The 144179-nt window shown below is 37.0% G+C and overlaps 1 pseudogene; it reads right to left on the bottom strand.

The window, feature by feature from the left end:
* Positions 1 to 22694: 22694 nt before the first annotated feature.
* Positions 22695 to 143594, bottom strand: LOC149142702 (uncharacterized; annotated as a pseudogene).
* Positions 143595 to 144179: the final 585 nt, after the last annotated feature.

Genomic DNA, 144179 nt, shown 5'->3' with positions numbered 1-144179 from the left:
GGAGACATGCCTATAGATTTCTTTTGACTTACTCTATCTGTCCAAAGTGCATTGACTAGCTTTTTGTGCCAACTTTTCTTGTTCATTTCCAGTAGCTTTTTGATAATGTTGACCAAAGATTTATTTGAGGATTCCGCCAATCCATTGCCTTATTGGTAATAGGCAGTCAAGTGCCCCAAAGTGATTTGATATTTATTACAAAAGTCAATCATTCTTTTAGATTTAAAGGCTGTTGCATTGTGAGTGATCAGATTATTTGGACAGCCAAAATGAGACAAAATGTTGTTTTCAAGAAATGAAATTATTACTGAATCAATGGCCTGCCTCGTGGGAATCGCCTCAATCCATTTGGTGAAATAATACATCGTTGTGAGGATCCATTTGTGCTGTGCTGAATAAGAAGGATGGATCTCACCAATGAAATCCAAACCCCACTTTTGAAATGGAGCACTTACCTCAATGGGCTTGAGTGGTAAGGCTGCAACTTCCTCCTACCTTGAAAAATATGACATTCGTGGCAGCTTGTCACCGTTTTATACACATCAGCAAAAAGAGTTGGCCAATAATATCTCGCTCTCAAAATTTTATTGGCTATTGTCGTCCAGAAAAGATGGCCTCCACAATCTCCCTTGTGAATGTCTTCCATAACCTATTTTGCCTCTTCTTCAACCAAACAATTGATCAAGACACCACCAGGATCTTTCCAATAGAGTGCATTATTCATGATACAAAACTTGGCAGCCTTCAATTTCACGGTCCTACTTTTTTTCTTAGCCATTCCAAGTGGTGATGACAGATTTTGGAGTACATAAACAATGTATGAATACCAAGGAGAAAGAAGAAAATTTTTTGTTACCTGAGCGGGCAGAATCTCTTCATCTTCTTCGGACATAGCAGCAATGAGGTTAATGTCCAAGGCGTGCAAATTTGACTCAGCTATTGTCCTTTGATGAGCTTTGTCGGTTTCATCTCCACGTCATATTCCAACAAGGCAGCAATCCATTTGCCTCTTTTCCCCTCTGGATCTGTTTACGTTAAGACATCTTTAACAACAACGTTAGGGACATAAGAAAGGATGTGAGAATGCAGAATATAAACCCGAAAATATTTCAATGCTTTTACCAAAGAAAGGGCCTGTTTTTCAATAATATTGTACTTTAATGCCGCATCCCTTATGGTCCTGCTAAAAAATGCAATTGGTTTCTCAAGCTGGTCTCTTTTCTGCATCAAGACCGCTGCCACAGTATTATCTGAGGCAAATGAAAACAAAATGAAATCCTGAGTGTAGTCCGAGCTAATCAAAACCAGAGCTGAAGAAAGGGCCAATTTCATCGAATTGAAAGACTTAATTGCTTCCTCGATCCACTTCACTACACTATCTTTTTTGAGCATGTTTGTGATTTCCCTTAAATGTTCTGCAAGATTGGGCACAAAGCGACATAATAAATTCATCTTACCATTGAATGATTGGATTTCCTTCTTCCTTCGTGGGAAATAAATTCTTTGAATGGCTTCCACCCGAGTTGAATCAATGCGGATGCCCTCCTTTGATATAATATGACCGAGAAGCTCGCCTTCATCCATGGCAAACATACTTTTCTTTGGATTGAGAGATATACCATACTTCTTGCACCACTGAAATACAATCTTCACATGATGAAGGTGCTCTTCATCTGAATTAGAGAAAACTGTCAAATCATCAAGATAAACAACTAGAAAAACATATTTTTCGTTAGCAAATGCGATATCCATCGCACACTGAAAGGTTGCACCAGCATTTTTCAATCCAAAAGGCATCTTTGCATAGTGAAAAGTTCCCCACAGAGTGGTGAATGCTATTTTGTCTCTATCATCCTCATGGACCAGAATTTGGTTATAACCCGAATAGCCATCGAGTAGCGACATGCGTGATGCTCCAACTACTCTTTGAAGTATGTGATCCACCTTAGGCAATGGATAGTTATCCTTCAGAGATACTTTATTTAGATTTCTAAAATCAATACATAATCGAATCTCACCTGTTTTCTTGCGCACGGGCACCAAATTAGAAATCCAATCAGAAAATCTTATGGGAACAATGATACCAGCTTTGTACAACCGATTCACTTCCTTCTCAATTGAGGGCAGTAGCTTTGGATTTATTCTTCTTAGCTTCTGACGAAAAGGCTTTTGATTTGGCTTGATCAGGATGATATGCTGAATTATGCTTGTGTCATATGCCTTCAAATCTGAATAATCCCAAGCAAATACATCAGTAAAAGAAGATAGTAAACTGATATACTTTGCTTTTACCTATGGAGGCAATGCCTTTGATAACTTCACCATTTTAGGATTTTCAGCTATCCAATGTTCACATCCTCAACTCCTTTCTCGGTTGGCAGCAAGCTCGGTTTTCGGGCCACATCATCCTAATCGAACAACTCCTCTAAAGGTATTAGACCTTTAGGAATGACATTGTCCTTTAGCTGCAACACTTCCATCTGATTGACTTGTATATCCACCTCACCATCATCATACTCCACATAAATAGAAGTGTCTTTGAATTTACCTTCATTTTGGAGAAATTCATTGATCTCTTCATCATCTTGAAACACTTGCCAATACCTTTGATTGTCGGGGACAGTTGGGCAATGTTTCACATGAATCTCAAATTTGTTGTTTGAATTCATTAGAATTTTCAAATTACTTGCTGTTGTTGCAAGTGAATCTGCAATGACATTCTGAACACGAGGGACACATGTCAAAGTGTAATATGAAAATACTCTCAAGATATCTAATACCACATTGTGGTAGGCATGCATTCGACGATGCTTAGCTTGGTATTCCCCTTTCACTTGCTTGATAACTAACTCGGAGTCGCCATACACTGAAATCCTTTTAGCATTCAACTTTCTAAGAATTTTCAAACCAGCAATTAAAGCCTCATATTTAGCCTCATTATTTGAACAGTCAAAAGCTAGTTTATAAGAATAGACCCTTACATTTCTTGGCACTTTGTTTGGGGTGAAAACAGGGCTGTGTATCCAAATGCCAATTCTGGCACCTTCCCTTCCTACTGCGCCATCAAAATCCATGCTCCACAGGCTTGTTTCATCCTCTTCCAAATGTTGAAACTCTGTTCGTTGTCCATCAATATGTTGCTGTTGTCGAAAGGCTGATTGCTCAACGGTACTATCAAGTCTTTATCTTTCTTGCTTTAAGACCTCTCTAAAATTTTTCAGTGATCTCAAGAATGTCTTCTACTTCAACTACTTGGCTATTTATATGATTAAAGCTATCTGAATACAAAACAAATGATTCCAAATCAGTATGTACATAGTTGATTGGATGATTTACCGCTTTCTCCTTGTTAGTAATCATGTACTTCATCTTTTGCTCCCGGTATAATTTTCTCATTTGACTGAACACGTGAATAGTAGCATAGGAGAAATCAAGCTGCATTGTCCCTTTCATATTTTCTCCCCAAGATCTGGAAAGAAGCATGTCAAATCTAAGAGGTATATCCGCCACAACCACATCCATCAAAACATTTTTAGCTGGAATTTGATCCAAACTGGCCACCAAATCTTTGATTATACCAATGCATCTTACTCTACTAGAATCAAAGGAATAGAGGTCATGATACTTTCTAGTGATATCCAATCCCAATTTCTCCATGATGGCCTTAGGCATGAGGTTATGTGAGGCTCCGGAATCAAACATAGCATTGTGTAATACATATTCATGCACCCTAAGGCTAATGTAAAAAGGAGCAACATCACTATATTGAGACTGACCTTCCAATTCTGGACCAAAGATCAACTTAGGTTGATCATCCTCCACATTTACCATATCAGATAATGGATCTAAATTCAAAATTTTAGACACCTGACCTTTATAGCTGCTATTCTTCATCCACTCAGTCAAAGGAATAGATACTTTTAACTTAGAAATTTCATTTTCTAAGTTAAAAGCTGATGTTTTCTCTACCTCTTTAGCTAAAAAATCCTTCTTTTCAATTTTCTCCTTTGGTATATTTGGCTGATTTGATCTTTCATTTGCTAATGGTGTTTTGGTGGTAGGTTTAGCTGTCTCTTTTCCCTTTTTCTACACAATGAGAGAATCATTCTTTGGCACTGTTGTCTCCTTCCTTTTCTAAATTGGATTTATGGGCACATCTCTACTTCTGAGTGAATATTGTCATTGCTGGGCTGACAGAGCATTCATGTATCCTCTTTGATATTCATCAGACTCTTCCTCAAGAGCTATTTCATTTGCCAAGATGAAATTTTTGTCCCTTTGTACCGCTAAATTCTCAGAATACTCCCCATCTTCAGTAATAAAAATTGGCATATCATCAGGTGTAAAGAAATGATTCTCTTCTCCAATTACGTTCTCCTCATCATCTATTTCCAGACCATGTACACAATTCTGCTATAAGGGTGTCTTCACCTGCTGTTGTGCTACTTTGTCTTGTGCTTGCTGCTCTCTTTGCTTGATTCTAAATTGTGGTTGGTGCTGACCACGGAAGTTGGGATTTCTGACTTGTGGTTTAGGCTTGTCAATTGTCAATCTGTCAAACATCTTTTCCATCTTCTGGAGCACTTGATCTAAAGTGGAAACCTCTTCCTTTATTGTTACCTTCTTTTCAGCCTTTGCTCTAGCTCTCTTGACAAGAAGATTAGCTTCAACACTTACTGCAATTTTCTACATATCTTCCAAAGTGGTCGGATCTCTTTCTCTTAATTGATAGGCCATATCAATATTGAAACCATCCAGAAATTTAATCAAAGCCAGCCCCATAGGTGGCTTTATATGATCAGGAATTGCATTGTAAACAGAATTGAATCTAATACAATAACCTTGAATAGACTCACCAACATTCCACTTGATGTTCTCATATTCGGAAAGGATATGAAGAGGATTTTTCTTCAATTCACAACGATCCAAGCATTATCTCTGAAGATTAGTCAATGTAGTGATACTTGTAGCGGACAAAGCTTTGAACCACTTCCTTACTTCACCACCAAAGGTTTATACAAACAGTCTCATTGTCACATTTTCGACATCAATTTCATGAAGGTCGAAGAAATCTATCATCCTATCCGCATGTTGCTAAGCTGTAACACCGTGAGGAGTGCCATCAAACAATGGAATTTTGCTTTGATAATCGGCGGGCATATCATGCAAATTTTGAGGCAGCACAAGGGGTGCAAAACAAGCAGCCATTGCTCTTGGTGGATTTGCAATCAGTCTTGGGGATGTTGGGGGAGTGGGTGCAGCTGATGTATGGGGTGTATGAGTTGGGGATGGTGGTGAAGAAATTTTAGATGTTTGAGGGGTAGAAGGAGTGGACGGAGGTGACACCACTACAGATTTTTTATTAGAGATAGAAGGATGCACGAGAATGGTTGGAATGAAGGGAGGTTCGGTGGGAATTCCAGAGCTAGATGTAATTGTAGAGGACCCAGGGGTTACAGATGCAAACTCTAAGAAATCAGTGATGTTTGAAGCCACAATTGAAGTTTGGAGTTGTTTCAAGATATAATCGTCAATTGACTTATTGGCCTTTTCAGTTTCAAGATCTTTGATAAACTCTGGATTTAGGACAGTAGAACCAACAACACTTTCGGATTTAGTCTCAAATAACGATAGATCAAACTATTCATCAAACTCAAGATCTTCAAGATACTCAAAAACAACAGGACATGAACGATCTTTAAACATAAGAATCACAGAACTTTCTCGACGAAGGATTCTCGGAATAAGATTTGGATTTTCATACAGAGGAGGTGGATCAAGATCAGGATTTTCTCTGGTATATCTTCTGGAAGCTAGTGTGTTATTATTTCCAAGAAATGAAATGGGCATTATCAACTTGTTCAGCCTATCAAATTCTAAACTTATCTTCCAAAAGCTTAGAATTATCAGATGTATTGGGGTAATTTTCAAGTTAGATATTCCATTTATAAGACTAGACCAGAGATTGACTGAAGTAGCATTTATCTACTTGCTCTAATGCAAAGCAAAAGCATTTCGAAGGCTACCTGGCTAATCTTCAGACTCCGTCTGTAGTTTATAAAATGAAGAACACTAACAAACAAACAATTTCTTCCCCGGCATGGTCGCCACTATGTTAGGGCCTAAATCTACCTCAGGCTAAGAAAGGTATGATCTAGGGTAACATCAAAGCATGCTTAACCTGGTAGCTAGCCCTACCAGGTCGGGAGAGGGCTCTCTCCTTGTCAATATTAGAAAAGATAGCCAATGAAAGCTTGAGATGACTAATGTAATGACTGATTTTAGCCTAGGTATGCATGCAGAAGGGTTTGTTTGAATTTGATAATTTTTTATTGGCTCAAATGGAAAGCAAGATTTTGGGTCTTGGGAATGAGGCTCAGTTTTGCAGAGGTATCAATGGGGCAAGGTAGGCAAGTGATTTGATACTTCAAATTGAATGAAATGGAGAGATTTAGACAGGTGAGGAGTTGAAGAGGGCAATAAAACCTCAGGGATCCTCTTCAAATAGTTGAAAACATCAATAAGTAAGCAAACCCTAGGTAGAGCACTGCAATTTCAATGCATTCTACCTTTATCCTTGTTTGTTTTAGTTAAGAAGAAACAAGAGAGATAATGGCATACATAAAACACATATAAACTTACAATTACAAAAAGAAACACAATATTAAAGTAAGATGCCACACGAATCCCATAGAGTGCTAAAAACCCTGGTTTATTCCTTAGGCAAAACTACCGAGAAATGTATTCAATGAAGCTCCAAGCTTTCTTAAAAGTCCAACCATGCTAATGACTGAAAAAACATAAGATATAGGCAAACAACAACTCATCCTAGCCTCTAGGGGTAGAGCTCATGAGTTTAGGAGATGTTCCAACAAATTCTAAACTGAGAACTAAAAAGTAGGCAGTGGAACAGCTTGCCTCTAGAAACTAGGGAACTGATTCATTCAGTTGCGAACTACTTTTTTATAGATGAATCTAACTCCATGACTGGAAATTTGACATAATTACATCAAGATCCATCAATTTACATTAAATTACCTCATATGATTGACATTAAGAAGGAGAAAAGTCAAACTGTCAAGAAACTAGGCAAAAAACAGAGTATTCTTGGTCAAACAAAACAAAATTTCCCCAATGCGCCACGCTGATTTCTCTATGCATAGCGCCTGTTTGCAGCCACTTTTGGAGGCCTTCCCTATGTCAAAATTTGCTCCGAGTGTCCTTGTTGGAAAGGTTTTCCTGTTTTCTTTCTAGAACAAGTGGAATTTTTGAGTTTGGCCTCCATTTGCCCCTGCAAAATTGAGTTCTCCCAACACTGCTTCATGTGTGTCAAAACAAGGGCAGTAAGGTCCTTTTTTGGGTGTTTTTGACCTTTTTGGGGGCTCAAAACCTATCAAAATTTCTTGGCCATTGGTAGGCATGCATATTTTTCCAAGAAAATCCAGAAATACTGAGTTTTCATCATTTGGAGGCCTCCATCAAAAGCAAGCGCCAGGTGGCGCAGCGCATTGGGTAGAAAAACCTGTGTTTTGGCCCAAAAATTTCAAATATGCAAAAAGTGTCCCAAATTTTTGAAATTTGGGCTGAGTGTTCTCCATCAAGTGCTGTGTTGGGCCAAGGAAGCCTCAACCAAGATCTGAAGTTTATCTTGCGCTTTTTGCCTCCTCGATCACTTCTTCAGCTTGGCCTTCAAGTTCCTGATTTTAGCTTGGCAGACCATATTCCTTGACAAATAGTGATATGCCATGTTTCTCAACATATTTTTATCATTAATGGCCTTCTCCAACATCCTCTCCAAGTGGATATTAGTCCTCTCCAACCAAGACTCACGATCAACATTGATTTCTTGCTCAAGTGTGGTGAACTTGACTTTCCTCCTTTTTGCAGCTTGTCGGTTTTCTCGTATGTTTCTTAGCTCCATTATGGTTTGCTGATCCTCTAGTTTCTTGTTTCTATGCTTCAGGTACTTTATGGTCTTGCTGATCCTCTAGTTTCCAAGTTGACGGACAAAGCATTGATGTCCGCTTGTTGCTCTTGGATGACCTCCTTGAGCTTTGAGCTTTGTGGGCCCAAATCAGTGTCATCTTCTTGAATGAGAATGAAATCAGTCTCCTACTCACCTGAAGGCCCATCATCATGTAATGGCCTCTTGCACTTGTCTTGGACCTGTTGTGCTGATGAAGGAAGCAAGACCCCTTCCACCCCGGGTGGAGATAATACTCGATTTGCTGCTGCAAACAACCTTCTAGTGCCTTTTTGATAAGTGAGAAACACCGGCACACTAGTGGTCTGCGTCTCATGACCCTCCTACAGACGTGAAGGTCCACCTATCTCATGAAAAACTTCTAAAGGTACTTGAGGAGCTATGAAGAACTCACGAGAAATGAAATCCTCCCATGAGATGCCCTGCAAATCAAGCTGATGCATGACCACGATTTTAATGAGTGCAAAATGATATATACTGTTAAACTGCTTCCGAGGAGTCTTCTGTTGTACTAGTGTGGTCATCTTCTCAATATTTCGGCACATGAAGTAGGGGAGATTCATCATTCTCACCCTAGTAAAGTGCATCAAAAATCTGATATGATAAGCATATAGGCAAGAAAACCAACCTTCACAGCTGAAATACTTCATTATGAGTTTCATCAAGGGAGCATATGAGTCTTTCAGCTACCAAAAGGGAAAAAATCTGTTGAGCTATCTCAAATAACCGGGCTTGATATATGGTTCATAATGTTCACTTTCAATTTTCTACCTTTTATTCCACTGCTCTCCGACATTAGGAATGTCGGTAGCTAGAGAAATAGTCTTCGGTGTCAAGGTGAATGCCACACCAGCTAGAGTGGCTTGGCCATTATGTAGATGAAGCACAAACATCCTGGCCAACTCATGACGATATTGGACTCTAGCAACCATCTCACAAAACTAATAACAAGATTGGTGTTGGAAGCATGTGATAGCAAGACGGTAGGCCTGCAGCTTGGCAAGTGAAGTAGGCTCCTCTCGTATATGTTTGCCACCCTTGTGAGGTCTCCTTGGTGCATGCATTTCTGTAGGAGAGTCACTGTGTGTCTCTTCACCTCAGTCTTATGAAGGATCAGATTCCATGCTTCCTAATGTGTGAGTTTTCTTGATGAGTATGAATAGATTTATGGTGATTTTAGTTTTCTGCCACCAAGGGTAAGAACGTATGAGGGACTGTGGAGGGAGAGGGTATGAGGGGTTTTGGGAATATTAGGACAATTTTTTTGGGAAATAGGGGGTTTAGGGAATAATATGTAAGCTTAGGGACAACAATTAGGGTTTGGGGATTTTGTAGTTAGGATTTGGGAAAATGGGCACTGGCGATAGGGGTGAATGATTTGTTTTTTAGGAATATGACAGTTAGGGAAGGAATGGATGAACTGGGAAAATAAATGGAGGAGTCAAAGAGTAAGGGAAAGGTGGAGTGGACTTGGTAGCAAAATTGCAAATGCAAACCCTAGGCAATCGTATTTTGAGAAATTGCAAGGAAGTAGGGTTTGAGTTTTTTCACACAACCACCATAAATTTTTAAGAAAAACTCTTTCACTAGCAAGGAAAAGGGCTTGAATTACTTGCACACTAGAAGATTTGAGAAATTTTGGCAATTTGAGGGAGTTTATGATGAAATCGGGCTTGGCAGCTCTATGCCCTGTGCCACAAACCCAACGCGCTGCGCCTCCTGTATGCGCCATGCCACAAACCCAACACGTCGCACCTCCTGTATGCGCCGCAACAATATAAATTTAACACTGTGAAGGGTGGTCTAATGCGCCATGCCACTTGTATGTGCCGGACCACTTGTATGCGCCGTGCCTCTGACCAATGCACCGCGCCTCCAAAACTGGAACTCTTTGCTGCGATTTTGCTTCCTTTCTCCAACATGACCTTAACTTTGCTCAATCTTTCTTCTTTGAGTGCCAATGAGCTTTTTGAATTGTAAATATGATCTATATACAAGAGCTTTTGATTTTTCCTTCATAAAACCCACTTTTATAATGTTTGCATTGTAACTAACTTTTTCAACTCTATTTTTTGGGCAGTTTACTTTACTTGTGCCTTTGATCAACTGAATGACTTTATTTTTTTTGTTTGTCTTGCAAGGGATGGAGTAGCTAAAGCTTGGCAAGGTGACCAGGGTTGCCACAGAAGTTATTTACATATGAAAGAACTGAAATTAGATCAATTTATAATAAAAACCTAAAATACTATGTTTTTCCTCAAAACCCTGAAATACATTTCTGAGCATGAGATTATGAATTTTATTGGTACTGAAACTTTATTTCAACCTACTCATGCGCCTGCTGATTGTTATTGGACATTTTGAAGACCTTTTTTATGAAACCCTAGACCTAATGAAACTAAAACCCTAGAAATGACTCTTGCAAATTTAAAGAGAAAAAGTAACTGCAAATGATCTTGATGAATGGAAATGAGCCAACAGGTAAAGGACGTGAGGGAAAATGTACAACAAGCCACTATCATCAGATGATCCATGCTCCTAATGGAATGCATGACTGAGTGAGACACCTAATATGCAATGCAACAAGAGAATTTGATCTTTGATGGAGGGATGAAGATACTGACACTAACACACCAAGGGCCATTTCCTTGCTCGAACATTTATTTATTAGTTTCTGTAGGCCTTCCACAACCTTGCTATCGTGCAACAATTTCATTCAAGTCTCCAAAAATGTAGAGATTATAGAAGAGTCAATATCTGCAGGCGTGTTGAGTTCTTGTATCATGCCCTGGATTCCTGAGGTGGAGGCTTCTGCGAAGCTCTTCTTGGCTTCCATAAAAGTTTCCATAGTGTAGTCCATGTCAAAGACAACTTCTTTCTCTGGTGCTTTTCTAACCCATCCTTCTTCTACAGGTTGTTTACTTTTATCAGTGCCAATCATTATTCCACTTCTTAGCACAATATTAATGCTTTGATCTTCCCCGTGGGGCTTAACCCTGATCATTTGTAAATTCTACATAGGTTTCTAATGCTCTATTTGCTTCTCTTACATTTTAGCTATTCACATCGGGCAGTCTTCTATCGTATGGTCAAACTGTCTATAGTATTGACACGATGGGTGTGTAGGACTCTGGCAGTCTCATGCACAGTACCTGGGTTGTCCGTAGTTGTAGCAGATAATTTGACCGCAACCTCTACCAAGTCCTCCTCCTCCTTGGCCCCGTCGTCGACCCTGATAACCTCTATGTGTTCTTTCGGTGCCCTGATCTGGAGGCCATGTTTCTAGTTGAATACGGTACATAGGGGTTCTTTGCATCATTAGCTCATAGCTCCAACAGTGGCACCCATTGTGGCCCACAAATTTGTAGAAATTATAGAACAGTTGATGGGGTGTCTGAACGAACTTCTAAATTAAATGGAAATTGTCCATCACATTTTCCCCAGTAACTTGACAAATGGCACACCACAATGCAGCCCCCATGCGTGGCCCTGCTGGGGGCTTCTGGCTTCAGTGTAATTGGTTGCCTTCCAGTGATATAATTCACGTACATGGGATAATGATCCTTATCGTGTCTGTGGCCCTTGCACTCCAAAAACCAGAATTTTGCATGCACTTCAGGCTTAATTTCCTTGTCTTTCTTCAAACTTTATATTTCTAAGTGTAAGCTATCTATCTATGAGTGGATCTAATATACTCCAAGGTTCATATTCTAAATAGGTGATGCATGAAACCTCATGGCAATCCCCAAGGCTTATGACCATGTTTCTATCTTCTGTTTTGAAAGAGAAATTCTTAAGTGGGGCAAAAGCGACGCTATAAACCATTCATGATGTTGGCTATCTGTGATATGCATGTTAGCCTCTCTAATCTGACACTTCAACATCTGATCAAATTCCCAAGGCATCTCCTCGACCCTCATCATGATCTCTTTAAATCCAATTATTGACTGTGAGTCAAATTTAGTTTTACTAAACTCTTTGTTTAAATTTGTCTTAGTCTCTACTAGTGTTGCAAGAAGATTATCAGAACAATACTTAATGTACCAAGTTAGCGCGTGTTCCTGCAAAGTGGTAACCAAATGCACTTTCTTTATATTATCATCGGTGATCTGTTGACTTGTCCATACATCATTCGAAACAAACCAGAGTTGCTCAAGATCTTCACTTCCTTAGCCCTTGAAGATCGGAATTTTCATTGCGTTCACCATGTTGAAATGTGGTGGTAGAGGTAGGGGTATGGGCTAAGGTGTATACGGTGGAGGTGGAGGCACTGATGAAGTGGATGGATCATTTTTTCTAGGAATCCCCTGAGTGATTAGCTACACAGCACTGTGACATAGTCTTCCCCAACCCTTCCTCGTCACTTGAAGGAGGTCCAATCAAGGGACTATACTCTGGTCTTGATCCTTCGCAATTTCTAAAGAATCTTCCACTTACCTTAGCTCCAAACATCAAGGTAACGGAATCACCCATTTTTCACATAACAACATTTTAATTGAAGTATTCAATGATCTTAAAAACCTACCTTGCTGTCCCTTGAAGAATATTCACACCACTTCACTATAGCTGACTGAGGTATCAACGGCAAATTCCTTAACAAACCCCCCCAGGAGTCGATCGAGCCAATGATTGACAACAATAGCGATCTTGTTTTCAAAGGCTTCTATCCGTCGCACTAATTCTGGATGTTATCACCAAAAAATTGATGGCTCGAAGTACACCATGTAAAGCCAATTTTACCATAGTAAAATTGTTTTCACTGTGATAAATTACCTAATAAACCACCTTTATTAAGTAATTTATAGTTAAACCCATGAAGAATAATTAAATAAATCAATATTTATTTGATTTTCTTCTAGGAATAATTAATTAAACCATTGTTTTATTATTATTCCTTGTTAAATTTCACGCAATCATGAAAAATAAATAGATAAATCATTATTTTTCTTATTTTTCTCTAGGAATAACTAACTAATCATTAATTAATTACTATTGTTTGTTAAATTTGACTAAATCCCTTAGGAAGAATGAAATAAATCATTATTTGTTTATTATTCCTTAACTAATTCATTGAGATAATAAACAAATCATTTATTTATTAATTATTTCTAAATAAAATTTTAAATACTTTTACCCCCTAAACAAATATAATTAAATATTCCAAGTGGTTATTCCAAGAATGGGATCAATAATATTTTATTTTTGTTCATTATTTGAGGGTAACTCAATGTTTTGTTATAAATAGGAGGGTTTTCCATTCATTATTCACTTTTGATTATTTTCATTGTTGCACTTACTTGTATCCCTGATTATTTTCATTGTCGCACACCGTATTTTTCCTGGGTTTATGCATTATAGGGGAGAGAGACTCTACAGAAGCTAAAGACATTTGAGGATACCCAAGAACCCATCCCATAGAGGGGGACTGGTAACCTTTATCTATTGTCTTCACAGGTGTTATTATTAAATTATTCTTTACATATCTAGTTTCCATTAGATGTTTGGGGTTATTACTCTTTCTTTCAATGTTTAACTATGATCGTAGCATAGATCAGAATTTTGGCAGGTTTTGTTTCTATCAATTGTTGCAGATCTACAATGTTTAGCACTCATTTCTATTGTTGATATTGTTTTCATCCGCAGTATTAAGTGGGTTCTTTTCATACATCACTGAGAAGAAAGCACTACAACAAATTGGCAACTCCGCTCGGTTTTATACTTCAAATCTAGAAACCTGGGTGACCTTTGGTTGTCAGCTTAGGGTTTATTCTTTTTTCAATTCTATTAATGTTTCCTAGTTTTTTAACCCTAAATCTGATAAATTTCTAACTTCCACAAGCTTTCTGGTCGTTTCCACAGGTCACAAGAACCAATTGCGGCAAAGGCGACACTTTTTTCCAAAATTTTCACACCAAGAGTCTCAAAACAGCAATCATAGTTTTCAACCCAAAAGGTGTAGCCTCGTTTCCAGAATGAAGCTTTCAACCCAAAAAGTGTGATTTCATCAAAAAACATGTCATAACTTGGGATTTATGGGTTTTAGGGTTTTTCTCAGATCTATTTCTCAATGTTGAGAGTTGTTTATTCGTTGTAAAACCTTTGTCTCATGCCGCTTAGACCTTGATCCATTCTATTTTACTCATTAAAGTTGAATTTAATCTCCCCTAGGGCTTCTAGTACACCTCCACCTTTCTACAAGGAGTTTACCTAAGTGAGAAGTATGAGTTTCTGCAGCACTTTCAGCTACATTTTCCAGATTTGTAACATTTTATTTTAGATCTAATAAGATAGGTTGTTACCATCCATAGTTTCAAATTTAAACTTTTTTGTTCATTCCCTTAGGGTCCCATCAATTGCCCTAGGTGTTTCACCCATCTCCCTATATTTTTGCAGTGATCTTCCCCCCTGGTTTTTTGTTGTTGCTACACCACTTTCTAGCAACTTAGAGTCACTTGATCCCAGTCACACCAACATTCATATCTCTTGTCCATTTCAATGTATTTTCCATCAGTTTAGCCACAAAGCAATATAGTGTTTGCAAGCCCAGTTTGGGTGGGGCTTAGTTATTTGTTTTGTTATTCATTTTATGTTATTTGTTTTAGTTTATTTGTAGCAAGAATTTTTCTTTTTTACAAACACAATATAGCCTTAATCAATTAATACAATTGCACACACAAGCACACCTTAAGGGAAGGGCACTTGGTTTACACCACCAAGCCAAGACTTAGCATAATAAATTTATCTCTCTGCATCAGAGGCAAAAGATATATTGTTGGTCTCCCTTCACCATTTCCGTGTTCTGTGTGTCCTTCCATCATTGTGCCACCAACGTGTCAGTCACAGAGACTATTAGGCCTTCAGCCCCAATTTCCACTTGGGCATATTACTCCTCGCCATCGCGTTCGTGTTCATAGCCCTCTGAGTCCCCATCTCGACTCTTCTCCTGGACCTTGTGACTCCTCATCTGATTCCAAGCCTCCTTCACCGCATATCGTGACCATGTTTGGATCCACAGCTGGTGTAGGAACCCAAACAGGTGGTAGCTACGGTGTTGTACCAGTTGTCGCATCAGGCGGAACAGTCTCAAGAACTGTTCGGTAGCCCCCATGCTCCCCTTTATGGCTAGGTTGAGTCTACCAAATATTAACTAGTTGACAAATGGCCCCATACACCATGATGCGAGTTGGCACTCTATGCCGACTAAGCTTCCCTCATACATCCCAAAGTTAGAGGGTATTATTGGAGAGGATCCTACCAACCATGTTCGATCCTTCCACATGTGGTGTTGATCCAACTCCATAATCAATGACTCCATTCGTCTTCAGCTCTTCCAACATACGCTCACTCAAGACATTGCAAAATGGTATGTAGACTAGCCATCCGCCTCTCATTCCATTTTCGTGACACTTGTTAAAGTGTTCTTATCATATTTCTAGTTACCTCTCTAGTACGACATTGGTACAGAGTTATTGACCACATTTCGTTAGTCCTCCGCCACTTGCCTTCCTTAGCATGTTCAAGAGTGGCGTCAAAGGAGGAGCACATGTTGTGCCCCACCTTTCGAAGACCGTGTCTATCTAGATTGGTTTCTTAAGAGCCTTTTATCCCCCCATTGGAAAAGATGTTGCATCCCATTTTCCTCAGACCGAGGAAGAAGCTTTCCAGACTGCTTTGAGATATGATCTAATCTATGCTCAATCCGGTTATGTCTATACTGTCATTTCATACCTCCCTCGTCCTAGAAGTGCCAATGCAATGGGGGCATCTCACGCCACCAACGATATCATTGGATCCCTTTCACACTCTTCGCCATATTCTCAACAGAGTTATGGCTATCCACAAGGGGGCACTAGTTCCTCCACCATTTATGCCCCTCCTTCTAGCAACATGTTTCCATGGCCCCAACCGATCTACCAAACTGTTGCTCCTTCTTATACATAACCTGGCACTCTAGCCCCTTAAGCGTTAGCATTGTAGGCCCCCATGCATCGTCAGCTCCAATAGCCACTTCCCCCTTAGGGACAAGTGTTTGTGGAACAAAGTGCTACCAATCCCAAAAATTTGAAGAAAGTGAATAGGGGCAATGGTAACAAGGGTAACCAAGGTAACCATCTTAGTGAACCCTAGGGGAACCAACCTAAAGCCAACAACTAGCAACAGGGAAGCTAGCCTAAGCAAAACAAGGCTATTCACACGAACAAGCCTTGTGCATGTTTTGGTGTACATGGGCACTATACACATGAGTGTCCTCTTATACCTGAGATGCGCTAACTGTGGGAAGCTCAAGCAGTTTATCGGGGTCAACAATTTCCTCAGAATCTTGTGCCACCTCAACTGCCCCTGCTCACAAATCCTTTCCCTTAATAAGGATTTGTTGTTGCTCAACCCCATCCAGGTCAAGCAACGCATCTCCCCCAATATTCTGGTCCCGGTGACTACTAGAACTTGATGATGAACTCTGATGAGGTTAACCCCTCCCATATTAACCTACAAATTCGGTCGCGTCAATATGACAAGCCCTCCACCAAAGTTTCCAAAACCAAAGTGTTCGTTGAGCCTCTTACAACACCGAATGGTCCTTTACAGATCCCTCAACCCAAAGTTGAGCCCATTCCCAAGATTCCAAAGGGACCATTACATCATAATGCGGCTTCTAATAGAGCTTCCCATACATATAGTATAGTAGAAAACTTGGTGCAATCACTTGTCAACACTGGAAGTCCTCCAATCATGCCCTTCCCAAAAGAAGACTCTACTAACTACCTTAGGTGCAGTGGATACTTCTGATGATCATTTGATTGTCTTCCTGGTTTATACATTAGAGCATCCCCCATTACCTTCATTTGTTTCTTTCGAGATACCAATTAGAGTCTATAATGCCATCATCTCCAGATGCATTATTGACGAAGGAGCATCCACCTATGTGATTTCCACTTCTATTTGGGAACATCTTAAGTCACCTGAGTTGTCTCCATCCACCGTCACTTTGTATGAGAGGGATGGACACTCCTCCCAACCCCTTGGCATGTACCACAACTGTCTAGTGACCCTTACGGGAAAGATTTTCATGTTGATATCAAATTCATTGATGCCCCTTTGGATTATAACATCCTCTTAGGTCATATTTACACATATATCATGTCAGCTGTCACATCTACAGTATTCTGCAAGATGTGCTTCCTCCATGAAGGGAAGATCATTACCATTGATCAGTTGACTTGCTACGAGCCAACATCTATGACCTCCCCCGAGTTCATCATCTTGTCGATGTCCAACTACCAATCTTCAACTCCTTGCACCGGTGTCTTTTCGAGAGTCTATAAGGATTCCTCATTATTGGGTGCCTTCCCTGTTATCGGGAAAAATAGTTTCCATTCAGAGCTGCTAGTCCCAATAAGACGGGTAGCTATCTTAGAAACAAACAAACTAAAGTTACTTGTGTTTTCCTTTATGAGAGATAGATGAGAGAGAATCAAAGAGTACCAACCTCAGTCTTTCGCTAGTCTCCTTGCTCGTTTCCTCTCTCCCTTGATAGAGCTTTCGCCACTCCTTTCTGACTTCTCCTGCTTCAGAGAACACCTGTACAGTCAAAGCAACAAAATACCATTAAATCATAGAGATCTATGACCATAAACAATATAGGATCAGATGTACATTAACCATATAAATGCATATACAGATACAAGATTCAGAGATATACGAGCACATGGAGGAAAACTCAAATAGCTTTATTGATAGAAGTAGTAGAAGATGAAAGCCCTCTTCACCTCATACAAAGCAAGATCACCCAACAATGTCTTCAAAGAGAAACCAACAACACTTCCTTGCAAATTACAAAATTTCAGCCTTTGGATCTCTAGGATGAGGGATCCATATATAGATGTTTGCAGGAGAGTGAGTCAGCTTCTGGGATTTTGATTAGTGTCATTTCACTGATAGTTCTTGGTTCCACTTGGAGATTTCATGATCTCTAACTCATCCCTGGGCGAATTCAGAGAGGCAACTGTCATATGAGCAGTTTCTAGAAGATTCTTTGAGTTTCCACCTAGCAAAATGCTTTTTCCATTTGTCTACTCTCACTCATCGCACCCCACAGAAGGGATTTTCAGTATGCATCACACCCCCTGTCTGTAACAGGTGAGATGCATCGCACCCTCAGCTTGAAGCAGTCTGTATGGTCCAGTTTTGACCAGTTCTGAGTAGTTTTTCAGGGAGAACTTCTGGGAAATGATGTAATCAACTGACCTTGTTCCTTTAGGGTATGAAACAACACTTTTAGGGGTTTAGAATCCCTTGGTTTATGGACATATATCATTGGGTTTGCAGTGCCCAAATATGTCTATAACATTCCCTGGTCCTCCCCCTCCCATTTTTGAACATACTTCCATGACTGTTTTCATGTTACAAGTATCGCAGCTACCCTTAAGCAGTTTGGTACACTTGATCAATAGCCAGCTCCTCAGCATCCTCCTGTCAATCTTCTAGCTGAACCATCTCAACCCACTCCCCAAGGACCTCCTCCATTTGTGGGTGCCTCTCTTATGTTCCCTCCAGGAATTGTTCCTCCAAGTCTTAACCATCTAGGAGCTATTCTGCTAGGACATTATCTTGTTGGCCAGATACCTTTCTTATTCCCCCCTCCAAGAATTATTTTTGTACCTGTGATGGCTTTGCTGGTCCTTCCTAACATGAATATTGGGATCCCAGTATGCTACATCGATCCCCCTGCAAACACTTCTCCTGGTCATCTAAGACCGTATCATGCTTTGACCATGGTTCAACCGGTCCCCATGACCTTTGTCATTGCTTCAGTCCCATCACAACCTCAATAGAAGCAACTCCTGTTGCAAAAGCATCTGGCTATCTGGGCAAAGAAAAAAGGAAAGATTCGAAGGAAAAGGCTCCCCAACCTCCTCCAGCCCCTAAGGCCACAAAGTCGACACCCCCATGCGATTTGTGTGATGTTGTTGGGCATGCCACCAATAATTGTCCTAAACTTCTTCAACTTAAACCGTTGGTTGATGAAGCGTTCAGTGAGTCAAATATTATAGAAGTCCATGTTAACATACTAGTCCCACCTAAGAAACTCATTACACTTCGCAAAAACCATCCTTGTGCCTTGTGTGACCTTCATGGTAACTATTCCCATTGTTACCCTTACCTCGATGAGTTTCATGATTTCCTTGGGGCAATTCGTGATTAGAAGGCCACTCATAGTGGAACCATTGCTCCTCTACTTATGCATTCTGGTACCATCAGTAAACCAAAATAAGGAAACTCTGGCCCTTCTATTGTGATCACTCCCCCTGATGTCAAGATGACGGACACCACAGGCCCTGTTCTTTACATGTCATCATCCTTGAGTTCCTCATCAGCAAACCTTCCCGAGGTTTTTGCATGCATTTCTATCAAACCGTTTTTGACAGAATCTGAGGTCTCAACTTTAGTAGACCTTCCATATACTAGTCTCTCATCTACCATTCAAGATGATGCATATGTGAACCTTATTCCTCAGGTTGATGCACCAAGTAATGCTGTCGCATCATGTAAACCATCTTCCTCCCATCCATCAACAATGTAAACTTTGAAACGAGAACTATAAACTCAAAACGGGAACTCTGGCCAAAAAACCCCGAAAAAACATCAAAAACAGTGCTAAAAACGAAAAGTGTGTATACCGGAACAATGATTTTATTTTTTAGGGGTCAATTTTGAACATGTTTTAAAAATGGCAGTGACTACGAAATTTACTACGAAATTTTCATGCAAAATATAGCTTCAAAATGAAAAAGTGATGATACTGGAGCAATGATTTTTTTTTAGGGTCAATTTTCAAACTTTTTAAAAAATGCTAGTAAAACCAAAATTTTATGTGCCAAACAAAGTTGTTTATGAGGAAAAAAACACATTAATGTTTTTGGTAGAATATCGTTTTTCTTTCCTAAGTATAAATTCAACATGTTCTCAACCATAACATCAACATCAACGGTGCTATGTTTTTTTTTGTTTCAATCCGACCATCTACTTCATGAGTAACATATTTCAATCTCTTCATGTCAAACACCATCCATTGAATTAATGGTTGGATCAATAATCCAAATCTATTGCATGTGACAAGCTCCTACAATCTCTTATATAGAATCTACTTTATATATCAATGTTGTGTCATGAGCTTTCAATTTGTCTATTCATTTCATGTTTACTGATCTCTAACTGAATTTACCAATTATTAACAAGTGATATAGAGGTAATTACATACTATAATTGGCTCAATTAAACTAGTCAACAGTTAATACTAATATGTACAATAGTTTAAAATCAATTTAACAATTAAAAATTCTTACAATGATAAAACTATTTTTTTATGTCTGCAAAAATTCAATTCAACAAATATACTATTTGTAGAAAATAAATCTATTACTAGGGCTACAATGTTGCTATATAAATTTACTATAGCTACTTTTTATGAAATAATTGCAAGGGCTATTGAAAGAAACAAGGTATAACCAGTGGGAAGAAATAAAGGTACATCTAATAAAATACAGTATGAATATGTTATATAAAATACAATATAGTGGATAAAATAGAGTATAGCTATTTTACAAAAAAAAAAAAAAAAAAGCTTACAAATATAAAAAAAAATGAAATATTTCCTAAGTTAGAAAATAACAATTTGAATTCATTGAAATATATATGGATAGAAAGATAACATATTTATATATTTACATAGAAAAATAACTTAAAATTAGCATTACCACTTCTTTAGAGTGGCCCTTGCTCTAGAGTAGAATTGGTAATCACAAGCATACACACACTAACCAGCAAGATTGGAAGCAATTACTTTTTCAATTTCAGGAAAAAATGATTAAACACCAAAACAATAAAATCCCTTAAACTTAGTTCTCTTAATTTTTATACAAAAACTACTTAACTATAATAACTTCCTACTAAATTCTAGTGTTTTTTCCCTTAGTGTCCAGGAATACGACCATTTTTAAGTGTTTATACTTAGTACCAAGTAAACAAAACTAATTATAACTTATCTCCTAGTATGAAGGAAGGCAACCACTTTTTAGTGAAAAAACATATAAGTATTTATACTTAGTATGAAGTACAACAAACTAGTTAACTAACTATTGCATCATGTGCTTATTTTAGCCTATAATTAAGCCAAATGGCATGAGTGGAATGACATTAAATTAACCAACTATTGCATCATGTGCTTATTTTAGCCTATAATGAAGTCAAATGGCATGAATGCAATGGAATTAGTGGTCTAAAATAGTGGAATGAAAAATCTTATGCTAACTTACGATTACAAAATTTTTAAATTACTATCAAACAAATTCATATCTAAAAATATATAGTAATGGTTTAATTTTTTATAAATTCTTCAACTACAGAAAAACTATGTTTTATACGGATGTTAAAGTTTTAAATGGCTTATAGCTTATGCTACAAAACAATTCTTCAATGTAAACCTTCTCTAGCTCATGATTCCTCACTGAAAATTTTGCACTTATTCTTCTAATAAAAAATGTAATAATCCAATCACGGATAATGAGGATAAAATGGAAACAAAATGGAGAAAAAGTGGCAATGGCAGTGGTGGGGTAGTGGCGGTGGCGAGGTGATTCTGATAATCACCCCATGTGTGCATGACGTAGCAACTTTTGCTCTGAAAGGAAACTCTGCTATTCTCAATTTTCCCCATTTGATTCAGTACCTACCTCGACCTCCTACCTCTTCGCCCAAAGACATTAAAGCTACTGCTGCAGCAACAACAACAAAAATTAGTTTAATTTTCTGTAGAGAAAGCAACGAGATATCATTTCGTTTTATCGTATAGAGTTGACAATTATTCAACCCACAGCTACATGTTGCACTTCCGTATGTAGCTATTGTAATCATTGGATATTGTATATATTGTATATTGTGATCTGGAGTTAATATAAATGCTTTGCTGAGGGACTTACCCCCCTCATTTCTTTTTAAAAAAAGTTTTTGTCAAAATTCACACCAAATCGAAAATCTCTTATAGAATTCACATTCTTCTTCTTCTTAAGGATCACGGAACCATCTCCTACATGCACATATTTCGTTCCCGAGATCAAATGCAGTATCACAACCAACACTATAAATAACATTGTCAATGGTTCAGATTACCCACATAAAAAATATATTACTCCTATATTAAAGAAAATAGTATTGGAATTTCTTTTAAGGAGCCCAAGTTTGACCCACATGTATGTATAAGCATATACCAAATTTTGTTCGAGTTAAATAGTTTTGTATCTCACAATAAGAATGAATTCATATTATTAATAGTTACCTAGTTAAATAGGAACATTCATATTGTGCGATACAAAAACATTTTGCATTCTTGCTTTTAATTAAAATTTGCGTTTTTTTTTTTTTTTTTTTTTTTTTTTTTTTTTTTTTTTTCAGTATAGAAATAGTAAAATTTCAAGAATCCCTCTTTCAAAATGTTTCAGCACAAAAAACATTGCTAGTTTTTGCAATAGTTTGTGTCACCTTTGAGATGAAAATGTAGTGTCCATAAAAGTACCAGTCAAAAGAAGTCATCAGAAATAATACTTTCAAGAAGTCCTCTTTGAGGACATGTCTTTCAATAAAGACATGGTTGCAAGGATTGCAAAAATTTGTACCAGCACCCCAGAGACGAAAATGAGTGCCAATAAAAATCCAGTCAAAAGAAGTCATACTACTCTTTCAAGAAGTCCTTTTTATGGACATGTTTTTCAATAAAGAGATGGTCACAGGCACTGCAATAATTTGCACCAGCACCCCTGATAAGACTCTGCATCCCTCCAACACACCAAACAAAACCAGTAGAGTATCTGTAACTGTTGGCATTATGATGCATGAGTTGTACTTGATGGCAACCCTCTCGTAGAAGAACAACTCGCTTACATATAACTAGATGAATCTACTGAGGAGATATCAAATGCAGGACAGTTCAAAGGAATCAGATGATAGTTCTATGTGTGACAAGTTAGCTTTGCCATCAAGTCCAAAGGGGGATATTGTTGGCATTATGAGACAAGTGTTGTCCTTGATGGAAAATCACACAGATGACAGATCATAGTGTAGGAGGACAGCAGCAAGGAATTGATGATCATACTACAAGAATGAAGAGAAAATATATATACGCAGGTTCATCGTGACAGAGACGCGTATACACACGGGATCATCGATCAAAAGGCGCGTATGCACATACACGCACTTTCATGCAAGAGAAGGTGCGTACATTGGGTTTTGGTCCATGGTAGTTAGTCCTTGGTATTTGAACCTATGGTTTTGGACCATAGTATCTTGTCAGATGTGTTGATCCCAAGTATTGGGTCCATGGTATTGGTTTTTTATGGTTTTGGACCATGGTATTGAGCAAGGCCTAAGACTATAAAAGGAGAAGAAAATCATTAGGCAAGGGTATCGAAAAAGTCTTGAATATCTGATGAAGGAGGAGATCCAATATGCAAGTTATGGGTTTATGATGCATTGCTTGATCTAAGATAAGGAGGGATCTCATCGGTTGATGGAGAACAAGATCTAAGGATAGATCACGATCAAAAGGTTTGAAATGAACTATCTCTATATGGTTGATTATGTTTATTCTAGATCTGTATACTGACGCATGTAATGATCTGAACTATAACTTAAATTTGAAATTGCTGCAAGTCATGATTGAATATTTATAGATATGTACGCGGGTTGGCTTTGGTGAAAGCGCGTATGTACGTGGGTTTGGTTCATTGTAGTAGTGTATACCATTTGAGCTATGATGTTTGAAGCCACAGGTGGTTCTGGTTGTTAATGGGTTCTGATGACAGTTTATTGGTGTCAGTATTCTGCATATCCTATTTGGTTGATTGTGTTTAGCTTCAGTACTGATGGATGAGAACTAATATTGGATCAGGATTATAATGACTCATATTTATGTGATCTGATGGACTAGATCTGGGAGCTAACACATATATTATCCTTGTATATGTAATGATCTGGGTATGTCTAAAGTCAGGAAGTGCAGCGAAGTTATGAATAAGTAATTAATGACATATACGCTGGTTCACCTTGGTGAAGTTGCGTATACACACTGGTTCAGCACTTCCAAGTAGCGTATGCACTCTGATGCATGATTTTGATGATACAGTTGGTTCTGAATATTGTTGCAGAGTTCAGTGTTCTGCTCTGTGTTCTGGTGACTGTGTTGTTGACAGGGTTTCAGTGTTTCAGTGATTCAGAAATTGATGATGCTAGTATTGATTGTTTTGTGCTTCAATGATATTTATGGGTCCAGTATGAAAATTTGATGAAACGTGGCCTTTAGATTATAGTGTTGTGCTTCAGGAGTATCCAGTTTGAAAATGTATGAAATGTGGTCCCTGGAGGGTGAAAGGAGATTGTAGGCCGGTGCCTACGTACTAGTACATCAGCTAGTACAAGAGCAAAGGGGGTAGTAGCTCCCTTCCAGTAGTAGCTAGAGAACAAGTGAAGATTGGAGCATTCAATAGGCAGGCACCTACGTACTAGTAAATGGATCAGCTAGTACAAGAGCTAAGGGGGTTGTAGCTCCCATCTAAGAGAGTCTAGAGAATGAGAGAAGGTTGTAGCCTTCTGTAGGTAGAAGCCTGTGCATTGGTATAAGACTGCACCAGTACAGAAATATTGTAAAATGAAGTTTCTTATTAAAAGAAGATAGAGATGACTTGCAGCAGGTGGTTTTCACCCACATTGGGTTTCCACCTTATATCATGGTATTCATGTGTGCTTCTTGTGTGTGATGATCTTTTCTGTTTTACTGCACCTGCTTACTGTTCATATGGTTAATGAAGTTCTGATGCACTAACTAAAGATCAACATTTAATGGATTAACTGAATCATAAGTATTCTGGATATACGCTAGTTTCATTAGACACAGTTGGGTATACACGCGGGTTCACTTAACTTAAGTAGCGTATATGTATCTAAGTATGGAAATGAAAATTTTTATTGATTAGATAATACTATTTCACCCCCCCCCCCTCTCAGTATTATTTCCAACAATTGGTATTAGAGCAGGTCCTTTGGTAGAAGCTTGATCTCTTGAAGGAGATCCGTGGAACAATGGGAAAGAAGCTTAAGAAGAAAGCACCTAAGAAGAAGAAGACATCTCAGAAAGTCTATGACAGTGGGAACATAAATTGGGGATTATGTGGAAGAAGCACTTTAGGTTCATAATCACTTCAAAATGAAGATGAACAAGATCTATCAGGTATGAATTTGTTATCCTCTGGTGATACAGGTATCTATCCATTTGGAAAAGATGAAAGTGATAGCGAAACAACTGAATCTGCTTTTATGGGTGAGCAAGAAAGATATCAAATAGAGGCAGAATTTACAAGGCTTACAGACATAATTAGAGATCAACAAGATCTATTGAACAAAAGGGAATGTGCCTTCAACGAAGAAGCTACCAAACTAAAAGCTCAACTAGAGGAAGGAAACAAGGTAAGGAATTTATTCAAGGACAAATATCAAAAGTTGCAGGATGAAGTAACATCACTAAGAGATGAAGTCAATGAAAGAAGCACAACCATCAAGAAACTCAGAGATAGATCCAGTTACTATGAAAGTCTTGAAGCCACGATTTGCTCGCTAAAAGAAGATCTTGAAGAATCAAAGAAGTAGAATAAAGAACTACTCCAAGCTCATGAAAATGAATTTCTTGAACTAAGACGTCAGTTGGAAGAAGAAAGAAATGTTGAAGAAAACGTGAAGAAGCAGTATCTTGAAAAGGAAGAGCAACATCAAGTTGAGGTAAATATTCTAAAAGATAAATTAGAAGAAAAAGATAAGCTCTTACGATTTCAAGATAGTACTAAGATCTTGGATGATATTCTTAGTAGTCAAAGGTCTCCTGCCATCAAAACTGGTCTTGGTTTTTATGAATCCACTGAAAATGAATCTAGCTCACAAGGAGAGGCAAGAAACTCTAATGAGAAATCTGAAATACACATCGAAAAGATGAGAAGAAAACCCCATCAACAGCCAAGGAAAGAAATTCTTCAAAGGAAATCTTTTACTCCTCCAATGCATAATATTGAATGTTATGTATGTCATAATCTTGGACATGTTGTAGCTAGATGTAGAAGAAGAATGGTTCAAGATCATCACACAGAAAGATCATCACATTCCAGGTACTTTCAGGGATATTGTTTTTCTTGCAATATGTTTGGTCACAAAGCTGTTGATTGCTACTGGAGGAATATGAAACACGTGAGATGTTATGCATGTAACAAGCTTGAACATATAGAAAAGGAATGCAGGAAGAAGGTTTGGGCACCACACCAAAAGGAGAAAACATCGTCACACTTGAAAATATGGAAGAAGAAGGAAGTACAGTCAGAAAGATGTGGCACAGCACAATATACTCAGACACAACACAGCACAGACATAACAGACTCAAGGGGAGCTGAAAGTGTAAAACTTCAGTGTCCTAAATCTCATATGCAAGTTTCATAAAGGGACGTCACGTATATACGTGAGTTAGACACTGCAAAGTTGGGTATATGTCAGTCTGAGGAAAAGCAGTGCGGACAGGCTCAGAAAAAGGGTCTGATATGATTCAGTCCACTATTTGCTCTATTGGTTAATAGTTATAGTCTACTGAGGATGTGTGGAAATGTTTTGATACTTGTAAGATGTTTAGAAGTGTTTTGATCCTAACTTGATGATGATGATGTCTTGATCCTTATTGCTGATATATGCATGATTAGATCTAATAGATGGCACAGGTTGAGGGGGAGCATATGCCTTTAATAATGCATTGTTGGCATTATGGTTAATAGTCCTTGGTGATGATGTTTATATGGCTAAATGATATATCTTGCTATGATGTGGTTATGAGTTGTCCATGATAAAATATCATATGATTCTTGGGGTTACATAGTAGATGTTCAGAGCATATTTGTGGATTGATTCTCAGATGGTGCATATATGATGCTTACATGGTGAACTTCATAAGGATAAGGAGAAGTACAAAGCTTGAATACACAACTTCATTACTTGATGATGAGTCTCTCATATGCTGCTGTTGTCATATGCATAAAGATCATGATGCAGGATTCCTATAGTTCTTGGTGCTCATGTGGATGAGGATTGTTGAAGTTGATGATATAAAGAAGCCTTGAAGAAAGATCTTGAGCGCAAGATACATAGCACTGGATACATGAATGATTACTCAAAGTTGCATTGTTGGAGACATGATGATGATGAGTTCTTACCTATATGTTGATAGGTTGATACTTACATATGTTGATTGATGCAGATATTCCCAAGTGATGATACATGGACGATCTTGTTGATAAGATGGCTATGGTATTTTACTCATATGATATAATGTGAATGATTTTATCATGTTGAGTTGATATCTATATGCAGACATACCCTGTCATAGGGCATTTACAGGTTGTTGATCTGGAAATGGTTTTACGCGAGTTTCATAAGGAGTATCTGCGTATATATGCCTGTTTCTGTGGATATAGTCGCATATATGTTAATTTGAAGGAAATCAGTGGGCCAAACTCAGAATGAGAAGAGTTTGATATGGGCCTAACAGAAACCATCTTGCACAGATGGAACAGGTACAGAGGGAGAACATGATTGGTGGTCTAGATGTTGTTGAAAGATGCTTATGGAGCAGATCATACATTATGTATGATAGTTGCTAATGACTATCATGGTCTTATTTAGATGTTTGGTTTCATGTAAAGGTCATATCAAGACTCATGATGTAATAGTGTGTCTCTATCTATTGTAGTCAATTGATGAAATCTCTTCTGGTCACATGATGTAATTTGTAACCCCTCTATGCATAAGAAGGATGATGAAATATTTCAGTCATGTAACGGCCTATGTTGGTTTCCCCACTATGCCTGGGATAAATGATGTTATACTCTTGTATTATCATGTGTAAACTTTTGGTATATCCCCACTTGGTTGGGAGATGGATGTATGTTCGTGCTAGGAAGGTCACTTATGATGTATAGAGTCATGTTCTTTGTTGTAGAACATCTTTTTGTAGACCTTGCTTACAGTCAGGGGGAGCATGAACAACACACTTCAGCAGTGCAGAGTTTTTAGCATATACTCAGAGGGAGCATGGAAAGATTGGTACACCTTGGCATATACAAAGGGGGAGCTCAATCAGAGATTTCAGTAGGTACTCAGGGGGAGTATGGACAGTGGAATGTTTATCTAGGAAAGAGAATATTTTGGTTCACCCTTTGCCCTTGATGTCAAAGGGGGAGAGTGATTTGGTGTTGTTGCCATCAAGTCCAAAGGGGGAGATTGTTGGCATTATGATGCATGTGTTGTACTTGATGGCAACCCTCTCATAGAAGAACAACTCACTTACATATAACTAGATGAATCTATAGAAGAGATATCAAATGCAGGACAGCTCAAAGGAATCAGATGATAGTTCTAAGTGTGACAAGTTAGCTTTGCCATCAAGTCCAAAGGGGGAGATTGTTGGCATTATGAGACAAGTGTTGTCCTTGATGGCAAATCACATAGATGACAGATCATAGTGCAGGAGGTCAGCAGCAAGGAATTGATGATCAGACTACAAGAATGAAGAGAAAATATATATACGCAGGTTCATCGTGACAGAGACGCGTATACACGCGGGATCATCGATCAAAAGGCGCGTATGCGTATACACGCACTTTCATGCAAGAGAAGGCGCGTACATTGGGTTTTGGTCCATGGTAGTTAGTCCTTGGTATTTGAACCTATGGTTTTGGACCATAGTATCTCGTCAGATGTGTTGATCCCAAGTATTGGGTCCATGGTATTGGTTTGTTATGGTTTTGGACCATGGTATTGAGCAAGGCCTAAGACTATAAAAGGAGAAGAAAATCATTAGGCAAGGGTATCGACAAAGTCTTGAATATCTAATGAAGGAGGAGATCCAATATGCAGGTTATGGGTTTATGATGCATTGCTTGATCTGAGATAAGGAGGGATCTCACCGGTTGATGGAGAACAAGATCTAAGGATAGATCGGGATCAAATGGTTTGAAATGAATTATCTCTATATGGTTGATTATGTTTATTCTAGATCTGTATACTGACGCATGTAATGATCTGAACTATAACTTAAATTTGAAATCGCTGCAAGTCATGATTGAATATTTATAGATATGTACGCGGGTTGGCTTTGGTGAAAGCGCGTATGTACGTGGGTTTGGTTCATTGTAGTAGCGTATACCATTTGAGCTATGATGTTTGAAGCTACAGGCGGTTCTGGTTGTTGATGAGTTCTGATGACAGTTTATTGGTGTCAGTATTCTGCATATCCTGTTTGGTTGATTGTGTTTAGCTTCAGTACTGATGGATGAGAACTAATATTTAATCAGGATTATAATGACTCATATTTATATGATCTGGTGGACTAGATCTGGGTGCTAACACATATATTATCCTTTTATATGTAATGATCTGGGTATGTTTGAATTCAGGAAGTGCAGCAAAGTTATGAATAAGTAATTAATGATATATACGCTGGTTCACCTTGGTGAAGTTGCGTATACACGCTGGTTCAGCACTTCCAAGAAGCGTATGCACTCTGATGCATGTTTTTGATGATACAGTTGGTTCTAAATATTGTTGCAGAGTTCAGTGTTCTGCTCTGTGTTCTAGTGACTGTGTTGTTGATAGGGTTTCAGTGTTTCAGTGATTCAGAAATTGATGATGCTAGTATTGATTGTTTTGTGCTTCAATGATATTTATGGGTCTAGTATGAAAATTTGATGAAACGTGGCCTTCAGATTATAGTGTTGTGTTTCAGGAGTATCCAGTCTGAAAATGTATGAAATGTGGTCCCTGGAGGGTTAAAGGAGATTGAAGGTCGGCGCCTACGTACTAGTACATCAGCTAGTACAAGAGCAAAGGGGGTAGTAGCTCCCTTCCAGTAGGAGCTAGAGAACAAGTGAAGATTGGAGCATTCAGTAGGCAGGCATCTACATACCAGAAAATGGATCAGCTAGTATAAGAGCTAAGGGGGTTGTAGCTCCCATCCAGGAGAGTCTGGAGAATGAGAGAAGGTTGTAGCCTTTTGCAGGTAGAAGCCTGTGTACTGGTATAAGACTGCACTAGTACAGAAATATTGTAAAATGAAGTTTCTTATTAAAAGAAGATAGAGATGACTTGCAGCAGGTGGTTTTCACCCACATTGGGTTTCCACCTTATATCATGGTGTTCATGTGTGCTTCTTGTGTGTGATGATCTTTTCTGTTTTACTGCACCTGCTTACTGTTCATATGGTTAATTAAGTTCTGATGCACTAACTAAAGATCAACATTTAATGGATTAACTGAATCATAAGTATTTTGGATATACGCTAGTTGCATTAGACATAGTTGCGTATACACGCGGGTTCACTTAACTTAAGTAGCGTATATGTATCTAAGTATGGAAATGAAAATTTTTATTGATTAGATAATACTGATTCACCCCCCCCCCTCTCAATATTATTTCCAATAGTAACTTGGTCCTGATTTGAATTGCTAAAGAACTGAGCTGAGAAGTGACCCAAATCGCAATGTATAAGTGATAGTGTCATTGCAATAGATGATGCAAGCATGTAAAGGTTTAGAAGTTTAGGATTACTCCATGTTCGACCAGTTTCTCCAGTATATAGTGTGATAATTCCAATGGCACTTGAAAGCATTGCAATTCTGTTGACCTTTCTTCCTTTCAATATTTCCAAGGTTACCCACAGTATGCTCAACACTTGACAAGTGGCCTAGCATAGTAATGCTCTATAAAGTTGTCCCCTTCTTTGAGCTACATTCTGGTACCTTTGATCGACGGTCAAAGCCATCAGTCCCCAATGGTCTCACCCCACCTCTGCTCTGAGGGAAAAAAGGATATGAAAATGAGGGCAAACGATGCAGTTCAAGCTACAGAGACATGCATGTAAGTGATGAAAAGATGATGATTCAATCAGTCAAGAAGGGGCATGTTCTGCAGATGTACTGAATCACAGACCAAATAAACCAAATACTCTGCAAAGCGCCCGTGAAACTGAAATAGGGAGACAACGGTTTTCATTCGGATCCAATGTGGACTCATCCCGCTGTGATCTTTGCTCAACCTAGCGATGGAGGGCATCTCGAAGCGGCAGATGGAACAACAGTGGTGCAACTCTAGCCATTGCAGAATGCAGTTAGAGTGGTAGATGTGTTGACATGGCATCTGACATGTCACCTCTCCTGCCTGAAAATCATCCAGACAAACCATACACTTGGAAGGGAGATGCTTTTGCGAAATGGTAACGGTGGATAGCCCTTGAACTGCAGATGTATAAGCCGGGACATTACCTTATCCATTCCATTTAATTTCAGTCCCTGGTTTTGTGAATGCCAAAAAAAGGAAGAGAGTTCGTCGCCAAAATTGCTCCACTGGGCGATTCTCAGAATCACCCTGTTGATTTTCTAGTGTCCTATTAATTCAAGTGGAAGAGATCTTTCTTACATATCATTAGATTATGAAGTGACATTGGACATAATTAAGCTTTGGGCCATACCCTTTTAGAAACAACAACCCAAACTAAATGATTAGTTATTAGATCTTTTTATTTAGTCGATCTAAACTAGAAGATTATAAAAAAAAAAAAAAAAATCCTTTCATTGCTCCTCATAAACCAAGATAGATTGATTCATCCCTCCTTTTTAGTGTACAAAGAGGAGTGCTTGATTTTTACTCAAAAAGATGGGGTGTTGATGTATCTATATATGGGTGCTCAGGTTTTTATATTAAAAATTTTCTCTAGTGCTTGATTTGTAGTCAAAGAGATGCGGTGATAATGTATCTATATATGGGTGTTGATTTTTTTATATTGAAATTTTCTCTTGTTTCAATTAGAATTAGAAGGGTTTGTTCTTTTTGTTTTCCTTATAATAAACTATTGTTCTCAATTGAAATTGTATCATTTGTATTCATGTTTCTTGTCAGTGTAATTTTGAGGTGCAAGTTACTTATTTTATTTTTAGACTATGATATTTAACACATAGTGACCTATGCTTAGTAAACTAAAATTAGGAAGGTTTAATAACTTGCTTAGTTTTTTTTAGGGTTTTGCTGTAGCTTGTTTGTAGAGAGACTAGAGATTTGACCCCTAGGCAATAACATTCTCTTGCATCTTTGAAATCTTATTTATTGGTTCTATGTGCTTGCATTGCCATCTTTTCTTAAATGGTATTTGAAATATTTATTCAAGAAAATTTCTAAACATTTCAGGCTTTCATGATAAAATGTTCATTTTTACATTCTCTTGTATGTTTGTTTTGATTAGGTCTCTTGAATCAAATTGGTTTTCAATAGGTTTGTTTTGAGTATGTGAGGTTTCTAGTGTCTTATTAATTCAATTGGAAGAGATCTTTCTTGCATATCATTAGATTATGAAGTGACATTGGACATAATTAAGATTTGGGCCATACCCTTTTATAAACAACAAAAACTAAATGATTACTTATAAAGAATTAGAAATTTCACAAATATAGTAAACCAATATTAAGTGTGATTTATGGCCTTAAATGAGTTTTGGAGGGTAAACTTTGAAATGCCATAGAACTGAAATTAGAGGTCAATAGAGTGTGTGAGGTCCAATTATTGGATAGAGTTCTTGAGAAAATGCTCCTATAACATTAGAGTTAAACATGAGGCATCTCAGGTCAAGTGCCTAATGGTTAAGAGCATGTGTTTCCTCCTAAGAGGTCATAGATTCAAAAACCAGAAGGGGTTAGAGTAGGTATGCCTTCATAGACAATAATCAAATCATTGCGTGGAGGTGGGTCTCTTTTCCCACAAATAAGGGGGTTTCATACACCAATTAGGTGTCTGGCTTGGCTATGACCTTAAAATTGGATAACAATAATAATTAGGATATAAATTGTTAGAAATTCATAATCTATAAGGGTGAAAGCATCGAGCTGGGTTACACTTTTTGGCAAGAGATAGCATGTTTGGGTGGAAAAAATGATTGCTCAATTGAGACTTTTTTAAGTGCTTGATTGAGCTGTTTGAGCACTTAAACAATGTAACCCAATGTTATTTAGGAGCTCGATTTAGCCATGTCTTTGTGGCAGCCAAATGAAGGAGACTGGGTTTTGAATCTATTTTTGGCTTAGGTAAGTTTTATTATATGGAGTTGAATTTCAATATGTTATTTATTAATTTATATGTCATTGTACTAATTTAATTCATTATTTCTTGTGTGCTTGATAATTAGGTACAACACTAGCATGTTGCCTTCAAAAGGGAAGAAATTGCATTGCAATTGAAAAAGATCCAATACAATGCAATTTCATTCACCAAAGAATTAATGTTGTTCCATTTCTTCTAGATGCAATGCAAGAAATTGGGTTGAAGAAAGCCGACTTTAGTGAATCACGTGTGGCAAAAAAGGCAAAGGAACCCCAACCACTATTACATGGAATGTTTGGAAAGACATACATTGGGAGATTCACAGACATCAAAGATCCATTAGAAGAAGAAAATGAGCAAAAGGAAGCAGAAAATATTGTGGAAGAAGACAATGATGAAACTCTAGAGGATGAAGAGTTTGGATTACGTGACATTGTTGATTACATTTAAGTTATGCTTGGAAATCAAGCGTTGCAGTGTTTTGACTTTGACATTTTATGAGAAGAATAAACACTCAATTAAGGATTTTATGCATTCAATATTTGTAATATGTGACTTTCACATTAATTTTTAAGTTAATCATTATTTTTTGAAAAAAAAAAGTGATTATTATTATTCTTTTGACATGAAATTCATAAAAAAAACTATTATTTAACCATTTTTAGTTAAAATTTTCATATAAAAATTGTGATTTTGACATGTCAATTCTAGCAAAAAATTACCAAAACGTGTAGTTTTTTAGTTATATTTATGTTAAAAATGGTTATTTTTATGTCCATTGTTAAAAATTATTGTTTTTTAGAAACAATTATTTCATGTGGATTGAAAAATTAATTAAGGATGTATAAATATGTAGAATATCGAAAATTCAAAATATCGACCTTCTAATTTAAAAATGAAAAACAATAAAAGCCTCACTACAAAAAAATTAAAATCAAAATAAAAAACAAGAAAATATGAAGAAAACTACCATTTCAAAAATTATTAAATTTACAAAATAATTATTTACCTTTTATACATTAGAAAATTTAAAGTCAAAAAATAGGTCTTTTAAAAAAAGGGTCTGATGCAGAATACCCACTTTTTTAAATCAGCATGAAAATCACTACCATTCTAAAACGTAATGTACATAAAAAAAATTAAAGTGCCAAAAACTATGCTCTAAAAAAAACGTGTGTTTTGCATCACCCATCTCAAAATCAGGTCACCTTTTTGCTATCTCTACAAAATGGGTAACAGTATCAGTTCTCGTTTCAAAGTTTACATAGATCACCCATCTCCCAGCCTGATGAGGATGCCATGGAATCTATGTCTACCCCTGATTACCCCTACGCTTAAGTAAGGGGGCATTCTTTCATGAGGACTTCAAAGGCAAACTCCTTCCTAATTCTCTCAAAGCGCTCTACCACCAGAAATGTTTCTCACAACACACCCTTTTGATTTGCATGTTTTTATTTCTACTATAAGGTTAGGTAGATTGCATCATCTCGTCCACTATCTTTTGTAACTTTCAGATGGATCCATCATCCACATTGTATATCGGTCATGCTGACGGTGCAAGTCGCTTCTCCTAGAATCTAGCCTCAGTAGCCTGGGTAATTTTTACCCTCTTTCATACATTAGTCCTTTCAAACGGTGTGTGCATTGGATCTGCCACCAATAATTAGGCTGAATATGATGTAGTGATAGGTTTGTTAGTCGACTCCCTTGCTCATCGCATCCTTCATCTTCATGTTCATTTAGATTCCTTGCTACTTGTCATGCAATTGAATGGTGTGTATCATGTGCATAACCAAGTCCTATTTAGAAAATCTTTATGAGTGAAGCTATTGGCATGTGAATTTGAAACCATTACTTTCATTCATGTGCCTAGAGCCCAAAATCACTACATAGATACCATTGCAACCAACATTACATATTGGAATTTATCACATGTATACCACATAGGAAAACCATAAATAAAACAAATTTAGAACCATCATCGTCATGTCAAATACATAATCCTATTATGTATCACAAAACGTTTTTGGAGCCATAGCCCTAAAATACATCCGACATGTCCATAGCATGTTACAAAAATCACAATCAAAGGGACCCACATGTCCCTGCAACTAGTCACTGTCTGACAGATGTTGTACCAAAGGCTCTGCTCCACTTGCACATAGATCACGTACTTCCTGACCTACCATCGCCACACTTCGTACAATACCTCACCACTCTGAGGGAAGAATGGTGCACTCATATGCATATCGATCCACTAAATTGTGTCATCTGGGCTCTGAAACCCTGGTCAAGAGTACATCAGACCTATGATGCAAATCAGAAAGCAGTGCAGTATCTTCTAGACCCTACTGTGATGATGATGCCCCCCAGTCTGCAACCCGAGATGCTGCAGCTCGGCCTGCATATCCTATCGGATTCACCGGTGCTATGAATGAATACAACATATTTCACACTCAATACCATATATATGTGATTGAAATATAAAATGAACCATAAAACATAGAAACTTAACACTTACCATTTGGTCCCCATGCTCACCCGGGTGGAAGTGGCCAGTCAGGATCCCCATGATAGTTCATCCCTCTATAAGGGTAGTCATCAATGTAAAGGGGCATCTGGTCCCCTTTTGCGAAAAAATCAGGTCATAACACCTGTCTGACTCCCCCTCCTCCTCCTCTCCACAGTAGCTACCCCCAACAATGCATCCTAGGCTCTTGTGGGTCCCCATCTCGGATATGTACATGAGGACAGATAGTGCATATCTTCTCAAAGAAGAATTCACACAATACTATACCAAAAGCACAGTCACGATTCACTTGCCTCTTACAGAGGCTCAACTATCGTTTCATTGATGATAGCATCATCAGGGCCCACCCATAGTAGGTCCCAGCCAAAACACTCTCAACTAACATTATTTGCCCTCATGTGATGTGGTGGAATGCATGGCTGCCCAAGACCCATAGCACAGCTATGCCAACAGCCTATGTCTCTAGCCTCTCTAGAACAACAGTTGGGATAGTCATTCCCTTGACATGAACACCCCGTCAACAATGGCGCTCCGCGAGCTCGAATATTTTCCTCCCACGAGGTAACACTAGATGAATATCCCCCACCACTATGAGTGGAGGATGTCTGGTCAACAAGTAAATATCCTGTAATGTGAGCTTGATCTTGTTCCCCTACACAATAAAGACCTCCTAGTCTGGATCCCAATATCCCACAATTCTTGATAGCAAGGGCTCACTTGCCCTAATCAAAGGGTTCTCTGCCAACTTAAGAACCCCATAACGAGCCAATGCCCCTCAAACCGCCTGATCCCCTTGGATCTCAAATCGAATAGCATCGAAGTCTCGTTCATGCCAGTTGATTTTTAGCTCTACCATATATGCAAAACACCACATGTCTTGTCAGTTTAGAAAAGAAAACAACAGGCTGCACTGATCAGCTTGTAACCCCCACCACGCCATCAAACCAACCCTTCCTCGAGCCACAAATCATATTTTTCATCCCAGAAAGAGCGAGCTCACAGGTTTCCAGTTGTTTCTTATGAGCCAGATCACATTTTTGAACCGTGAAAGTGCAATGCAACCGTGAGTGAGGGCAAGGGTCCCCTAGGGAGCTGCTAGGTGCCAAAAATCAGGAGATAAACCGATGAAATTGAAGAGATGAGTAAGGCCACCTACCCCAAAGTCACAGATCCTGATTCCCATGGTTGGTTTGTCTGCTATGATCTCCATAAGATTTAGAGCCTTTTCCTGCTCTCCACATTGACCATAGCTCACTTAGCAAATGAATCCAATTTGGAGGGAAAACGTCCTTCCATAGAAAAATCCACAATTTTGATATTGCCTATTGCAAGTAGATCTTAGCTTATTTTGATGAACTGTCAACATCATTGGAAATCTCTCACCGAGTTCTATAATGGGTCTTCCTTAGTTTTTGATGATTCAACACTTCACCTCGAAACCATTTTTCCAAGAAGATTGCTTCGTCGTCTCTCAAAATCAAATTTCATCATAAAGCGACACTTGTACTTTAACGTCCACCTCCTCTTAGTACTTTTTGTACCATATGTCGATTTTCATTATGAGTAACCATCATTTACTCATGTTTCATGGTCCCCATCGGGCCTCGTCTGTGTGGTAGCATCATCGAGTCATCCTTGCATTATTGGAGTCTATTTCATGTCCCATCATCTCATGTCACAGTATTCCATCCATATTTTCATATTGTTCATCCAGTGTTGCAGATTTTTGCCTCTTGTCATATAGTCCCCATCCCCTCCAGAGTTGATTCAGTTGTTGCCAGGTCAACCATGCACTTTATGCTCTGACAAGGGTTTTCGTTTGTTTGTCCCTCAGTGATTTTTCTCCATTATCCCTAGTTTCAGTCCATCAGTCACATTACTATTTTCCCTCATGCTTTAGTTGAGGATCCTCATTGCCTCATCCATTGATGGCCCTATTTTGTCGACATCAGCTCATTTATTCTAGCAGAATGTCCTAGAGGGCGTTGTATCTCAGTTCCATCATCCATTATTGTTCAACACCTTGGATCGAGTAGAGGGTCTTATTATTGCCCTTTGACTTGGTCGTTTCATGTTCGTGATCCATACACTTGATGGTCCAGTGCTGCAACAGATTGTCCCAGTGATTCCCAAGTGTGTGTGAAATGTTTTCAGACCTTATGACGGGGTAGCCCTTCAGGTAGCCCCCCACATGTCGAGATGCATACCTACTATGCTACAGCCTTAGATGCAGTTCCATAGAGTTGATGGGCTCTGTTCCTACCAATTGCATTGTTCATAGCATGCACATCTCCTTCAGATGACCCATTCAGTTTTGTAGAGCCCTTCCTTGTTCACCATGGCTTCTCTGGTTGTTCTACCCTCCCTCCCACCAATTTTTTGAGGAAAGGGGATTTGCATCTCAGGTACTCAAATATTATTGTATTTAGTTATGGCTCATGTTTTTACCAGGTGCATTATGTATATGGTACACATAGTATTATTTTCTGGCTCTATTATGCTAGCATGTCATGTATCATTCAACATGTACTTTATTGCTCAGTTTCATATTTCTCGGCAAACCATTATTTGTGTACTAAGTTATCTTGGCGAGTATGGGTATGCCTCCCCCACTTCATTGAGGTTCAGCACCACAACATTAAAGGAGATGTGCATTAGTCTCGCCCCCTCTGTCATTATCCTCTCTCAGCTTTAGCTTCATTGGTCTCTCTCTCTCCATAACTCCCCTATGTTGTCTAAGTGATTGTGTCTTTACAACGTAATTTGGTCATATGTTTTGCTCCTAACACTCGTACATTGGGGGGCAATCTGTTATCACCAAAAAATTGATCCACTAGCCTAATTTACTAGATGGAACGAAGTACACCATGTAAAGCCAATTTTACCATCGTAAAATTTCTTTCACTGTGAGAAATTACCTAATCAACAACCTTTATAAAGTAATTTGTAGTTAAACCCATGAAGAATAATTAAATAAATCACTATTTATTTCATTTTCTTCTAGGAATAATTAATGAAACCATTGTTTTATTATTATTCCTTGTTAAATTTGACCTAATTGAAAAATAAATAGATAAATCATTATTTTTCTTATTTTTCTCTAAGAATAACTAAGTAATCATTAATTAATTACTGTTGTTTGTTAAATTTGACTAAATCCCTTAGGAATAATGAAATAAATCATTATTTGTTTATTATTCCTTAACTAATTCATTGAGATAATAAATAAATCATTTATTTATTTATTATTTCTAAATAAAATTTTAAATACTTTTTCCCTCCTAAACAAATATAATAAAATATTCCAAGTGGTTATTCCAAGAATCTAATCAATAATATTTTATTATTGCTCATTGTTTGAGGGTAACTCAATGTTTTGTTATAAATAGGAGGGTTCTCCATTCATTATTCACATTAGAGTATTTTCATTGTTGCACTCATTGTTGTAACTCTGATTATTTTCATTGTCGCACACCATATTTTTGTTGGGTTTATGCATTATAGAGGAGAGAGACTCTACTAAATCTGAAGATGTTTGAGGATAGCAAAGAACCCATCCCATATAGGGGGACTGGTAACATTTATCTATTCTCTTCACAGCTGTTTTTATTAAATTATTCGTTACATATCTATTTTCCATTAGATGTCTGGGGTTATTACTCTTTATTTCTCTATTTAACTACGATAGTAGCATAGATCATAATTTTGGCAGGTTTTGTTTCTATAAATAGCTGCAGATCTACAATGTTTAGCGACTGTTTCTATTGTTGAGATTATTTGTCATCCACAATCTTAAGTGGGTTCTTTTCGTACATCATTGAGAAGAAGACACTATAGCACTTGAGTCCACACTATGGGACTATCAATCTTCCACCTTCCTTTACTATCTTTCAACTTAGCTAAACACTCATACAATTCAATGGGGAAGGTGTAGAGGAAGATCTCATGTATCTTTGTATACAGGTGGTGAGCTCCAGTATTGCAACGATAATGCTGCAACTCCTGGGATGCCTAGTTTACTATTATCAGCCTAGTGGTTCGTAACAAACTTGGAAGCGAAAGTGCTGTATGCACAAGTACTAGTTCTTACTACAGGCTGTCACTTTGTCAGCTAGCACAAGATCACTAGGAGCTCAAGCCAACTTCTATGGATTCCAGAAGAAGCTCTATATGTGATGAAAGAAAGGAAAGCTTACTCTACAAAGGCTACTCTAATTGTAGAAAGGAAAAAGACTGAAATGTAAAGTAAACCTAGCGAACCCTTGTTAACGGGAAAAGTGTCTATTCAGAACGACCCTATCCCACTAAGTTGTTACAGTGACCTTAGAAACAAACAGAGAAAACTACTTTTGTATTCTTGTTTATGAACTGTAAACAAGGAGGAATAGGATGAACCAACCTGTGTCTTGCGCTAGTCCTTTGATCCAATCTCTCTCCTCTTTGACAACTTCCAGCTACCTGCTCCCTTACTTGCCCAGCTTCACCAAATACCTGTAAGATCACAGAAGAAGGAAACTATACAAAGACATGGGTTTATATTCATAAAAAGCTTAGGATCAGATTTAAGCTAAACATACAAATGTAACAAACATCAATGATACACAAGCATGTAGGAGAAACTCAAATAGTTTTATTGATATAACAAGAAGATCCAGGAGGAGTTACAACCGATGATTCCTGATCCAACATCAACCTCCCAGCAAAGAAGCCCCTCTTCACCTCCAACAAAGCATAAATCACCCAATACTCTGATATCTATCTCAAAACCAACAACAATTCTTTGCAATGTACAAAATTCCAGCCTCCGGATCTCTGGGATGAGGGATCCATATATAGATGTATGCAAGGAAGATGAGTCAGCTTATGATTTGACTAGTGTCTTCTCTCTGTCAGTTCTTGCTTCCACTTGGAGACTGAGAGCCTCTTACTCATCCTTGGTCGAATTCAGTGAGGCAAGTGTCATTGGGGAAGATTCTGGAAGCTTCCATTGTCTCTCCACCTCGCGGAATGACACTGCCATTTGTCATTTCCCGCTCAATGCACCCTGGTAGTGCATTTAGGTGCATTGCAACGCACCTAGCTAGTGTATTTGGGTGCTATGCAACGCAGCTAGCCAGTGGAGCAGCTGAAGTGATCCTGATTTGACTGATTCTGAGAAGTTTCTGGTGGAGAACTTCTGGGAGAAGCTGTAATTTGTTGACCTTGTTCCTTCAGGGGTCGGAACAACACTTTTAGGGACTTAGGATCCCTTGGTTTATGGACATTTCATGCTTAGAGCTGTAAGGCACAAAAATGTCTATAACAGTTGCCCCCTAAAGTATGAGGCCGTTTATCGGGTGAAATGCTTTATTAGGAGGATCTGAAGTTCTTTCAATGCTGGGAGGAGACCTGTAATAAGATACAATACAATACATTATCTTCATACTATTTTTCATGATCTAGCTGAGGTGGGCATTCCCATGCTCAGCTTTATAAATTCATTTTCATGTACATAGGACAGACAATCGTCTAAGTGTAGACTGATGATTCTGATAGAGCTATCATCCTTTTGGTAGGATGATTATCTGTGCTGCAATGCTGTACATTTCAATGTCTTTATTTTCCTGAATATATATCGCAGCCCGGATGGATGAAACTGGATCCGGGGTCTTCAATCTCGTCCGATCTTCACTTGAAGTACAAGTCGATCCATGTGAGAAATGTTTTGAATTCGAACATGGAAAGACATCGCTTGATTACCAGTCAATGATGTAAACTGTTAACAAGCGCGGGAGGAATCATCGATAATGATAATGACCCTCAAGGTACTGCAGTACAATTCACGTGGTGTGAATGAAGTACTTGGCATCGAACACCACGCAAAATCTTTCGGTCGAAGGTCATTGATGTATACCTGTCGCCGGAAGTGAGAAACTTGCCATTGAGGCATGCAAGCTTCAAAGTACTGAATGGGGTGTTCCTAGATCAACTTCTTGGATAATGAGCTGATGTTGACAAGAAGCGATCCATCAAAGGAGGGCCTTAATGAATCCCACATCAATGACACGGAACAGAGCAAATGATTTTGATGGAGGTGAAAATGATCTGATGATATATGGTTCAGGGTGGCGATCATGAAAGAATGGAGTATAATGTATGGTAGTCGATGGGACACAGGTGACTTCTCTGGATGACTTCTCTTGAACATGTCGGCGACACTTATGTGATGGATTGGTAGCATTTACCCCAAATGTGGATGGTATGGCGTGACCATGGTGATGTGACTGGTGAATGAAACAACCCAACCTGACTCGGACACGGAGTGGAAGTGTCATGTTCAAGAGCGACTTGCTACCAATAAAGATTCTTTGAGTTTTCTTCCCAATTTTTCCCCAGTCATTGCTGACCAGTACCTCTTTATTTTTGTCAAGCTTGAGGAGGATAACATATGCTTGTTCTATAATTTTCCCTTCGGGCAAACCCATCGCTATGTTTTAACGAGCCTAACGATAGTGAAACTCGTTCTCGTCTAAAGACAAGTTTTTCGCTATTAATCTTTTTAACGAATTTAACGACAAAGATAACTCGGTCCTTTTCATTTTTAGAGAGTCTGAAAAGGCACGTAAAGGTAACTCCAAAATTCCTTTTTCGTCATCTAATTCCTTACGTCTGAAAAGGTATAAAACAATACAGAAGGGATGAGTTTTCGATAGTTTTAACAAGCCGAACAAAACAAGCGCTCAATCTTTTTGTGCAATAATCCCTCAGGTCCAAAAAAGATTAAAATCTAGAGGAGGGATAGCACTTCGGTCGCTTTAACGAGCCGGAAGGCCAAAACTCGGCAATCTTTTCATATTTTACGAGTCCGTTGAAAAGAGCTTAAAGAAGACTCGTCTTTTGAGGAACGAGTGATAAAAATGGGTAGCAGTTGATTCCAGGTAAGGTTTGGAATTTTGCAGTCACGGCAGTGTCACAAGGATTGCTAGTGAAATCACTCTTCACAGCTGTTCCTCAAAATGGGTAAACAATCAAATGGAGGTGAATGATCGGCCAATGGAAAAGTGGAGGTGACGGTGCAAACACGACCAAGGCTTTAATGGCTGAAATGTTACATTCACGGTGGTTATTTACCGGGGAATAGTTCATTTTTTAACGAGCTTAAACGCGGGTGGAAACATTTGCTCATGTCTTATGTTTATTTTTTAACGAGCTTGAACTATGTGCTAAAACTGCTCGATTAATCCAGTCATATGATAAGAATGTCTCATATAAAAACGGCAACTTTTAGATTTTTGCCCCACATCCTTTCTTTATGCAAGTTAGGAAACGACTAATCCAAAAAACAGATAAATAATCACTCTTTGCTTGCACTCCAAAAGGTTTGCATGCCCCCAGGTATAAAATATGGTTTCAAGGTTACCCCTCAATTTGCAGACAAAACATTTGTTCTATCAGGAGAGGCCTACCTCTTACAGGTTACCAAAGATTGTCTTATTCGCGGCGTAAACAATACACTTCCCTGGCGATGTCTACCGAGATAAACAAAGGTGAGCGAAGATGCCCGCCAACCCACATAAATTTGAAAAAAGAATCTTATTCTAGAATAACCCCTCTTCCACTTACGGACGGGGTACAGACTAGTCATATTCTCCCGCGGAAACCTACCCTATACCCAAAGTTTTCCTGCCGAAGCAGACCAGGACGCATGCCCCCTAGGTTTCAGTCATATCCCTCCGAATTACTCGCGCTCATCGGGAGGACGGACTGGAGATTGAGACATTTCATACGTGAAAAGACCATTTAGGGATGGTATATGACTATTTGCTATGCGTGATCCGGGAAATGAAAGCTGGTCCACGAGCTTGACCACTCTTCCTTTGTGTGGAAAACACATTACTCTAAAGAGTGAGGAGACAATGGCTCCCATGCAATAAATATAGTCTCGTCCAAGGAGTAGGTTATAATCCAAGGGTCCTTGAACTACCATTACGTTCATGCAAACTGTCTTCCCTCTCAATGTTATGGGCACATCGGGAAGGATCCCTAAAGGTCGACTGGTTCCTTTATCAAAGCCTGTCAGCTTTCTCATCTCAGGCAAAAGCGATGGCGAACCAAGCGCTTTCCCAGCAATAGAGGAAATGATACTCACAGAAGCCCCCTCATCTATGATTGTACTAGCCATGACCATTCTATATATTTGAACGATAATTCGGAATGGTATGCTTGCTGGTAAATGGGGTCTTCCTAGTTGATTCCAGTCGAAGGAAACAACTAGGTTGCTTGGAGGTGGGACCGAATAGACGGCCGGGTACGACTCTGACAAACTTCCTTCCTGCGGTAAAGGAATGGGTATATTGCCCCCATGTTCATCGGAGTCTGTGTTGATGAAGAGAATTTGGACGGTTTCATCCTTGTTCTCTTCAGTGACTGTATCATCCGAAGATAAAACCTCTGAAGGCAAGACTGGGTCAACTGCCGCCTCAACCTTTTGAATTTCGTCTGGTATAGATTCAGTTGGTTCATCTTCAATGATAGGCGCTTCAGCCGACCACCTCAGCGGGCCAGCTGGATTCTCAACTAGTGACGGACTAAGCAAGAGTTTTTTATATCCAGGAGGAAGTCATAACGGTGAAACCGGACGATCATCCAAAACTCTTTTAGCTTCGTCTAAGAAGGGACAATGGTGGAGGGCATGATCGCCTTCGCACAGTTTACAAGGAAATCTAGCTTTCCCTTTTTGTCCTAGGGCTTCACTTTCACTAGTTGACGATGTGCTTTCAACATGATCATCAGAGGTTGATGACACCGGATTGTGCAAACGAGGAGACCAGTCCCTTAGTATCCGAGGGATGCAAGGACAATCTCTGTGAAAGTGGTCTCCTTTGCAAATGACACATGGTGATTTAGGCCTGGTCGGTGCAGTGTGTGGATTTTCGTTAGATGACACTCGTTTTCCCCCATTCGCCTTTGGCTCCTTCTTCTTCTTCTTCTCTTTCTTCTTCTTTTCCTTCTTCTCCTTAGGAACTTGGCTTTTAGCTTTACCAGTTCCATCAAGCGAAGAGGAAGGAGGAGAAGAAGAATTAGAGGAAGTAGAAGGCTGGTGGGCAACTCTGGACTCGTCTAATTGCTGATTCGATTGTTCAGGAATAGTGGTGTTCTGAACGACATTGGTTGAGAAGAGCCAAACTGGTAAGCCAATTGTCAGTCCTGGAAGCGACAATGTGGCCATATGGGGCGCACCAACATCTCCCCAAGAGGAGAAGGGACTAGGATTTCCACCAAGGGGAATTCCTTGGTTGGTAGGCTCCATTTTCTCAACCCAAGATCAACGTAGGAAAAGGGTATGAATATTCCGTTTAAAATAAATTTTAACACGCTTTGACACAACTTGTTTTTTCAGTTTTTAAGAGTCGAGAAAAAACAAAAGATGACTCTAGTCGCCTTCGATTTTTAACGAGCCTGAAGTGACAAGTGCTTAGATGGACCTTTTCCGTTAAGGAGTCTGAAATGGAACGAAAGGGACTGCTCTGGAGATCTAGGTAGAGGGAGTACCAAACCAATCACAAAACTACAGAATACTTTTTACAGTACGGCAGTCAATCTTCCCGAATGCTGTGTTCGGTGCATTGCAATCAGTAGGGCGGCCGACACAGCTTCCTATGGATAAAAGGTTTTAAGCCTATAGGGGTCTCCCAATATATACTCGACGGTACGTGGGAGCACAAGTCCGTACTGGCACTTATCATCTCAAAGTGGAGGAATCACCCAACCATCAGTGAGGACAACAGTTACCAGGCTTTACGACGTCGGAATACGTCTCTAGCCTAGACCTCTAAATGTTGTACGTTAAGTTCCAAAGCATTGTTAGATTCATTGAATTTATTTTAAGTTGATCTTTCTTATGAAGTTTGCCTTTTGGGTTCACCACGAGATGTAGATGTAATTCCTAAAATGAAATCTAAAGATGATAAGCAAACTTTTATCTCTTTTCGGCAATGAAAATCCTAGCTACAAGGGGAAAAGAAAGACACAATCTTTTCGTAAAGAGCAAAGAGCACACTGTAAATGCACTTTCCTAAATCAAGCCAAACAGACTGTCAATATGCAAATGCACATGTGCATGTATTTGTTTTTCACTTTCTTAATATTGATGCCTAAAAAGAAAGTTGATGTACAAATCTGAATTTGCTTTCAAGTGACAAACACAAACAAGCTTCTTTTCGAAATCAAAAGGTAGAGATGATTATGACACTTTATGATTTTGAAATAAATACTCGTTTCGACACTAGAAAGTCACAAATTCAAACCAAAGGCAAAAGTAAAAGCATAATCGACTGTCAACAGCAAATAAACTTTCTCCTAAGATCAAAATCGACACTTGCGACAGATCTAAATCAAAGGATGACAGTATGACTATTCTACTTTTGCAATGGAAAACTGTAAATGACGTAACAACCACACAAAAACATCTATAGTCTTTTTGTACAAAGGAGGTGGAATTACGGCAAAGAAAAGGGGTTTTTAAACAGACACATACACTGATCACAGGCTGCAAAAATCAGAGATAAAACTGAAAAAATGAAGCAAAGAACCTCAGTTGCAAAAGGCTAGGCTGATCAGCGCACCTGTTACACAGAGAAACTGCATTTCAGCGCAGGTAGCCCTCTCGGAAAGTGTGTTGAAATGCAGAACCTCTTCACAGAGCCTGCGCTGGGGCAGAAACGAGAATTCTATCCGGGTTCTGGGTCATGGTTTGCAGTTTAATCTATGGTTTTTGGCCGAGTAAAAGCAATCAGTAATGCACAATCAGAGGGTAGATTTAAAGAAGGTCTAAGAGCTATCACAAAGGGCAATAAGATCATTTGTGAATCAGCTGTTCAAATCATAAACAGATCCAGTGAATGGATTGAAGTAGCAGATGTCTACTTTGCATTTGTTAATGGCAAATGCAGTTCGATTGCTACTTCTAAGTTTATGAAACAAACAACAAGAGAAACACAAATAAACTAATTAGACAATCGCCCCCAGTGGAGTCGCCATTTTGTTAACAGGAAAAGTGTCTATTCAGAACGACCCTATCCCACTAAGGTGTGACAGTGACCTTAGAAACAAACAGAGAAAACTACTTTTGTATTCTTCTTTATGAACTATAAACAAAGAGGAATAGGATGAACCAACCTATGTCTTGCGCTAGTCCTTTGATCCAATCTCTCTCCTCTTTGATAGCTTCCAGCTACCTGCTCCCTTACTTGCCCAGCTTCACCAAATACCTGTAAGATCACAGAAGAAGGAAACTATACAAAGACATGGGTTTATATTCATAAAAAGCTTAGGATCAGATTTAAGCTAAACATACAAATGTAACAAACATCAATGATACACAAGCATGTAGGAGAAACTCAAATAGTTTTATTGATATAACAAGAAGATCCAGGAGGAGTTACAACCGATGATTCCTGATCCAGCATCAACCTCCCAGCAAAGAAGCCCCTCTTCACCTCCAACAAAGCATAAATCACCCAATACTCTGATATCTATCTCAAAACCAACATCAATTCTTTGCAATGTACAAAATTCCAGCCTCCGGATCTCTGGGATGAGGGATCCATATATAGATGTATGAAAGGAAGATGAGTCAGCTTATGATTTGACTAGTGTCTTCTCTCTGTCAGTTCTTGCTTCCACTTGGAGACTGAGAGCCTCTTACTCATCCTTGGTCGAATTCAGTGAGGCAAGTGTCATTGGGGAATATTCTGGAAGCTTCCATTGTCTCTCCACCTCGCGGAATGACACTGCCATTTGTCATTTCCCACTCAAGGCACCCTGGTAGTGCATTTAGGTGCGTTGCAATGCACCTAGCTAGTGTATTTGGGTGCTATGCAACGCAGCTAGCCAGTGGAGCAGCTGAAATGATCCTGATTTGACTGATTCTGAGCAGTTTCTGGTGGAGAACTTCTAGGAGAAGCTGTAATTTGTTGACCTTGTTCCTTTAGGGGTCGGAACAACACTTTTAGGGACTTAGGATCCCTTGGTTTATGGACATTTCATGCTTAGAGCTGTAAGGCACAAAAATGTCTATAACAACCCTACTTAACCAACTAATCCTACTTTTGCAGAAAGCACTGTGAAAACCATGAAATGAATGCCATTACCTACTCAAGGAAGTAAACAACATCTACTCACGCTATTTCTAGAAGTAAATTAGCAAAAAACATCTTTTTGGATTTTTATGTATTTTTATATGAAATTGACAAGCATGTATTTTATTTTGTGTGAAGGTGGAAGCGAATAGGTGGTGTTGAAGGGAAACTTTGGGCTTTGTGGGGATTTAGGATGGTGTGGATGGGTCCTAGGAGGTCTCGGGTGTCCTTCTAGAGGCTTTTTCCACAATCAGCCTTCAAAATAAAGCCTACATGAAATTCTACAGGAGGACACAGGGGATCTACCAGAGGTCTAAATGAGGATCCTCAGAGTAGTTTTGAAGGTTTTTAGGGTGTGAGAGTGGGCAGAAAAGGTAGGTGAAGGTTGGGATGATGTGTTAGGGTACCTATGGTCCAACAAGAATCACCAAGAGAGGGAAAAATGATTGGGATAGAGGAAGAAGTCCTATGGAGAACTGCAGAAAACTAAGGTAGATTTGAGGTACACTTTGGGTGACCTGTAGGGCATGGATCCAAGAGAGAATGTGATGGCTGATAGGCTGACCTGATATGAGGAGAGATCCACTGCAAAAGAACTGACAATCAACCAATAAGATCAAGTAAGAAAACAAGCGAGTACATCTGGAAAAATAGAATTTTGCATCAAGCTAGTCTAAACTATGAGCTATGGAAGTAAATGCTGAAAAATAATACAAGGACAGAAAGCATGGAAGAAGACTTATTGCAAAGACAAAAATGAGCATGGTGGAAGAGATCTAAAGCAAATCATTAACCTTCTAACAAACTGCAAACACTAGAAATCCTATGGAGAAGGAAAATCTGTGTTTTTGGGGCAGCAAGAGGGTCTTTGCCTCAATTCATAGTCCCAAAGGGAGGAAAAGAGCCCAAGGCACTGTTGCTAACCTTTTGAATCTTCTTTCTATCACTACTTAACCTGCTATAGAAAACACAAATGAAAGAAAACTACTAAACCATCAAAAACAACCTATTCTTAACCAAGAAAGTAATTCATCTAACAACAAATAATCCATAAACTGAAACAAAGCATATAAATACAAACAAAGAGGAACTTGGCTGCTTGGATTGGGCCCTAACCCAAGAGCTTAAGCCCTCTAAGGTAACTCAGTGCTAGCTCAAAACGGATCTCATATTTAATATCAAAACAGTAATAGGATTACATGAAACTATCCACAAAAGTAAGCTCGAAGTTGAGCAGAGTTTTACAATAGCAAAAGTACAACCAAAAATCCAAACAAAATTCGACCCTAGTGAGGCCATAGGCCTCTCTACTTATACAACTGAAGCTCCCAATAGCGTCCTTAAAATTAGGGAGGCTTGGCTCCCAAAACTCGAGATAAACATAAGTTATCCTCCACTTGCTCGGCTGTCTCCTAGTGCATTGATTTGGTTGTTTGTACTCCGAGCTGCATGAAGGGGAATTCGAACTGGGGAATAATAAATGAAGGGGATTCCCTCCTATAAATCCTCTCCTTTTTCCACTTCAAATTATTGTTGCCAATTTTTCATTGAATCTTTGACTTTGTCTTCAAAATTCAACAAAAATCTGCATTAAACACATATTAGACCTCATGGCATCATAACTAACTCAACTCACTCCATAAGCATAAATATAATCAAAAGACATGCAATAAGCTAAGAGAATGGTTGATTTAACTATGTTAGGAGGCAAAATGAGCCCATATAATTACCCATTTATAGGGCTCATCATCACCCCCTACTGAAGGTGTTGCTCATCCTCTAAGCAACTTAGTCCATCTCCTCATCTTTGATGGCCCTGGTGGCCTCTCTAGCACCCCAAGCTTCTGATGTTGTTTCCTCTTCCTTGTCATAGAAAAATGGTTTTTTGTCTATATCTTCCCACTGCCTCTGCTCTTCTTCAGTTCTCCCTTCTAGCATGCCTGACAATAGTGGTGGACTTAGTTTGAGGCAAATCCAATTGACTTGTAGCCTCTGCATTGAGTGCTTGTACATTGGCACTCTCCTTAGTGCCTCCTTCATCCTCATTGGGGAATGATATTCTGTGATATTCAGACTGTGTGGTAAGGTGTTCTATCTCCTCATACATGCATGCACACAGTCATCCCCAAGTAACCTTTCCATGTCCTCAAAATGTGCAATGGCCTGTGCTTGATCATTTATATATCTAGGGGCAATTTGAGGATTATTGGCAAGCAGCTGGTGTGTGCTAATGAGAGGCATGGGATCTGATGGCTTAGCTCTGATCATTAATGGCTCATTCTGCTCCCTTATCATCAACCTTTTTACTTTTGTTGCCCTTAACTCTTCATGGTTCATCCAGGAGGCCATGGCCATTAGTTGTAGGTCCCCTAGCCTAGCATTGGGGTCCCACACATTCATGTCTGTAAGGGCCATATTTTGTAGGTAAAATTCTGCCATCTTTGCCTTATCTTCTGATGTTCTTTGATCACATAGGTCCATAAACTATCTGTAATATTGAAAAGGCATTGTGCCTCTTTGTGCCAAAGTCTTGATCTAAAATTGTAGCGATTGGTCCTTGAGGTATAATCCATATGATTTCGATGGTGTTCTACATTACAGTGCCTCCATGGATAAGCTAGCCATGAATGCCAGCTGGGTCTCTTTCTCCTTTAGCTACCTCCTTAGCAATTCATTTTCAGTTTGAAATTGGCTTCTTGCAATTGCTTCTCTATGTCTGACAGCACTTAACTCTTTGCCCATTTCTCTAAGTTTGGTCTCCATGTGGCCAATATCCTCAAATCCCTTGGATTTGGCTATTTGCATCCACCTATGGTTCCTTATTCTTTCTTTTTCCAACTAAAATAATAGTGGAATTTCAAATTTTTGTGGAATGATTCCCCCCCCCTCAAGAATATTGTAGTAAGAGCCAAGAATAGGCTGGGGGTCAGGTTCTTATGCATCTCTTGCTTCCTCCTTCCCCTGTGGCTGTCTTTCTACCCTTTTTTCAAGTTTTTCAGTCCCCTGTAGTTTTGACAGGGTCTCCTATAGAACAGTCTATGCCCCCTATAAAACTTTTTTTGAGTCCTATAGTTCTACTTTTTCTTTCCATGTGGGAGACCTAGGAGTCCCCCTTTCATAAGTGATAGGTGCCTTGGAAGCGGATTCTTTTCCTCGGACAGAGGGTGAATCTTCAATAACAATTGGCACTTTAGAAGAAGGCTGGGGTTTCCCTATTTTGATCCTTGTGCTCTTCCTGTTGAGTGATGGAAAAGGTATGTATTTATCATTTTTTTTTTTTTTTTGAATCACAACTCCTTTACATTCTAAGATGGCAATATGTTAAAGAATTATGATAGAATTAAGGAGATTTGTGATTAATACAAAATAGTTAATTATTGTCTTTTCTATATAGAAAGTGAAGGAAATAGAAACCGCTATTCGGGAGGAAAAGACAAAAGCAAGGAAATTGTTGTTCCTCCATTAGGAAACTGTGTCGAAACAAGAAGAATGAGACAAGACTGTGCAGCTCAGGAAAAGAAAGAGAAAATAGAGTGGATGTGCAAGAAGACAAGAAGACAACTAAAAATGGAAGATTAAGCGAAGACCTCAGGATCTTTTGATCCTGAGGGATAGCTACTTTAAAAGTTATCTATAACCTCGATGTATCCGCCTACCCATTATAAATGGGGCAGCGATTGTAAGACAAGGGAGGAATTGATTTTTCAGAATTACTGTTGTAATCTCAACTTTGATCATCGACTCTCTTTGAAGAGCGATAGCTATAAAATTTGCTCTATATGATTAATATATAACTCAATTGTTGTTCCATTATCTGATCCTTGAGTAAATGTAGTAGTGCTTCCTTGGTGGCTAAGGGCCCGGACCTGGTGGATCCACTTGCTTCTTGTATCACTATTTTACAATGACAGTGGTGTGTGTTTGATTTCCTTTGCATTTCCTTAAATTCGCTTTATTCGGTAATCTTTTATTTCTGAACATCTTGCTGAATTACTCTATTACATCAAGATCGTAATTAGACTGCATTGATAACATGATTGTTATTCATAACTCAATGTCATGTTGTTCCTTTTGAAACAGTACTGCATTGTCTAGTTTAGATTCTGTTGTTCACTTACAACTACGATTACTGTTCATTTAACTATAGTTCACTTACAAGTGCGACTGCAGTTCATTTAATTGTTATTCAATTATAATCATGATTTTCATTGCTTTCTACCTGCGATTAATGTTCACTCTACCAGAATAAGATTACTGATTCAATTACTTTATAGTCATTGTGTGTTTACACTTAATGAGATTTGTTGTTCCTTTATTTTTTAAAGATTGCTATTTAGTTCATTTCGGTAAAGATTGTTGTTCGATTCATTTTTTTAGATTAAGCTTCGTTGTTCAATCTTTTCTATAGATTTAGTTGTTGTTCCTTTTCTGCCAATCGAATTGCTATTTCCAATTATTTTCTTTAGTGTGGATTGAAAGATCTACAACTATAAAGAACATTGACTATCGCTATCTAAGTTCTCAGATTGGAGGTCCTGTTTATGATTGATTTCATTTATATCAGTTGACAGAGGAAAGAGTTATCACTACTGCATCCTTAACTAATAAATTGTTGTAGTTTTCTGCATGAATGATTTAAGTTTCAAGGGCATTAAGGTTTCTTTTAATTACAAGTAGATTCTATTTCTAGAATCCATTTACTCTTGTATTAAGCATTGTACTGCAAACTAGAAAACATTACTCTTGAACAAGTGACGGCCTCAGACTTAGTAAAATATTGAGATAAAAAAACATACCTAGATTGATAATTAATGTAGGATAAATAGTGGTTAAAAAGACACCTTTTATCACACAACATTTTGGCGTCATTGCTAGGGAGAGTGTAGCCATTTCCTTTTTTCAAGAAGAGTAGTTTGCATTCGATAAGTGATTGTTAGGAAAGAATTAGGTATTAAAAATAGAAGGTTAGAACCTGTGTATAGAGCATATAATAGCCCTGCTCCCCTACCCACTTTCCTGCAGATTTGTTGATTACGTTGGGTAGAAATAAGTATTTGAGTTGTGTGAATGACTATGCAGAAAAAGCTTGAAAAGAATCCAAAACCACTACCCAAACCTGATAAAGCTGAGGGGCCGGTGACCCTTGGCCAATCGACCTTTATATACGATTTCATTAGAAAAGCAGAATCTCAGCCATCCATAGGTCCTAGAAGAGTTGCTTCTAGAAAACCTGCTAGTTCCCTTCAGGCCACAGGATCACCATCTGTAGCCTTTGCTGAGGTGCACAACTAAACACAAGAGCAGGATTTTCAAGAAACTGAGAATTCTAGCCCAAAATCTTTACAAGAAGGAAAACTTAGTAATCTCTACGAAGGAGGAGGAGAAACAGGGGAAACAGAAGAACCAAGATCTACTCTTGGAATAGTTTAGCCACTAAGTAGCCCAGATAAGGGAAGTGTTGTCAAAATCATCTAGAACAAAGTTAAAGACCGTGAAGAGCCAAGATCACCCTAGATATTAGCTCAACAAAGAACTCTCATCATCCCAGACCAGGGAAGTGTTGTTAAGGCCATTACTACTCCTTCTAGTTAGCTTACGAATAACTCCCTAGAAATCCCAGAAGGATATTGGAACATATTTGACCAAATGGCCTAGAACTAGCAAACACCTAAAACCTCCATACTGCAATATCCCATTGTAGATACTGCAGTTAATGCACCTATGAAGGCCATTCCTCTCCAGCATATTCCGACATTCCATGGCCTAGCATCATAAGATCCAGATGCATTTCTGTTTGAATTCGATGTATTATGCCGGGGGTATGACTATACCATTGATCCCCAAAAGCTAAAACTATTTCCCTCCACATTAAAAGGAGCATCTTTACAATGGTTTATGGGGTTAGGTGGATGTGTTATAAACGAATGAGATCAAATGAAAGGTGCTTTTCTAAAGAAATATTTCAGATGGTAGCTAGACCTAATGAGACACTAGAAGAGTATGTTGAACGTTTTCAATATAATCTTTAGAGATCTCCTTATGCATCATTACCCTTACCTGAAAATGTGTTAAAATCTACATTAATTAAAGGAATGAAGGAACAATGGGTTGAAACACTAAATATTATGGGAAAAGGTGACATCTATCAAGAAAATTTTGCTGACATTATTGATTTGTGTATCAGGAGTTCAAGAGGCAGTACAAGGCTAAAACCAGTGAAACGTGACATGCTCACAAGGGACAACAAGATCTATGGTGGAGGAGTAACCCACACAGAAATCGAGAATTTACTGGAGGATTTCAAAATTGATATATCGGGGACTCCGACAACGCAGTTGAATCTTATGCAAGATAAACAGAAACAAGCAGAAGTAGAGCAAAACTTGGCAATATTCTGCCCTAGATGCAGAAAGAAACACAGCCATAAAGAGTGCCCACTGGATGCAGTTCAAGTCTACGCTATTTTTACAAAAGATCACTCCACAGAGAACTACCTCTCACTCCCCAGTTTGAAAGCAGTTTACAAAGAAGCAGAAGAAGAATCAGAACCAGTATACTTACTCAATTAGCGCCGTCAATTGCAGCCATGAAAACCAGGCATGCCCTCCGATCCATCTTCTTCTTTCCAGCCTCTGCAATATCATGTTCAGTAATATAATAAAATGTGGCAAAATCAACCACCTTTCCCAAGCTGTTCACAACAACCATTTCCTTCATCAGCATGGCCAAATCAAACAAACCAAACTAATTGGCCAAACTTTCCCTACTCTCCACCATGTTGGCAAAACAATGCATATCCAACACAATGGTCCCCTTCCACTTCACAAAGTCAAGCTTAGAAGTCAAACTGGAAAAGACCGATGAATCAGCCAGCCGGAACCATCCCTCTCCCTCAACCCACACTTCCAGCACCATATACATTACAAGAAAATCCCCAGACCAACTTAAGGCCGCAACTCCTAGCCCAACCCAACCCAAACCCTAATAATAGACCGGATCAATCTGTTCAAATAATCAAAACACCAGAATGAGAAAACGATGTAAGGGAGTGCAACAACCTTCAATTAAGGTCTGGGTGCATAATAGAAACTAAGGGAGAGAAAAATGCTCAAGTTGAAAATCCGTTATCTGAAGAACAACCATTACAGGAAGAGGATGTGGTCAGATAACAAACTCACGAGCAAGCAACCACGTCTTCTCCCCCATTCCCAGAATGATTAATCATACCATGCCCTATAGAACGTCCCGACTTTGATCTTCTGGGAGAGCTAAGAAATTTATGTATAAAGATCCCACTCCTCCAGGCAATCCAAGATATCCCAATATATGAAAAAACTATCAAAGAGTTATGTATAAGAAAGCCAAAGAGGAGAATATCGACTAATCCAACCGTCCAAGTAGTCGGCACCCTATCTGATCTACTATCGAGGAGAGAAGCACCTGTCAAATATGAAGACCCAGGGAATCCTATAGCGACGATACAAATCAATGGACAAACCTTTCCAAATGCCCTAGTTGATTTAGGGGCTGCAATTAATATTTTAACAACCACCACTTGTCAAAAACTTGGCATTACATCAGTGGAACCAACCACCACCTTATTGGAACTGGCTGACTGATCAGTAGTTAGGCCAGAAGGTACACTACACAATGTAATGGTATCTGTAGATTCCTGAGAATACCCTGCCAACTTTCTGATAATCAACCCCAAAAACCGACTCGATGGACACCCTTTAATCTTAGGTAGACCTTGGCTAGTGACTGCTGATGCTTACATTGGCTACCGACAAGGCAGTATGACTATAACTAGAGGGAGTAATATTAAGAATCTAGCTCTATACCCTCTAGCCCAGCCATGTTTAACAATAATGAAAACTAACAATCAACTTGTATCATATCTCACAGAAAACATTAGGTCCCTATTAACCATAGAAGATGCCCTTGATTTTAAAGACCAAATAGAGGATGACATTATTAACAACTTCATTAACCAATCTGAATCCAGATCCCATGTACAATGTCACATGACAGAGGCAGCATTTGACAATGAACTAGAAGAATATCCCCTCAAAGACACTCATCATCAATCAATACCCACTACCTCTGTTTCAAACAACAAAACCATAGAGATTGAGCCAGGAAAAACCTTGAATATTGACAAAAACATGACTCCTAAACAAGAAGAAAAGTTGGTCCAACTACTGAGAAAATACAAGGAAGCTTTTGAATGGGATTATCCGGACATGAAGGGAATTGATCCCCAGCTATGTACGCACCAAATTTATACAGAAAAGGATGCTAAACCCATTCACCAACTCCAACAAAGACTCAACCCTCACCTGAAAGATATTGTGAAAGCAGAGTTACAAAAACTTTTAGATGTAAAATTTATTTACCCAATATCTGACAGCAAGTGGGTCTCTCCACTAGTAGTGGTGCCAAAGAAGAATGGAAAATGGAGGATATGTGTAGACTATAGAGAATTGAACAAAGAAACTCAAAAAGATCACTTTCCCCTTCCATTCATTGATCAGGTATTAAATTCATTAACAGGAAGGAAATTATTTTCTTTCCTAGATGACTTCAGTGGGTACAATCAGATTCAGATTGCCCCTGAAGACCAGGATAAAACTACTTTTACCTGTCCTTGGGGAACATTTGCCTGAAGAATCCTACCCTTTGACCTATGTAGTGTGCCTGTCACATTTCAGAGGGCCATCCTTAGCATCTTATTAGATTTAATAAATGAAGGGCTCGAAGTATATATAGATGATTTCACACTGAATCGAGATGATTTTGAGCTAGCACTATACACATTGGAAAAGGTGCCGCAACAGTTTATTGCCACCAGGCTTTTCTTGAGCCATGAAAAGTGCCATATGATGATGACCAAAGGGCTCATCCTAGGTCATTATATCTCAACAGCTGGAATACAGGTAGGTCCGGCCAAAATTCAAATAATTTTTTTAGTACCTACTCCTACCACACAAACAAAGGTACGCAGTTTTCTAAGATTTTCTGGTTATTATAGGAGATTGATAGAGAACTTTTCTCAAATAGCTACACCTCTATACGCACTAACAGGGAATGTTTATTTTATTTGGACAGATAAATGTGACCATGCTTTTGAGGATCTGGAAAATCTTGTGTCAATAGCCCTAGTGCTCAAAGGCCCAAATTGGGATCTGCCATTTCAAATTTCATCGGATGCTTCAAACACAGCTATTGGAGCAGTCCTTGGGCAGGAAGAAGACAAAAAACCATATGCAATCTATTATACTAGCAAGAATTTGTCTCTTGTTGAGCTAAAATATACCGTAATTGAAAAATAGTTTTTAGTTGTAATACATGCTGTAAATTAATTTAGGCATTATATCATTGGATACCCTGTTGTTTTATATAGAGATCACTCTACCATAAAATACTTAGCAAATAAGCCTGTTACAAATGGTATAGTAACAAGATGGTTGATTTTTATTGTAGGAATTTGACATTACAATAAAGATCAACATGGGAAAGAGAATCCTGTAGCTGATTTTCTCTCACGAATGCCAAAGCCAGCAGACGCAGCAACAGTCGAAGATCAATTCCCAGATGAACATTTGTTTGTTGTTACTATCAAGACACCCTGGTATTTTGAGGTTGCAAATTATTTATCAATACATAAATTCCCAAAGAATCTAACCCCCAGTGAACAAAAACAGATTGTGCAACATAGTACCTGATTTTCTTGGATTGGGGGCTACCTATTTCATACAGGGGTAGATATGCACATCAGAAGATGTGTCCGCGAAGATGAAATATTTGACATTCTGAAAGCTTGTCATGACGGACCGTGTGGCGGACATTTCGCAGATCGCAAGACTGGTCATAAGGTTTTGCAAACAGGTTATTACTGGCCCACAATCTTTAAAGATGCTAAGAAATTTGTTCAAGCCTGTGACAATTGCCAAAGAGCAGGACGCCCTAGACAGTCCAATGAAATGCCTTTAAACCCACAGTTAGTAATCAAACCATTTGAGTGTTGGGCACTCGATTTTGTTGGTCCGATCAACCCATCATCAAATTAGAAAACATATATTCTAGTAGCAACAGAGTATGTTACCAAATGGGTTGAAGCAGAGGCACTTCCAAGAGCTACAGAGGATTCTATAATACATTTCCTTTTCCAAATATTTGTGCGATATGGCCTCCTGAGGGACATAATCACGGACGGAGGACCGCAGTTTGCAAGTAATAAAATTGCTGCAACATTAAAAATTACCACATTCAGCACAAAATTACCACTCTATATCACCCACAAGTAAATGGCCAAGTAGAGAGCACGAATAAGGTGATAGAGGCAATACTTACAAAAATAGTTGCATCGCACATACACGACTGGGCTTCAAGATTGCCTGAAGCCTTGTGGGCATATCGAACAATGTGGAGAAATACCACCGGCCATTCACCATATCAACTAGTATTTGGGAAAGAACCCATCTTTCCAATAGAATTCGACATACAAACATTAACAACAACACAAGAGGTGGGTTTGAATCTATATGAGGCACAGACTAATAGATTACAACAAATTAATGATTTAGATGAAATTAGGCTCTCGTCTCTTCAACAAAATGCATTAATTCAATAATAGAGAGAAAAATGGCACGATACCTTGATCAAAAAGAAAATCTTCCACGAAGGAGATTGGGCACTCCTATATGATTCTAGGTTTCAAGATTTTCCCAGAAAACTTCAGACTCAATGGCTTGGACCGTATCAAATACAGAAAGTGCATGACAATGGCACCATTACTTTGACTACTATTGATGGATCTGGACATGCCTTTAAAGTAAATGGTCACTGAGTGCAACTGTACCATAAACCGCTTACTCGTGAATCCTTTTGCCAGCAGCTATGAGAAGATTCTGATATGTAGATTCTTGCTGAGAAAAATAATTGTTCTTTGGCATTGGTTCACTAAATAATTCCATTTTTCTCAAATTTTGTACATAAGTTTTTCTTTTCTGCTTGTATAAAATACTTTCTGTACAATCTTTTGCATTTTTGCATTCTTTCTTTTTTACTCTTTCACATTTTAAAGGAACAACACTTTCGCATTTTTGTTGTTCCTTTCCAAAGGAACAACACTTTTGCTTTTTGTTGTTCCTTTGCGAAGGAACAACATTTCTTCCTTTTTGCTATTCCTTTTCGAAGGAACAACATTTCCACATTTTTTGTTGTTCCTTTCCGAAGGAACAACACTTTCGCTTTTTGCTGTTCCTTTTCGAAGGAACAACATTTCCACATTTTTGCTATTCCTTTTTGAAGGAACAACATTTCCGAATTTTTGTTGTTCTCTTCTGAAGGAACAACACTTTCACATTTTTTTGCTGCTCCTTTCCGAAGGAAACACATTTCCACTTTTTTGCTGTTCCTTTCGAAAGGAACAACACTTTCACATTTGTGTTGTTCCTCTTTGAAGGAACAACATTTCCACATTTTTACTATTCCTTTCCAAAGGAACAACACTTTCGCATTTTATTGTTCCTTTCCGAAGGAACAACATTTCCAATAGATTGCATTTTTGTTGTTTCTTTTAAATAAATAGCACTTCCACCCAATTGTTTTTGTTGTTCCTCTTAAAGGAACAACACTTCCGCCAGATTGTTTTGTTGTTCATTTTAAAGGAACAACCCTCCTTCGTATTTTTCTTTCTACCGTTCCTTCCGAAGGAACAACAGTTTTGATTTCGGATGATCTTAGGCTATTCCACCAAAGGATCAGTATTTTATTTTGCGCTTGCTTTATTTGCTGTTCCATTTAAGGAACAACTGTTGTTCCTCTTAAGGAACAACAGTTTCAAGTATTTTTTTTTTACTTTTTTTCTCTTTTGTTTTGTTGTTCCTCTTAAAGGAACCACGGTTTTACATGCGGATGTTCTTTTTGCTATCCCATTTAAGGAACAATAGCTGTTCCATCTAAGGAACAACACTTTTTGAGTGCATTTTTTTTTTTGTGTGTGTGTGTTTCTTAAAAAACATCATTTAGAGGATTTTTGTGAATGATGGTTCACTGCTCATGATTCCTTTAAGGCACAGGTATACATTTATGCAAGAACACAAAAACTAGAGGATACTGAAATCAACAAACCAAAGAAAAATCGTTATCTTTAGAGAAATTGCTTTGTATCGATAAGAAAAAAAGAGGAAAGGACACAACTATTTATATCACTTTGATGTCTTTATTTTCACTAAAAATAATTTGATTGATTATTTTTATCATGTTGGTTCTTCCTTAATATTCATAATTCTCTTTGATCATTATTATTGAATAAGAATAAGGGAATATTTTCCTCTATTGAGATGTTCAGACTTCCTCCACCATCCCTACTCTTAAGGAGTGTTGAGCCATCCTTTGTATATAAATAAGAAAGTGCTATATAAAAGAAAAAGAAAAAAAAAAGAAAAAGACAAAAATATATATCTATATGATTAATAACATGATTTGTTAGATGAAGGATAGGGGGTCTCATCAAGAGCCAACCTACCATGATCATAAGCAACCAGTGGAGTGGCATTCCCACTATGGCCACCACACAAGGGATATGATCCAAGAGGCATATCAGAAAATAAAAATAAACAAAAAAAAAAAAAATCCTTGGAATAGGAGGTCTCATCACGAGCCGACCTGCCCACCTTTCACTCCTTCATGGTGAATGGCATTGTGATTCATCTAGTTACCAAGCTAGCACAATGGCCTCCATTCTGACAATCACACAACACTTTCCTAAGCATACATAAAGGATCATGGGTCCAAGGGTGAAAAAAAGAAACTTTGTCAAGGTTATGAACACCTATGGGCAACAGAGCTTTGCTAATGGTATTGAACTCATACTTTTCATACACCAATAGTCATTATAAACCCTTTTCTTATATCTTTATCTTGATTTCAAATGAGATTATGTTATATAACCCTTTTGAACCTCTTACACATGAAATATCATTTGTAAATCAATCATAATGGTTAAAGTGGATAATGACCGTATAAGCATTTCTACTTACGTCAGTTGTCCTCTCCCCTATCTTTTCGCATCATTTCATAGAATTTCCATATCTATTCGTGATCTCCATCATAAGCCTCAATTTCAGTAATCCACTACTTTTTGTAATCATGTCATGGATATATACGTTGTTCCTTTCTGTTTACTGTACGACTGTCGTCCAGCACGCTGCTTCTCCATTTGATGGTCGAGGATGACCTATCATATTTCAAGGGGGTGCAGGTGACTGCTGAGATACACTAGCATACGTGTCAACTCCCTATTTGGAGATCAATATGCAGTGAACCGTAGGTGTTAATAATCTCCGACGCTACATGCGAAATTCTAGTGAGAGTAGGATGGATTGCCTACCTTAACCGACTATATCAGTCTCATGAAACAATGGCCATCGAATTTCTACAGAATTTGCAAGAAGATCGTTCCATAGTGAGAGGGAGGCCAATAACAGTAACAAATGTGGTAATTACCGAAGTATCAGGACTACTAGCTATTGGACCAGTATGGACCCAGAAAAAAGTGATACTTCGAGACGCCATAACTATCTATCGGGACGAAAGACAAAACCTTACCATCAAAGGAAAAGGAGTCCTGCCTGCAACCCTCGGAGAACCATGGGCAGAATTAGCCAAAATTGTGCAAAGCTACATCACATGCGATGGGAGAAAGGATGTGGTAAGACCACGCCATCTCAGATTATTAGCAGTATTAAAACAAAAATGTGCTGTAAATTTACCCGCATATTTAAATTCTTTATTGCACGATGCTGCTCAGAGCCTAAGGAAATCTCGTCATAAAAAAATGGTAGTAAGTCATCATAGTTTAATCCTGCTAAGAGTCAGTTATATTCTTTCTCAACAGCAGATTAATTGGGAAGAATTGGTATTTTCAATAGACGGGGGATTGGCCTTACCAGCCCTGAAATGAAAAAGAACTGCTAGCACATCAATTAGATCGCATAAACGTAGGAAGTCCTCTAGATTGAGGAGAAGCAGGGGAATGTTGGGAAGTCTCCAAGATAATAGTAGCTAGCTCTTAGAAGTACAGGATACCGAAGATGAGCAACCCCCACAACTTGAATAAGGGAAAAATGTGGAAGAAGAATTAGCAGAAAACATGGAAAAGGAACTAGAGGAGGAAACTAAGCACTCTGGAAAGGAAGAAGAGGAGGAAACTAAGCACTCTAGTGAGGAAGAAGGGGAGGAAGCAGAACCACCCGTAGATCCCAACGGAAGCCCATTACAAAACCCTCTGCAAGAAGACGAATTGGCCCAAATTTTGGCCAATATGGGTAAGTACATTCAACCTCAGAGTCCGCTCAACCTTAATATTGAGGCAGGGAAATCACAGGAACACTCTTCTCACAGTAAGAGTGCATCTGAGGAGATGAATGATGAGGAAGAAGAAGAAAGGCAATCACAGGAACACTCTGCTCACAGCAAGAGTGCATCTGAGGAGATGAATGACGAAGAAGAAGTAGAAGAGGAGGCCGCTTAGGAAATAACAGATCAAACCAGGGTTACCTCCTCGAAGGAACCTAATCAGAATAATGAGAACACTGAAGAAGTGTTCCAAGCAGAAATAAGGCAGGGCAAGGACACACTTCCGGAAGAATAAAACCCAGGCCCAAGAAAAGAAATAGTTTTTCCTTTGAAGAAGAAGATGAATGAAATCAAAAGGTTGTGAAAGGAATAGCAAAGGCTACTAAATGTAGTAAAACAACTCAGACAATAAATAACTGTCCTAAAAATGGGGAAAATCTAAAAAAGAACCCCAAAAACAAAGGATGTAGCCACCCAGACGAAACCCCATAAAATAAAGGAAAAAGAGACTCAGACCGAGCCCATATCCATTAGGGATAGCAAGGAACATCATGCAGTTGTTACAAACGTAGAGGCCCAAACAGAAGACACACCAGTTTGTAATAAGGACATCCAGACAGAGGCATTGTCCTCCAGCATCATGACCGACCAGATAGTTCATGGCAAAGAAACACAGACTGAGGAAACCAGATGTCGCAATAAGAAGATCCGAGTAGATCCTCAACCTAAAAGTGTTTTGACAGACAGTGACCCTAGGGTTGTAAAACTCCAAAAGGATCTAGCACGGGCCCATCAGATCATAGAAAATCTCACAGAAGAGGTTTTTCCTCAAGAGAAATATCAAAAGTTACAACAACAAGTAAAGAGCATCAGTGCATTGCGAGGCCTTCGATAGATGTCGGAGGGTAGAGGAAAAAGTTAAAAAGGTAACCAATAGACTAGACACAGTCATGAGTCAAATGGATACTCTATGTTCTCTATATACAGATGTTCTAGGATGTAGGTCCCTTGCCAAAAATTATGCTTTGTTTTTCTTAGAAAGATATTTGCAGTTAAAAATTAAGGCTGTTAAGGCACGAAAGCCTATAGAATTAAAAAATGTTCATGATTTCATTAACTGCTATAAACAGTATGGGGTAAAGGTCCAAGGATTACTCTGTGAATTCTATTTGCATAATTTTATATTGGAGGAGGAAATGGAGAAGAATCCAAGCCCCTTTGTGGGTTATGTCCAATTTCAAGCATTCATTTCGTTTGTTGTTAACTACGTATTCAGAGACAAGAAAATGGGTTATACCTTTAGGTAAGGGGTGAACTGGAAAACCCATTACAGTTTTGGGATAAGCATAGAAGCTTAATGAGAAAGAAGGGTGTGATTCAGACATTGGGACCCATTCACCAAGCAGTTGTCCAGCAAGGAGTAGAATACTTCCTATCCATCAAAGACCTTGACATAGCAGTAGCTAAACTTCGATGGAAGAGTTCCAATCGGAATGTTCAGTATAGAGAGCCATTCAATTACCAAAATTTTAAGTTGGCTGCTAGTTGCCTAGTTACCTATAGTAGTCTCATCTTGAGAGAGGGCCTGTATTGGCTAGGTTGTAGGTTTCGAGGTCCAATTATCTGGTATCCTGTAGTAGGGTATAAGGCCCTATATGAATTTCCTGAAGGGCAGATAAGGCACTTTTTTGAGGTTTTAGCTACACATCATGGTTTTAGACCACTTCATGAAAATCCCTCTCCATCTTATTCCCTAACTGCCTTGCATACAAATTACACAGTTTTCATGAGGGCATGAAAAAGGGTAAGCAGGGGGGTGTGTTGAGTGATGGAAAAGGTATGTATTTATCATTTATTTCTTTATCTTTTCCTTTGAATCATAACTCCTTTACATTCTAAGATGGTAACATGTTAAAGAATTATGATAGAATTAAGGAGATTTGTGATTAATACAAAATAACTAATTATTGTCTTTTTCTATATAGAAAGTGAAGGAAATAGAAAATCACTATTCGGGAGGAAAAGACAAAAGCAAGGCAACTGTTGTTCCTCTGTTAGGAAACCGTGTCCAGACAAGAAGAATGAGACAGGAGTGCATAGCTCAGGAAAAGACGGAGAAAACAGAGTGGTTGTGCAAGAAGACAAGAAGACAACTGAAAATGGAAGATTAAGCGAAGACCTCAAGATCTTTTGATCCTGAGGGATCGCTACTTTAAAAGTTATCTATAACCTTGATGTATCCGCCTGCCCATTATAAATGGGGTAGCGATTGTAAGACAAGGGAGGAATTGATTTTTCAAAATTATTGTTGTAATCTCAACTTTGATCATCGACTCTCTTTGAAGAGTGATAGCTATAAACTTTGCTCTATATGATTAATATATAACTCAGTTGTTGTTCCATTATATGATCCTGGAGTAAACACAGCAGTGTTTCCCTGGTGGCTAAGGGCCTAGCCCTAGTGGATCCACTTGCTTCTTGTATCACTATTTTACAATCACAGTCATGTTTGGTTTGATTTCCTTTGCATTTCCTTAAATTCGCTTTATTCGGTAATCTTCTGTTTCTAAACATCTCGCTGAATTACTCTATTACATCAAGATTGTAATTAGACTGCGTTGATAACACAATTGTTATTCATAACTCAATGTCATGTTGTTCCTTTTGAAACAGTACTGCGTTGTCTAGTTTAGATTATGTTGTTCAATTACAACTGTGATTGCTGTTCATTTAACTACAGTTCACTTACAAGTGTGACTGCTATTCATTTAATTGTTGTTCAATTATAATCACGATTTCCATTCCTTTATACCTGTGATTAATGTTCACTATGCCAAAATAAGATTACTAATTCAATTAATTTATAGTCACTGTGTTTACACTTAATGAGATTTGTTATTCCTTTATTATTTAAAGATTGTTGTTTAGTTCATTTCAGTAAAGATTGTTGTTCCATTCATTTCTATAGATTAAGCTTTGTTGTTCAATCTTTTCAATAGATTTAGTTGTTGTTCCTTTTCTGCCAATCAAATTGTTATTTCCAGTTATTTGCTTTAGTGTGAATTGAAAGATCTACAACTGTAAAGAACATTGACTATCGATGTCTAAGTTCTTAGATTGGAGGTCCTGTTTATGATTGATTTCATTTATATCAGTTGACAGAGGAAAGAGTTATCACTACTGCATCCTTGACTGATAAATTGTTGTAGTTTCTGAATGAATGATTTAAGTTTCAAGGGCATTAAGGTTTCTTTTAATTACAAGTAGATTCTATTTCCAGCATATGTTTACTCTTGTATTGAGCACTGTACTACAAACTAGAAAACATTACTCTTGAACAAGTGACCACCTTAGACTGAGTACACTCTTGAGATAAAAAATCATACCTGGATTGATAATTAATGTAGGATAAATAGGGGTTAAAAAGACACCTTTTATCACTCAACACTTCCTAGCCCTAAAATACATTGAGGTTTGCCTCTTCCTCTTTTGCTTTGGTTTAATTAGGGTGGTAAGGGCAGTGAGAGCAGTTGCTGCCTCTCTTTCTAGGGTTTCAGGAGACACTTCTATCTTCTCTACCCCTTTTACTTCCTCTATCTTTTTCTATGTCTCTGTTTGTTCTGTTTCTCCCTGCTCTGTTTTGGTCTCTTCTAAATCACCAGTTTCTTCTCCTTCTCCCCCTTGCTGCTCTTCCTCCTCACTACCAGTGGGGCTTATATCATAGTTCAGGGCCTTGATGTCATCTTTAGCAGTCATGTTTCAAAAAATTTCCCAGGCTATAGGGATTGTAAATGTATGGAGGGCTTCTTCCACCAAAATTTTGATTAACCCATGGTGAGCTAGCTGATTTGGACTCCCTGCCTTAAAATTAATGCTCGAGTCTATGAGGGACTACAAGAGGAAATAGGGGATGTTGAGTTTCTGGGGTGTTGGAGTGTCCATGCCATATCTCAGCTCATGAAGGATTCTAAAATGGTAGCCATAGACTATGTTGTACCTCCCTTCACAGGAGATCTATTTGATGATTTGATAACTAACCTCATCCCAAGGGTATGGTATGCTAGCCCTTCTAATGCCATTTTTATCTTCTACAAGATGTTCATTGTTTTGGAAGAATTTTTTCTTGGCAGCCTGTCTAATTGGTTTTTCACCTTTGCTCGAAGGTAATCCAAGAGGAAGGGTAGTAACTCTACTGATAAATTCAGGGGTTATCTCCATGGAAAGTCCTCTAAAAGTGACAATCGCATGTATTACTGAGTGACAGACTAGAGAGAGGGAAAATTCCTGGGTAATTTCTTCATAAAACCCTCGGAATTTCTCAAAAAAAGTCATCCAATTTGCCCTTGTGAATATGGCTACTACTTGGGGATTTTCATGGAGCCTGGATGAATTAGTGGACTCCTTCCTCATGAATCCTCCTGTCATTGTGCTTATAACCCTTTTGAACACCAAATGTAGAGATGGAGACAAGAATTTTGAATAAAACAGGAAAACAGAGAAAATTACGTTTTTTAAAAAAACAGGCATAAATTTTTTATGTAATTCCTCTTCTTCTATGGACTCAATTCCTCCTCAATGATATCAATCCTTGCACATATTGATAATTAAGGTGGGTATGTATGGAACCTACCTCCTCAAGCTAGAAATCAAGCAAAAAACCCCTGTTTTCTTCTTAAAAACAACTGATTGCCCCTCCTGTAGAATTACCTGTAGGTGCTCCTGTAGACAACGCCGAGAGCGGGAGGATTGATGAGATTGATGGAAAATGATGGTTTCAAGGTTGTGGGATGACAAGGAGTTTGCTGCAGCTAAGCTTACGAGGAGAGAATGAGGGAAAAGGTGGTGACAGTGCTTCGAGGAGGAGTACTTATTACTTCTTTTAGATATTTCCGGTGATGGGGGTGAGCCAAAAAAACTGTACGCTAACCATATTTGGACCATTGGTCCCCACCTGCCTTGTCATCATGGTTCCTTCCTAAAATAACCTCTCATTATTGCATCAAATTTTGCATACCCTTCACTAACTATCCTTGGTATCTTTCTCTAAGTTGACTATGCACACGTGTGGGTGACATCATCGGATGAGTGTAGTCAACTAGATGAAGGTGGCCAAGTTAACTGGCCACCTTTCCTCATTCAACCTCAACCATCTCATTTTCTCATTCATATATTTCAATTATACAAATGCAAATAGGGGAGTGGGTTAGTCACTTACCTATGAGTCGAATGTATGTGCTGTGAGGTATTTTGGCTCCTTTTACTACTGCATGCTTGTATTTCCTTTGTTGCATGCTTGTATTTCCTTTGCTACATGCTATCTACTTTTTAATGTGTGGCTATTTGCCTTGTGTAGGTTTCCTCTGTTTCGATCTAAGCTTCAGATGTCTCCTTCAATCCTCATGGCTGCACTTCTTTTACTGTTGTAGCTTGATTTTAATGGGATCAGCTGCTACAGGAATTCCTATAGGAGCTCCTGTAGCTGCTTCTCCCTTTGAAATTTTAGCTTATTTCTATGATGGGAGCTATGAGGATGATGCCAGAGATTCTGATAGAGACGGAGAGGTAATAGGTAAGTTGCAGGTGAGATTTGAGGTGTTGCTTCCTTTCTTATTTTTTTCTCTTTTTACTAAATTTTTTTTTTTTTTTTCTGTGTTTTTTTGGTACAGGAAGGAAAAAATGATTATGATGATGTGATGTAGGTGTGGAATGGATGGAAAGGTGGGCTGATAGATGTAGGAGGGTTTATATGATCTTCATGAAGCTTCCCAGCCCCTCAAACTACTTTTTGGAACCATTTCTGATTCTCTGTAATTCCTACAGGAGCCTCTTGTAGAAAACACAAAGCCTCTTGTAGAACACACAGTTTCTGGAAAAAACACAGTGCAGTGGAAGAAAGGTCAGAAATGATGGAGAAGAGTGTGGAGGAGATGAAATAGGTGCTGGTGTGAATGTCAAGGCTCTGTGGTATCTCCTCTTGCTCTCTGTGGTCCTCCTACAAACCTGTAATGCACATTAAAATTCAGTTTTCTTTTTCTTTTTTCTCTTTTTTCTTTTTTTTTTTGAAAACAACTAGGGCACCTCAAGAAGGTTTTCACCCTAATTGCTTGCCCAGGGTGCCTCCAAGGGATTTTTTCACCCAGGGATCTTATCCTCTTTTTTCCTTTTCCTTTTTTCTTTCTTTTACATCACTGGGCCGCCTCAGGAGAGGTTTTCAACCCAATTATGGGACTTTAAGCGCCTCATGGAGGTTTTCACTTCAGTCCTTATTTTTCTTCTTTTTTCCTTTTCCTTCAGTGAGTGGGTGAAGTGGAGGCTAGGACATGCTCCACTACCATCAATGTCTTATTCAAATTTTCAATGAACTCTCGCTTGGAGAGGGGCTTCTTGTAAATTTTCAACCGATGTCCATTGACAAGCATGGGGATGGCTTCATCATTAATGGTTTTGATCAAGACTGAACCATTGCCATTTCATTTTTTCACAGTATAGGGCCCTAGCCATCTTGCCCTTAGCTTGCCTTAGAAGTCTTTATATCTTTAATCATAGAGCATTGCCCAATCTCCTTCTTGGAATTGCTTCTCCTTGATATTTTTGTCATGCCATATCTTCCTCTGAAGGTGAACTAGCTCTGTGTGAAGAAGGGCCTGCAATCTTTGTTCATCCATCCATTGAGCTGAAGTAACATTTCCTTCTGTGCATGGCTGAGGTCTAGATCCTACTAAGCTGCCATCCTTAGTGTATTGAATTCCAATTCTATTGACAGCAAAGCCTTCTTCCCATAGACCAGTTCATAGGGTGTGAACCCGGTAGTGGTCTTACATGTTGTGTTGTAGGCTCAAGTGGCCTCAACTAATCTATCCGCCCAGTCTTTTCTGCTACTGCTCACTACCTTGGTCAGAATTCCTTCCAAAGCTCTGTTAGTCACTTCCACCTTCCCATTGGCTTATGGATGGTAATAGGTGGAAGTCCCATGCTTGATTTTATGATGTGTGAGCAGGACTTCAATCAATTGGAATTGAACTGACTGCCTTGATTTGTGACCAATTCTCTTGGATACCCAAACTTCTAGAATATGTTTTCTCTCAAAAAATCAACTACTTTTTCCTCTGTTGCTGCTTCAATTACTTTTGTTTCTGCCCACTTTGTCAAGTAATCAGTGCACACAATGATGTATTTTTTCTATCTTGAAGGAGGGCTAATAGGACCCACAAAGAGCATGCCCCGCTTCTCAAATGGCTCAAAGGTCACTTAAGGTTCCATGGGAATCTCATCCTTTGGAGTAGGCTTACCCATCCTTTGACACTGATCACATTGGCTGGTGTATCTCCTCACATCTTCATGAAGAGTGGGCCAATAGTGGCCTGCTTGCAATATTTTGAAGGCAGTTCTTTTTGGTTCAAAATGACCTCCACAAGGCCTGTCATGATAGGTCAGCAGAATGTCAAAGACTTCCTCCTCCCTGACACATCTTCTCAAGATCTGATCTGGGCCATGTTTGAAGAGATTACCCCAAATCCAGGTGAAAGGGGCGCTTTTCCTTACTATCTTGCTCTTTTCTTTTGAGGATAGGTGTGGTGGAAACTGTGCTGAAACCAAGTAGTTTGCTATATCAGCAAACCATCGAGAGAGTATTGAAATAGCAAACAGATGTTCATCTGGCATTTGGTCATCCATCATTCCTTCTTCACCTAGGCAAATTTACCCTAGATAAAAGTCAGCAACAACATTTTATTTACCAGGCTTATCAATAATGATTAGATCAAACTACTGCAGTAAAAAAAACCATCTAATAATGTGAGATTTACATCTGGTTTGTGCATAAAATATCTAATTGCAGCATGATCAATGTGCACGAAGGTTTGATAGCCTGTGATATAATGTCTGAATTTGTTTAAGGAATTCACAACAGCTAGGAATTCCTTCTCGGTCACTGTGTAATTTAACTCTGCTTTTGACAAGTTTTTGCTTGTAAAGCATATGGCATAAGGCAACTTTTCATCAATTTGTCCTAAGGCTACTCCTATTGCTTTGATCGAGGCATCTATGTGAATGTGAAAGGGTAGGGCCCAGTTTGGGCCTCTGAGAATTGGGGCAGTTACTAACTTGCTCTTCAAGGTATCTAGGGCTTCTTGACAGTTTTCATACCATATGAACTCAACATCTTTGCCTAAAAGGCCAAACAAATGAGAGGCAAACTTACTGAAATCTTTAATGAATCTTCGATAATATCCAGCTAAGCCTAGGAAACTTCTGACATCTCTCACATTTTGAGGAGGTGGGACCCTTTGTATGATGGAAATCTTGTTGGGGTCCACCTTCAGTCCTTATTGAGATATTGCATGACCTAACATAGTCCCTTCAGTCATAAAAAATTCGCATTTTTCCAGACTGAGGGATAGGTTCATCTCAATACACTTGTCTAGAACTTTTCCTAGGTTAGATAAAGCTTCCTAAAAGTCAGAACCATAAGGAGTAAAATCATCCATATATATTTCCACTGCATCATGAACCAGTTCAGAAAATATACTCAATACCGCTCTTTGGAAAGTGCCTGGAGCATTACACAAACCAAAAGGAAGGACCCAGTATGAAAAGGTACCCCAAGGACAAGTGAAAGTGGTCTTATCTTGGTCTTCTGGGCTGATTTGAATCTAATTGTGCCCACTGAACCCATCTAGGAAGGAGAAAAACTTTTTCCCCGCCAGACCATCTAACACTTGATCTATGAATGGTAAAGGGAAATGGTCTTCTTTAGTGGATTTGTTCGATTCCTAATAGTCATCTCAGATTCTCCAGTTGCCATTTTTCTTTGGTACTAACACCAAAGGATAGACCCATTCACTGTAAGAGATGGGGTAGATGAATCCTGCATTAAGCAATTTTTGTAATTCTTCCTTAACAATGTCTTTAAGTGTTGGATTCATCCTTCTTTGAGGGTGCTTGACCGGTTTACAATCTTCCTTAATGTATATATGATGAGTACATACTGAAGGGTGCATTCCCTTCATCTCCTTATAACTCTAGGCAAAGGCATCTACATGTTTTCTCAATAAGCTGCACAGCTCCTTCCCCTGGGAAGTGGATAGGGATGGATTGATTTTCAAGGTTCTTTCTGGGCCGAACTCTATACTCTTAACACGAAGAGAGGTCGGGTCAGCCACACCGAGATCAGTTGAGGGGTTGTTTCTGGTTTCTCTCACTATGTCCTCTAATGGTAAGACATTAGGGGGTGGATTCTGAATCAAATTTTCAATCATATCATCCTCATCTTCCAATTTCCCCCCCATGGCAGTTTCTAATGTGCAATGTGGTGCAGAATAGACCTCATCCTCATCCTCCTCCTCCAACCAGAGAGGTAGATTATGTTCTAGCAAGGGTTGGGCAGGAGGGTATAAGATTAACTGCTTGGACATATGCCCATTCTTGATGGTCATGTTCCCATCTCGATAGCTGATGTAGGCATCGATAGTATCCAAGAAGGGTCTTCCCAGGATGAGAGGATAGCTAGTGAGCTTTGCGTTTGGCTAGAGAACTAAGAAATCAGCAGGGTACTCCAAAGAATCAATGGAGACCATCACATATTCCACAATCCCTTCAGGGGTCATGGTGGAGCGGTCTTCTAGCTACAGTACTGTCGTTGTCTTCCTCAAGGAGCCCTAGAGGCTAAGTTTGAGCATTGTGTCCTTTTTCATCACATTAATGGCAGCTCCCAAATCGATCAAGGTATGTGGGATCATGGTGCCATTGATGTGGACATCAACTACTGAGCTTCTAGGGTCCAGATACTTCAGACAGATTACTTGCCCTAACATCAGGTCAGATAATTTTCCTATGACATTGATGGTTGGGGAATCTCTCTTGCCCCTTCCTGGATGCCTAAAGAACTTCTCTTTGATCAACCTATTGTAGATAGGCACATCCTTTATGGCTTGGAGAAGTGGTATCTTCACACATAACTATTTCAATTCTCCCAGAAGCTCAGTTTTTTCTGGGGTAGGTTGTGTTGTCTCGGTTAGTCTCTCAGGAAAGGGTGGAATTGCTTTAGGTTCACTTTCCACTTTATCTTCCTTAACCTCCCTAGGTGGAGGCTTGCTATCCAGGACAACCTTCCCAGATCGCAAGTTAATATCCTGAATCTCCACAACATAAGTTGGGCCTTATGGTTCCCCACTATATACTTGTTGAGCCTATCTGTTGTTCAGGTTCGGGTTTGGCTGGACAAGCATTTGGGGTTGCCTTGGTGGAGAAAAAGGTAATGGTTGAGGTTGAGTAGGTGGTGGAGGCAAAAGAGCGGGAGGAGAGTTGTACTGGGGCCTCCACCCTTGATGAGATGCATTCCACTGAGGTTGTAGCTAAACATAGGATTGAAATGAATGAGCAGCTGGTTGGGCATGATATTGAGATGGGAAGGACCAAGAAGGAGGCATGGAATAGGAAGGATGAGTAGGAGGGCCCCATGAAGGTATGGAAGTGACTTGGTTGGGGTTGTAGTATGCCTGAGATGTCCCTTGCATCCCCTACTGGTATGGTCTAGGTCCATGTGGTCTCCTTTGGTTCATGAAATAGAGTGGTTCAGTGGCTCCTTCGGCCCCTTGGTATACAGCTTTAAGTTTTGGCAAAGAAGGGCACTTATCTGTAGAATGATATTCTTCACAGACTAAACAAACCTCTATAGAGTTCAATAGAAATTCGTTCCTAGGATGCCTCCTGGTGCATCTAGGACAAAAGATGGCCAAAGCCCTCTCTGCTTCCTCTTGTTTTCTTTTGATATGCAAGGTATCCATTTGCATGGCAAGAGTCTGCGGCATCTCACTTTTGAATTTTTCCAACATGTTTCCAATTTCACCTTTAATGGATGAATTGGAAGAGGAGGTACTGGCTATGGGTTGACTCCCCCGACATTTCTTTCTGGCTGCTATAGAATGGTTTCTAAAAATGGTCTTTATGTACTCATATGATAGTTGGTGGATGTCTCCCCTAGCCAGTAGATGGAGGGTGTCTAGAAGGTCTTCCATAATTCCCCTAAGTAGGACCAACTTCAAAGATTCAGGGTCAAGTGTACACCAAGCCCTTTTGTGGCTGAGATGGAACCTCTCCTCATAATCCTCCAAGGATTCATCAATTCCCATGGTCATTCGGAAGATTTCTTCTTTGGTATGTTTTGACCTATAGTAGTCTCAATACTTGTCATTAAAGGCATGCTACATCTGAGCCCAAGTTGTGATGTTATTGTCAGGTAACCTCATGAACCAGCTCAATCTTGCATCCTTGAGAGTAGAAGGGAATAGCTTCAACTTTTTCTCATCTTCTACATAGTCATAGGTTTGACAGATGACAACAAACTCAAACAAGAAGGTGTCAGGATCTTCTGTAGTCAAACCATGGAAGTGAGGTAGGGCTAAAGGGCTTACATTCTTAATTTTGGTGTCCCCATTGGTCTCCCTAATGGGAAAGGTACCTCTATTCTCTCTCCATTCCCTCTAGCATTTCTATTTTCAGCCATTAACTCAAGAGGGATGTTTTGTTCTTCTTCTTCTCCTATAGGTTCTTCAAATATCTCTGGTTGTTCACCTAAAGGTTCTTCTTGGTCACAACCATCGAAGAAGAGAGAAGGTTGGTTGTGTGAGGTAGTGGGGGTCTTGGGTAAGAATTTTCCTGAATTATCTCTATTCCTACGAGGCATGAAAGGAAATATTTTTTGTTGGCTTTTGTTTTTTTTTCAGTGATTGTACCTGCAAAACTGAAATGGACTAAACAACAACAATTGCAACTAACTAACATGAACTTGCTGAAATGAAATTTGTAGAACTGAAAAGGAAAGCAAGGAAATGTAGAACTTGAAAGAAATGACTAGCCTACTCTTGCTGAAATGAAATTTGTAGAATTGAAAAGGAAATGAAGGAAATGCAGAAGCTGAAAGAAATGACTATTCTACTTTTGCTGAAATAAACTATTTAGCAGAATGTTGCCATAGAAAATAGAAGAAAACAGTAATCACAAAATACTCTGACGCTTCCCCGGCAATGGCGCCAAAAAGTGGTGAGCTCTAGTATTGTAGAAATAATGCTAGAACTCCTGGGCTGCCTACTTTACTCTTATTAACGCGGTAGTTCGTAACAAGCTTGGAAGTGACGGTGCTGTATGCACAAGTACTAGTTCTTACTGCAGGTTGTCACTTGGTTAGCTGGCGCAAGATCACTAAGATCTCAAGACAACTTCTATGGATTCCAGAAGAAGCTCTATATGTGATGAAAGAAAGGAAATCTTACTCTATAGAGGCTACTCTAATTTCAGAAAGGAAAGAGACTGAAATGTAAAGTAAACCTAGCAAACCCTACTTAAGCAACTAATCCTACTTTTGTAGAAATCACTATGAAAACCATGAAATGAATGCCATTACCTACTCAAGGAAGTAAACAACATCTACTCACACTATTTCTAGAAGTAAATGAGCAAAAAACATCTTTTTGGATTTTTATGTATTTTTATGTGAAATTGACAGGCATGTATTTTATTGTGTGTGAAGGTGGAAGCAAATAGGTGGTGTTGAAGGGGAACTTTGGGATTTTTGCAGATGTAGGATGGTGTGAATGGGTCGTAAGAGGTCTCAAGTGAACTTCTGGGGACTTTTCCCACACTCAGCCTTCAAAAGAAAGCCCACAAGAAAATCTACAGGAGGACACAGGGTATCTACAGGAGGTCTACAGGAAGATGCCGAGAGCATTTTTGAAGGTTTTGAGGGTGTGAGAGTGGGTGGAAAAGGTAGGTGAAGGTTTGGATGATGTGTTAAGGCACCTATGGTCTACCAGAAATCACTAGGAGAGGGAAAGATGATTGGGAGAGAGGAAGAAGTCCTATGGAAAAATGTAGAAAACTAAGGCAGATTTGAGGTGAACTTTGGGTGAAATGTAGGGCATGGATCGAAGAGAGAATGTGATGGTTGATAGGCTGACCTACTTTGAGAAGAGATCTGTTGCAAAAGAACTGACAGTCAACCAATAAGATCAAGCAAGCAAGGAAGTGAGTACATCTAAAAAATTAGAATTTTGCATAAAGCTAGTCTAAACTATGAGCTATGGAAGTAAATGTTGACAAATGCTACAAGGAGAGAAAGCACGGAAGAAGACTTATTACAAAGACAAAAATGAGCATGGTGGAAGAGATCTAAAGAAAATCATGAACTTTCTAACAAACTACAAACACTAGAAATCCTATGGAGAAGGAAAATCTGTGTTTTGGGGCAGCAAGAGGGTCTTTGCCTCAATTCATATTCCCAAAGGGAGGAAAATTGGCCAAGGCACCATTGCTAGCCTTTTGAATCTTCTTTCTATCACTGCTTAACCTGCTATAGAAAACACAAATGAAAGCAAACTACTAAACCATCAAAAACAACCTATTCTTAACCAAGAAAGTAATTCATCTAATAGCAACTAATCCATAAACTGAGACAAAGCATATAAATACAAACAAAGAGGAGCTTGGCTGATTAGATTGGGACCTAACCCAAGAGCTTCAACTCTCTGAGGTAACTTAGTGCTAGCTCAAAATGGATCTCATCTTTATTATCAAAACAATAATATGATTACATGAAACTTTCCACAAAAGTAAGCTCGAAGTTGAGCAAAGTTTTACAATAACAAAATTACAACCAAAATTCTGACAAAAATTTGACCCTAGTGAGGCCCTAGGCCTCTCTACTTATACAACTAAAGCTCCCAATAGCTTCCTTAAAATCAAGGAGGTTTGGCTCCCAAAACTCGAGATAAACATAAGTTATCCTCCACTTGATCGGCTGCCTCCTAGTGCGTTGATTTCGTTGTTTGTATTCTGAGCTGTATGAAGGGGAATTTAAAGTGGGGAGTAATAAATGAGGGGGATTCCCTCCTATAAATCCTCTCCTTTGTCCACTTCAAATTATTGCTGCCAATTTTCCATCGAATCTTTGACTTTGTCTTCAAAATTCAACAAAAATCTGCATTAAACACATATTAGACCTCATGGCATCATAACTAACTCAACTCACTCCATAAGCATAAATATAATCAAATAACATGCAATAATCTAAGAGAATGGTTGATTTAACTATGTTAGGAGGAAAAATGATCCCAATTAATTACCCATTTATGGGGCTCATCAACAAGTACATGTTCAACCACTCTTCCTTTGACATGCATAGATTCTTGTTTTCTTGCGCAACAAACTCGTGAATGTTGCAATTAAACCACTTCTCAATTTCTTTCTTGGTTGAATTCCAATGATGCGACATCACACATCTCTTTCAAGCAGATCCCTGTCCCAACAACGGATCCATTTGTTGGCTTAGGGGGTCCTACCCAAGGTTGAGTGTTAGTTGCAAAAACCCACATAGTGTAGGCTATAGTCTCATCCAAAGCAGTATGGGGGGATGCAAGAACCAAGTTTCTGCATACATAGACTAGTATGATGTCTTTCAATGCCTTGGATTTGTCTTCATGCAGATCGATAAAAACTTAGGGAACATTACTGTAAATTTGTTAAAATAACCTTTAGACCTTCGCGAAATTCCACAATCAGTCCTTGTGGACCTTTAACAGTCAATTTACCTACTTACGCGCATCAGAAAGCAATTGTAATTTGGCATTCACGCAGATCTACTTAATCCTTTAGAAAATATAAGGGAAACTATCAGACACTTCACGGAGAAGTGTGTTAAACATGCATTTAATACATTATTAAGACTTATTAAAGAGAACCATGTAGCATTCAATCAATATTTCATAAAACAAGTCATTTGTCAACAACATATAACATAAATAGGCATGAACATAAATACTCAATAATTCTTCAGAAACTTCTCTTTACTGATCTCAATTCACACATTAAACACTCAAATTTCCTTGCGCACACAGCTGTAGGGGTTCGTGCACTCAGTTGCAGACTCTACCTAGGCTTCTGTGCACTCACCTGCTAAGCCTTTCTTTCCCTATCTAAGCGCAGGAATCAGAGCCTTCTTGCCTTAGCTCCTACCCAAGACTCTTCAACCCAATTATATATCTTAGTTATATCTAGGAACTTCTTCCTTTCTCTAAGGCTCACTATTTATAGACTTTTTTCATACAATTCCATGGTCCGTGGACCATGGGTGAATCTCAAAAACTGACTCAAAACTTATCCAAAATAAAGGGCTAAGCCCCTTTGACTCCTAATCCTCTACATTCTCTGCATCCACAAATCATGGAGACTTTACATCCTTTACAAAATTGTACCAAAATTTGCGTTATCGAATCTCAAACTAACTCAGGGGACCCCATACCAACATTACAGGAGCTTCAAACATGGGAATGTATGCTTGAATTTGGTTTCATTTTTACACAAGCTTGAATCATGGGAAAGTATGCTTGAAATTGGTTTCATTTTTACACAAGCTTGAAACAGAGTAAAAACTATGCTTGAAATAAGTTTTCATGCCTCCAACATAATGACTCAACTCATGGTACAAGCCCCCTAAGCTTCATTTCATTCACCTAAGTAGACTTCTGGTTACTAACAAGTAGATGGAATGAAGGTTCTATTACAAGATCAAGTGAAAGACTTGACTAGGAATTTACGATATCTAATCAGAGACTCAAATTGGATGACGATATGTTTCATTTATTAATGAGCTTGAAAGAGGATAGGAACTATGCTCATGACACTTTGTTTCATTTTTTAACGAGATTGACACAAGAAAAGGAACTTTTCTCAAGATGCCTTGTTTCATTTTTTAATGAACTTGTCACAAGACAAGGAACTCTGCTCCAGTAACCTATTTCATTTTTTAATGAGGTTGAAATAGTAAAATAACTATCTGCATAGACCTTATTTGATTTTTTAACAAGATTGACATAAGAAAAGGAACTCTGCTCTGAGATCAGATCATGGCCTATAGGAGACCATGGCTACCAAGAGGTTTTCATCATATGGAAGGACAACCCTCTGGAAGGGATACATATCGAAGGATCCAATGGAAATACGAGGCTTTAATGACCCCGTTAAATGATGCACTTCATCACCTACTTGATCATCAGTGGACACAGATATAGAACAAGTTTCCACATAATTAATCTATGGTGGGGGAGATACCACTTGCATATAAGGACCATTAAGGGAAGTTGGTTGATTTAGAGTCAAATTAGGACCAATGAATGAAAGCTGGTCAATGTTCACAATTCATCCTTCATGCGAGAAACACATCACATGAAAGAGTGAAGAGACAAGAGCTCCCATGACATAAACATAGTCACGGCCAAGGAGTAAATTAAAATCCAAAGGCGCTTGGACTACCATAACATTGATATAGAAAATATTTCCTCCCAAAGTAATAGGAAACTTACGAAGGATCCCTGATGTGTGATTCGTTTCTCTATTAAAATTTAACAAATTCAGAGCAATGGGAACAAGCTATGGGGAACCCAAAGCTTGTTAAGAAGTGGAGGATAAAATACTAACAGAGGCTCCCTTGTCTATAACAGTGTGATTGATATTTTTACCACAGGCATTTAACATGATCTCAAAAGGCATGTAAAAAGGGATACCAGGTTTTGTCAATTGACTCCTATCAAAGGAAATGGCTTGTTTTATTTGAGGGGGTTTCGTGGGAATGGGCGGAATTCCCCCTTCTCCAGTTGAATCAGAAGAAACAAGAAGAGCCTGAGCAGTATGATCCTCACTCTCTACGAGAAAAGTATGATAGACTGAAGGTGGAATCGAGTCAACCATTTTCTCAACCAATGGTTGGTCGGGAACAAAATCATGGTATTAACATTCAAAGAGAGTGGGATTTATTGGATTCAAATTATGATCAATCACTTCATAAACTAGTGGAGGATTGCGAGAAATATTTCGATAACCAACCGAGAGATGACGCTGAGAAGGTGCAAGTTTTTCCAACACTTTTTAGGCTTCATCCATATAAGGAAAAAGTTGAATAATATTATTTCCTTCACATAACCTATAGGGAAACATAACATTATCCTTTTTCCCTTGGACCTTATTGCCATTGGTTGATGGTTTGTCACCAGAACGATTTCCATAAGCTGACAACAAAGGTTGATGTGAGCTTGTGGAGCACACTTCCAATACCTTTGGAATACCAAGAAAATCTATAAGAAGGTGGTCACCGTTACCAGGCAAGGGAATTTAATTTTATGGGGCTGATTAGAAGGTTTCTTCATACTAGTTACATCGATAACAATGGTTTCTTGGTTTCCCCCTGCTTATTTTGCTTGTTCTTCTTCATCCTTTTCCTCTTCTTCTTAGTTTCCTGATTACTAGAATCAGTACTTTCACCAGGCAAGGAGGAAGAAAGGGATGATGAAAAAACACGTGAATAAGGAAACAGGGCATCTTTAGGATCAACTTGAGTTTTATATTGTTTAGGTTGAGAACTTGGTTCGGAAGCAGTTTGTACATTCATAACCAAAGAGGTCAGAAACAACCAGACTGGAAAAAGCAATGGTAAATCTAGGAAGGGACAATCACTACAAGAAAAAAGAACATTAGTGAGGGTGGAAAAATGTCACCATAATCTCAATGGTGATGGTCAAAAGAGTCTCTGCCACCAAAATTGAATGTCACCAAAGGTGGTGTCGCCAAAAGTATAGGGGTTGTGGTCCATCACCAATAATGATTTATAGTGATGGAAAATGACCATCACCATTTCATATGAGCAATGGTGATAGACCTTAGCCTTCATCACCAAAGAATTGAACATCACCAAAGGTGGCGTCACCAAAAGTACAAGTGTTGTGGTGACATTCAAATTCCATCAAGAAAATTATTACAATGACGGATAGTGATTGTCACCATTTCGTATGGAACACAAAGGTTTATTGTGATGGACCTTTCATGGACGTCATTATTGATGCATATATATGGTGACATTCATTGACTATCACTATTTCATATTTTGGTAAGTGTCAAAAAATGTCACCATAAACTCATTGCTGATGGTTAAAAGATCCTTTGTCACCCAAAATTGAATGTCACAAAAGGCCACACTATCAAAAGTAGGTGTTTTGGTGACTTTCAAGGTTTGTCACGAATAATGATTATAATGACAGATAGTGATTGTCATCATTTCATATGAGTAATCACAATTTATGGTAATGGACCTTTCATGGTCGTCACTATTGATACATATATATGGTGGTGTTCATTGACCATCACCTTTTCATATTTTGGTGACGGTCGAAAAATGTCACCATTAGCTCATTGGTGATGGTCAAAAGAGCCTCCATCACCAAAAATTGATCATCACTATTCCATATAAATATTAGGGCACGATGGAATTGAACCACCAACCTCCTTCCTGTAAAGCAGGTGCTCTTCCATTGAGATAGAACCCTTTAAAGAAATTAGACTTCAAAAAATTACATCTTGAAAATTTATAAATTGTAAATTCTATAACTTTCAATAAATTAAAAAAAATTGTAACACCTTAGCAAATATTTTACTAAACAAGAAAAATAACATCAAAGCTATAATAGTTATGGTAGTTATGAAAAGTGGGTGGAGGGAAAAATATTTACGTATAAGACGCTCAATATGTTCATTTGAATACTCTATTATAAGTGAAATTTTGAATACATTTATAGCCATAAATGACCTATAATTATCAAACCTAAAATCTAAAGTTACACCAAATATTGATTTCTCACTTTGTGAATTATGTAAATTTGTTGTGACAACATAAAAATCTTCTTCTAAAACACTTATTTTCATGCCAAAAAGTAAAAAATAGTGAGTATATATGATGAAATTATGAATAATGAACTACATGTTTGAATCCTACTAGTTATGGGGCCTAGAAAAATAATTGGGAGTGCTTCTCATTATTAATTAATTCAAGATGTCAAAATACAACGATTAATAATAATGATCCTGAAATGTAATCACTATAAAGATGTTCAAATTTTAAGCACAAACTTTGGCCAATATCCATTACACCAACAAAATATCCAAAGGTCATTTAAACACTTTAAAATACATGCCAAGCATGTGTATCCAAAGATGAAATTCCATGGCTAAAAGGAAAGCAATCTCCACCTCTCAATTATAACTATCAATTCCACTGAGAGGTGCAAAGGAACACCAATAAGAGGACTGAGCATAATATGGAAGGCAATATTTTGTATTTTATTTCTTGTAATACTTCGGGTTTTTACAAAGTTATATAGGTTGAATGATCATGATTAGTACATCATCATATTACTATTTAATTGTTAGGATATAGCAGAGGGGGAGAAAAAACTTTTGCAAATAAGAGTCAAAGAATGTAAATCTATCGTCATTCTAGTTAAAATAGGCATTTTTATGATATTGACTAGAGTCTTGTACAAGAAAAAAAAACAAAATTTCATCGGCAATTTTGCATGTTGACCTATAAATCTCATACATATGAAAAATAATTAAAGAGGTATCTGATGATGAGTAAAGTTAGATGACACCTCAATAGCTTGCAAACTTGAGTCTAACTATAAATCATCCAAAACAGTTCAAAGAACAAATAATCATTGATGAAAAATGTACAGGAGCATAGCATACAAACATAAGATCAATGTATAATACTAACATACATCGACAACATAACTAAGCACCATAAATCTTGCCATGGAAAATTTTAGGGGCTAATGTTCGCCTAGTGGGCTAATTTTCCATGATTTTTCCACAAAAAAGATTCACCAATTTCCAATTTTTATAAAAGATGATTCGCCCAGATTTTAGAATATAAAATTATTTTACCCAAAAAATCGCCAACATTATATAGAGACTATATATAAAATCATTATAAATTTGAATAATTTTACAAATATATGAATAAACATTTTATAGTTTGCATATTAGGGATTAGTCAGATTTGCCAATGTTTTTAAGCTTCAAGAAAATTTTCCATCCTTAAAATTTTCCTTTGTTACATTATTTAACAACACAACTCTAATATTTAGTCACAAAATTGCCATTAAATTCAAAGTTACTAGAGCAAACATTGCTGCAAAACCAAAATTAGAAATACAAAAATTGTCATTTACCATTTATAATGATGTGGAAGTCAAATTATGTTCCCCATGACATTGGCTTCTATCTTGGGTGGCTAAAAGGAGATGTAATCCTCCCCATCTAGATTCAAATCTCATTAGTCACATGTTTAACCCTCGTAGCCTAATAGCCTCCAAAAGGAGTTATTTCATGTGGATGGGATAGATACTATCTCTGAAGGACTTTTGATGGATTAGATTCCATGGCCACAATAGGTTAGCTAAGAATGGATTCCATAAGTCCACATGTTAAAATCATGTCATTGACTGGAGGCATTCAAATGAAAAAAACCATGTTCCCCATCCTTTAGTTTGCAACAGTCTAATCTCATGTTAATATGTGAGGGGACTTATGATCAACTAACTTGGGAAGGCAATAAGCACTGAAATTTCTAGTATTCAAACCATTAATGCAACAAAATTTTTATGCACGTCATATATGAAAGAATAGTATTAATGGAAATTGTAGTTAAATATAAAGGTTTCCAATTACTGTTATTGTCATCCCACCCATCAAGAAGTTATGTTGTATAGTCAATTTTTTCATTTCTTTTGTTTGTGAGGAACTTATTTATGGACACTAAATATGTTGAACTAAAGTCGCAGAACGACATCATGTACCCTTCGTTATTGAATGATAGAGCTTATGATTTACATGCACTAAAAAACAAACAAAAAGAGAATAACATAAAATAGCACCAAACTAATCATACAACAAATAGGAAAACAAAAAGAGAATTAATAGATGCAGTCGCTAAATTTCTAATAATTTAGGAGACAAAATAGGTACATGGTATGTCTCAATAGCACATTTTTTACCTTGGAGTATGTACAATGTTTTAATGGGAACCTATGATGGTCAACACATGCAAAAGAATAATGTGGCATGTTGCAAAATGAAAATACAATAGTTTTCTTAGAGAGTGGGCCTTGGAACACACTCTCATAACAAACCTATAATACAACAAAATTTCTAAACCTATCATACAACAAAAAAGAAAACAAAAAGAGCATTAATAGATGTAGTTGCTAAATTTCAATGCATGTTAGTGATTGTCAATGAAGGCAAAAGAATCATTTGACATGTTGCAAAATAAAAATATATCAGTTTTTTTAGAGAGTGGTCACTTGGAACCCACGTATGTCAACATTATATTTCACCAGAGGAGAAAAAATTATTCTATTCAACTCATGATCATATATGCATTCTAAGCTTAACTCTTTCTCTAGAGGTGACCCAAAGAGTCCAAGTCTCTCTCAGGGAAACTTAACCATAACTTAAAGTATATACCAAATTCTATGTTTCACTGCAAATGGCTTTTGTAGTTCAGCTTCCTACAAGTTTGATTTCAAGCTTGAATTTTTTCTTCACTCTTATCAATGGTTTCATACTAAATCTTGATGGGGAAACTAGGGTCCAACCATGAAGATCTAGGAATGATGGGTAGCAATGAATCACAAAGATAGTATCGTTTTTCTTTCTCCATCAAAATATCAAACAACAACTAGATTTGAGGCTCTAGTTCAGGGACTACTTAAGCATTTAATAAGGCAATGATACACTCAATATTGAAAGAGACTCCCCCATCCAGTAATGAGGTTTCAGATAAATGGGGTATCAGATATTGGAGTATTCAGGATCTCTTGAATGAAATTAGGTGTTTTATTGCAAAGATTCCTATAATAAGGTTTTCCTATGTAAGAAGATGGTTCAATGAGATGAGGAGCTAGATAGGAAACTAAGTAGGTAATTTGGGAATAAAGAAAATTTAAGTGAGAATTTACGCCACTCCATGTTTGATGAAAATGAAATAATGTGTGACACGTGGATGTATGCGAATAGTAGCACCTTTAGTCATGTTAAATCATGGCTCTCTGATTTAAGGAATAGGCAACACAACTATCATTTTTTTGTGTGGAGGAAAAATATCAGTGGCTACCTCTATTTTCCTAGCCTATTTTGAAAATAACAGTAGAAGACATCTAAAATATGTATAGTGTAGTAACTGATCTAGCTTGAAACATAATGCATGGAGGAGGCCACTTTTAAGAATTTTTGAGATTCTTTCTAGACATAAAGGGGCTTGTAGTTATACATGTCCCTCAATGATACCCCAATCAATTAAACAAGATGAAGCTTTGAATAGAAATTTGGTGCTAATGTATTGGTCAAGGTGATGGTAGATGAAGAAAGGGCCATTGCAAGGAATTTTTCCATTTCATCCAGGAATGCTTGAAGCGATGACACCTAAGTATCAGATCCCAACATGTTTTTTAAAGGCTAAAGCCATTTTTTTTTGTCACGGCCCTTGCCAGCAATACCTAACCACCTTATGGGGATGCACCCACGCTACCTCCTTATGTTTTGACCTCGTGGCATAGCTAAGGTGTCTAACCAGACTTTGCCAATTTGTCTACACCCTCAAGAAACTAGTGGTTCATGTCCAAATGGTTAGAATATTTTATGAGGTGGTGTTTGATAGGTAAACTAGTGATAATACAGAATAAAGATATTGGTAGAACCCTCTACTAGGCACCAATGTAATTATATGTAATTGTGATAGAAATTTTTTGTTCCCCCCTAAAAATGAGCATGCTACAACATGCAATGAGTATCGAAGATAAAGAGGAATATTACCTATTGAGAAGCTTGCAATTGCTGAGAGTTAAAATATTGACATAATTTATAGCCATGACGAGCCCAAGGAAACACATCACACACACCTTTCCCAATGGGTAAGACTGCAAACTTTAGCATTTTAAAGATGGATTCGGAGTCGTTCCTAGATTTTAGAATCATTTTTGGAAGAAATCCTTAGAATATAGAAATAGAATTGATATGTTTTCATATCAACTTTGCTAGTAACTATTTACTTCATGTTAATCTCCTTCAGTGCAATCCAAACACTCCTTGTCTAATTTCCACTATAAGTTGAGACAGATCCAGAGGATGGTCCCAACTTCTAGTAGTCCTGATTCTAAAAAATCATCAATTGAGGCAAAATCAAAATAAAAACTATTTTCTCAATAACGGACCAGATGAGAGCCTGTAATCACCAAAATTATATGGAAGGATGTTCATTTATTGAAGGGAAAAAAATAGTAAGAAAAAAGCAATCTAACTCATACGGGACACAATCAAGTCCAAGTTAATATAGTTGAATAGTTACCAAAATCATGCAACAACTATTCCTTGAAACAAGTGTTTGAATTACAAGGGATCTACATATCTCAAAAATTCAGTGCTTCAATAATCACAATTTTATTAATAAATTTGCAATCAAATTGTTGATGCAACCAAACATATCCAAATGAAATTTAACCATTTAGCGTTTAAAATTGTACTTTTCTTCAACCCTCTGTTGAATAGCTAAAATGAATGAAGAAAAAATCACTCCATTTGATACAAATACAAGAATAATTACGAATATTCTACAAGAAACCAATCTAATATGATCTACATTTTGATGTAGTCTCTAAACAATTTTTATATATTTTGAGAAGATATTGTCAACAAGAGTGACTGGAAAACTTTGCAAGGGGCTCAACAATGTCTACTCACAAAGAAACTAAGAGTTAAACTGAAAATTAAATATAATGTAGTATTATTTTACAAAGTTGTTCATGATGGACTACTCAAGAAGGAAAAATCATGAGATTTATTGTCTGTAGAGCAACCAACTACTTGTAGATTTTGTGTAATGAATGGAACTATGAAACAATGATATAAGTACACACATAATGGATAAAATTTCATTTTGATCTTCAAGTACACATATTACCAATTCCATAAGTTTAGAGACTTAGCATATGCAGATCATAACTCTTCCTCCTCAGAGGAACAGCCAAAAAATTCTCACTAAATGCTATAAGAAGATTACCAAAAGATAGGTAATAATCCATTTAATGTTAAGAATATTATCTTACCATTTAATCATCTTTTGTAGTGTCACAAATTTTCCAATCGTGTGAAAACCAAACATAGTATAAATAAAGTAAAAACAAGGTACACAAACAAAAACAACAAGGTATGTCAACAAAGAAAATAAAATTCAAAATAGTCAAAACAAGAGCACATATAGACATACATCCACAAATTGATAAAATTTTCGCGAAACTAAACCCCTTGCATAGAGAATTCTCCAAGCGAGAAGATCCGGGAATGATGGGGTAACAATGAATCACAAAGATAGTATCATTTTTTCTATCTCCATTGGCATATAAAGCAAAATCTGAATTTGAGACTCCAACTCAGGGACTAACTTAAGTACTAAATAAGGCAATGCTAAGCTCAATATTGAAAGAGACTCTACCCTCTAGTAATCAGGTTTCAAATAAATCAGGTATCAAATATAGGAGTATTCAGGATTTCCTGTAGGAAATTTGGTTTTTTGTTGTGAAGTTTCGTGTAATAAGGTTTTCCTATGTAACAAGATGGTTCAAAAAATGATGAACCAGATAGGTAACTAAGGAGATAATTTGGGACTAAAGAAAATTTAGGTGAGAATTCAAACCCCTCCATGTTTGAAGAAATTAAGAGAATGTGCAACACATGTGGATGTATGGGAATATTGCCACCTCTAGTCATGTTTAATGTACAATTCCTTCAAACTTGTTAGCTCATAAAGCTATGGTGGCATCACTTCCATGATATAGCCACCAAGAAGAGACTGTATCATGTGACATGACTTAATGTTATAAAAGGTGGAGAAAAAAATTAGATAACGTAGGAAATTGACAACGAATGGAGTTGAACAAAGAGGACTGGCATCATGAAGTTAAGGGTTTTAAGAACATTGAGTTTAAATGGAAAATTCTACTAAGGCTCCTATAGGATAATGATGCAAAATTCAAAGATGGAAAATAACGAACCTGGAGTACAACATCACAGATGAAAACCTGAATAATAATAATAGATGAAACCATTTAAATGTGGGCCAATGTATTGGTAGTTAAACTATCTAAGAGAGTTGGGGGCATGTAGCAAACATTAGGGCAAGACTCTTCCGTGATGATGGATGAGAGCAAAGATTGCAAGCCATTATATTTGCAACCAAAATATGAATAGGTTTCTTTGTTTTTAAATTTAATTACAATATTATTGTTCTTTTTGAAATTTAATGGGTTTTACCACATCAGTTTTAAAATTTATAGTAGAATTTAACTTGATACAAGATGTTTTGTTTTTTAAAAATTGAACTAGATCCTTCTACTCAGTTTTATTTTTATTTTGGTTATTGGGTGCAATTTGAGGCAATAGTTTTTGGGAATTATTAGGTGTTATAGTTAAATTTTAGGATTATCTATGATTCTAGTCTAATGGACCATGTTTTGCACCACCCAAAAGAATTCCACAAAATTACTAGAATGGAGGGGAGTGAACGGAAAACACTCAACTCTCTATGTGCCCTGAAGAATGGGCAGACCCAACCCACAAAATTTGTTTTTTGTGTCAAAGCATAAAGGGAATTGTAACACTAGAAATAAAGTTAAATTAATCCATACAAATGGATACTTACTGAGAATTATTTGAAACAAAAAAATTTGGTGAAATCTACTCTATGCTTACATATCAACCTTCCTATTTTCGTTTTCTTTTTTAATTTAGTCTGGGTGGGGGTTGGGGCAGGGGATGTGAGTGTTGTGTTTTGTGGATTTTTCAAGTGAAATTAATTGTTCATAACTTTCTGTGCAACAGTTATTGTAGCTGATACTGTTGTCAAATGATAAATTCGATGTTATATGTTCTAATGTGTTGATGGATTCAGAATGCTTGAGGTTCTATTGTATGGGGGTTAATGTATTCTTGTGTCAAATTAAACATAATTTGTTTCATGTAGAAAAGGAAAGGTAAATAAAAATAATCATCAACACAATATAGAAGCAATCACACACACTAACAACCTGAATAAATACCCTAGGAAAACCCCAATTATGGGTATAACCCAGCTAATGGAATTCCATGAAAGCCTGGCCAAGCTGGTAAACCATTGGCCCCTCACAATGGGCGGGGAGCCCACACTTGCTCAACCTTTGCCACATTACAATGCAGACTAACCTATTTATGATCTTATTTCCATCCAAATATAACTGGTATAATACCATGGGCCCAAAACCACTAGCTATAGATTATCATTCCCGAGTCAAGGTGAATCCTAACAATTGAATCCCCTTAACTAGCTTTGTTGTACCCATGTGTTAGGCATCTTTTAATTTGGTTTTTCAATAAATATATTATTAAAAATTTATTTTACCTTCTTTACATTAGAAGACATTCAAGATTGTATTGATTATATTTAACACATGGATCTTCTAGCGAGAATATAAGTATTGATCATTATTTTTTTTTACTGGGCTTCACTTTGTGCTACTGGATAGAGTGCTTCCTATGAAAGAGTTGTTGACTTTGGTGATGATGTTGTCATTGTTGCATCAGTTTCCATTTTTTTTCCAGCTTAATTGATGGTTTTTCAAGAAATGTTTCCCAACGCTTTGCATTTTATCATATGTGGTTTATTGAATTCAGAGTTTTCCTAATTCTTGTTAATTAGTTGATCAACACCTAGTTTTTCTCTATCTGATTCTCACTTTTGCAAGGCTTATCGTACCCCGATTTGGATGTTTAAATGTGGATGACTTAAGGATAATATTATTGATGAATTCCTTTCTCCTGTTATTAAGTTATGGATTAGTGGCTACACTGATAAATTGATTCATGATTTTTTATTCAGTTTTAAAACTGCCCCTCTGATCATTATGGTCCATGAAGCATGAGTGCACAAATTTGTCTCTAAATGTTCTCTAGAATCATGCAGACATCGACTAAAAATGTTGGACTTAATCAAGTTGAATTTGGTGATATTGTAGTGGATATTTTTCTTCCACCTGGCTCTCAATGTGCCAATGAGTGTAGGATGGTTGGTTTTTATGCTAGATTCCCAAGTGTATATCCTACGATTTCATGTGTCAAATGAATTATTTTCTTGTTGGATGCCTAAGTTTTTGTGACAATTGCATGCTACTTACCACGTCATCTCTTTGGAGACTGTACTTGTTGGGACTATCAATAAACAATTCTCATCAGGACTACAAGCAATTGTAGATGTTGAAGTTGAAATTGAAGTTGGATTTTATGACATTGGTATGCCAATATATGATTGCTACCATTGGATTATCATAGTAGTTTCGAATTTAGATATGTTTATGATTTCAATTTGTTTGCTTGAGGCATCAGTGCAACAGTAGAGTTAATGACGATCAATCCTATGGCGTGGGAAGGTTCTGTCAATTCAAAGGTAGGAATCAATAAAAGTTAATGATGTTGTAAACATAAGGATTTTAATTTTTTCAATAGTTTCAATTTGATGTTTTTGTCCATACTCTTCTATGTCTTTAATATAGCTTACTATTGCCTTCATATTTATGCACACAGACACACACATATATATATATATATATATATATATATATATATATATATATATATATATATATACCTGCACATGGATAGATATATAAGTACTTCATTAAATATTTGTGTGAAAAGCACAAGATTGTATTTTTCCCATGGGTCTCATCTCAGAAAATTTAGCTGAGCGCTATGGAGTTTCATGTCAAGACCAATATCAAGCAGTGGTATATGGATGATATTTTAAGCTTTTGATTTGAGTGAAGTCAATGTTGGTGCAATTCGTATGAATTAATCAGCGAAGGTAAGGAATGTGAGTTGAATATTAAATGGTATAATTGTTTTTTAAGTTGAATCTCATAGGCACACAATAGCAGGAATTATTGCAGGGAAGTTCAAATATGAGATCATCCCAGTTAAAGAAAAGGTACAAAACACCCATGTTCTATAATTTCCAAAGTTGGAGGCGTTGGGGAGTTGTCACAATGGTACCTAATGTGTTTCTTGTTTTTGTGCTCAACACTGTTGATCGTAAAATTGAAGATGAGAAGCCCATGATGATATATGCTGATTATGGATTTCATCCTAATGCTTCTCTTTATGATTTACGAAAACTCATATGTGCATTTAAGAAGAGGGGAAGCACCACTACTGGTATAGAGTTTCTTTCCCAATTGCATGCTAAGCATGTTTTCTATGTTTTTGATTTTATAAAGAAGGTTACAACATGCTAGATTTTCTGCCATTGTAAAGAACTGGATGTTTAGTATTTAGTCTATGTCAGTTATGTCTATGTTTGGTTTGAATCTCACTAAGGAAAATCAAGCCAAGTAAGTGATGTACTTGGTGTTGTACTGTTGATGAAGAGGGAAGTGGCCATGCAAAAGGGAGCACAATTAACAATAGAAAACAAGTTGATCAATGCATGAAGTTTCATTATAACCACAAATATTCTTAATGGATGAGCACAAATCCTCATCTTGTTGAACCATATATTTCCCACCTCTCTTGCCTCCATCTTCTGTGAAATGTTCTGAACTAAAATCCCACTAATGAAAAAGTTCATCTCCAACTATAACATTGTCGGGATCAATCCAAATGCATAAGTGAAACACTTAAAAGGTTGTTCTTTACTTGTAGACTTTTACACATGCAACCTTATTCATAAAAAAAAATAGACTTTATAAAAAAAGGTTTACAGACTGAGACAAAAAGATTATGAGGGACCCATATCATTTTCATCTTATATCGATCATGCCTCACACAATTATGTAGACTTAATGTCTCTAAAACGTTTCTTTCAGATTTCCTACCTTCATACATATGGGGACTCAAATCTAGTCATAAATTGGTTGAAAAGAGCCTCTAAACGTTTGAGCTACCACTTACAGCCTCTTTTTCGAAACCTTCTATTTTTATGTTTCCTTTCACCAGGAAGAGGAATCAAGAAGTAGGTAGATTTTCCAAAGACGTCTTAGAAATGGACCCAACCTCATTGAAAGTCACAAATTCGAAGGAAGGCCAACAAACATAATTTATTCATGACACTAGTCACTAAATAATCTTGTTACTCTCTCTATGTTTTTTTCCCAAATATGACAAATCATCTTATCAGTATTTTCAACAATTTTGTATGATCATTTAGACTATAGCAGGGATGTAAATTATATAAATAGGGGCAGGTAAATGATTAAATTTTGGATTGTGGACAAAGGGTCTCTATAGATAATAGGAGAACAGATGTACCCTTTTGAGAGGCTGGTCACTTCACAAATGACATGGCTACAAATGTTTCTAAGGTTTTGTAGATCTGGAATCTTCTAGACAAATATTTTTTTAGGCTACTTTGCCTTCAGGAATGCCTACTAGAATATATGGATGTAATCTTATTATCAATATAAAACTATTGGAATTTTTTTTCTCAAGGAAAAAGAAATTCTACCTACATGACACAACAAGAGAATATCATATTACTTTGGAACTTCATCTCATCGAAGACTAGCACAAGACATGTTCTAGTAGTAAGCTATGCAAAATGAGATGTTTATTTTTTTCACATGTAACAAAGAACCCCACCCTGAAGTCACCCATCCTCTAGCAAATGAGCAAAAAATGTATAATCCTCACATATCATAAACAGTCTCAACAACCACTAGCTCAAGAAGAGTGAACATATTACAAATATTTAAAATGGTTGAGGTGCATAACAATTTCTTCTTAACCACTTGAGATAGACTCAATTCACAAGATGAATTGATTATTATATTAGACAACAATCATAATAAATGGTGAAAATCACGGAAATTTGCTATACAAGTTAGTTAGAAAAACAGTCTCCAACCAATAAACCCCAATCGTAAAGGAGAATGGCATTCTCTATTTCAAACAAAAAAGTAAAAAGTGATCATTGCAGAGAGCGGGAAATCACCACGGAATATTATGGTAATTCCAGGATGAATAGTTGACAACAGTAGGCTTGGTATGTGCTCAATATATTAGTTGTGAATGTTCTATGTTGAAATCAAGTGAGAAATTATTGATTATATGATTAAATTTTTAGAATTACCAAAATATTGGGTAAGATCTGCCCAAAAAAATAGTTTTTAGACTTCAAAATTGCCAAAAAAAAAATAAAGTAATAAATGAAATTTCACATAATAGTAATTACATGGATTTGGAAGAAAGGATTAATAGGTGGAAACTCTAGGCCTCGAACAAAATATCCATTTGATATAGATGAAATCATTATGAGTAAAAACTCCCAATGTCATCATCATCGTATTTGAATAAGATATGCACAATCAGTATGTTATCGGTGCATGCTTTAAATTAGAACATAATTTAGAAAACAAATTACATATAAATTTGGTTCAGCTGAAAAATGTCATCAATTGATAAAGTGATACATTTGAACGACATCAAAATTTGTAACCCATAGATATGATCATATGAAGTTTAAACATCAAAATTATAATGACTTTGTAGCTAATTTCGAAATTAACGGTCTCCAATCGTTTAACTAAAGTTACAAATCTGACATCACGATTATAACTTCACAAAATACATATTGGGTTTTTTGGACATGTGCATTGAATATAGAATTATGGATCTCCGAAAGAAATTCAGGTAACTATTGGAGTAGCAGTGACTCAAGATGACAGGGGTATGGTAATCTTTACTTGTGCTCCAAAATGGCCTATACATTAATAACAAAATAGAGAATAAGATTTTTCAAATAGAAAACAAATTATTGGAATCTTTTGAGTTTAATAGAAGAATGAAAGGATTTCATTTACTTTTCATGAAATAAGTACAAAGATATTAGGAGGAATATAAACACTGTTGGAGATAGAATGTTTAATCAATTAATTAAAATAGACAAAAAGCTATCTAATTTTAGTGTTGTTATCTTTCAACATAGGGCTAAGGCTATCAAGTGAACTATTTGAAATGCTACAAAATTTGAGGGATTTTTCCTTGCTATCGTCATAGCTCTTTTGGATGAATAGAAAAAACATTATTTGAAGGATAGAACAAGTAAAGTCATCTAGTAACATTTTTGTTTATTTTTCGTCAAAGTAGCTTAGTCACATCAATTATCTATTGACACTGTATTTTCATGTTGGTAATCAGATCCGGGAATAAAGTTTTAGAATTTGTTGGGAATTTTGTTTTTTCTTTTGTTTTTAGAAAAATTGTTATAAAGTGAATAGGACATATGGATCTAGAAGAACAATACTTCACAATAGACACATTATAATGTACAATGAATGTTAAGAGACACGTATCTATGGAAATGTAACTACCTTTTGCATATCAATAAAATATATTCGGTTTCTTCAGGTTGAAAAAAATAAAACATAAAATCAAAATAACAGTATCTATCTTTGAGTTTGGAGTTGACATAGACAAAGAAACATTTTTAAGGATTAAATCCCATCCGAAACATCTGAGCACATAAGTGAGAAGTTATAAGTGAGAAAAATTAACCATGTGACAGTTTATGCAATCAAAAACTTAATACATGGTCAAGGATTTTGACTTATATTTTTCTGCAATCATTAGGTTGATTTTCATGGAAACTTGTTAGGCTGGTTGTCTGCTCACCCACTGACACCCTTGGTATCACTTCATCATTTAGATGCAATGGAACCCATATTCCCTAATATGAATCAAACACATGATTTTGGACATCTTTATGAGGCACTGAAGGTTGATTCTAGTAGGATTCCTCAACAGAGTATCTTCTATGATAGATTGTGGAAGGGGTCATTGTATGTATCATGGGGCTACATTGTACATGTTTTTGATAGCCTCCAATTGCCACGTGAACTCAAATATCCTCAACATACTTTCATGCATTGGAGGAAAACTATGGCAGATCAGTTTATGTTCAACACTTGCAATCAGGAACTTATACATGGTCAAGGATTGTGACTTGTATTTTTCTGCAATCAATAGGTTGATTTTCATGGAAACTTGTTAGGCTAGTTGTTTGCTCACCCACTGACACCCTTGGTATCACTTCATCATTTAGATGCAATCACACCCATATTCTCTAATATGAATCAAGCACAGGCCTTTGGACATCTCTCTAAGGTAGTGAAGGTTGATTCTAGTAGGATTCTTCAACAATCTATTTACTATGATAGATTGCACAAAGACTACATTGTACATGTTTTTGATAACGTGAAATTCCCGTGTGAACTCAAAACTCCTCAACAAAATTTAATGCATTGGAAGAAAGAAATGACAAATAATTTTATATTCAACACTTGTAATGTTTCTAGAAATCCTTTCCTAAGGCATGTTGTCTTATTTTTAGAAAGTGTTAGCACTGGATCTAAGGGAATCACCACTACCTATACAAGAAAAACTGGGGCTAGTTTCCAACTGGGTAAAAGTGCATTGCAGGCTCTGCAACATATCAGAGTTCTATCACCGAAATCACAACTGAACTAGAAGAAAGTATGTGAACTTTTACATCTTTGTATTTATCTTAACATCTGACTTGACTGGGTAAATTAGGAAATTTTCACTCCTTTTTATACTAATTAAGGAAATGTGGATCTTTTTTTGCAGCCTTCGAGGAGACATTGTTGTGATGTTCTACCATATTCCGTGAACAACGACCTTGAGATTGTGATGAGAAGCTGTTTGAATGGGGAAGTCATATATCCACAGTGAAAAATAAGATTGTAATTTTTTTGGATGAACCAAAACTTACTTTGTTGATGTATTATATGGATTGTTCTTGATTATCAAGACATGGCTTTCTCTAGAGAAGAAAGAAAAACAGTTGAGCAACATTACATCTCTTCGGTAATCAAAAGCCTAAACGAATATGAATTATGTTCATTTCATCTCAAAAGATGTTTTAGCTCCTCTTATCAAGTGTTAATCCATGAAGCTTTGATTCTTTAGTTGAGTTAGAACTTACAGTGTTCAGAATAAACAAATATTGTATGGATCTAAAGCATTGATCTCTATTTGGCTTTTTTTATTGCAAGACATGTTTTAACAAACAAACTAGCTATGACCTAGACAACATATATGCTATTTTTAATAATTGTGTTTATGTTCCCTAGTTATCATACTAATGCAACCTATTTGTTAGCATTTTTCCAGAGTTATCAATCCTCTGTTACTGTTGTTTTTCATATAAATGATTAGTTTATTGAGGATGGATGAAGGAAATATTTTTCATCTTACTTTTTATTTATTTGGGTGGTAGATTTCTAGATATTGGATGTTATCTGAACAAGTGACATGTGCTGCAGGAAATATCCATATTTCCAATGTCATCTTCAGAGCATGTAGGTGAGGGCCATATCATGATACTTTCAAAAGGACCTTCCAAATTTTATCTTCCCTCTTGGTGAGAAACTTATGGGATTTTGGGGATGACAAGATATCGTAAATATTTTAAAATCATACTCATCCAACTGCTTGCTTAGAGGATAAATGTTTAGTTGAATTTAACAAAACTCAAATTTGCATTTATGTATCGAATGGGTGGGGCTTCACCCAAAAAAGCAAACTCTGAACACAGTTAGAGAAACTGACAGAATATATGTTGGGGCTAGAACTTCTCGATTATTATATTTCCTGAGTCCCATAATAAAACCTACATAATAGAGGAAGGTCGACCAACGAATACGAGCAAGGTGAGGGACAAAGAGGTATCATGGTCTTGAACATAAAATCTGAATAACAATACAATTTTTTACTAAAACAACAATGGACGTAAAACATCTAGATCTGTTATTCAAAATCCCAACTAACTCAAATAAAACATAATTTTGATGTGAGCAAATATCATACTCATGATATAAACAATCACAAAATAAGAAACCCCTACCACCATAAAAGAGACATTGACATTCCTCGTTCTATGTTTGTCACTCTATGTTTGTCAAGGGCTGAGTCTAGGGCCATGTCCAACAAACTTATCCCCATACCACCCAGCAAGAACATAAACCCCGACGATAATATATTTCCCCTTCACTCTTGTGGAGAGAAATACTACCACTTTTATGTTCCTTGTGACAAGATCTTGTGCGCTCCCTATGCTCAGTATCTCAACAATGATATTATAGATGAAGCCAGAAACCAACAAGAAATAGGTGGCCAAAAAGAGGAGAGGATAGTCATAGTTCAGGGCAAGGAAAAGGAGGGCATGTTCAGGGGCATGCAAGGTACTTTGAGACCACTGTAAGGAAGCTTCATGATGACAATCAAGAGATCCATTGAAGATGACAATGCTAAGTCTTCACTTGATGATGCCAAGCTTTGGGAGGAACCTTTGTTGACATTTTTCCAAGGACAAGATTTTTCTTAGAGATGAACTTTAGAACGATGGAATTAAGTATGAGGGTTTAAGCTTTTGGCTGAGGAAATTATCTTTGCCCTTGGTCACTTGGGTTTTCATGTGACACTAAGGTATTAGTTACTTGGCCTTTTAGGTTGGGTTAGATGAAACCATGTTGCCCAAATAATGAATCCGCTACTAAAACACACAAGGACAAAATTCATCCAATAATGTATAATTGAATTTAATTAAGTTTTAATTAAAAAATATCGAAGAAGATGATGCATTTTATTAACTTTTTATCCGAAATAAATATTATTTTATACAAATTAAAAAAGTTCATCCTCTTCAAAGTATGACATACTTTTAATTTACTTAGTATATGACATATTTTTCATTTACATAGTATGGTTTTAGGTTATTTTTTTTATTTAATTAAGACACTGAAAACCCCATTGAAATTTTGGTGAAAATCTTATTGGAATTTTGATAATAGCTAAACTATATCCAATGTTATGACTTCCACTAGAATTTTGAAGGAATCAATTGACACCAAGACTTTCACTTAATCTTGGATAAACCAATATCATTTGATTTCCACTAAAATATTTTACAAACTAATAATTGTCTATTGTTCTTTTCAAATAAATATTATTGTGTACCTAACTTAGTATCTAATTGTTTGGCTTCCATGGTAGTGGTTTTAGCTTACATACATGTTAGCTAACCCTAATAATATTAAATTGAACAAGTTCACAAAATTGATCTCATTTTTATGGTAATAATTCAATCACCTAAATATTGCAGGTGTGATTGAAAATAGGGTTGTTTTATAATGTTCATGAAACATGAACCTAATATCTATTACATGTGGCTTAATTTTAACCTTATCTTTGAGGGTTATTTGAACAAACTATTACGTCCAAATAAAAAACCTAGGTCTCCCTTTGGTCAGCCCTATGAAAGTCGATGGTAAGGCCATAGAGAGTGTTTTTTGTATGATTGTTAATGATGGGGGATATAATTATAAATAGAATATTAATATACTTGAGAGTTTGGAGCTCATGGTGTTTCCATTGTAGATGAGTTAAAACCCTAAAACGTGTGTTCTAGTTTTGTCCCTTGGCCATATCTACATGGGCCTCGACAAAGTATTTTTGTTGCTGGTTACCCTTACCAATATTAGATGGAATGAAATCTTCTTAGGAAAACATCTTCCTCAGTCCACAGAGTTTCATTGATCCTAGATTTTTGTTCATGTTGAAGTTTTTCTCTTTTTGTGAATGAAATGCAATGCAATATTATTTTATGATAAGGAGCCTTCATAAAATTTCTTGTGGTATGGTAGCACATTGATTTGTATGAACCTACTCATGTAGATTATAATGAAACTACAAATGATTTAGATAAAAAGGGTGTCTTTATGTCAACTACTATAATTATAGGGTGTTTCCCCTTACAACACGATTAACGATCCGCTTCGCCCTTTCACCACCTAGAAAAACTTTTCTTAATGTGGTGATAATAGGTCATGGCACATGGTTAGTGGACATATTTGTTAAAGGAGGAGACACAAACACAGCTACCCTCCTTCTTTGGTCAATGAAAACAATTTCTTGAGTATTATGTCAGGCATTCTTTTAGTCATTCAGGACTCTCAAGACATGATCCTTTGCTTAGTATTGGAGTCTAATTGAAGTGGTAATGTAGGGAATTGAGTTGGCATGTTAGTGTAAGACATACATCTAACAACTAGTGGATTAATTTTTTTTAGGAATAATACAATTAATGACTGGGAACCCAAATTATACAAGGAATAACATCATTAACATTTATAGTACTTTTTATTGGACAAATAAGATACAAGTTAGAGTTGTTAAACATTAAGAAATTGGCTATATAAATATTATTAATTTAATTTATGGAGAAGGAGATTAAGAGGGTTGTTTCTTAAAGTCTTTCTAACTCCATTGTCGATAGTGTAAAACATTGCAAACTATTCCTATGTACCATGGAACTCTTAATAAAAAAATGGATGATGATATATTTTGTTATATATCTTGATACTTTTTAGGTGGAAAAATTCGAGGAATTGGATTATAGGGCCGACATTAGAGTCATGTTCCACATTAGTGATTTGGACTCTTGTAGATTCAATTGTGAGCCCATTTTTCTTGCATATCTCCATCCCTTTGATGTTACTCTAGACACTGGAACGTTTCCAACTGTGTGAAAATCACCCCAAATGAAGTTCGTATTTGAAAGTTATGCCTCTCGTAATTTCACCTACCTTATTGACCACCATGGCACTCAGTGGATGCCATATCAACCCCCATTACTGACACATTTTGGGGTGTTCCAAAATGTAAACACTATCTGAGTGTTGAAGCATAAACAAACCCTAACATTGATGTTGAATGACTAGAAGTTGTCTTGTACTAGGTTACTAGGAAAGGAAGGGGCTCCATTCTTCTGGCATTATTATTAATCCATAGTTGAGCATGGAATCAAAGAATGTGATATTGAGAATAACAGTGGAGGTAGAAAATTTTTGTAGTAAACATTCATTCCACAATGTCCATGCCCACTCCATAGTGAGTTCCCCTTTGTTTGTACTTATATTTCATAATTGAAAAAGAGATACTAAAGAATATGCCTCACCTTCTAGCTTGGATTCCTCTTTATTGGGTTTGCCAAGTAATATATTCCATTCATTTGTGTGGATGGTTTGTTTGTTTTCTCGTTTTTTCCATTTTTATTTCAAATATATACATAATTTGGAGTGCTACACTAGTCATATTTAATCTAATATCTAAGATAATAAACTACATAATAAAATATTTCAAAACATTGTAAGAACTAGTGTGACAAACTATTCCAATAGAATATCCACGACAATTTAAAGATCAATGAAATTGTTCTTATTAATTGTCAATCATTGGATTGACAAACTCATAATAAGACCTGAATTTTCCTACTTATGAGTACTCTCCTATGAAAAACTTATTATATTGTGTAATGTGGTGTGTGGATGTTCCTATGTTTGGCTATCTATTGTTTTCTTGGTATTTTGATTATGAACAAAAATAATAAATACCATGAAGCATATGTACAATAGTTGTTGAGTATATAAAGAATATACATATATTTTTATGCATTGGGAAATTTTGACTTGTTCATTAGAACGTGTTTAGGGTCCCATGCTAACTCCCCTAATTAGGAGAATATACTATCACTTAATGTATTAGGGTAATATTTATTGAATAATTCCCATGAGGTAATAGAGTGTCAAATCAATAATTGTAAGTGGTCTCATTGAAGAAGGTCCACTAGTTAATGGTTGAGGCCTCACTAAGAGAATTCCACTAAGTGGTTAGGGTTTTGGTCAATTAGAAAGTATATATATTAGTAGAAGCTATGTAAGCAATTTCCATGTGAATGTTATTGTATTTGGAGATCTAATTATGTTTGGGGTTGCCCCCTCTAGGAGGAAATTGAACATTGCACTCAATTTTGAATATTAATAAAGGTTTTATTACTATTTTTGTCTCCCAATTTTGGTTTTGTTTACTTCTTGCAATTCTATTTACGTATAATTTTCTGTAACTATTATATTTCAACAAACCAGGAACACCACAAGTGTTATCATAGCACTTTGTTGTGCTAACATGCACTCTTAGTTTAGAGAAAAAAAATACCAAGGATGTGTTTTGATGTCTCTAAATATCATGATGTTGTTTTTTAATAGGTAAATCGATGGTTGGGGAAAAATACACATAGAAAATACAAGTGACATGACTTGGTTGGACACATTTCTAACCTCTATTAGTACCCCTTTGCATAATATCATATCAGAAAATACTTGTATATGAAGTTGTATTTTGCATATCCTCAGGAAAATTGGAAGCCCACTAGGAACACATGAAACCAACATAACATAATCATATCATCCATCTTGTTGGCATCACTTGGTTGGACACACTTTTAAATGTTGTTGGTGTAACTTGAAGTAGTATTTTATCAGAAAACACTTGTATAAAGAATTTTCTTCCACATGTCCTCAATGATAGTGGAAGACCCTGAAGAACACTTGAAGATATGATAAAATAATCCTATCCACCCTCTTATTATAATACATCAAGAAAAACATCTGAGGAGATCAATATTGCATGCCAAGAAATTGTGTAGTGCAACTGAGGGTACTATTTGTCCTTGTTAGTTATTTCCATGGAAGATTTGACCAAATATCATTACCAGAAATTCTTTAGTATATCAAAGAGCTATACATTGGTGATTTGTTTCCCCTAAGACCCTAAAAACCCTATATTATCCTTGTAAACATTAGCCTCTATAGCAAAAGCAACAAAGTTCCTACATAATTTACAATGTCATGAATTTGAGAATTCCACCCATTCGGTGACACTCCAAACACATTTTATGAAAATGAAGTGCCTAACTAAAAAGACTCCATGTGTGGCATTGATCACCATGGTGTCACTCTTGTAAATATTTTTTTTTGAACTCACCAATATAAATTATTTTGATCCCTTTCACAAATTTCTCTCAGGGCATTGATTATGTTGGACTATACCTTACACAATCTTTCTAGTGGCCCCTTGGTCCCATGACACACTCCTAAAGCATATCATCCATAGAGGAAACAAAGTAAATGGTTTGGTCCCTCTCATAGTACATTAACACTCTCACCCAGACACTCAGCACACCATATACCAACATGCCTTCCCTCACAGTGCAAGTTGGTCTTTATTTTGAGAAGATTAGGAGTTGGAGGGTAAGCATGAGGAGGGTTTCATTTTCTCAATACGCATCTCTCATAAGGTTAAGCACTCTAATGAGAAATAAAATCACAATATTAACTGCTCACTTCTTACCTTTCTCAAACCATAAAACAAACCCTAAAAATGTCATTCTTAAAATCTCTTCTATAGTTTCTCAATTTCATTCAAGTAAAATATGAAAATTACTTATGTCAGTAATGGTGTGATGAATTTTTTATTCGATTAAATTAACTCTTTCTATAGATGCATCCCATCAAACATAAATCATCGAGTCAAAATGAATGGAAATTAATGAATAAGAGGGTGTGTCGAGGAGTGTCAGCAAGTGTCAGGCATGTCGAGGAGGGAGTGACAAGGCATGTTAGGGACTGCCAAGGATTGCTAAGGCATGTCAAGAAGTGTACGGGTCTACTAACATGCGCTAGATAGTTTTAAGGCATGCCAATGAATTCCATGTGCTAAGGCATGACAAGATGTGTCAGGTGTTAGGGTATGTGAATGTGTGTCAAGGAGTGTAAGGGCAATAAAAGGTAACACCAAGTTAAAATGCAAAGAAATGAACACATAATAGGGTTAACAAGTCAGGACCTTACCTTTTCAAGAGGGGCATCCTAGGCATACCAACACTAGTTTTAATACATGCCAAGGGTCAAATGTTAGTGTGTCTTAAGTGCCAAATCATCCTCTATTACTTCTCTCTTAATAGTGAATAATTGATCTCAAATAAAGTTTATCTTAAACCATGCCAAGACATCCCAGGGCACCCCAACACATGCCAAGAATTGTCAAGTTCCACCAAGTGCCAAAATCCAATATGTGTCAGGGAGTTATAGGGCATGCTATGGAGTGGATAGGGCATGTCAGGGAGTGAGAAGGTGTGCCAGAGACTATCAATGCATGTTAGGAATTGTTAGGGAGTGCTAGCACAAAACAAGGGAGCACTAGGTCAAAATGCATAGAAATGAATAAGAGTGTGTTATAGGGAGTTTCAATGAGTTCCAAGTGTTTCAAGGATTGAGTGTCCTAAGAGAAGTTCAAAATAGGAATGAAAAGAGGCTATTATGTAGTTGCAACAAGGAGCTAGAAAGAGTAGTTTCGAACAAAGGGAGACTTTGGGTTGGGCACAAAATTGTTTTGTCAATGATTTGGTTGGGTTTTCAAGTCATGAACAAAGGTAAGGCTATCTATAAGGGCATGATAGCTAGGGAGTGCGAAGGTGTGCTAGGGAATCTTAGTAAGTGCTAACACATTCTAGATAGTTCAAAGGCATGTTAAGCATACTAAGATATGCCAACTACTAAGGCTTGCCAAGATGTTTCAGGGTGTGACAACGTCTTGTAGGGAGTGTTACAGAGTGTTAGAGAAACAAAAGGAAGCACTAGGTCAAAGTTCATTGAAATGAATGAATAAAAGTGTGTGAAAGAGTGTGTCATCGAGCTCCAGGTGTGATAAGGAGGGAGTTACAAGGTATGCCAGGTAGTACCAAGGAATGTTAGAGTGCCAAGGTCACATGCTAAGATGTGCAAGATGTCAATATGTGCCAATGCATGCTAGGCAGTGTTAGGGAGTGCCATAGAAACATAAGGGAAAACTCTTTCAAAATGCGTAGAAATGAATGAATAAGAGTGCATGATAGGCAGTGTCAATGAGTTCCATGTGTGCTAAGGAGGGTGTGATAAGGTTATATGTTATGCAGTGCTAAGACATGGTAAAGTGCCAGGGTGTGTCAACGATTGCTAAGGTGTGTTAGGGAATGTCAAAGCATGCAAAGGAATGCAAAAGATGCTAAAACGTACCACAACTGAGGGATTGTTAGACATGCTAGCTGTTACGGCATCTTAAGATGTAAAATATGTTGCTTGGTTGTTTTATGGCCACAGTTAGACGTGAGCCTTGACTTGATAACTTTTTAAGTGGGATGAATTGAGATTGAACATGAGTGGCGTAAGACAAGTTAGAGGTAGTTCTTAGTGTTGGATATTGGATAAACCAACACTCCTTGTGTGTTTCATGACATGGAATAACTGCCTCTTGTGGATACATATCTCTAGTGATGTGATCGTTGACTAATGCCTATGGGTTTTAGTGTAACAACAATCATGATTCCCAACAAGTGATATCATAGCATAGATCACGAGTTCAATACACACACAAATCGTGTAGGGGTGGAGACTATTGATATAAGATAAACCAATGTTCATCGTGTGTTTCACGACATGGACTAACTGCCTCCTGTGGATCCTTATTTCTGGTGACGCGATCGTTGACTAACGGCTGCAAGGTCTGGTCTAACCACAATCATGATTCCCAGCACATAGATGAATAAGGCATAGTCTAGTTGTAGTAATGGTAACTTAGTCAAGTTTTTGTAGTCGAGGAAGCACTTGGTAGGGTTCCCAAGTCCCAAAAAAAGTAAGGGTATTTATGAGGGCATGATAGCTAAGGAGTGTCAAGGCATGCCACAAAATGTAAATGCATGCTAACACATGTTGAACAGTGTTAATGCAGATTGAGGATCGTTAGAGAGTTCAGGGGAATCACGAGGGAGAACTAGATCAAAATGCATGGAGATGAAAGAATAAGAGTGTGTGTGAAGGAGAGTCACCGAATTCTAGGTGTCCTAAGAAAAAAGTGTGTTAGGAGAAGTTCATAATAAGATTTGCAGGAGGTGAGCCTATGGTTATGCTAAGGGGCTAAATAAATTAGTTTCAAATAAAGGGATACTTCGGCTTGGGCATAGTACAATTTTTCCAATGACTTGGTTGGGTTCCCAAGCCACAAAAAGGTAAGTCTCTTTTCCCATCTAGATAAAACAATAAAAAACCTATGGGTGGTTAAATTTTTAATCTCTATTCTATAGAGGGTAGTTGGTACACCATCTCTAAAAGTGACATCAATATGTTAAAGTGAACCCGCTCGATAAACATATGGATCCATATGGATTGTGGGCCTACCCTAATTGTTTCCCACTTATTTCTCCCAACATGGCTTGTTTGAGCATTAACGAGGAAAATTGTCTAGATCATGATATACCTAACCATAGAGTTCTCTTTTCATGGGTTTGTATAGGTACTATGGATGAATAACCTATGGATGCATGTGATAGAATGAAATTCAAGTAAGATTAATTTTTCTCTTTTTACTTTATATATATTTAAAAAAATTGAAATTTTAATCTAAATAATAAAAGAGTGAACATATTTTATACACCAAAATTGTGTGTGTTCAGTTTATTTAACAATGTAATAGTACATATATAAATAAATAAGATTTTTTTTTGAGATAGGTGTGTTATCTTCGTAGATTAAAAATTTGTTGAGGAAATTTCAATTATGCACTAACTAAAAAAAAATTGGTGACCAAAAACTTTCATCAAGCCATGATCCAACAACCTCCTAAAAACACATAAGAAGAATACACATGTTGATACCAACTCTTCATCACAATGATCAATACATCAAAAAAACACAACCCTTTCATGTATTATCATAAGCATCCCATAATATTCTATATAACATGTAGGAGTTAATAATCCCAACTTTCACCCTTAATGGTTTGGACATGTCTTTATCTTTGTTAGGTAAGTCTTCATCATCATCTTCCATTGGTTCAATGCATCATAGACACTCTTGATCAATAAAGTATATATATGATCTAACTCGACATTTTCGTCTCATTCCTCGATCATGTAGACATTACCAAATTGTTAGCATCCACATAAGGGAGTGGCAATCCACCAAAATACATGGGTGCCTAACTATTGCAACTACTAACCCACTAAGATCTCCTTCGAGTACATGGTTCATTCATATTCTCAATGAAATCCACCTAAATGTATAGGAAACTTCAGGTTTTTAGACCTATCATGCCCCATAGAGTTTACAACCAACATAATCCACTCATAGAGAATTCAATTGACACATGGCCCATACTCTATTAGAGGTTGTGCTAAACAAGTTATCTTGATCATCAGGGACACATGGATAATGGGTATGCCTTCTTACAAGAGTCATACAATGATACACCCTTTACATAATACATAGATATATATGGTTACATACTATTTACATGCTCCATATCATGCAGGCAATAAGTACAAGCTTTTATAATGTCACATGTTATTACAACACTCCTCCCAAGTACCAACTCTAGCTAAGATCAAGCTCAAAAACATCAATGAGTAATATACATAATATACACACAACATGTTAGACTTCCTCCAAATATAAGACTTGATTCATCTTTCCACGTGGTCTTAGTTTTGATTCAATATAATAAAAGGTGTAGCTTGTGTATCCATCTCCAAACATCTCCATTGCTACCACAAGGAATATTATTTCCATGCTTTTGGATGAAACTCCAAAAACTCTCTATTATGTCTGCAACATCATTATGTCCTCCATGTTGAAAACTCATAATTCCAACTAATAAATATCTACCATTAACACTGGGAGTAAAAGAATATTTTTTCAATCCATCTTTCACCACTATAATAATCGACCATTAGTTATTCATTGTAGAAACATTCTAGCATCTCTACAACAAATTATTCATATATACTCCTCCATTATTATTTACTTATAGGATTTTCATCTCAAAAGAAATACGAATTAGAGACCAATCAAACATTTTGGCCAAACATTGGGACCACACAAAATAATAAGGAACTTATTGTACTATAGGGTCTAACCTAACTATAAACATTGAAAAATAGCACATTTTATGAACATGCTTCCATCTATGAACACATTTGTGTACCTGAATAATATTCCCACTATTTCTATAGGAAAATGTTATAGAGATAAAATGCATCCAAATTGGTCTTGCACTCTATACGTACTAATCTAAGGACTTATGACACCACATTCATTAAAAAACCTTTGATCAATGAACAACTAGATGAGTTACAACCTCTTGTTATATTTTCCTTTTAGCTACAACATGCCATATTAAGAAAATGCAGGAATTCCCTTTGCATCAAAAAACGTTTCACTACATGGTTACAATAATCAAAAAAAGATAATAGTACTTGTGACTAAATAATTTTCACTACATATTTCTGTAGGGTCATGAATGAATAAGAGTGTGTGACAAGGAGTGTTAGTGAGTTCCAGGTGTGGTGAGGGAGGAGTGACATGGTATGCTAAGCAGTGCTAAGTCATTTTAGCATTCCAGAGCGACATGCAGTTAAGATGTGCAAGGTGGTAGGGTGTGCCAACATGTGCTAGGAAGACACCAAAATCATCTCCTCTTCATTTCAATCCATTCCTCATATGGAACATTTCTTCTTCTCAATATTATACTCAAGTTCCACCCTCCTTTTGGTATGCTATCTCCACACATACTTCTGCAAACCATCTTCGAGATTTGTGGTTTATATTGCAGAGATAAACCTCGCTCTAAGGGTCATGACTCCTCTTCTTCTACGCAGATTTGTCACAGTCTCAAGGGCATACCTTATGAATTGAACATGCTAGTAAACTACCCTAACTAAGGCATTATACTTTTATTCTAATAGCTTTAGAACAAGCCCTATCCACCCATAGCAAAAACAACAACTCTTGCCTCCATAAGTGACTCGGTCTAGATCATATGGATCCATAGATTCTCAGTATTTCTTTCACTGAATCTTGACTTGAACTTTAGATCTATATGACCCTAAAACTATGATTACCTTAGTCAATATTAGATTTGTAGATAATTTTGTGATGGCCCTAAATTCCAATGCAAGCCCTCCTTCATTTGTGTCATTCTTTATCACAGAACATGCGGCCTACTAACCTCCACACGACAAGATCTTAACCCTCTTTGATATTTCATAATTTGATGCGGCCTTCACACAGAAAAACGATTGAAATAACATGCTCAAATTTTCATGAGTCACCTCTCTTGATCTCGATCTACCAAGAGAGAACGAACAATATGTAATCCTACTTCCTAGCTCAAACCCATTAAGGTATGCAACATTCTTGTGAAGACTCACATGATGATATTGCTCTTGGTGGCTGATCATGGTCCCCCTTTAGCAACCATTACTCATCCCTCTAACTTGACCTACTTTAGGACTACATCTCTGCTCACCTCCTTGATAAAATGAGGTCCTTCTCACTTGATTTTCTTGCCTTCATACTAAGGCCCCCTTAAATGTCTTTTCCTAGCTAGACCTCTTAGGAACCCTCTAGAACTTATAGGTTTTATCCACTTAGAACTTATGAAATATTAATTTTCTTTTTTACTTTTCTTTTAGATTTCAAACCCCATCTTGGGTCCAAAAACCCTTCACTTGGATTCTTTGCCCATAAATCCTTTTTTGAACAAACTCACAAACTCATCTCACTAAGCTTATGGATCACCTCCCAAGCTACATAATTCAACAACATAGCCTAGTTGTAGTAACTATAGCTTGCTCAAGCTCTGGTAGTCAAGTGAGGACTTGGCTGGGTTCCCAAGTTCCAAATTAATTAAGGGTAGTTGTGAGGGCATGATAGTCAGGGAGGTTCATGGCATTCTAAGGAAAAAATGGTGTGCTAACACATTCCAGTCGATGTTAATGCATGATGAGGAGTGTTAGGGAGTGTTGAGGCATCACAAGGGAGAACTAGTTCAAAATGCATGGAAATGAACAAATAAGAGTGTTTGTGAGGGAGTGTCAGTGAATTCAAATGTATCAAGGAGGAAGTGTGTTAGAATAAATTCATAATAGGATTGCAAGAGGCAAGCCTATGGTTGCGATAAGGGGCTCGATAGAGGAGTTTGAGACAAAGGGAGACTTTGTGTTGGGCACAACACTATTTTTCCTTTATCTATTATTTTTATATTGTATGTGTTACACTTTGGCCAAATGCTCATGTTTTAAGCTATTTTAGACAATTGCATATTAGACATTGTTGTGTATAAATTTTGGGGAACTTGACTTGTGCCGAGTTATATCTTGTGTGTCTTGAGCATCTTGTGGTTCTTGCAAACTCTTAGTTAATGCTCTATTGTTTATATGAATAGGACATACATGTGAAATATTACTCGTGTAAGCTATGTGACTTAGTTGTTTTATAGACATTGCTAGATGTGATCCTTATCTTGGTAATTTCAAAAGGGGGACAAGTTGAGCTTGGACATGAGTGGACTAAGATGAGTTATATGCATTTCTTAGGTGAACAAGGCACAATCTACTTGTAGTAGGTGAAATTGGTCAAGTTTTTGCAGCTGAAGCAAGCTAATGTCACATGAAATGTAGTAGCTAAGGACTTTATTGGGTTCCCAAGTCGTGAAAATATTTAAGGCTAGTTGTGAGCGCATGAGTGCCAAGGCATACTAGGGAATGCTAACATGTGCCAAATAGTTTGGATGCATATCAAATATGCTAAGGTGTGTCAAGTTCTAATGCATGCCAAGATGTGAAAGTGTGTGACAATACATTTCGGGGACTATTAAGGAAACAAAAAGGGGAATCAAGTTAAACTACAAGGAAATGAACACATAAGAGGCTTAATAAGTCATCAATATACCTTTTCCAAGAGGGTCATGATAGGAACACAAACATGAGGTGCCAATATGTTCCAAGTGCCAAGTGCTAGTGCATTCTAAGTGTGAAATATTCATTTATTACTTCTCATCTACTTTCCAATAATTGATCGCAAATAAATTTAATATTAAACCATGGCAAAGAATACCAAGGCATGTCAATGAATGCTAGACATCATAAGACTTGCCAATCACCAACATGTGCCAAGTACCAACATGTGTTAGGGAGTGATACAATATTTTGAAGTGGCAGGGCATGTCGACGAGTGTTAAGGTGCACTAGAGAGTGCTAATGCATGTTGAGGAGTGTTAAGGAGTATTAGGGAAACATAAGGGAGAACTAGCTTAAAACGCGTGGAAGTGAATGAATATGAGGGTGTGACATAGAGTGTTAACGAGTGCTAGCTAGAATTCCAAGGAGGGACTAACAAGTTATGTTAAGCTCTCTTAAGGAATTCTACAGAATATCAAGGCATTTCAAGAAGTGCCAAAGTGTGCTAGGGAGTTCCAGTGTGTGTTAACATGTGCCAAATAGTGCCAAGGCACGCCAAGAAATGTCAAATGCTAAGGCATGCTAGGATGTGTAGGGTGTCAGGGTATGCCAATATATGTCAAGGAGTTTCAAGGAAAAACAAGGAAGAACCAAGATAAAATGCAAGGAAATGATCACATAAGAGGGTTAATAAGCCATGACTTTATTTTTTTCGAAAGGGGAATGCTAGGCACACTAATAATGGGTTCAAATACATGCCAAGTGTCAATTTGTGCCAAGCGCTAATGTATGTTAATGCATTCCAAAGTGTTTCGGGGCATGGTAGGGACTACAGGGCATGCCAACACATGTTAGGAGAGTTCAATGCTATGCTAGAGCTTGCCAACATGTGCTTGGGTGTCCTAGTCATGGAAATATGTTCTTGGTATAAACATGTTTCAAGACATGTGAGGTTCCAAGGAATGTTAGTGTGTGCCAAATCATGTTAAGGTGTGCCAAGAGTTTTGAGGAGTGCTATGTATCTCTCATTAATAGAATTTACAAAGCTTGATTATGTATTAAATAATATATTTCCTACACACACTAGTGGAACTTTATCTAAAGTAAATTTCTTGCATAATAATCCTAATGAAGATGAATCATGTATTGACTCATAGGAAAACAATGTTCTCATTACTTGATGTAAATGATACACACTAATTACTTATTAACAAATTGACTAAATCTAACCATTGTGGTGGACACATAATGAAAAATACTCCATAAAAATGGTCTTAAATTGTTGTCTTTTGACAAAAATTATTGTAACATCCACATAGCGTCATCAAAAATTCATTGGAATGATCAATGATGACGAACATTTATTGTTCGTCACCAAAAGTAACCAAAAATGGCATTAGTGAGGGTCAATAAAATATTTTCACTAAAAGTGTCACCAAAGAGAGAATTAGTGATGAGCTTTTAACAACCCTGAACAAAAGTGTCACTGAAAATGGCTTTGGTGATAAGCCTTAAAGGACCATCACTATATGAACTTACAACAATGCTTTTTTAAGGACTGTCACAATATGCGAAATTGGTGACAAACCTTAAAGGTCTGTCACAAGAATGACCCTCACCAGTGACCTTTTTTCTTGTAGTGAATGTTTCCATATAAGCAGCACCAATCTTTCCAAAATAAGGGAAAGGACTAGGATTCCCATCAGAGGGGTTTACTTGACAGGTGGACTCTAGAATTGTTTCCATTAGTCTCAACTTAACATCTACTATGGAGTTTTTCCATGGTAAGGATGTCACTCCATAGGTGAATTATTTTATTTTAGAAAATATAAGACACAAAATAAAACAAAGGGGTAACTATGAAAAATGGTCTAACAAGCAGCCATGAATTGCAATATACACCTTGGCGAACCAAAGACTTAACATACGTGTAGAAAATCTCCCTAAATGTTGTGTTCAGTGAATCAAGGTATACAAGGTCACCGACTCGGTTACCTATGGAGAGGATATAGACCTATGGTGGAGTTCCAAAATATACTCGATGGTACATTGAAGTGCAAACTGTAATAGTGTTTTCTAATCCATAATTGTTCGATGAGAGCGTTCCCACATACTTTTCATGCATGGAGCTTCATTCGATATACCCAAATGTACATGGATAATGGTATTATACATTTACATATGTGGAACGTGATATTACACATGGATTGTAATGCTAACAAAAAATGATAGCTCCTACATTTAACGATGTCGGAACATGTCTCTAGCCTAAACCTATTGTTTGCATTAGTGTTACAAATGCTCCTTAGGTTGATTCAATAAATTTTAATGTTTACCTTCAATTAATTTTTAGTTACGGGGCTCATCGCGAAGGTCACTTGAATATCCTAAAATGAAAACTAGCATGAAGAAATTAAATCTTTCTCATTCAATGAAAATCTATCTATGGAAGGGAAGAGATAAAGAGTATGCAACAAACAATATGAAACAAACAATGTGCAAAGTGAAATCCCCTTTTAAATACAAATCTTCTAATTTTTATGAGAATACAAACCCTAAATGCTAATGAAAATATTTTTCTTGTCAAGTCACTTAATTTTTGAAAATGAAGAAAACTAAGATGTAATTTTTAATCACTCATTCAAAATATTTTGATAACAATGACTAGAACACCAATTCACCTAAGCACTCAATGATCAAACAAAATCAGTTTGCAAATGACCTAATGATAATAACAAAGGAAAATGTTTAAACAAATCCTTAACAAAGGAACTAAAAATGAAATCAAACCAAATGGAGGCTTTAGAGAGACCACAAAACACTCAAAGTCTAAAGGAAGAGCAGATGGAACAAGGCTTATCAGAGAGAAAATAAATTCAAATGAAATTTTTTTCATGAACAAGGGCCAATTCAGGCTCGAAGGAGGCACCAGTGTTATGCGACGAAGGCACAAAGAAGGCAAGGGTGAGGTGAAACACTCTATGACAAGACTAGAGGGTGGGTTTGTCTAGGGATGCAAAGTTCCATGACAAGGATTGCAATTGAAACTCAGTGAAGGGTCTTCCTAGGTCTCTTCTTGACTGAATATGATAGTAAAGGTATGAAGAAGAGGTAATATAAGTGTTAGGACCTCATATTGTCTCTTTTTGACCATACATTTTGCTATGATGTCATCCTTTTCAACCTATATTTAAAGTCCTTGTTATTGTTTTAACCCAATTATTCCAAAGGTACACAATATTTCTTCTCATCACTATACGTTTAATTAGTTTACATATAATTACGCTATCTTCATAGTTAATCATCGAATTGATAGTTGCTGAACAGTTAAAGAATGATGTGCAGTCCACGTTGCTGAAACTGCTGGGAGATTGCAAGATTACTTCTATAGTTGCTGAAACAGCGGGAACGACACGGAAATCTCATGGCTAAAACAGTTGTGATTTGCATTCTAGATTTGACAGAAACAGAAGTGTTAGAGTCGGTCTTTACATCCCTCCGTCAGAGATCATTTTTGTTTTTGCATTTCATTTTTAGGTGTCTCACTCAATTCACTCAGTTGCATTCCGCTAGGAGCATGCCATAAATCTGATAGAAGGGTCTTGTCATTCATTACCCCTCATGCCTTATCCATGCTGGCTCATGTCTGTTCATCAAAATCAAGTTTTAAAGTCACTTACAGTCATGTTTCAGTTTCTAGATCACAAGAGTCATTTCAGTCATTAGGTCTAGGGTTAGTCAATTTGGTCTTCAACAGTGTCTAATAATGCCAGCAGGCTGATGAGGGAGGTTCTTAATAAGTTGTTATTTCAAAGATTTTCATCATCATATGGATGGATTATGACTGTTCTTCAAAACTCTGTTTTGAAGAAAAGTCAACATTTTGTCTTTTGTAACATTTTCAAAAAGTTCTTCAGTTATTGAATTCTTCCAGCGCAGCCCTACTCTCCTTTGCCAAATTCCATGTCAGCTATCCCTGCAAAAAGTTGCCAAGAATTTCATCATTTCAATCAAAAAAATCAAAAAGGAAATTTAAAACAGAGTTATGTTAAAATGGAAGAAGTGCCAATGCCAAAACATTACAAAGATGGGTCTTGGAGATTCAAAAATCAAATCCATGTCTTTATAAAGATATTTTCATGAAGATCAATGTCATTTGCATGCCAAGACCAAAGAGAAGCCACTCAAAGAAAATTGGTTGAGTTAGTGTGCGATTTGGGTGAAGTTGGAGGAAACTTGGCCGGCGCGGCGCACTAGGAAGGCACGGAACACTGGGAGAAGTTGTCCAGTGTAATTTTGAATGGGCGTGATGCACTGGAATGGCATGGCACATTGGGCAAGCTGCACGGCGCACTCAGCTGTCTGGCCCGAAAAATGCCATAATGGCCTCCAAACACAAAAATCGTGCCATTTTCTCTTGAATTCAAGTAGGTTGAGCTCCTCCTTCACTGTTCACACATTCAAGGTTATGGTGTATGTTATGGTCGATGTGTTGAGCTTCCAAATAAACGATCAAACCCTATCATTTTGAATTCTTCACATATAAGCTATTGCCTAGGGTTTCAAAACTTGTTTGCCACCAAGGTTACACTTTTCCATTATTCCGTTTATCCTTGATTCCCTTTGTTCCTTGACTCCATTGTTCCCCATCCCCTAAAATTACTAAACCCCTATCCCAAGTTCCCTTTCCCAAACTTTTAAATGTGAAAACCCTAAACCCTATTCCCACACCTAAATCCTAAACCCTCTCCCATATTTCCCAAACAAATCTCTCCCAATAATTCCTAATCCCTTAATATTTTTTCCCCTTCCTAACAGTCCCTATTTCATTTGTTTTCCCCTTTGGTGGCAGAGTTTGCACACATCACTAAAAGAGCAGTCCAAACAGTTTTCCTACACCAACATCTTTTTCTCCAAGGCAGTTTGAAAAACAGCAGTCATGGCATTTGAGCATTCATCGGATTATGAAATGGAAACCCAAAGTGACTCCCCCATGGAGGAACATGCACCCCGGAGGCCTCATAGAGGAGGAAGACATATTAGAGAAGAACCAGTCACCCTCACTGAATTACAGGCCTGCCCTCTTGCCATGTTCTGTTTCCAACATCAGTCATGCTATGAGTTTTGTCAAAAGGTGGCTAATGTTCAATTTCATCATAAGTTGGCTCATCTATTTGTGCTGCATTTACATGGAGATCAAGCTACCTTAGCCGGTGTCACCTTCACACTTACACCAGAATCTGTCTCACTAGCAACTGGCATACCAAACATTGGGGAACCATGGACCAAGAGGAAGAAGATTGACCGGCAGCATTATGAGCCATACATTAAAACTGGTTTCTTGAGGCAAATCAAGAGCGCGTTTCCATTCCGATATTTGAAAGATGAATATGCTCCACTAATGAAATTGATCATGAAATATTTCAGCTGTGAGGGACTGTTCTCTCGTCTCTATGCTTATCATATCAGGTTGCTCATGCATTTCACCAGGGTACGGATGATGAAAATTCCGTATTTCATTTGCCGGAACATAGAGAGGATGACCACCCTTGTGTAGCATAAAACCCTTCAGCAACAACTTAACAGTGTTTATCATTTTGCTCTTACTAAGATTTTGGTGGTTCATCAGCTTGGATTACATGGCATCACTTGGGATGATTTCATCTCTCGTGACTTCTTCAGAGCTTCACAGGGATTATTAGAGGTCAAGCATGAGACAGGTGGGCCTTCTCATCAGTATGAGCACCATGAGACCGCTAGTGTGCTAGTATTCATCACATATCAGAGGGGCACTAGACATTTGTTTGCAGCAGCAAAGCGAGTGTTATCTCCACCCTGTGTGGAAGGGGCCTCGCTTCCGACATCAGGACCATAGGTACAGGACAAAGCCAAGAGGCCAATGAAGGATGAGGGGCCTTCAGGTGAACAAGAGACCGACTTCATTCTCATTCATGATGATGATATAGACATGGGCCCACAAAGTGCCAAACTTAGGGAGATCACCCAGGAGCAGCAAACAGAGATCCAAGCCTTATCCCTTGACTTGGAGAGAGCTAACTGGACCATGAAGTATTTGGAGCGGAGGAACAAATAGCTTGAAGATCAGCAAGCAATCATGGAGTTACAAAACATCTGCAAGAATCGCCAAGCTGCACAAAGGAGAAGAATTGAGCTCACGTCATTGGAGCAAGAGATTAATGAGGATCGGGAGTCTAATCTCGAGAGAATCAACATCCACTTGGAGAGACTACTAGACAAGGCCGATAAGGGTCATGCATTGCTGAGACACATGGCTTTCCACTACATGGAATGGAACAAGCTCTGCAAGGCATGAATCAGGAATTTAAAGGCAAAACTAAAGAAGGCAATAAGGAAGAAAAAGAGGCAAAGGGAGGTTGATCATATTAAGATATTGGCCAAATCCTCTTTAGCCCATCATGACACTTAATGGAGAAGCTCTAGCCCAAATTTCAAGAAATTTGGGGCAATTTTGGCATTTTGACAAATTTTGGTACAAAAAACAGGGTTTTTCTTCCTATGCGCCGTGCGCTTTTGCTAGGGAGATCCAAATTGAAAGACGTTTACATCATTAGATTTGGAATGAGAAATCATGACTTCTGGTGCATGGCCAAGAATTTTGGGCAAGTTTTGAGTCCTCAGGAGGTCAAAAACACTCAAATAATGACCTCACTGCCCCTATTTTGACACACAAGAAGCGGTCTTGGGAGATTGAAGTTTTGGAGGGGTAAATTGGCACCAAATTCAGAAATTCCACTTGGGTTGGAAAGTAGACAGATAGGGCTTTCCAAAAAGCTATATTGTGCTCAATTTGGACTTCGGGAAGTGCCTCAAACTCAGCCTCAAAGTGGCGTGATGCATAGAGGATTTGGCGCGGCGCATAGAGGATTTTTGCTCAATTTTTCACCTTCCAGCTCAGAAATTCGGCCAGTTTGACTAGTTTTTCTTTTTGATGTAATTTTTTATCTATCTTGAGGTAATTGGATAAAAATTATGTAATTTTGGCACTTGTTTACTTGTTCTAGAGGATTCGTTTACTAAAAAGTGAAAATTTAATGAACGAATCAGTTTCCTACCGTATAGAGGCAAGTTGTTTTGATTGCCTAGATTTTAGTGCTTTGTTTAGAATTGGTTGAAACAGCTCCTAGAATGATGAGCTCGACCCCTAGAGGCAAGGGAATGGGTTGGGCTAGTCTATATCATGTAATTCCTAAGTCATTTTCAGGGTTGGACACTAGGGATTGCTTTGGCATATCATTGTACATTCTATCTCCGCATTTTTGGCTAATGAAAGACCAGGGTTTTGCAGTACTATTTGGGATCCATGTGGCTTTATGTTTTGATGGTGTTCTTCTCTAAGTAATTGTAAGTTCATTAGTGTTATGTGTATCATTTTCCTGTCTCTTCTTCTGAATTTGAACAAATGAGTGATTAAGGTAGAATCCATTAACTGCTATGCTCTGCCTTTGAATTTGTTTAAATTTCCATGTTTTCATCTGTTTAAGGATAATTCTTGAGACTCTCTTTCTCTCCTTAGCTCCTCACCAGTCTAATCTATCAATTCACTCACTTTAATGCATCAAAACGATTGCCTTCCTTGCCCCAATCAGAACTCTGCAGAAACTGTGCCTCATCCCCGAGCCCAATTTGCCTTTCCCTATTTCCAGCACAAAACCCCCAAAAACTGAAATCAAACCTTTGTACTTCATACCTAACCTAAAATTAGCTTTTATTACAGTCATCTCGAGCCCCATCGATTATCTTTTGCCGAGATTGACCCGGAGAGAGCCCTCTCCTGTCCTCGTAGGGCTAGCTATGAGGCTGAGCGTGATTTGATGTGGACCTAGAACCTTGTCTTTTTAGCCTGAGGAAAATCTAGGCTCTAACAAAAAGAATATCACCGAAGGAGCTGCTACACTGGATGTAACGACCATGATCCAAAGACAACATTACTGTAACATCATTTTGTTGATGGGAAAACTGATTTCCCTACTTTTGTATATTGGGTTAAAATAGGACTTACAATGTAACCTGTTGTAATAGATGTCTCCTCTTTAAAAATAGGAGACATCTACATTAGAGGGGATGAACAGACTGCGGGGAAAGGTCTAGTTGAAGGAACAAAACTGGAATCCTTTTGTAACATGACATATTGATGGATGAATAAAATATTGTTATGAACATTTCTTTCTAGTTCTTGTCTCCTAAGGAATCTTGTGGGAAGGATAGGGCCCACCTTCATCACAAGATTCACCCATTATATTTCTGTAGTGTGTTAAGTGTGTCTTTTATCCATGCCTTGTTAACAGTACTATTTACTGAATATTGTTTTTGCATTATTGCGGAAACTATGTTTTCTTTCCAATTGATTGCTACATTATTTAGTTTATCCATAGTTAATTCATCAGTGTTTCATTGGCAATTGAGTTTACAGAGTGAGTTGGAAAGATTGGTAGTCAGAAATAGGTGTTGAAGATTCCCGCTCTGGGAATAGGGTCCTGTTCTCTGTTACAGCATAGCTAGTGCTTTCCTTCACACATTGATTCTTTTTCATTAGATTACTCCTTTAATGAAATTAAGCATTCTTTGGTAACTGTCTGTAATAGATTGTTTTTCCTGTAACTCAGAGTGGAGCTTCAGTTTGCTTAAAGCAAGGTGTGACTAGTTTTTACTACAACTTTTATTGCTTTTAAGATTGAGTACATATAGTGCGTACTTGCCTTTGAAATAAACAGACTTCCCTGGGTTGACAATTTAAGTAGCATTTGGTTGTTTGTATTAATAAGCAATTAAAGTGACCAACAATAAGCACAACGAAAAAAGAAACTGCCAAGGGAGTACACCATTCCCTAGTATTGTCACAAATTTGTTATATGAAATCTATGACTGCGGACAAACGTATCTTCCCTAGGCCAGGTGGACTAAGCTAGAAGAACAGAAAGACAAAGAGACTAATGTTTTTATTAAATTAAATAGATAACGGAATGAATCCTGCTTGAAATCTATCATATGCTTGACTCCTACATTGGATTGTATGCTCCAATCATATCTCCAATCGCTATAACTATAGCCTACGCAATAATACAAAACAAACCAACGGTCTAAAAGATCTATGTAGGACCATATAATTACTTTATTCAATAGATCAACATGGTATTGAAATATATGAAATCATAACATCATACATAGGAAAATAAATAACTCTTTGCATTAATAGAAATGTAGTGAGTTATAAAAAAATAGGTTTTGACTTGTCCTTTCCTTGTCCTCCAAGTTTACTTGTCCTTTCCTTGTCACAAAGTGCAGCTCTAATCACCCTAATGGATGGAATGAACCCAATACCTATGGATGGCCATAAATATATAGGTGAAGGAGGTAGTTCATAAATTCTTATCCTCTTACCAATATGGGCTTCAGATCCACTCTTGATGGGAGGATGAGCACAAGCAATAAGGGTTGCAAAATCCAATGTAGGATACCATAGGATTCGAGACTTTTCTCTTAGGTATATAATTAAAATAATTCCTATAAGCTTCTGGAAAAGGAAGCTTTATGATTTATTTCTTCCTTCCCTAATTTCTCTAATCATCAGACACCCAACACTGAGCAGGCTGTTGTTTATTAGTGTGGGTGCAGACTAGGGAAACGTGGTATTCAACACTAATCAATAAGGGTCAATGGTACCATGGTCCTTAAAATGACATGAAACAAGGTGCTTTCAAGCAGAAACACAGGGATTAGAAAGATTCATCCTTAGCGCTTTGTGTAGGGGGTATGACAAAGTGTTCAAAGGATGTGAATGATCATGTTTATAGGCCTAGTGGCCTATAACACCTACAATCATGATAATATCATTTAATACTATAATTGCTCCCTCTATTCACACTACTCCCGCTATCATGTTTTCATGCCTATGTATTTTGATTATACATAGATAATCTAAATTTATACAAATATATATGTATCCTTTAAATTACGGAAAATTTCCAATCAATTTATAACTTACCCGAACATCCTACATAGAATGAAAATATTTGTTTATTGCAAAAAACTCACTCTTTTCAAAAAAACAATTGGAATTTTATAAAACCAATATAATCTTAGGAAAGTAAAAAAAATTACAAGATTACATGACCTTGAGGAAACAAAATTCCTCTCATAAATTTCTAAGACCTTCTAGAGGTAAAGAACTGAACTCACTTTTGAAAGGTGCTCCTACATTAAAATCCGAGTGAAGGAAAACTAGTTCATGGGCTTTATCCCATGATTTCTTCAATATTCCTTGCATAATAAGATATTTCTATTGCTATCATCCACGTGGTTTCCTCAAGTGGTTCATTCTGCTATTAGATTAAATGTATGTTCAAAATTTTTGAATGACAATGATAGGCCACAATCTTCTAGGTTAAACATTAAACCATATATAAAAGAGGATGAACACAAAACCTTCAAATTAGTACTCGAGGGCATAAGAAGGCCTTCATTCATCCCATTAGGGTGTAGCAAACTAAATGACCTTCCCTCAAACTAGAGAGAGAAGAAATCCATTGCCTTTGTGTGATAACAAATTGTCTCCTATATCAATAATAATGTCAAAATGATAAGAGGAGATTAATCAGTGGAGGACTATCTTCTTACGGGCACCCCTACCTGATGATCATTGAATGAAAAATAGATGAGGTTCCTCGGGTATTCCCTTCTCTCAGGGTTGAAACCATAGGGTTTCCACTCATTGAACCTATGTCATAGTTCGTGAGTTAGTGTAATATTAAAGAATATCTCTTATCTCAATAGTTATTAATGAATACCTCTAATCTTACTAATTATTTAGGAATTGTTATGAATTATTTTGTTAGATTAATATATTTCTATATTGTGTTAATATTTTATTCTCTATTAATATTATGTCTTTATTTTAAATAAATTTCCAAACTTTATTAATTTGTAGGAAAATTATAATAATTAATGTATTAATAATTGTGAAATATAGATCTACCGTCCGCAAATACTTAAATTTTATAAATTTTATGTTTATTATATTGCAATTATTAAAATTAAATAATTAAATACATAAATTTAGATATTTTCAAATAAAATTATTATATTTATATTCATCATAATGTAATAAATAAAACATAATTTAAAAAAATTAAAAAGTAAATAAATAAATCATAACCATAATAATTAACTAATATTAAAAAAAATTAACTTATTTATAATTACATAATAGCAAAACAAATTTAATCTATATTTATTTCTCAAAATTTAATTAGGGATATATTTTTTTAATTTTTAATAAATTTATTATAATAATTCCTTTAATCCTAAATATGGTGGGATTAAGAATCTCTATTTAAATATAAAAATATGGCCTTTTTATTCTATATGATTTTTCGTAGTATTAGTTATTATAATGTAAAATTTAGCTATATAGCAATAATTTTAAAACATTAAACTTGATTTTAAAACATTTAATTTTAATTAATTTAATAAATGAATTGAGAGAATATTATATACTAATATGAGAAAGTAATATCTATTAATATGCGAAAGAAATTTCATAAATATTATGATATTATTAAATAAAACAGAGATTTGAACTTATGTGTACTCTCTCATCTTATATTATATTTTGATATCGAAGTCAACATAAACCAAACAAAAAGGCTTCATCACTATAACTTTTTGTATAGGCAAAGATAGATTATTTCGTGAGTATATGATATGAGATGTTTATTGTTGCTCCTGTATAGTTTTGGTTTAACTAGACCATCATGGTGTTTGTCCATCATTCAATAAGTAGGGTGTGATCAACCAGTTACATGCAAAGAGTATGAATAGCCTATAAAAGTTCATGTGTCAGAAATATATGTAGAACTAATAAAACTTAATGAAGGTGCTTGGCATTCTTCTTGCTGAGAATGGTTTCAGGTTTATTTTGGTAGCGCATTCATCATGTTTGACTACATGACATTATTGGATACATTGCCCTAATGAGGATCTGGTGCATGGGTATGATTGTGGTATTGGCATGAATACATGTTGTTATGCATGGAAGCTTGGTCTTTGAATCAGCCCCATCAATCAGAACTAGTCCACATATATTCTAGGAACCACACTTGTACATGTAGAGGCTAAGATTCAAGTATAAATGATTGCACTTCATTTTTTATCAATTTGTTATTCAACTTGATGCAAGTTGCAATACACCAATCTATTAGTTTTGTATGTGTGTAAAAAAGAGGAACGTTATGTTTATTATAGATCTACTAGTAGTGTTTGTACGATGTAGATCTGTTGGGATTCGCCATGAGGGGTTCACTCAGTGAACCTCCGACATATTGCGTGCATTCATGGCATATCAAACAATACCCTTAATTTGACTACATATTGGAAAATACGTCTAAAAATCACATTATTTAAACTCCTACCAATATACCTTCCCAATTAAAAACCCATAATTTCCCTAGATGTTGTAGATATCCATTTTTTCATTAACATTTTTTATACCGCTTTATATTTTTCATTAACTTTGAGATCCATTCTCAAAAAACCGTTTACCCCCTATATACCCTCCCAATATCTTATGTCATTTTTCCTCAATATATATCCCCCAATATGAAACTACATTGTATGGCATTACTTCCCTGTTGAAGCCCCCATGGGATTAGCCTATCCACCATCGTTTTGAACTTGACTAGCTTGGTAGAAATGTGATATCCATTCCACTTCATGAGGGAATGACCTTCTTGTTGAAGAAATATTTGGTAGAAAATTCTATCTCATGATCACAAGGACATATTATGTGACAATTGTTTGTAACCATGTGACAAAATTGTTATCTATATAAGAAACTAATGTTGTTAGGTTGAGTGAAAGTGTAGATTGGAGGTAAAATGGTCATAATTATGGATTTGAATGTAAGCCCATTAGAAGGATGGGTAATATTACATGCAAAAGAGACAAACTTATGGGAAAGAATCTCATGTATCTGATTTTTTTTTTTTTGTGAAACAACTTAAGATCATGGGATTTATTTTATAATAATCAATGTTATGAGAAAAATATGCATGTGCTATAGGAGTGATGATGGATCTTTCCAAAATGAAGAGAAAAGTGTTGTGAAGATAGAAAGTATTGATCCACCATTTTCTCATCTTTCTAACCATTTTCTCATCTTTATAACCAAAAATAGGTTTTGACTTGTCCTTTCCTTGTCCTCCAAGCTTACTTGTCCTTTCCTTGTCACAGAGTGCAACTCTAATCACCCTAATGGATGGAATGAATGCATTACCTATGGATGACCATAAATATATAGGTGAAGGAGGTATTTCATAAATTCTTAACCTCTTACCAATATGGGCTTCAGATCCACTCTTGATGACAGGATGAGCACAAGTGATAAGGGTTGCAAAATCCAATGTAGGATACGATAGGATTCGAGACTTTTCTCTCAGGTATATAATTACAACAATTTATAGAAGCTTCTAGAAAAGGAAGCTTTGGGATTCATTTTTGTTTTCCCTAATTTCTCTAATCATCAGACCCCCAACATTGAGCAGGTTGTTGTTTATTAGTGCGGGTACAGAGTAGGGAAATGTGGTAGTCAACACTAATCAATAAGGGTCAAGGGTACCTTGGTCCTTAAAATGATTGAAACAAGGTGCTTTCAAGCAGAAAATCGGGGATTAGAAAGATTCATCCTTATGGGTTTGTGTACGGGGGATGACAAAGTGTTCAAAGGATGTGAATGATCATGTTTGTAGGCCTAGTGGCATGTAACACCTACAATCATGATAATATCATTTAATACTATTATTGCTCCAACTATTCACACTAATCCCATTATCATGTTTTCATGCTTAGGTATTTCGATTATACATAGATAATATAAATTTACACAAATATATATGTATCCTTTAAATTACGGAAAATTTCCAATCAATTTATAACTTACCTGAACATCCTACATAGAATGAAAATATTTGTATATTGTGCAAAACTCACTCTTTTCAAAAAAACAATTGGAATTTTATAAAACCAATATAATCTTAGGAAAATAAACAAAATTACAAGATTACATGACCTTGAGGAAACAAAATTCCCCTCATAAATTTCTAAGGCCTTCTAAAGGTAAAGAATTGAACTCACTTTTGAAAGATGCTCCTACATTAAAATCCGAGTGAAGGAAAACTAGTTCACGGGCTTTATACCATGAGTTCTTCAATATTCTTTCCATAAAAAGATATTTGTATTGCTATCATCCATGTGGCTTCCTCAAGTGGTTCATTCGTCTATTAGATTAAATATATGCTCAAAATTTTTGAATGACAATGATAGGCCACAATCTTTAAGGTTAAACATTAAACCATATATAAAAGGGGATGAAGAGAGAACCTTCAAATTAGTACTCGAGGGAATAAGAAGTCCTTCATTCATCCCATTAGGGTGTAGCAAACTAAATGACCTTCCCTCAAACTAGAGAGAGAAGAAATCCATTGCCTTAGTGCGATAACACATTTTCTCCTATATCAATAATAATGTCAAAATGATAAAAGGAGATCAGTCTATGGAGGACTATCTTCTTAGGGGCACCCCTAGCTGATGATCATTGAATGAAAAATAGATGAGGTTCCTTGGGCATCCCCTTCTCTCAGGGTTGAAACCATAGGGTTTCCACTCATTGAACCTATGTCATAGTTCTTGAGTGAGTGTAATATTAAAGAATATCTCTCATCTTAATAGTTATTAATGAATACCTCTGTTTTTTAACTTTTTAACTGTATGTTTAACGTTCTGCATAAAATTTAGCAAAGATTGGCGGTAAACTGACCACTTTTGGGTTATTGGTTTTGTTTGTTTTTGAAAAAGGTGGCCTAGATGAATTAATAAGCCTTTTCTTTACGCGGGGATTAAGATTTAGAGGTACTTCTGGCCAAATTCTTCTCGGGCACCGTGTATAAAATAGAATGTTGTACCTACTAAGCTAGGAAGATAAGGGGAACCTATTCCATCTGATTTCCATGGAATTTTGACTATAATCCTACGTTAGTAGAGTATAATAAAGATTAAAGTTGTATTTTAATAAGAAAGAGTATCACTTTATTGTTGGGAGTTTTATTGAATGGGAAGGCCCTCAAGCTCAATGCTTCTTTTGAAATCCTTTGCATCTGTCCAAAAAAAAAACATTTACCCAGAAAATATATGCCAATCTGAAACCCATAGCGTTAAACAACAATGGACTCAAGCCTTTTCAGATTTGTGGATTTCTCGGATTTTTGAGTTTGTTCCTTCAGATTTTGAATCATTTTTCACTAAAATGAAAAGCTGAGATTTCCAGTTTTGTTTCATCTTTCATGGATTTCTCAGTACTATTATCCTCGGTCTTCTTCACTGCAATATCACTGGTGCTTACATTGATTAATTCCTTCCGCTCAACTGGAGGTTTCGTAGTCATGGGCAGTGAATCATCATGTAGAAACTTCAAAACCTTGGCTCCCTTCACCCGATTGGTGAATTATTTTGTTAGATTAATATATTTCTATATTGTGTTAATATTTTATTCTCTATTAATATTATGTCTCTATTTTAAATAGATTTCCAAACTTTATTAATTTGTAGGAAAATTATAATAATTAATGTATTAATAATTGTGAAATATAATTCTACCATCCATAAATACCTAAATTTTATAAATTTTATGTTTATTATATTGCAATTATTAAAATTAAATAATTAAATACATAAATTTAGATTTTTCAAATAAAATTATTATATTTACATTCATCATAATGTAATAATTAAAATATAGTTTAAAAAAATCTAAAAAGTAAATAAATAAATCATAACCATAATAATTAACTAATATTAAAAAAAAAATTAACTTATTTATAATTATATAATAGCAAAACAAATTTAGTCTCTATTTATTTCTCAAAATTTAATTAGGGATATAATTTTTTAATTTTTAATAAATTTATTATAATAATTCCTTTAATCATAAATATGGTGGGATTAAGAATCTGTATTTAAATATAAAAATATGGCCCTTTTATTCTATATGATTTTCCATAGTTTCAGTTGTTATAATGTAAAATTTAATTATATAGAAATAATTTTAAAACATTAAACTTGATCTTAAAACATTTAATTTTAATTAATTTAAAAAATGAATTGATAAAATATTATATACCAATATGAGAAAGTAATATATATTAATATGCAAAAGAAATTTCATAAATATTATGATATTATTAAATAAAACAGAGATTTGAACTTATGTGTACTCTCTCATCTTTTATTATATTGTGATATCGAAGAGAACATAAAACAAACAAAAAGGGTTCATCACTATAACCTTTTGTATAGGTGAAGATAGATTGCTTCGTGAGTATATGATATGAGATATTTATTGTTGCTCTTGTATGGTTTTGCTTTGACCAGGCCATCATGGTGTTTGTCCATCATTCAATATGTAGGGCATGATCAACTAGTTACATGAAAAGAGTATGAATATCCTATAAAAGTTAATGTGTGAGAAATATATGTAGAACTAATAAAACTTAATGAAGGTAGTTGGCTTTCTTCTTACTAAGAATTGTTTCAGGTTTATTTTGGTAGCGCGTTCATCATGTTTGACTACACGACATTATTGGACCCATTGCTCTGATGACGATCTGGTGCATGGGTAAGATTGTGGTTTTGGCATGAATACATGTTGTTATGCATGGAATCTTGGTCTGTGAATGAGGCCCATCTATCAAAACTAGTCCACATATATTCTAGGAATCACACTTGTACATGTAGAGGCTAAGAGTCAAGTATAAATGATTGCACTTCATTTTTCATCAATTTGTTATTGAACTTGATGCAAGCTGCAATACACAAATCTGTTAGTTTGGTATATGTGCATAGAAAAGAGGAACATTATGTTTATGATAGACCTGCTAGCAGTGTTTGTACGATGTAGATCTGTTGGGATTCACCATGAGGGGTTCACTCAATGAACCTCCGACATATCACGTGCATTCATGGCATATTTAACAATACCCTTAATTTGACTACATATTAGAAAATACCTCTAAAAATCACATTATTTAAACTCCTACCAATATACCTTCCCAATTAAAAAACCCCTAATTTCCCTAGATATTGTAGATATCCATTTTTTCATTAACATTTTTTATACCCCTTTATATTTTTCATTAACTTTGAGCTCCATTTTATAAAAACCGTTTACCCCCTATATACCCCCGATATCTTATGTCATTTTTCCTCAGTATATATCCCCCAATATGAAACTACATGGTATGGTATTGCTCCCCCAGTGAAGCCCCCATGCGATTGGCCTACCCACCATTATGTTGACCTTGACTAGCCTAGTAGAAATGTTGTATCCATTCCACTTAGTGAGTGAATGACCTTCTTGTCGAAGAAATATTTGGTAGAAAATTCTATCTCATGATCACAAGGACATACTATGTGACAACTGTTCGTGACCATGTGGCAAAATCGTTATCTATCTCAGAAACTAATGTTGTTAGGTTGAGTGAAAGTGTAGATTGGAGGTAAAATAATCATAATTATGGATTTGAATGTAAGCCCATAAGAAGGATGGGTAATATTATGTGCAAAAGAGACAAACTTATGAGAAAGAATGTTATATATCTGATTTTTGTTTCCTTATGAAACAACTTAAGATCATGGGATTTATTTTATAATAATTAATGTTATGAGAGAAATATGCATGTGATATCGGCGTGAGGATGGATATTTCCAAAAATGAAGAGATAAACATTGTGAAGCTGGAAAGTATTTGTCCACCATTTTCTCATCTTTCTAACCATTTAAAACACCCTTTTATGATCATTTTACCTCATCGTGTCAGTTACTCATCACCCCTTCTTACCATGTTTCTTCGTTAATATACTGCAACAATATTTGACATAGTTAATTATGATTATTTTCCTTCATTGTTGATGAATTAGAAAGGATTATCCCTAGTTTTACTAATGACAACTTTTTATTAGTCTAGTTCTATAAGTCCTATGTAATCCTATAGCCAACCTCCAAGGTTGCATATCTATGAAGCTCTAGGTGGAATTCCAAGATATGGTTTTCTTGTTGGATTTGATGACATGGATTCATGTTTTCTATAATGTCCCAAGGTTGAATGCACACAACTACTCACAGCCTATACTTCTATCAAAGTGTGTCAAGAATAAAGGAGTAATGAAATTCAAAGATGGTTTTCAGAGGAATAGAAAATAATTTGAAAATTTAGTGGAATAGGTTGTGTTTAGAACACCCCTAGGAAGATACACAAAGTTATTTCAAGGGTATCTTTTTGGTTGTGGTTGTCATCAATCTGCATCCAAATCCAAGCAATCAATTACCAAAGGAACCAACTCTAACATATTCTTAGTTGATTGTATGTCAAATGCATAAAGTGTAATAAGACCTTTAGTTTTTCTACAACTATAATATTCTGAAAATAGGAAAAACATAAAATTCTATACTCTATCCATAGTTTGAGAGTCCAGATTTGGGGAGAACGATTTCAATTTCACCCCTTTCTTCTCTGTATAAATATATGGACAAAATGGGTTTGAGAGTTATAATTTCTAGGAGTTAGATTAACTAGGGGTTCTCATTTTCAAGTGATCAATTTAACATTGTAATTTGATAATTTAGATTTGATAGAAAGTAAGCAACTTTGATTTTATGTCTTGATTAATGAAAAATTGTTGAATTTAGTTCCTAGGATTTTTAGCTATGCGACTTAAAGTTGGATTTTGTGTTTTTTAGGAAGTGTTGTGCTTGTTGGGAGTTTTCACCAAATTATCCCATGTTTCCCTATCTTCCATATTATTTTACAATATATTAGAACTTTAGCCTAGACTATAATATATTTCTTCTTCAATATCATAAATCAATGTGCGTTTGTTTCTTAGTTTGTTGAATTTTCTACTTTCTTGATTGCAGGAGCAAGATTAATCACAACGATGAATGTTACAACCCTCTTCGTTGCATGACCATTTAGTCCAACAAAAATGATAAATTTGTAGTCTATCAAATAGGGGTTTTATGTTCAATCGTGGTAATCACCATATCTAATCTCGTATCTCTCCCCTTGCTTCGATTTAAATTGTTGTTTGGTATATGTGATATTTCTTTTTGAAGGGTAAATTATATGCATTGTAACATTTTCTTGGCTGCATGAACACTCTACTAGGTTATTTTGAAATATTTCAACCCATTGTGAAGGTACCCTATATTGATGTCTCAAATTGTACAAATCTCATACATTTCACCTTTCTCTTTCCATCTTATAGTATATGTTAGAAAGCCTAATAATGATTTAAACTCTGCACATACTATGTAGCATCTCTAATTTTACAAATCCTTGCTTGATAATTTATGTTGGAACTAGTAAGAAACTATTTTTGCCAAAATTATGTGTTGATGCTAGGGAGGTGGTAAACAGGTTATAAAATTAATAGTCTACATTTATGTTTTTGCAAAATGTTTTTCTAGTTTTCCCCAACACTTAAGACTAGAAGGAGTGAGAGGGTAAAAGATCAAGTATGAACTTGTGCACCACTTTGGTGAGTCTCTACCAGCCCTTGTCATGTTGGTACAATGTACTTATTTTATGAGAGTGTTTTTTCATTTAGTTTGATTCATGGAAAGGAAGAAGTTAACTCATGCCAGCAGAGAAGTTGGTGAAAACATGGTCTTTGTAGTGTCAAGGATTCCAAGTTCATGGTAAAATAGGCTTTGAACTTTTTGTTTTAGTATATTTCATTTATTTCTATAAAGTATTTATTTTTAAGGTATTATAAGAAATCCTTTCTTCCACACCCCTGCCCACCCCCAATCTACTATACCTATGCAAGACATTACCTAAAAACCAAAGAAAAATGATACTGAAGAGCTTGTGGATAAAACGAGGAATGTTACTCCAATAAATCTCTCAAATCTTAGTAGTAGTTGGAAACATCTTTCCAACTCATGACGAGAAAATCTTGACAACATTTTGAAACATACCTACACTTTGGGAAGTGATAGAAGACCAAAAGTTCCATGAGAGAAGTTAAGAAGAAGAACTAGAGAAAACCAAATAATCATGGATTTTGTTTGATGGGGAGAAAAAGAAACCAATAAACTTGATATCCATGAGTCACTGACATACCTATCATCATATGCTCTATGCGTCCAAGGGACCAACCATCCAACAACAAAATATTTAAATGGCTTAGTAAAAGAGGACATGCACAATATTCCAAACGAGTATGTGAACAATGGGTATCATGAATATATTGAATTGTGGTCATAGAAAACTATCATAGAACACAAATTCTTCACTCTTCAATTTTTCTTGATGTGATCATCAGAGTGGATCATTTCTCATGTTTAGGTATAAATTAAAGCATGTTTTTCGAAATTCAATATGAGTACATTCATAATTATGTTACACACATGGCTTCACTAGAAATATTCCTACGCTTAAGAAGATGCTATCTTTTCATGTAAAGCAGGATTGTGTATGAGCATAAATAAATATCTTAATAAATATAAAAATAAATAATAACTATGAGAACTAGGAAACTGACATAGTTAGACAAGGACTTTTCTTCAAAACCATGTTATTGGTTAGAAAAAATTTCAATAATTTACACATCATGTTGTTGTGCCTTTATATTTCAAAATTATATATATGCTCATGTTAGCTGATGTGGGATGCATTAATTTCTTCCTACTAATGAGTTTTAACCCATCAACCTCAACATATTATCTAGGTTCAATACTAGAGACTTATAGTACATTGGGGCTTGCATACAGTAATCATAGATCCTCTCGTTGAAGGTAGTGGGAATAAAACAATGTCCCTTGATTGTCAGAACTTTCAAGTGACCAACTTAAGCACCTTCATTCATACCTAACAATATGTACTAGGTACCATGATGCTCATTAACATCAAGGATGAGTCATCTCACTTTGGTTAATGACATACAAGAATGTTTGGAAATCCAATGACATCTTTCCATACTCAACTTCAACAATTTCATTTTCCATGGCAAGATCTGTACCATGGATTCAGGATTTGATGAATATTGTGTGGAGTACCAAATCAAAATTTGTATTCTTCCATTTTTTCTAATAAGAATGGGAGATTGAGTGTTTGAGAATTGGGGTAGCAATAAGTTAAGCCTTCATTCTTTCAAAAACTTCAACAACCATTTTAGATTTTCCCTGCAAATCAAAATTTCATTAGAAAATGAAACATAGTTAGCAATCATCTTTCTTGGTCATCACAATCATCTTCGTACAATCAACATACATCAAGACTACTATATTTTGGATCAATTTTGGGGTACATAATTCTTAGGATTAATTTATTTTCATCATCATGCATGCAAACTTTAGCATATAGGTAAAACACAAGGTAAAATCCATATTGAAACTTTTTAATTTGTTAAAAATTTATCGATAATGATCAGGATATACCATAAGATTGTATTCCTATCCTACCATTTAATTTTTTCTGCATACCTTTCCAATATGTTTTTCCCTCATATTTTATCATAATTATACCATACCATCATTAAACTATTTCCCTAATCCATTAACCATTCCATTTTGATCTAGAATGATCCAATATGATTATACTTGATTGTAATCAATTTTTATGCTTTTATTATTTATCATATTTAAATAAATTAAGGTACAAATGCTATGATAGTAATAAAAATTTGCAAGAAAATTTCACTCTATGGGATTCCAAAAACTACTTGAGAAAGGGGAAAGGAAATGGTTCTTTCCCATCAGTGCTTATCATAAGATGTTTCACAAAAAAGAGTATTATAGAGGGAAAATAAAGAAAAGTATCCTTAACTCGTTGAAAGAATAACATAATTATGTATGGATTGGATGGAATAGGAGGAATTGCATCCCTTTCAAATCAACTAGTAGATAAAACATTTTGATGAAGTTGTTTACTTGGATGATAGTGTTGAGTCTATTTTTTTCCTCAATATGATGATGTTGGGCCACACGAATTCTATCTTCTTGACAATTTGTTACTTTCTCTTTCACTTATTTACTACTTACCCTTATACCACTGCATTTCCATTTGGAAATGCAAAACCATGAAAGGTTCATAAATAAGAAATAAGGTAAAAGTCAATGTGCTCTCGATTCTATAAGTTTTCCTTTGTAAATTTGATTCAATTTGCATGACTCATGGAATTTGACACTTTTTGTAGCCTCACTAACATTTTTCAGTTGAATCCAAGGTTGAAATAGATCCCATGGGAGATTAATCAACCAATGCACATGGGAATATGACAAATCTTCATACATGGATTTCCACCTATTAGTCTCAGGTAAAAGAATCCTAGTTGACCATATTGCAAAGTCAAACATATGGTCACACAATGGCATCGATCATTTGGATATACCAGGAATCAAAACATAGTATCAAGCAAGATTGAATCCTTATCCGCTGAGTGAGATCACGAATAATTTAAAGAACAATGATGTGTTTGTCACATTATTCACATCATATAGAGCAAATCATGTGAGTAATATTCTTAATATAATTTGGAGTCTAAGACGTCAATATGTAGAGATAGCCTTTAGCAACAAGTTTCTCTGAAGTAGTTATTTTAAAACTATACAAAATGATTCACTAAGGAAGCCAAACATAGTGTTTAATCTTTAAGGTTGATCAATATGCTTGGATGTCATCATTACTTTTAAATATTGTTGAAGTTCATCCCTTGTTCAGTCAATACAATCCTTTTACATGGTTATGCCTTCATGACCAGATCTGGTGTTTGATCAATAATTTCCTTATTTTTCAATCTGTCATGAACCTCAGGAGGGCTCCCTTATGAGTATGAGTGTATTTTAAATTCCCTTTATGTTTCATTTCTGCGAGATAGACTAGTTTCCTTTATGCGTGTTTTTTGCAATATTTCTTTCAAGCCTTTTGTTTAGATTCTTTGTTTTATATGCACTCTCTTTAGATGCACCTTCATGATCATTATGCTTTTGATACTTTTGAAATCAAGAACTTGAATAAATCTATAAAAATGAAAAAACGTTTATTAGTTGCTTCCTTATTTAAATATTTTACTTCTACATTTAAATTGTATGAGATTTATACATAATGTGTATACATGAATTGTTGAAATATGGCCATAAGAATATTCCAATTTAATTTTTCCTTCAATTAAATTGTGAATTAAAATCGAATTTAGTCTTAACAGCTACTTGGAAATAATTAATTAATTTATTTTAAATTAATTAGTTGGAGAAATTCAAGTTAGAAGTCTTTCTAAACTCATGCAAGAGTTATCCCTTAAATTAAAAAGATAAGATTGAGTTATATTTGAGTTGTAATTAGTTAACTTAGTTTACCGAGTTAAGTCGAATTAAATTAGTTCCAAACTGTTTGAGGAAATAATAGTGAGTTAACAGTCAGTTGATGCATTAATGCACTCAACTAGTGCTACTCCAGTTAATCGAAGATTCCCTCATTAGAAACTCATGCATGTCTATTTTGAGAAAGACCTAGTTGAGATTAATGTTCAAGGACAGTGCACTATCAGTTGCATGTGTTTTCTCATGGAGAAAACGCATGCATGTATTCAAGGATTTATCCTTGAGGATTGCACATTTTTGAAGGAGGTTTTCCACTTGGTAATAGGAAAACCATCCACAAGGAATAGCGCAAGGAAATAGGAGCTTGGAGGGAAGAGAGGAAGGCTGGAGAGAAGCCAAGTTTCCCTATGAGCATCTGTGAGGATTGTACTGAGAGCTGGCTAGCTGTGAGAGCTAAGGCTTTGTATAATTCCTATGTATTTTCACCATGTATGATAATACAATAGTGTGGGGTTTTTAGCTGATGCTTTCCCCAAAAGTATTTTCATGTGTATTGTGCCATTGATTCTTCTTCTTCTAGTTATATTGTTCAGCTCGATCTTTAAGATTCCACAAATTGATAGTAGAATTAGGTTATAGTATTCTGCTTTGATTTATATTGCATTATCAGGTTAACCTACACAGCTAAAATACATGCTATCATAGCCTAGTTGTGTAGAAATTTTCTACATGGTATTGGAGATGTGAACAGTATACTGAGAAGAGAATTCGAAGTTTGAAGTTTGAGGTTGCAGGTGCAAATCAAATTCATATCATACTTCAAGGTTGGCCAGTGGCGTTCTATGGCTTGAGACTTGAGTATGCCTTGGAAGGTATCTTGAATTACATAGAATGGAAAGATAAAATGGAGGCTATATTAGAAGACAATGGTTTGAAGGAATTCATTGATCGAGAAATCCCAAAGCCAGCTTTGACTAATGCACAAGAGTTGGCTGAGTGGAAGAAGTGTGTGGCGAAGGCGAGATGAATCATCCTTGAGGGAGTTGGAGACCATATTGTCTTGAGTCTCCATGGGAGGATACTCCATTTTCAATGTGGAAGACATTGAAGGACCTCTACTAGAATAGTAGTGACCAGAGGAAATTTGCGCTCAAGGATAAGCATTGAAGAATCAAGATGGAGAAGGGTGATATTATTTCCACATATCTGAACAAGCTCACCACCTACGAAGATGAGCTTGGCAATGTGGGAATAATTATTGCCGATGATGATATGGTGAGCCTCACTCTCCTTGGCCTGCCAAAGAGTTGGAATAGCTACCAGGACTCTATGAATGGAAAGGAGAAACTTACAGATTATGAACAACTTTGGTCGGATCCTATGCAAGAGGAGATCAGGAGATGCACACGAGATGGTTATTCATCAAACATTGATGATGAAGAAAATCTGGCCTTAGCACGTAAGGCAAGGAAATGGAAGGGGAGGGATTCCTATTTCAAGTCGAATTCTTCTCATGGAGGGAAGAAGGGTGACATGTCTAAAGTAAGATTCTTTAATTGTCAGAAGATGGGACATTATGCGACTAATTTCCCATCGAAGAAGTCCAAGAAGGGATCCTCAGAAGGATTGAAAGGTGAGGCATTAGCCTCTCAATTTGAAATGGACTTTACCCTCATCGCATGCATGGCGTCATCGATGATGGTTTGTGTCTGGTATCTTGACAGTGGAGCCTCATTCCACATGATCGGTGATAAAAATTTATTCAGTGCGTTGGGGGACAAAGACCTCAAGATGCGCATAGATATGGGTGACGATGAAAGGTATAGTGTTTCAGGAGTGGGCACAGTCGCTTTTCAGAGGGACCATGGAGCTCTTCTCACCTTAACATATGTGATGTATGTTCCTCGACTGAAGAATAACTTGGTATCAGTCGTGATGTTGGAGGACAAAGGCTATGATGTTGTCTTCACTAAAGAAAAGGCATTCCTAAGACACATAGCCATGGGTCAGACCAAGAGGATAGGGATTCAGGTGAAGAATCTCTATAAACTAGAGGTAGATGATTGTGAATCATTGAGTATGAAAGAATAATTGGTGCAAAGACAAGACATTGGCGAGTTGTGGCACAGGTGGTTGGGCCATTTGCATCATTGGACTTTGAAGATAATGCAGCAAATATCTACAGGACTTCCCAAAGGTAAACTTGTGCAAGTTGACACATGCAAAGGTTGTACCTTGGGAAAGTACACCAAGTATTCCTTTCATCATCAAGATAATCGAGCAAAGGCTATCTTAGAGTAAGTTCATACTGATTTGTGTGGACCATTCTCGAAGGCATCCACAACAAAGCAAATGTATTATGTGATTTTCATTAATGACTCTTCTCTAAATGTTGGATTTATTTCATGCAGAAGAAGGACCAAACTTTCACAAAGTTTTGTGAGTTCAAAGCTTTGGTCGAGAAAGAGTCAGGGAAGAAGATCAAGGCCTTGAGAAGCAGCAACGATGGAGAATATGTCTCTCAAGAGTTTAAGGACTTCTGTGCAGTGGAAGGAATTAAATGAGAGTTGATGACACCTCATAACCCACACGAGAATGGGGTGGCCGAGAGGAAGAACATAACTATTCTAGGGGCAGCACGGGCAATGTTGCATGAATAAGGTCTACCACTTCACTTGTTGGCTAAGGCATGTAACACAACAGTCTATTTGCAAAATAGAAGCCCACATCGCATACTTGGGATGAAGACACCAGAGGAAGATTTCTCCAGTAAAATACCAGATGTGGGTCACTTCATGATCTTTGTCTCATCGGTTTATTGCCATGTGACAAAGGATGCACGAAAGAAGCTTGAGTTGACAACAGAGTTGGGGATATTTGTGGGGTACACTGATATAGCTCACAACTATCAGGTGTACTTGCCTACCAGTCGAAGGACAGTGGTTCATAGAGATCTCAAGTTTGATGAGCAGAAGGCCATGCGAGTTTCCCTTGAGGGGGAGCTCCAACTACAGGCTGTGGAGAAACTATTGGTTCCTAAGGAGGAGGAGCCTCAGACTGATGCAAAGCAGCCACATGCAGAGTTTCCAAGAGTGGAGACATCCACTCAAGCAGAGTCTTCCAGATATGGATGGAAGCACACTAGAGAAGATGACAGATTGTTGGAGGATGCGAGAGAGAATGTGGGAGCACCATCTTCTTAGGGCAGAAAGAGGAGGTCATTTGAGAGGTACACTAGATACGTGGCCGTTGCTGGGGAATCTATTGATACCAAGCCATCTTCCTTGGAGGAAGTAGTGCAGCAGCTGATTTGGGTTGATGCTATGGTGGAGGAGTATGACTCCATAGTTCGTAAAAGTGTTTGGGACGTGGTTTCGAGACCAAAGAACAAGTCAGTTGTGAGTTCCCGTTGGCTTTGCAAGTTAAAGCAAGTTGTTGATGGTAGTATGGAGAAGCATAAGGATCATCTTAAAGACTGTGTAGCGAGGAGGATCATGTTGCTACAGTATATTTCGACAGAGGAGCAAGGCGCTGACATTTTGACAAAGGCATTGTCAAAGTGTAAATTTGAGTTCCATAAAGACAAGATTGCGGTGGCAGGTAATCCCTTTCTTGTTCAGAGGGAGTGCTGAAAAATGGAAACAAGAATATTCCAATTTAATTTTTCCTTGAATTAAATTGTGAATTAAAATTGAATTTAGTCTTAAGAACTACTTGGGAATAATTAATTAATTTATTTTAAATTAATTAGTTGGATCAATTCAAGTTAGAAGTCTTTCTGAAGTCATGCAAGAGTTATCCCTTAAATTAAGGAGATAAGCTTGAGTTATATTTGAGTTGTAAATAGTTAACTCAGTTTACTGAGTTAACTCTAGTTAAATTAGTTCCAAGCAGTTTGAGGAACTAATAGTGAGTTAACAGTCAGTTGATGCATTAATGCACTCAACTAGTGCTACTTCCGATAACTGAAAATAGGAGCTTGGAGGGCAGAGAGGAAGGCTGGAGAGAAGCCAAGATTTCCTATGAGCATCTGTGAGGATTGTACTGAGAGCTGGCTAGCTGTGAGAGCTAAGGCTTTGTATAATTCCTATGTATTTTCACCATGTATGATAATACAATAGTGTGGGGGTTTTAGCTGATGCTTTTCCCAAAATTATTTTCATGTGTATTGTGCCATTGGTTCTTTTGCTTCTAGTTATATTGTTCAGCTCGATCTTGAAGCTTCCACAAATTGATATTAGAAGTAGGTTATAGTATTCTACTTTCATTTATATTTCATTATCGGGTAAACCTACACATGTTTTCTACATGAATGACTCTAGATTCTAAGTGTGCACATTAGTAATCTCAGTTTTCTTTGATCTCATAGTTAGAGGTCATTTTGATTCAATTTCTTAGAATAATCTTATGTTTATTTTCATATAATAAGCTTTATTTGTTTTCTCTTTGCCTAGAATTCATTTTCTTCCTTAGAAACAAAGTTTTTAATGTTTTCTAGAACAAAGTTGTCAATTGAGTTTCCTTAAAATAGATTTTATGAATTTCATAGAATCGATCTATGTTCTCAACAATAGAATATAATTTAAGGAGTTTTTCATAGAATCTTCCTAAGAAGACATTTTAACAAGATTTCAAAATATATGTTTAGAATACGCTTTTATACCATACGAATTTAGAATGGAAGTTTATTGCTTTCATAGTATAAGAATCTAGTTATGTTTCATAGCATAGGATCGATTTCATAGAATATTGTCACATTTCTTCTACATAGAGTGAAAATTGTACTTTCATTTCAAATAGATTAAAATTTCATTTCTTTCTAGTTTAGAATTTGTTATTTAGTATTTTATCACACCCCTTGTCTCATATCCTGAAGTGTTGGAGTTTGTGTTGTTAATGCCACAATTGTCACAAAATGACGAAATATGTCAATGTATTCACCATGAAACATGTTCAAAGAATCAATAAAGAAAAGAATAATACTTGCCTTGAAATATTTCTGAAGAAACTTGTCATAAACCTTGTTTTTCATGATCAACATGTTTTTCATAACTAGTGACCCATGTTGATCACTTGATGCATCATACTATCCTAGCACTGCGAGCATGAATTTTATCACAAAAATCCGTGTTTGTCCTCTTCAAGTAGTTTTTCACAAAATGAAGGAGAATCTTCTCTTACTATAAGCCTTGAGAACAACGAGTTAGTTATAAGTGAATGATGACTCGAACGAGACCTCCCATTCCTAGTTCTTCATCTAACTTTCATGGATATTTCACTTGAGATGTTGAACTTCTCCCTCCTTTCATGGATCCTTAACTCCCTCTCCTTCCCTATAAATGAGAACTCTACTATCCATTAATGGTTGGCTAATAATTGGTTTCCTTCCTAGTGCTGAACTATGCCCGTTTGCTGCCCATTTTGCTAAGGAGAAAGGAGTGCCTGAAGGTTAAGGTTAGGACTTGGAAACTCACGTAAATCACGCTTCCAACATCAAGGATTAAATGGTTGTAATGCTCCCTTTACCATCTATTAATAATAAATTATGCACTTTATTTCCATAAATGTGTCAAATATTTCTCATTTAGTGTAATACTCCTTGATCTGTTACATGGATTATATTGGAATGAATTTTGTTATGTATGGATTTGTTTTCTCCATGTGATATTCCTTGTAGGTATTTATCCATAATGGTGAAGATGAGATTGAGCTTGGAAACAAAAGAATCAAGGACAAAACCAACGGATGTTAGCATCAGAGTGAGATAGGTCATGTATCCTCTTTTTTGTTTTCTAGTATAAACTAGGAAAGTTTACATATGTTTGTCTTTGTTTGTTGCTAGATCCTCCCATAAGACTAGAGGCATCATTTCTATCCACCAAAAGGACTGTGTGCACAACAAAATGGTGACTCCACTAGGGAATACATAAGCCTTCAAGCCTCCTTTGTCTTTCGTTTCTTTTGATAGGTTTGGTCAAACTCTTGGTGATCCATAACTTCGGTTAATTGTGGATCCATATTCTGAGTGATGTGTGGCTTAGAGTGTCAAATCTAGGTCTCTGCTCAACTTTTTCTTTTTTTTCCTAAGCTTTTCTCACCCAAAACGTGTTTTTATCGAAAGCAGAGTGCTGGGAACATGGATTTTGTTGATTATAGTAGTGTTGAAGACACTATCAGCACATGCTTTGACCATTACAGTCATGCTAGTCCAAAAAATGAGATTTTTTTAGGATTTTTGATAGAATATCAGGAATATCTTGATCTTTGAAGTCTTTCTCCTGCTCTATGTGCATAGAATTTTGGCTTATTATTGTTAGATTCTTCGTGGTTTGAAAATTTCCATCCCATTGTTTGATGTAGTGAAAGTGAACTTTTGTTGAGTCTTTAGTTCTTTGGGTCAATTGAATTTACTATTTACTATTTGTATGTGTGGAAGAAATATTGATTTTGTTGCTGGTTAAAGCATTATTAGTTCTTTTGAAAACCATAAAAGAAATGGCATTTTCATTTGCTTAGATTTCATCTCAAAGTTTAATTTTTAAAATTGTATTAGATTACATTACATTGAAAAGTCATTTTTGGGATTATCATTGAGCATAGATTACATTTCTTAGTGTTGAAAGATGAAAAGAACATTCACATTCATTGAAAAGAAAAAGTTAAAAAAATTCATCTAGGTGCATTTTAGGTAATTGGAATTCATTTTACTTTTGGTGGGTGCATTGGAATAGCGAAAGTAAAAGTTCTAGTTAGGAAGATTTTTGTGTTGCATACTTGGTTGTTCTATCAATGTTTGAACTTCTTGTCTATGCTAGATAGCCTTCATTGAAATGGAAATATTCTTTTTCTCTTTCACTTGGTTGTTTTACCCTTGCCTAACAAATATCTGTGATGAGTGGACTTATTAGCTAACCTCTTGACCTTTACATGTTTTCAGAAGTTCCATCATGACCAGAACCAGTTGATATCCTTTTATACCAATTTTTACTATGGGTGGAGTCCTCTTTTAGCTCTTTTCAGACTCCAAATTTATGAAAATATTATCGAGCACTTGTCTTTTCGAACTCATAAAAGTAAATGAAAAGATGTCTACTCAGTATAAGTTTAACTATTTTTTGGACTGAGATAGACTAGCTATGAAAAAGAAAAACCTTAGTCGAACATGGATAAGAGGTTCTCTTGAGTATTGTTTTCTACCTTTTCGGACTTAAGAGACTATATATGAAAATGGACATATGGAGTTATCTTCTTGCCTCTTTTTCGAACTCTTTAAACATGAAAAAGATGTCGAGTTACCCCTCCATTGGACTTGTAAGACTAAAAAAATGAAGGACTTGTCACCATGAAGAGATCGAGTTAATCATTCCTAGGGATCATTAAAAATACTAGGATGGATTCATCTGAAGGATTAACCTATACAATAAGCATAAGCCATACTCTTCAATCATGGGATTAAAAATAATGAGGCACTTCGTAGAGATAGTGGGGAAAAATGGAAGGAAACATATATCCTTTATTTTGTATAAAAGGAAACATGTCATTCTTGAACATGACACTTATTTGTATCTCATGTCAGGTTTCGGTTATCCTCACTTCGTCACTTACCTTACTGGGTTTGGTGAATCCAATTTCCTCTTATATGATTATATCTCATTTTCACCATGACCTCTGATCCTATTTTGAGTCTAATTCTGCTAAATTCTGGAGTCATGTCACTGGAACATGCCTCACCTACTTTAGTAGCCATTGGTTTCCATTCTACTGTTTTACAAGAACCTTACCCATTCCAACAATTTTACAAGGTTTATCATCACCCAAACGAACTTGTCCAAAATCTCCTTGAACATAGTCATGAAATTATTTCTTATCAGGTGTGGCATGGAGTGAGGCCCCTGAATCTACCACCTAGGAATCAATAATATTTTCGAAAGAAAGAATCAAAGCATCTTGTAACACCTCACCTGTCACATTTGCTTCATGATTGTTTCCTTGCTGTGCATCTCCTTCTTTTCCCTTCTAAGATCTACAGTATTTCTTTAGGTGTCCTTTCTTTCCGCATTTCCAGCACACTATCCCTGATCTAGACTTGGATCTGCCTTTGCTTGATTTACTGCGATATCCTGAGCTCTTTCCTCTTTCCATTTTTCTTCCCCTAGGCTCTGCACTCAATGCATTACCTGATGTCTCACCGGAGCTTTTCCGTCGCATTGCCTCACTAAGGATAGCACTGAAAACATCATCAAACATTAAAGTACTAGATCCAGAAACAGAGTTACTAATGGCCATTACTAAACCATTCCAACTTTCTGGTAATGAGCACAAGAATAACAGAGCTCTAACTTCATCATCAAAGTTTACCCCTACAGAACATAACTGACTTGTAACAGTATTAAAATCATTTAAATGGTCTGCAACAGATCCACCTTCCGACATCTTCATATTAAATAACCGTTTCATAAGAAATACCTTGTTTGAGGCCCATGGTTTTTCATATAGTTTCTCCAACGCCTTAATCAAACCCTCTATCATTGTTTCCTTTGAAATGTTGAAGAAGACCGACGCTGCGAGGCACAACCATACTATTCCGAGTGACTTTCTATCGAGAAGGTTCCATTCTTCATCTATCATTGCTGTAGGCATCTTTGTTTTTCTACCCAACGGTAGGTACAGATCTTTTTGATACAGATAATCTTCCATCTGCATCGTCCACAACAAGAAGTTTTGGCCGTTAAATTTCTCAACCCTAAACTTACCATTTTCTGCCATTGCTCCCACTTGAACAAGGAACCCTTCTTTCCTACGAGTTTATCAACCAAATAGACCTTCGTCTATGATACCAGTTGTTAGGAAATTATATATTACGGGGCAATGTAACACATAAAATATTGCAGAAATATAAACATAGAAAATGCATAAAACAAGAGAGACACAGATATACGTGGTTCACCCAGTTTAGGCTACGTCCACCCCAAACAGCCAGTCCTTCCTTTCTATTATCCAACAAAATGAAGAGACACAACCTATAACAGATCCGCTGTAATATCCTCTATTTTCTCTCACAATCTCATCTCTCTACTTCTTGCTCGGAGAATACACATATATTACACAGACTCAATATAATGCCCTCATACAAAGAGAGGAGTTGCCTTCTAGGGAAAAAACCCTAAACTAAACATAAGTTCTACCGTCAGATCATCCGCCTAATGAACAGCCTAGATTGACTAGAAATTACTATACTTTTACAAGGAAAATTTACATCTATTTTTAGCTTCGGTGGGAAACCCCCTGCCCGGGGGGGAGTCTCCCCAAAGGTTGCAATCGCCTCCCCTGGACCCCCCTGCAGCGAATATTTTACAGGCAGCGTTGCCGCCCCATTTCAAACTGGGGTCCAATGTGGTGATACCTTTGAATACAGAAGATAATCAGGCTCCACACCCAATAGGACCTGACCCAGGTTCAGCAGTGAGTTTAGCTAAGCAAATCATGGTACTACTGGCCCTTTCAGTAACAATCCGCGGAGCGTAGACTGAGGTGTCACCCGAAGTAGTATGGGAGGGTGCTAGAGCCAGGTTTCCACACCCTAGGAATGTCTTGATGAAGGTTCTAGAGGTTCACGATCCTAATCTGCACACTGAGATGCTCCGCGCAACTTTCTATTCTTCGCAACCTGTGCGCACCTTCGTGAATACAATATTATTCTGATACGATCCTTACTGTGCTATTATATCAGTGCTTAACTTAGTTTGTGCCGGCCCAATATTCTTATTACTTATTCAACTTTCAGATAAGTGCACATACTCGAAAACAATATAACTGCATAAAGATAACCAAAAAATAGAAATACTAATCTACAGACAGACGCACAATATTCTGAATCAATCAATCTTATCTTTATTAATACTCAAGTTTAGTTACAGACCTGACTCCACCTTGCACACTCAGTTACAGGGGTCCGTGCACTCAGCTGCGAATTCTACTAGGCCTCTACGCACTCATCTATAGAGCCTCTACCTACTACTATGACCCAATACACTTTAGGTTCACTTCTATCTTCTAACCATGCCTTTGTATCCGTCTATTACTTGTCAAAACTAAGACTATCTTTACACTTAGAGCCTCGCTCTATTGATATAATCCCATGGTCTACGAACCATGGGTAGTCTGACATACTATACATTAAATTACATTATTTTAGGGTGGAAAACCCTAGACTCTTGTGCTCTGTGGCCACATTTCGTGAGGACTTTACATTACACTTGACCAAAACTTGGGCTTCAAACCCAAAAAACATGCTAGGGGGGATCTATTGCCCAACAGGCCCATAATAGAGTCATCGTGACTCGTCCTTAGTCACTCTGCTGGTGCGGCAATCTTTGCGCGAATTCCATGTAGCAGGTCTCACACAGCTTGGGTGTCCACAGCACACTATTCCTCTACCTGTTGTACTTGTCGCAAAAGTATCTCTGAACATTCGTTAGTAGTGTCACATTCCTGTCCAACCGTATACAGTTCCTGCATCTGGGCCATCTTCCCTCCAATGGTAGCTGTAATTGTGAATGCTTCATCAATCCATGGTTGAATGCGTGCTTTCAGCAGGGCTTCCTTTTGTTGCACGACGTCTAATTGGTCCTTCAGTGCCCTTACCTGTTGTAGTCTAGTGAGTCATTGAGTAAGGGAAACCGTCTGCACAGTGCCCCAGACACTGTCGTACTCCTACTACAACTCGCGTGCTTCTATCTCTAGGCATTGTAGGTTTGGGTCTTTCTGTAGATGCATAAGTATGGTTAGTGCTTGCTCCAACATCCTGGTTCAACCCTGTGTCGCCTGACCAATTTGTTCCAACCCCATCTAGATAGCATGGGTGCACTGCTCTCTGACTTATAGGGGTGTGTAGGGTTATGCCTTTAATCGAAGCTCGGTGATCTATAGGTTCAGTTCCAACTGAACCTTTACCATTTCCTCCCAAGCCTCACGGAATCCGACCGCCAATCTATGTACTCGTTCTGCTGCTAGGAGCTCTACCAGCACGGCCAACTCTAGAATGCTCCTACATGCATCTTCTATAGCCTGTTCTAGTCCACGAGCCTGCACAACCAACTCATCCTGCTAGATGTTGAGCTAGTCCATGTTGATTTTCAGTTCATGCAGGACCAGGATCGCTCGGCCTTCCTAGGCGTGGCGCTCTGTGATGACAGCATCCTATAGTTAGTATAGAATTTCATGTGGCAGGGTGGCCAAGTTCAAGCTGACGCCTTTCATGCTGCTCATCGTAGCCCAGTCATCCTCGCTTGTTGCTAGCGCGACTTCGGGTAATACGAAGGTGTTGACCATACGAGCACGCAGCATCTGTTTAGCCTCAGTGGTTCCTGCTGCGATGTACTGGGCCATTGTACCTGTTAGGGGGGTTGTACCTGTAATCCTTGTAGTTGCATGCTAAGTGCCCCCAACACAGTGCTCTGCTCCATCCTCAGTTCCTGGAGTGCATCCTTTGCGACCTCACGAATCATTTCGCTGATGTCAAATAGATCACCTTCTGTGAGTGTGATCAGGTCGACAAAAGTCTTTGTGGCTTTTACCTTCTTCCTAGGGGTTTTTTCTCTCGACCGCGTGGCTACTTGAGTTGTGTTGATGTCATGCTCAGGTCTGTGCGGTCCTCCTCCGTGTCCACTTCCCCGATCTGCTGCCCCGAGGACATCCCCTGGCCCTCCTTGGCCTCTCTAGTTGGCATGGTTGTGGTCTCTATCGTATGCACTGTTGCTGCTGCATCAGTCACCTTCTGTCATGTGGCTGCTTCTTGTTCCTAATGCCTCCTCTCAGCCAGCTGCATGATGCACAACTTGGTTTCCTTCTTTCGTTGCTGAGCTGCGACCTTCTCTATTTCTGCCATGTTCGGGGCATGCCGTTCTGGAGGCCATGACTCCATTACTACCAAGATCGCATCATCTATTGCAATGAATAGAAGCTTCACCCATT

This window comes from Pinus tabuliformis, chromosome X, assembly GCF_031772625.1.
Source record: "Pinus tabuliformis cultivar Carrire ecotype Pingquan chromosome X, CPIR1, whole genome shotgun sequence".
Lineage (NCBI taxonomy): Eukaryota > Viridiplantae > Streptophyta > Pinopsida > Pinales > Pinaceae > Pinus > Pinus tabuliformis.
The sequence above is the reverse complement of the archived record's forward strand: the minus strand, read 5'-3'. Positions and strand labels throughout refer to the sequence as shown.